Below are 144,179 nucleotides of genomic sequence, written 5' to 3'. Positions count from 1 at the left end.
AAATCCGGTAGAGTCTCCTTTGTATGAGGAGTCAAAACTCAACTCAAAATACACATGAATGTGCAAACTGCACTAACTGGGCATCTGACTGCACAAAACCACTGCTATGTGACTGCCAACTCGGCGTCAAAAGCATAAATAACCGTCCAGATACATATCCTATGGCGAGGGTACCGTAAAGGGGAACTCCAGCTACCTGTATCACCGAAAGTGTCTCAACATTCGAGCACACCCCAGCTCAAAGAAAAACTCAAGCTATCGACCCTCCAAAGGCTAATGCAGACGCAAATGGACTAGCCATAGTCTCAGAAAGGGCTCTTCCGGTCCGAGTCTCAGAAACCGTCGGGAAAAACTGCCAAAATAGCCAAAAATGGCTCCACACGTAGTACACTGGGCAGTGTCCGTAACTCAGCGTACATGAGTAAAACCACGCTCAAACAGGCACCAAGAACTACTGCATGCAGTGAAAGTGATCCCTGCGAGGATATCTGCTCTCAAAAAAGCTCAGTAGCACTAGGTGTGCTCACAACAAAATGCATCTGTCAACGCATGTGTCCGTAGAGAATCTGCTGTCAAAATGACTGCCAAAAAGCCTGTGAAAAGCGTTGTGTCTGGTAACCTGAAGAATCTGTGAGTGAATGGGCTGAAAAACCCCTATAGCCTGTAACCTGCGTGTCGGTGTCGCTATGGGCCGATTTTTGTCGCCGGGCAAAAATATGCTAGTCGAATAGCCGCCAAAGGTGTCGTATCCGTAAACTATGTCGTACAGGGTGATCAATGCGCTCGGTGCCGATGCCGGGTGTCACTCCTCTATGGCAGAGGTACCTCACCCGCGCATGTCGCAAGCACGGTCGTTGATCGCGGGAACGCGCTCGTCTGGGGAAATGCCCGATGTCTGGGTCGGATGTCGGAGATCCGCCGCAATGAGCAGTGTCGAGCCGGTGCGCATGAGCGGTGTCGATGTCGATGTCGCCTTTCGCCGTCTGGCGGAAGTCGCTAGCCGAGTAGCCATAAAATGCCAATGCTCGAAGCCAGTATCGAACGGTCAAAGGATCGGTATTGATCGCAGATCTCGCTCGATCTGTCAAGATCGCTCTCAAGCTTGTCGGACTCGGTGTGCGAACGTCGAAGTCGGGTGACGATGTCGAAGAAGTCGATGTCAAAATCGGAGAATTGCTGATGTCCATGATGAGACCCTGGTCTTTGTCTCTCGCTCACTCACTCTCTCTGTGTGTTGCTTGGGCTCGCTCGCAAGCTCGGTGTCGAGCTCGCCTTTTTGTTTTTGTTCGAGAAAGTACCTTCCAATCTCTTAATCAAGCTGTCTTTCTCTCTCTCACAACTCCAAATTTCTGAGAAACTTTCTTTTCACTAGCTCGAGGAGAGGAGTCGGGGGTCGGAGCATCAAAATGGGCTTTGTCGAGGGCTCTGTGTGGGAATGATTCCTTGCACACAAAAAGGTTTTTAAGGCTCAAAGAAAAAAATCGATTTTTTTACTGTTGAGTCTGCTTGTGCCAGCGCTGACGAGCCATAGGAGGTGTTCAATGCCAAGCACACACACAGTGAGTGTGTGTGTGTGTGTGTGTGTGTGTGTGTGTGTGTGGGGGGGGGGGGGGGGGGGGGCTCGCGCTAGTCCTTTGCTGCTGTAGCTCGCTCAATGCCAAGCACACACAGAGTGTGTGTGTGATGCCGGGCTCGGATTGCCCGCCGACTGCAAATCCCCCCCAATTGCATTCGATTTCAGCTGCAGTGCCTCGTGACTTGCTGCTCAGGCTGCCTGCTTGGCCACGCTTGCCTGCACACTATGTGTGCCCTCAATGGCTTCAAATCGTTATTGCAGCCCTGGTTCTGCTCAACTGTCCAATCAATGCCATAGCCCGAGTGTGCCCCAAAACCTCCAAGACTTTGCCTGCTGCCCGATTCTGCCCACTGCCCGCTTTCCCTTACTCTTGGTTGATATCGACTTGCTCTGCTCACAAGCAATTCCACTTGCTCTCACAAGCCTATGATTGATTGCACCCGATTATGCCTCGCCCAAAAGTGGTTGCACCACTCTCTGTAGATCCCCGATTTGTGTGCAGAATTTCTCGATCTACTGGCTGCAGCTAGCTACACGCATTCCCAAGCTCACACCGAGCCTTGCAGAGAACTGATCTGCCTTCTTCTCCCCCGAGCTCAACACGAGAGCTTCGAGCTACACCAAGCTCGCACGGCACACCAATAAAACGCAGCAAAAATTGAAAACACAAATGCCTTGATCCAGTTAAGATCGAAACGGAGAGGGGGATGCATGGGGAGATACTCCGGGGAAGAGGGAGTGTCCGCACGCGATGCTACAGCATAGCTCTGATACCAATTGTTATGCACGTGTAGTGCGTGTACGGAGTGTGTGCAAGAGAGGGGAAGAAGAGAATGGGGAAGGGGATGAAGCACAATACACAGCAGGGAGTTTGGGTTAGTGGAGAGGAAAGTGAGAGAGTAGTCAACTCTCTCCCTTTCTCTCCCTATATTCATTTAGGTGAAAGTATAAACAGGGGCGGCTTCCCACGGCCACCTGGCCTACACCCCAACATTCAAGATGTAACATAGTCTTTAGTACAAATGTATGGTGTCTGAAGTTGGAGAGACATACTTGCTTTGCATTTGATATTAGCACAATATTAGTGTATTCCAAAATACAATGTCTCTATCTTGTATGTTATCAAAGAAAACTTGTGAGTCCTCCATGCTGCCTGGAGTATAAAGAAACTAGATTGCTTGCTACTGACTTGATTCCATCTTTCACAATTTGCAAGTGATTCTTTTTTCAATAGCTTCCATGAAGGCACATGTTTGCAAAACGCTTGCAAAGGTGGCCACATTAGGCCTCGGGCCTTCTCTTTGCATCTTTTAAAATAATTTGAGCACCTTCTCTCCAACACCTTGCTGTGCATATCCTGCAAGCATGGAGTTATATGTAACAACATTTGGAGTTGGAAAGTTAGAAAAAACATGAACTACATCATCGAATCCACATTTTGCATACATGTGGATGAGGGTTCTTACATTAAAAACATCAAGGTCATAGCCACATCTTACTATGTTTGTATGCATCAACCTCCTTTCTCTTCCAAAAAAAGTCCACTACATGTGCAAAGAACACTTGCATATGTTAGCTCATTGGGTTGAGCTGCACCTTTCGATTGCATTTGTTCAAAGAGGTCCAACGTATGCTCCCATGTTCCGCGCTGGAAAAATGACATACATGTCTAGCAACGCAGTTCCAACAATGATATTTTGATAGAGCAGTCCCTCATCTACAAATTAAGCATGCACTTCTTGGCCCTTTTTTAAACCTTCCAAGCTACCACAAGCTTTCAAACCAAATACAAAGGTGGTTGCATTTGGAAAAAGGCCTCCTTGCTACATCTGTTCAAAATGCATCAAAGTTTCTCGCGAGAATTTCCTTTTTTGAGCATATCTTGCAATTATGGTTGTCCATGAGACCACATTTTGAACAGTGAGCTGGCCAAAGGCTTCTTGAGGATTTTCAAGCATGTCACACTTTGCATACATATCTAACAATGTGGTACCTACAAAATTGTCTTGTTCTAGAAGTTATTTTTTGATCACTTTTGCATTGAGTTGCTAGTTTTTCCTATTTCTCTAGAGATGCCATATGCTTTCAAAGGAAAAGTGAAGGTGAGCCCATCTAGAGAGATTCCCTGCAATTGCATGCCTTCAAAGAAACTAATAGCTTCCTCTCCACGCCCATGTTGGACATGGTCTTCAATCATGGTATTCCATGTCACAAGATTCGGAGATGGAAGCTCATCAAACACTTCTTGAGCTTTTGATAGTGCACCGCATTTTGCATACATGTTGACCGGCTCACTATTAACAAAAATGCTTCACCAGCAACTATGAATTTTTGTGCCCATATCAGTATCTTGCATAGAGCCACATGCCTTCAAGATGCTTGCATAGGTGATTGCATATTGAGAGAGGGCTTCTGGATTCTGCCTACGACATATCAGCAAAAATGTCCTTCACTAGCAAACTGTGAATTTTTTTGCCCATATCAGTATCTTGCGTAGAGCCACATGCTTTCAAGATGCCTACTTAGGTGATTGCGTCTTGATAGAGGCCTTTGCTTTGCATCTGGATTCTGCCTACAATGATTAAAAAAGCGTAACAAAGCCGCATGCCTTCAAGATGCCTGCATAGGTGAATGCCTACGTATATGATTGCATCTAGAGAGAGGCCCTCACTGGATTCTTCTTGCAACTTGTGTAGAGCCACATGCCTTCAAGATGTCTGTGGAGGTGATTGCATCTTGAGAGAGGCCTTCGCTTTGCATATGGATTTTGCCTACGATGATTGAAAAAGCGTAACAGAGCCACATGCCTTCAAGATGCTTGTGTAGATGATTGCATATTGAGAGAGGCCTTCTGGATTCTACCTACGACATACCAACAAAAACTTCCTTCACCAGCAAACTGTGAATTTTTTTGACCATATCAGTATCTTGCGTAGAGCCACATGCTTTCAAGATGCCTACTTAGGTGATTGCATCTTGAGAGAGGCCTTCGCTTTGCATTTGGATTCTACGTACAACGATTAAAAAAGCATAAGAGAGCCTCATGCCTTCAAGATGCCTGCATAGGTGAATGCCTACGTATATGATTGCATCTAGAGAGAGGCCCTCACTGGATTCTGCTTGCGACTTGTGTAGAGCTACATGCCTTCAAGATGCCTGCGGAGGTGATTGCATCTTGAGAGAGGCTCTAGCTTTGCATCTGGATTTTACCTGCGATGATTGAAAAAGCGTAACAGAGTCGCATGCCTTCAAGATGCCTGCGTAGGTGAATGCATCTAGAGAGAGGCCCTCACTGGATTCTACTTGTGACTTGTGCAGGTGATGCCTTCAAGATGCCTGCGGAGGTGATTGCATCTTGAGAGAGGCTCCCACTTTGCATCTGGATTTTATGTGCAATGATCGAAAAAGCGTAACAGAGCCGCATGCCTTCAAGATGCCTGCGTAGGTGAATGCCTACATAGGTGATTGCATCAAGAGAGAGGCCCTCACTGGATTCTGCTTGCGACTTGTGTAGAGCCACATGCCTTCAAAGATGCCTGCGAAGGTGATTGCATCTTGAGAGAGGCTCTCGCTTTGCATCTGGATTTTTACTGTGATGATTGAAAAAGTGTGGCAGAGTCGCATGCCTTCAAGATGCCTGCGTAGGTGATTGAATCTAGAGAGAGGCCCTCATTGGATTCTGCTTGCGACAATTAGAAAAGAGCGACCAATATAATACCGTTTGGAAAGTGATGCCAGGTGAGTTAATTGGATTCTACTTGTGACGATTAGAAAAGAGGGACCAATATAATACCGTTTGAAACGTGATGCCAGGTGGGTTAACGAGAGGATAGTATTTCGATTTTGCCTTCTACGCTAACAAAGTAACCAAAGCAAAACGTTTATCAACCAAAGTTTCCATCACAAAAAAGCCTCCGGAAGAAGCCGAAGAGATTCAACCAAGTGTTGGTATCCAAAGAGCACATCCAAGTGAAAGACCCTATTTGGATACATGAAGCACAAGTTGAACCTCAACAACAAAAGGTGACAGGGTAGGTAGCATCAAATAAGTCAGCCTCTACTCAAGGCTACTTCCAAGGAAAGACCAATTTTTGGGCCAAAAAGCCTAAAGTAACAGCATGGATTTACTCGCCTCAAGAAAGAAGTTCTACAAAGAGCAAGTGGAGCTATTAACGGAAGACAAACAACGCAAGTAGAAGAATGAGCAATAGAAAAAGATAAAAGAAAGGATCTTCAAAGCAACAAGGAATGCAACAAGTATGGGTGCCAAAGTCAGACCTCAGCAAAGCTACCCGACATAAACAAGTGCAGTGAGTCAATCACTACTCAAGGCTACTTCCAACGAAACACTAGTGTTTGGGTCAAAAAGCCTAAAGTAGCAGCCTGGATCTACTCAGCTCAAGAAAGAAGTCCTACAAAGAGCAAGCCGAGCTATTAATGAAAGACAAACAACGCAAGCAAGAGAAAGATCAATAGCAAAAGACAAAAGAAAGGACCTTCAAAGCAACAAGGGATGTGACAAGTATGGGTGCCGAAGTCAGACCTTAGCAAAGCTACCCAACACAAACAAGTGTAGGAGCGGATGATTCCAGTGAAGCTACTCAAAGCACAAGGATTTTAGGAAGATAAAACTCAAATATGGTTACCCAAAGTTGTAGCTCAACCTAGAACAATGAAGATTAATCAAGTAACTAAGGGCTCCTCCCAAAGGCAAAAAGTCAAAACTAAGTGTCAACAAAAGACAGTCAAATTGACGGTGATATGACCTGTAGATGGATACCTCTTCTTCAATTACAAAAGCAAAGCTTTTACAACGGAAATAATTTGATATGGATACCAAAGCCTAGTGTCTATCAAGTCATCAAGCAAAAGGAGCAAATGCAAAAGACAATCACAGAGAGACCAAAGACAAGATGGCTTCCAAAATCGCTAGTGGAACTCAACAAAAAAAAAAACCCACACATGTCGACAACTGCTTCTCATGGGAGATAAATCAAAGGCTACATTAGTCCCTACAATAGCCTAAGAACATGTTTCTCAAAGCAAGATTCACTTTCGACAAACAAGTAAAGAGGAGCCAAAATATGCCAACCAACTGGATGAAATGGTGGCATCCATATATCAACACAATGAAAGAGGCCTAAATTTTCAAGAACTTATGGAATTGGGTTTCTGGCCTTGAACAGCTATGTCCAAGTCTCCATTAAAAATACATGACATAAGAGTCAGAGTCGGGCAGCTATGCCACTAAATGAGCGAAACATTAGTCCCAAAGCTTCAAGTAATATCTTCTATGGTCTAAGTGTCTTTTCTATTGTAGATACTACTCAAGCTAGAAGAGTTGAGCATATTTACATTGTGTTTCACATGCTGGTATAGGTGAGCATAAGAGTCAAAGTCTATGTAATTTACGTCTAGTAAAGTGAAGGAGGAAGTCCAAAAGACACTTAAGCATTGAGCACGGTGAGGTATGAGTGGAGAAGCTTCTACATCAAAAACCCTTCATGGAAACGTGGAAACTATTGCGACGTCCTTTGAGGTCACATGTGCTACATTTGTTCCTTGAAGCACCCATCAACTCCATCTTTCACACTGCATGCTTTTGTTTGACAAATTTCTCATATGCATATAGAGTGTCCCATGATTAACGCTTGCATTAGACACTCTTCCTTTGTTTCTCCCAAGCACTCACCTTGCATGACAGGTACTTCAGTCCAACTGCTCAACTCCAATAAGAGCGTATACCAAAGGTACTTTTTTCCCACCGGTTTTTTTCCCTTTGGTCATTGAGGTTTTAGACCCTAATCTAGAAACCCTCATCATCATCTTCTTGTATATATTCCTTCTACATCAGCACAACAAGAAAATGGCTGCCCAGATCATTTGACAACGACTTGGAGCAATAGCTGTAGATCAAAACATACTTATCAAGAGTGAATCTTACATTGAACAACAACAAGCAAGCTTCATCAACCACGAGGGGAATGAACATGGCATACAAAGACAACATACAAACAATGACAACTTCAGCAAGAAAGCTCTCAACAACAAACATAAGGAACTCAATAGTACTAAAGTTAGTGAAGTATTGTAGGATACCAAGAGCGGGTCCATCATCAAGTCAACAACAAAGGCAGGCATATCAAAAGCCATCTTCATGGCTTTTGAGGCCAAATGTGGCAACAAAGTGAAGAATGAGCAACAAGATGCAAAATTTCCTTGAGAATTGAATTCCAACACACGCATCACCTAGACTACAATAGACATGAACCACTCGAGGAAGGGGGGAGCGTCATCAACGACAAAGCACTTCCCAAGCTAAAGACCAACATTGAACATAAAGCTCAAGACAACCCTCACAACAAGATTTCACATGGTCGTGTCAAGGGACGACATAAGCTAGGAAGGGGGGAATGTTAACGGATTGACTGAATGGGCGCCCACCTGGCCAGACACTTAGCCAAACATCACATTTGTATTTTATTATTTTTTCGAGCTAGTGTAGCTACACTGTGTGTAAATTCTGATTTAGAGTAGCATGTCAATTTCTTGAGTTGTACTTCTATGATGATAAGTGTAAAAGCCCATGTGAGCCGTCCACTGGCCATATAGAAAGCCCTAGGTATAAAGATCAATAACCATAATGTGGAAAGAGGCTTATCTTTGGAAGAGAAAATAATTCTGCTATACGTATGCTCAAGCGACTATGAAGCTCCAATTTGTAATCATCGCAACTACTAATTACTGGGTAATCTGTTTCCAATTCTAAACTTGCATTGTGTTCCTCTCTCTTTGCTCCTTCATTCAAGTGTAAGCATTGTCAGTTTTTTTGAGGTTCAGGAGGCCTACGCGTTAGTGAGCCTAATCTTCAGATTTGAGTGCTTAAATCATTGTTTTTTGATGTTTTGACCATAGGAGAGTGTTCCTAGACCATAGGGAGGACTTTTTCGATAGTTCTATTGCACTTTTCAGGACCTTTTTGTATGCAGATGCAAAGGAATTTGTGTATTACACTTCATTCAACTAAAAAAGTTGTGTATTGAGGAGCCCTCAATTTATTATGATGGCTATATTACTCCTCATGTTTGTCTGGTGGCAGAGGGTACACACCTACAACCTTACGATTTGATTGCCCAAAAATTAGCTCCAAGTGCATTCCATCCCAAGTTTTGAGAATTTGATGGAAAGATTGTGATGTGGAGATCGAAGTTAGTGAGAAATTTCAAAGCACGACTGACTTGGGTAGAGAACCATGGCTATAAAGTTAGTACGGGAGGTCATTGTTATATTTAATAGAACACATGATTTCTATGTTATGATAGTGAAAATGGAGTGACATACTCGATGAAAATTTCAATTTTACTAAGGTGCATCTGCAAGAGATGTTCATATATGCCTTATAAACATATTTGCGTTATATTTGTGTAGGTGCTTGGCCTTGAATCTTGGGATCATGAGTTCATGCATCATGCTACTTAAACAAAAGTGAAGTGATTCCAAGAGGTGCGATGGTGAATCTGCAACCTTAAAGGTTTGGATATGGTTCTTCATAAATGGATGTCAAGTCAAAAATAGTTTGGGGGATCAACTTCTAAGTTGAATATGCAATAATTCTCTAGTACACATATACGTTTGTTGCTTCTCACTAAAACAAACCACTACTCTATCTATTTTTTTGTTGATGCTATTATATTATCTTTTTTCTGTGTATGTGAAAAGAGCACTAATAACCATCTTTTGATACAAGGTTTTTGCATGCATGGATTTCATAAAAATTTAACTTGCCATGTAAACGAGTGATTAAATTAGAGATTTTCTATATAAAAAGCATATGATGGATATTAACAACAACCCTAAATTTGTAAGATGACCATTTTGTGGATAGGTATCATAACATCAAGGGTTTTTCTCGGTTTATAGTTCACTCAGTTAAGCTTGCTCAAATTTTTAGATTCCCCGATAAATGAATGCTATCATAGATATTACGTGCACCATCATCCTTGTTTAGGTCTTATAAATAAAGGCTATTATGTACATATCCTATCCATCCTATGCTAATGCATTATTTTAATTTTGCAACTTGATCCCAATTCATTCAAAATCGTGTACTTTTCTCCCTCTCTTTCTATTAGTGTGTTAGCTATGGCGGCCTACAACTTTGAACCTCCTTGAACACACACACACACACACACACACACACCATTCCTTACACTTTTCTCTACTCCATCAACCACGTCAACCTATGGTTTTCATAAACCCACTGCCACATTGGCACCAACTTTGTCATCAAGCATCCCCCACCACTTGTTGACTTGGCCTTGCATCACACCCATATTGCCAGCTCATAAAAGGAGAAAACCCCTTTCCCTATGGGTAGCCTCTCAAGGCATCTTTCCCATGGATACTTCTTAGTACAAAGGTATCAAACTACTCAAGGAGCTACTCCCACATATCTTCAAGGACTTAAAGTTTCAAGCTTTAAAGTGATGCTTCACATAAAACCTTAAGTACTAGTGCTCTCATGTTAAGGAAATTCACACATGCTTGTACACCACAAAGTCAAAGCAATGTATGCCACATGCATGCACCACTTTGAGCCCAATCATGATATCTATGCATATATCTATGCTTCCACATGTATGCCCATTATTGTAGGGGGATTAGAAACTATCACCCTTGGAGTGGTAAGACCTTTCTTGAAGGCAAAGCACATGTGCACCTATGAAATGCATTCCATGACTTCAGTCATTGATGATACACCACATAAGTATGTTAAAATCACCACCAACAAAGACATTCAAAGAGAAACAAATATCAACAACAATAATGAACAACAAACAACATTACAAGTATAACAAGCATTGTAGAATTATGTATAAAATCCTCCAAATTACCAGCCAAAATAAACCCTATGAAACTTATGTGTAGCCTTAGTTTGTGTTTCACCCTCTTTGTGTAGGGGAGGAGTGTACTCCTCACCCTAGCGTGTGTGTGGGGAGGTTTTGTGTTCCCTCTACCTAGTTGGGTTCTAGGGGAGGATTGTGTGTCTATACCCTTTGTGCTAGGGAACACATGTACCTCACCTTTGTGTGTGTTGAGGGGAGGAAATTTTGTGTGAGTGCTACTATCAACCTATTGTGCAACAAAACCCACAAGGGGAGGATTGTAGCTTTGTTGCACCTCTTGCTTGTTGGGGCCCTTTGGAGAAGAGTCAACTGTCCTTATGAGATGTGTAAACACCAATTACTATGCCTATATAAAACTTATAATCTCTAATTTAATTGAATGCAATCACAATGTTCATTTTCAACATGAATGGTTCATTGAGTGATCCTCTATAGCTACAATTATCTCTTCATATCATGTATATTTTGCAAGTAGAAGGTTCAATAGGGATGAGCAAGGAGTACTCTACCACATATAAAGAAGCTGGGAATGGTTTTTGGTGTAGCAAAATTCAAACATTATGTGTTAGAAAATTGTTCCATTTATATGTGGATCACCCAACTTTGTTGTAATTGATCAACAAGGTGTTCATTCAAATGGATGATGTTTTAGAATTTCAATTCAAAATATTTCATAAACCTTAAAAATTCCATTGTGAGGCTAATTTCATTTCACGAAGCTCCAAAGGAAATTCACAAACAAGTTCATCTTTTAGTAGGCGATGAACTTGGGGACACTAAATTATTTTAGAACACAACAGCAAAATAGTTAGATCGTGAATGGTAAGAGATTTATGCCTTCTTACAACAAGGGAGTCTACTAAAATAATGGTCTCATGCCAGTAAGAAGGTACTTATACTCAAAAGCTTGAAATTCATAGTGATTGGAGGATGTCTATATAGACTTTGGGATAGATGGTGTGTTGAGAAGATCTGTGGCAATTCAAGGTAGAATGCATGGTATCATTAGGTTATGAGTGAATCTCATACTAGGATCTTTGGAGGACATTTTTTCACTTTGATAACTCATAAGGAAAGATATATATTATGTTGGCATAGTATGATGGCACGCGTTTGATTTTTTTGCAATACATGTGATATTTGTCAAAGGATGGATAGACCGGCTGTAGCAGATATGACACCCTTACCTACCATCCAAAGTATTCATGAAGTGGGGATTAGACTTCATGGGACCCTTCAAGATGTTAACACCGTGAAAGAACAAGTACATAGTCATGGCAACATGCTATGTGATCAAGTGGGTTGAAGCCAAAGCACTTCCAAATAACACAACAAAATCCACAACTTGATTCATTTATGAGTACGTCATTTGTTGGTATGGAAGTCCTTTGGAAATAGTTTCAAATCAGGACAAACACTTCATCAGTGAAACTTATTAGATTTTGACAGAGAGATTTTCCATAAAGCATTGCAAGTCAAACACATATTATCCTATGCAATGGACAGGCTGAGAGCAACAATAATACCATCAAAACAATTTTGACCAAAATTGCTCAAAATGAACCATATAACTGGGATCTCAAGCTTCACACAGTTGTGTGGGCATACAAAATAGCTCATAAAACATCTACTACCATGACAACATTTAGAATGGTTATTGGAACAGAGGCAGTGGTTCCATTAGAGTTCAATAGTTCCCAATTTAAGGTAGTTGTTGAGTATGTTTTAGATTATAATATCAATCTGAATAAAAGAAGGATGACTTACCTAAGCTAGATGAAATCACACTGAGAGACATGTTGGAATAAGAAGAGGTACAACAAAGAAATAAGCAATGGCATGACAATAAACTAGGTTTGAGAATTTCAAAAGGGAGATTTGGTATTATTTTATCAATCCAAACTTGGACCTAAGAAGCCAAATTTGAAGATTTCTTAGTTTGGACCGTATGAATGAAGACTATACCGTCCGTGCAGAGTGCAAGGGAGCAGAAGAACTCTTTGAGACTTTGGGTGCCGGAGACGATAACACATCTCTCCATCTCCACCATAGCTAATGAAGATGCCTATCCACAATTCCTCTGGAATCTTGTTACTCAGTGGTGTACTAGGAGACCTATCGAGTATATCTAATATTGGAGATTGTAGAAGGTGAGTGATGGTACAAAGGGAGAAATCTATCCTTTTTATGCCTTTTCCATTGAATGATACTATTTATGATCGATACATATATCAATCGATTTGTAAGTGGATATAAGAGTTTGCCAAAAATGATGACATGTCTTGGCATAAATTATAATACGTTCAAATAATGAGGATGAATGTATAATACAACCAACGTTTGAAACATTTTGCAAATAAATATCATGCAACCTAAATTATGGCACCTGCCAATAAGGCTTCCAAATCCCTCTCCAAGGCAGAGCTGGTGATAAAGAATCTAAGAAGTAGCATCAAAGATCGATAACCTTAACATCGACACCGTGTGCTTGTATGCAAAACCCCAGCCATCAATTCCCTCCTCTTCTCATTGGCTATTGTAGTCAATCCCGCTCATTGAATTCGATCATTGTAGTCAATTTAGATGAATAATCTCCATGGTTATTCATTTTCATCAATAAGTTTACATTATATTGGTAGCTAGATCAGGTCATTGCATGCACAAATGTATGTTCTAGACCACCAAAGATGAGGCTTATGGCTTCTAATGCTTACACACTATGCACAAGGTACTTAGTAGGTTGCACTTGATGATACCATGTACTTGTTTTAATTAGAGATATGCCAATCGTAGAGTTGAGATATAGGAGACACACACAAAGATTGTTAAGGAGACATTTTGATTCTTGTTGTCATGCCCTTGTTACTGTAGATATGCTTGTGCCTTTTGGCAAAACTTTTGATGTTAAAATGTTTTAACATTAAATTTAGAGATCCTATTGTATTATTTTAATCATAACACGGAGCCCTGGCGTTGAGGTTTGAGCTAAAAATTAAGAGAGTTCTCTTCTTGAGTGCATGAATTAATGCAATACTAGTGCAAGGAAGGGCTTTTTTTTGTGCTATCCGTGTCCATTTTTATAGGTCCTGTTTAAACACCATGTTGCAAGGTTCAAGATCCTTCCCTAAACAATGCAGTGGTAATACAACTACTCAGAGACGAGGTTGTTCATGTTGCTCTTGGCCTTTGTGAACTCCATCTCCTACATGCCCTTGCATGTCTATAATGTAGGGAAGCTTTGTGATGGAATATGACAATTTCTCACTCACATGCATGAATTACATCTTCTCTATGGATGTCCAGATGTCGATGAAGGTGGCCAATATCTTGGGCCCCTTGGGCGGTGTTAGGATTTGTGCCTAGCTCACACCATGGAGCACCACCTTTATCACAAACCTGATGAGATACATTGCACCTAGACTCTTGCCACTTCATCATCAATTATGTCAACAAAAGCTCTCCACATGCTTATATAATGGCCCTCTATGTATTTGCTCTCTAGTTCAATTATCAATTCAATTATTTCTTATTACATTTGTGCATTGAGTCTCCTAATCATGCTTAGTGAGGCTGCACATGATCCTCTCACCATCGCCATGAATGCAAGCTTAAACTATCTTCCCTAATCTATGTGCTTTACATGTGGTATCAGAGCTTAAAGCTAGACTACATATCAACCTAGATCCTATCAAGCTTGCATTTGCATCAAAGCCATTTCTAAGCTAAGCCAGCTCTCTCTCTCTCTCTCTCTCTCTCTCTCTCTCTCTCTCTCTCTCTCTCTCTCTCTCTCTCTCTCTCTCTCTCTCTCTCTCTCTCTCTCTCTCTCTCTCTCTCTCTCACACACACACACACACACACACACACACACACACACACACACACACACAATCGTCACTACTCATACTTTCTTACATTGCATTTAGGTGTAGGACTAGATTTTGGATTGTTTTTATTGTGTGTGTTGTGTTTAACTTGTGCCTCAATCTCTCGAGCCCGCCATCATCTATTGGCATCATCTCTCTCTCTCTCTCTCTCTCTCTCTCTCTCTCTCTCTCTCTCTCTCTCTCTCTCTCTCTCTCTCTCTCTCACACACACACACACACACACACACACACACACACACACACACACACACACACACATAATCGTCACTACTCATACTTTCTTACATTGCATTTAGGTGTAGGACTAGATTTTGGATTGTTTTTATTGTGTGTGTTGTGTTTAACTCGTGCCTCAATCTCTCGAGCCCGCCATCATCCATTGGCATCATCCTCTATAAGAAAGAGGTGTATGTATGCATAGACAAGCTCGTAAGGTGCTCAAAAAGCTCACCCATACTCACTTTGCAGCCCAATCGAGCCTCTAACTCATGGATTCATGCTGCGAGCAGTTCAAATAGCAAAGAAATGTGCTTCATCGACAACGTGGCGAGAATGGCGTGATGTTTAGGCATTACACACCCAAATATGGATGCCTGAGGTCACGTGGTCAAACCCTTTGTCCTTTTTTTGGCAAATAGCTAGCGAACTTGCCACTGACTAGCCAGAAGGAACTCATCGCTTGGTCGACTATCATCCCAATCAAGCAATAATGACTGCGGCCGCTGACTCGGTAACATTCACGACCTTTGTCAGGTGGCTTTCATTGGCCGGGATAGTAAGCATTCTTGTGCAAAGGAGCAGGAGCCCAAGGGGCCTTAATAGGTAGCCTATCCCAAACTCTTGCCATGATTGTAAAAGGCTTGAGTCTCACATAAGAGGACTTTCTCACGTCCTACAAACCTTGTTTTCTTTAGACCCCTCCCATAAGCTACACTCGACCACCTATTCTCATAAGGCTTTGCAACATCCCTTGTAAAACGAGCTTCAAAAGTTTATTTTTTATCTCTTAGTGAAGAGGTGCTCCACGAGAGTGGAGAGTGACTTCACAAATTTCTCAGGCAAACCTTTTGGGAGTATTTTTCTAAGTGCACATGGAGACTAGACACTGCCCAAAATGGGTAAAACCTATTTAATGAAGAAGCAGTTGTGGTCGAGAGTCAAACCATTGGAAAAAGGAAAAGAGAATAGAGCCTAGCTGATCTCAAGCATAGTTCACAGCATGAGATGAGCAAGCATGAGGCAGTCTTCTCGCTGCAGTGGGGGACAATTACATCCACTATGTAGACAAATGCACTACTTCCTATGATGCATGGGTCACACTTGAGCGACATTTTGGAGCCATAGCGAAATCTTGGGGAGTCACTATGTATAAATTGTGTATGTCATGTGCGTTCAAGGATGAATATTAAGACCCCTTATCTATGAATGTTTGACAAATAAAATACACCCTTTTACTTTTCAATATGTAATTTTTTTCCCCCAATTCTATTTTACAATACCCTTCTATAAGTGAAAATGTAAGTAAAAATGAAATTTAATAAGCCCTTCACCTGCACTCACGTGATAGTCACATAATTATTAAGTGACCTCCCTAAGAGCCTTCTCCTGTCAATAAAATGAAGAGCATTTGCACCCAATTGGCCATTCTACTCAAAGTTGTACTAGATGTAGACTATGGTCAAATTGTCACTGTACTCAACGAAAGGAGTCTGTACCAAATTTGGAGGATGTCATCAAGTTTCTCCAAGAGCATGAGAAGAAGATCCAAGATACAAAGACTTCAAGAGAAGCTTTTGTCGCTACATCATCACAGAACCCAACAAAGAAGAGATGCAAACACTACAACTGCACCAACCACACATCTGTCAAATGTTACAAAATCAAACCCATGTGTGCATTGTGGTAAAAATAATCATGGATCTAATTGGTGCCTGTACAAAGACAAGAACAAAGATGAAGTCAACATAACTGAAGAATCTAGTGAAGAAGACAACAGAGCAGTGTGCTACATGGATGTACTTTGAGACACTCACATTCTCCTACATAGTTGCCTACAATTCTCTAGGGGAGGAATTTTTGCCCTACACCCTTGTTGTCGCCATTCTCAAGGGGAGGGATGTTTGTTAGCCTACATTGCTACTATCACGACTCTCTAGGGGAGGCACTTATTTGTAGACCTATCTGGATGGGAGACATAGACCCTGCTAGAAGGTTTCTTTGACATTTAATGTTCTCACAAACAAAAAGGGGAGGATTTCTAGGATTTGTGTCTAACTCACACCATGGAGCACCACCCTTATCACAAACTTGACTAGATACATTGCACCTAGACTCTTGCCAATTTCATCATCGATTATGTCAACAGAAGCTCTCTCCAAATGCCTATATAATGGCCCTCTATGTATTTTCTCTATGGTTCAATTATCAATTTATTTTGTGTTTATTACATTTGTGTATTGAGTCTCCTAATTTTGCTTAGTGTGGTTGCACATGATGCTCTCACCAACATCACCATGAATGCAAGCCTAATCTATCCCCCCAATCTATGTGCTTTACAAGTGGGACAATAAAAAATGATGGGAATAGACATTGTTGCACTCCACGAACTAGGATGTTCTGCACATTCAGCATTTTCTCCCTCTAAACATGGCAAAGGCTATGAAGTACCTACACACACACACACACACACAGAGAAAGAAATATCTGTTTAGGTATGGTAGAGACCGAAGTATGCTCAACCATTTCAAAGTACATTGGTGCTCGCTTGAAATCCATACACAATGATAATTTCTCTTCCCTTTGGCTGAGATTATCATGCTTAGTTGCTTCTCCACATGAAAGGTCAATACATAAGGTTTGATGGTCTGATTCCGGGGTCCATTGGCCAAACATAAAACTCTTTATGCAATAGATGATGGCTTCGTAGAGTAAAATATTGGCAATGAGCATACATGTGCTATCACAAATGTGTAAAAGTAACTTTCCATAGTGATCTGGCTCTTTCTCATCCATTGAAGTACGATCATACAAGTGAACTTCCTCCAATTGATACAAAATCTTCCAATCCTTTCTTAACCATACATGCTACCCCTCCTTGCCCTCTTTGTTGCTTGAGATTCTTTGACCACATCAATGAATGTACATTGTAATCCTCCAAGCCGTTAATCCTTTGTGTATCATGCTCCCAAGTTTCAACAAGAAGTACAACATCGGCTTTTCTTGTTAGTTCATCAATGCTAACCCCAGCATTCCATGGGTATCCATTAAAATTCAAAAATCATATTTTCAATTGTACCTCGGCCTCATAGGTCACGCATCCCTATTTGCTTGAGGGACTTGCCTCCTCCTTGGGCACATTTTCTTCGTGAGAGATCTCCTTCTTTTTCTTATTCTTTTCCTCATATGTCTTGTGACGCATATTTTGTTGCTTAATAGTGAGATCTTCACATACAAAACATTTTGTATCCCTCAAATAGATCCCGCTATTATCAAGGATAATCTTGCATTTGGTCTCATCCCGCATGGTGCATACGATTGGTTGTTCTCCCAAGCAAAGAGCTCCTTGCTTACCCACTCTATGTGCTACATAGACCATAACTCTGGACATGCCAAAGTGGGTTTTGAAAAAATATTTGATAACAAAGTTCTTGCAACGTCACTCCCATTCCGTCAACTCCTCCATATCCACATTCTCAACATTCTTTGAACCATAGCTTGGATGAGTGTGAAATTAGGAACCACATACATCAGCCCAATACTTGTTTGTGCATACATTTTCATGTCGCATACATCCCGGCTCATGGTGTCAAATTTCTCCTCTTTCAATACATGGTCATGCTCTACTTTACTCATGCGCTCCTTCAAAGCATTCAGGTCCACAAGAGAGTGTTTACATTCCTTGACTTCCTCTTCAAGTTACATCAAACGTGTTGTTTGCATCTCAAGTGTCCTCTTGAGATTCTCATTCTCAACCACAAGTACCCTTAGTGTGCCATTCTCCATTCCAAGTGCCCGTAAGTTTTCGCCTTGTTTGTTTACGGTCTCTTGCAACGATACCAAGCATGCCATGATCATGGCTTCCGATGTCGTTGGTTGTGTGGTTGTGTTCTTATCTCCACACTTAGGAGATTTTGGATCATTTTTCACAATGGTTGTGGACCTTGTTGAAGAAGAACAACCCTTGCGAGTGCTGAAAGACATTGTATATAAAATAAGAGCTGAGAGTCAACTTTTTTTAGCCTGTTCGCTTCAGAAATGCTACTATAGAAATGCCTTATGTCTTTACATCAATGCATAGAGGGCGTCGTGCTCTTCGATTGAGGCTATAGATCACCCAAATTGGAGTTCAGATGAACAGGTTATGATCAAAAGAGTGAAATGTTGTCTACTAGGTCAAAAAAAGGCTGCACTAAGAGAGAGAGAGAGAGAGAGAGAGAGAGAGAGAGAGAGAGAGAGAGAGGGAGGAGGAGGAGAAGAGAGGGGGGTGGAGGTGCAAGAGAAAGAGAGAAAAGGGGGATGGAGAAGAAGGAGATATGAGGGGGATTAGAGAGAGAGAGAGAGAGAGAGAGAGAGAGAGAGAGAGAGAGAGAGAGGGTGTGTGTGTGTAGAGACAGGCAGGGGTAGAAATAGAGCCAGGGAGGAGGGGGTGGAGGGGGAAGAGAGAGTGGAGGATGAGAGAGAGAGAGAGAGAGAGAGAGAGAGAGAGAGGGGGGGGGGTGGAGGTGCAAGAGAAACAAAGAAAAGGGGGGATGGAGGAGAGAGAGAGAGAGAGAGAGAGAGAGAGAGAGAGAGAGAGATGAGGAGGGGGAGGAATAGAGAGAGAAGGGTGGAGGTGGAGGGAGAAGAGAGAGAGAAAAGGGAAAATAGATGGAGATATGGAGGGGGGAGAGAGAGAGAGAGAGAGAGAGAGAGAGAGAGAGAGAGAGAGAGAGAGAGAGAGAGAGAGAAAGGGGTGGAGGGGGAAGAGAGAGAAGAAAAGAGGGAGTGGAGGAGGGGTGGAGAGAGAAGGGGGGAGAGGGATATATATATATATGCTACCATATACATGTGGTAGTGATGTGTGTGAACACACTTAGGACTGTCGAAGCATTTTTTCCCTCACTAGGAGGTTTTTTCCCCCGTGCATTGTATATACGCCGATTCATTCTAGGGCTAGCTATTTTTCCATTGCATAGTAATACACTCTCTGTTGTGTGCCTTGAGCTTTCTTCGTCTTCTCCAAGCTGTGTGTGTTTCCCTGCAACCCTAATTCCAACAATTGGTATCAGAGCAGGTTGCATCCTCCCGGGTTTAGTCGCTAGCAGCTCCACTACACTCCTGCTCACTTTCTCCGATTTCAATGAGCTTTAGCAAGCTTTGGTCTGCTCAGATTTCTAATTCGGGCTCATTTCGACCTCCGTTTCCACTACACGCAGCACCGCACAAGCTATTTTGTCATTTTGTGTAGAATTTTTGTCAGTGCTGTTTTCTGCATAATAGGTCCTTACAGTCTTCTACAGTTTGTACTATATAGCACATGTTGTTCTCGCTTTTTTCTCCTCTTTTTGGACAGTTTTCACATCATTTGCATCATTTATCATGCCTGACAACAACACAGATGTGTTCAAGATATTTGTTGTTGAGGACATATTGGATGGGGGCAGTTACCCTATGTGGGCTTACATGATGCAACATGGTCTTTTGTCAAAGGACGTCTGGAATATTGTGCAGGGCATTGATGTACGTCCTGGTCTGAGGATGTAGGCGATGTTGAGGATGTGGCAGGTCTTGCTGCAAGGATTGGTGATGTTAGAGTTGTTTTGCCTACGATAGAACAAGCTCGTTGGGATGTAAAAGATGTGCAGGCTCATGTATTGATTGCGTTGTCTGTGAAGCGCACTATTACTCCTCACATTCGTTCAATGAAATCTGCAAAACAGGCTTGGGATATTATGGCTAGTCTTTATGCAAGCCGCAATGAGGCAAAAATTGCATTGCTGCGTAAAGAGCCGGAGTTGAAGATTATGCATGAGGAAGATGATATGGACACTTTCCTTGCTGGTGTCAAGGATATCAATGAGCAACTTATTTCTGCAGGTGAAGTCATTTCACATAGTTCCCTTGTACAGACTGTTCTTAATGCCTTGCTAGACTCTTACCAGACTTTTGCTAGTACTTGGAGACTCATGACCCAAGGAAATCTTGAAGCTGCCATTTGATACATTGTGCACATTGCTATTGCAAGAATCACTTTCAAGAAAAAACAGGACTAGTCACTATACAGTTGAACAGGATTTTATTGCTGCTCAATGTGGCCACTTCTTATGGTTCTTCTGCGAGTGGAAAATCACATGTTCCTAATGCTTCTACTGGCAGCAATTCGTCTCGAAATTCTGGGATAAAGGCAAAAAGAAGATGCATTGCCATTATTGTAAAGCTAATGATCACTTGACTGAGCAATGTCCTAAGTTGAAGGCCAAAGAGACTAAGAAGAAAGAGGGTGGTTCCACTGCAAATGTTGGTTCCACTACAAATGTAGCTATTGTCGAGTCTTCTATGAAAGGAGAGTGTGATGCTGATGTTGATGCATAATGGGCTTTTAGTGCAGAGTGTATCTATAATTCTATTGTCCATGATGCATGCATGTCAGTTGTTGCAGATTCACATGTGTGGTATTTTGACAGTGGTGCTAAAAAACACATTACCTCACATTGTGATTTGTTCACCTCTCTTGAGTCTATCCCTCATGGGAATTCAGTTACTTGTGCCAACAATGCCTCTTATCCGGTTCAGGGAGTTGGAAAGATTGTGCTTATTGCTCCAAATGACAGTTCTTTCACACTTGTCGATGCACTTTATGTACTTGGGATCAAGAAGAATCTTTTGTCTGTATCTGCACTTGCTAGACTTGGTCTTGTAGTCAAATTTGTGGATGACAGATGTATGGTACATGATCTCAATTTTGGTGATAAAATTATTGCATCTGGCATTTTATGCCATGGGCTGTATAAGCTCACTTTGTATGACAAGTGTGGGAAAAATTTTGCAAATGCAGTTTTGGATTCAAAGGCTATTTCAGATGCAAAACTTTGGCATGCACGTTTTGGTCATCTAAATTTTGCTAGTTTGTTGCGTTTGCAAAAATTTGATATGGTTGCTTCTTTGCCGCCTCTTGAAGCACCTATCAAACACGTTGTGAAGGTTGTATTTTAGGTAAGATGCAGCATTCGAAGTTTCCAAAGAATGGTTCAGTTAGGGCTACATGCAGGTTGGAGCTTGTGCATAGTGATGTTTGTGGTCCATGCAAACTCCATCCTTGGGAAATTACCTTTACTTCGTGACTTTCATTGATGATTACTCTAGGCATGCATGGGTATTTCTGCTTACAGCGAAGTCCAAAGTATTTATGTGCTTCAAACAATTTTTCGCTATGGCTGAAAATGTATCGAAATGTATTATGGGCACCTTTCGTTCCGATTGAGGGGGGGAGTACATGTCTCATGAATTTAATGCATTTCTGGCTAGTCGTGGGATAAAACACCAATGTGCAGTGCCTTATATGCCTCACGAAAATGGTGTTGCTCAAAGGAAAAACAGGTCACTTGATGGGAATGGCACGATGTATGGCCAAAAGTCAAGCTTTGCCGCATTCGTATTGTCTTGAGGCCACCATGTGTGCCACTTATGTACTTAACATATGTCCTACGAAATCTTTGCAGTCTATTACTCTGTATGAAGCATGGCATGATAGAAAGCCTTCTATTGAGCACATGCGTGTTTTTTGCTGTTTGGCATATCCTTTGGCGCCATAAACACAGCGCAGAAGATTGGATGATAAGGCTGTCAAATGTATTTTTGTTGGTTATAGTGCTGAAAGCAAAGGTTACAGGTTGTATCATCCACAAACAAAGCGTATTCTGGTTTCAGGGGATGTTATGTTTGTGGAAGATTCGGTTCAGCCCCTTGCTGTCATGTATTAGAGATAGTAATGTAAGCTCACAAGACATTTATGACACTTTGTTGCCTCTTTTCGGTGGTGGAAGTTCGAATGTAAATTCCAATGAGGCAAATGTACAGCCTATGGGGGTTTCTAAAAATTTTACAGAGATGTACATGATGTACTTGATGAGGAAAGGGTTGATAATAGGCAGGCTATAGGTATGCCAAAATGGATGGTATACATACATTGCGTGACAATAAATTGGATGCACCTTTGTCTAGTTGTACTCGTCAGGTTCTCGCCATGCATCTTATGCACCAGATTGTTATGCTTTGGTTGTGTTTAGCTTACATGATGTTGAGGAACCTCTATCTTTTGATGAAGCACAGAATTCAGAAAATTGGATGGCTGCCATGCAATCAAAATATGATGCACTTATAGAAAATGGCACGTAGACTTTATGTGATTTGCCTTCTTGCAAAAAGGCCAATGGTACAAAGTGGGTTTACAAGTTGAAACGCGAGTCCGATGGTGAGATTGATCGCTATAAGGCTCGACTTGTTGCAAAGGGTTATGCACAACAAAAAGGCATAGATTATGAAGAGACTTTTGCTCCCACTTTTTGTATGACTACTATGCATTTTCTATGTGCATTGGCAACTCATTTTGGTTGGGACGTACATCAATTAGACATTGTTACTGCTTTCTTGAATGGTGACATATTTGAGGAAGTTTATGTAACGCAGCCTCGTGGTTTTGTCAAGAAAGGACAAGAGGATAAGGTGTGCAAATGTACCAAAGCTTTGTATGGGTTGAAGTAATCTCCTCGTGCTTGATATGAGAAGGCTGACACTCATTTGGTCAAACGAGGCTTTTGTAACAATCCAACAGAAAGCACATTGTATGTAAAGCGTGTGAGTGATGTACTTCTCATTGTGGTTCTTTATGTAGATGATTTGTTGATCACTGGACCAAATGAGAGACATATTGCTGAATTTAAGGCTGATTTGAATGTTGCTTTCAAGATGAAAGATTTGGGGTTGTTTCATCATTACTTGGGTATACAATTTAAGAAGTATGATGGTGGTATTACCTTGTGTCAGAAAAGTTACATAGAAACATTTCTATGTAAGTTTGGACTTGAGGATTGCTAACCTATTGCCACTGCCATGGAAACAGGTTTGAAATTGAGTCTTCATGATCCTGCAGATGTCACTCTTTACCAACCTATTGTTGGATGCCTCATTTATGTATGCAACACAAGGCCGGATATTCAATTTGCAGCCTCACAGCTCAACATATTTATGTATAGCCTAGGGTCTAAGCATTGGTAGGCCGTCAAGAGGATTTTTTGCTACTTGAGTGGCACTTTACATCTTGGCTTGTTTTATCCCAAGGGGGGATCATTGGCGTCAAACTTACATGCTTTTTTAGACTCAGATTGGGTTGGTTGTTTTGACACGCCAGTGTCCACAAGTGGTTTTTGTTTCATGCTTGGCAGTTCATGTATATCATGGTTAAGCAAGAAGAAACCTACTATGGCCACTTCTAGTTGTGAGGCTGAGTAGAGGGCAGTCTTCACAGCTACGGTTGAGTGTGTATGGCTCAGACACCTTATGGATGATTTGGGTGTTGGATAGGACACTACCAACACTATCTACACTGAGAGTTAGAGCGCATTGGTAGTTGCAAGGAACTCAATTTTTCATGCTCTCACAAAGCACATTGAGGTGCATTACCACTATGTCAAGGAGAGGCTCTCAGCAGGAGAGATCAACTTGGCTTATGTGCCAACACAGGACAACCTTTTGTAGATCTTTTCGAAAAGGCATTGTCTCATGAGAAGTTCAAAGCTTTCCGCAAAGCTTTGGGCATACTCCCCTTTGTGGATTGATCATGTCCTCAGGGCATGGCACTTCCCTTTACTCATGTGCCAACTCTCGTTCACCGCATCACTCTAGGGGGATTTGTTAACATATACATGTGGTAGTGATGTGTGTAAACACACTTAAGACCACCGGGGTAATTTTTCCCACACTAGGTGCTTTTTTTCCCCGTGCATTGTATATACGCCCATTCATTCTAGGGCTAGCTATCTTTCCATTGCACACTAAGTAATACACTTTCTGTTGTGTGCCTTGAGCTTCCTTCGTCTTCTCCAAGCTGTGTGCGTTTCCCTGTAACCCTAATTCCAACTATATATATATATATATATATATATATATATATATATATATATATATATAGGGGGGGGGAGGGTGTGTGCGTGTGTTTTAGAGAGAGAGAGAGAGAGAGAGAGAGAGAGAGAGAGAGAGAGGAAGGCAGGGGTAGAGACAGAGGGAAAGTGTGTGGAAAGAGATGTAATTTTGATATAGTTAGTTCAATGTCATGTCCCTATTATAATTTTAATATAGTCTTGTTGGAACATTATTCTTGGTGTTAAATGTTTGGAGTGTATACTTGTCCTTGTGTGTGTGTGTGTGTGTGTGTGTGTGTGTGTGTGTGTGTGTGTAGATGTTTGATCTTAGATAATAAGACATAATTGAATTTTTACATTCAAAAGACAGCTGGCAATGGAACAAGGAATAGATAAGTACAAAAACAACTCAGTATTAGAATCATTTAAGTATAATGTTTATAGGAAAGAGATCCCCTTTCAGTATGCAGATAGTAAAGGAACTTCCCAAGTCATAAGTGAGTGTTCCATCCAAAGTGAGATAGCTTGCCAAAGTCAAAAAAACCTCCAAGATAAGATAGAGTTCTTACCTGCATCCATCCAAACAAGACACCAATTCAGTTAGCCTTGGATGTGTTTTACAGGTATTAATGGACTATACCAGGTGTTATCCATGTCCATCCTAAATTAAAAAAAACTTTTAACAAGCTAAGACCAAAGTAGGTCAATTTATCACAATGTTTTTCTTATCAAAGAGAACCAAAATCTCTTTTAATCCAAATAATAGATTATCCTCTTTGATCACCACAAGTGGTATATCCCTTTAAGAAGCAAAATACTTGAGTTATACTCTGTTGGAATAATGAGGCATTACCAGCAGCTAAGCCTAAGTATTTTATAACGAGTAGGTTCTAACATAGGAGTAGATAATGTATTTAGGTCTTACAAAAGATGGAGTTCACTACTTTCAATAAAAAAACCATCACAATTTCATCGCTAGCTTAAAAAAGTTAGCACCATAGCTCGTCTAAAAGCAGTAAGTGAATGCAAAATAACGTATTATCTTGTCTTTTTTTTAACAAAGCCAGCATAGTACACATCGGGTCCTATGAATGCTCCGGAACCAACTTCCTGTCAATGTTTAGAGCGAGTAGCCAACCTACCTTGTTCAATGGTCAAAAAAAGTTATAAGGTTTCTTCTCTCAACAAAGATTCCATATGCCGCACTTTACAGAGGTTTTGAATAGATTGTTGAAGCGATTATCAGTAAGAAACCCAGTCATACCAACTTCAATAACATTTGTAGGATATAATACACATTCGAGTTTGTATCCCTTTCCGAGCCCAGCTCGGATGTTCACCATCCAAATGTCAAGCAAAAACGGCCGTATACTTACCTTCCAGAATAGTGTACCAGAGCGGTGGCAAGTTCCAATCACACGGCAACAGTAGCAACGCTACCAAAAAAACCATAATCCCGACTCAGATGCCCATATTCCCGAAGCTTCTAGTGTCAAAAAGACCAAGATCACTCCCAGTTTTCACCTTTTTATTACAAAAATCAGTAGGACGGTATGCACAGACACAATCTGCAACCAAAAAAGAGCCTGTAAAATCTAAGATTTTCCATGGTACCATAGTGATACCAAGACCACCTATCCATCATATGAATAGTATTAACAGTTGTTGTTCACAGTGTGACAACTTGAACCGACATAGTCTGAAAAATGAAAAACACCAACAAAAAATCCAAGGTGCCATAGTAATACCAAGAGCACCTATCATTTATAAGAGTAAAATAAATTCCTACTACGCATAGTATGACAACCAAGACAATTAACGACAACCATAAACAAACCCATCCTATCATAATATGATTATGCAGTACACGCCAGAGGCAAGGCATTTTAAGCAAAGTATACACCTCCATCATGCTATTGTCCGACGACCATTAACCACCTACCTTACTGTGCCAAATAACAATTGAGTGCTCAATGTGGAACAACAACAAAGAAATTTTATCAAAAATCCAGTAGCGAGGCAACCAAGGGTTAAAAAAAAGACCTAAGTCACTTGAGTCGTGAGCTCCATAGCTCCCTTTGTGAAGCAAGCACTCAGTCTTCTCAGAAAAAACACAACAGAACAATACCAGCTAAGTGAGGGGCAGAGGTGCACCCTCACCTGTTTAAATAGCGGACGGAGCCGAGGACTGCCAGTCCTCTGAGCGGGAGCCATGAGTGATCCGGGCCACCATCCTGGAGAGTATGAGTGTGTGTGGTAGCACTAATCAGCACGTAGATTCCCATGAGTGGGGAGATCCATAGTAAAACAGGAGAGGCCGCCTTCATGGTGTAATGAAGAAGGGGAAACATAATCATGCTCGGCACGCCAAAGAGATAATATCTTAAGATCACTAGTTGAACAATCAAGGGCTAAGCCCCATGGTCTTTTTAAAAAATAATGGCATTTTCGGAAGTCCCAACCCTAAAATGACCCAATTGTTACCGGGTTAGAACAAAGTGGAGGGGGGGGGGGGGGGGGGGGGGGTGTTATGCATGGGGGTTTTAGTATTAGAAACCAAAAAGAGAGCCACAATACCACAACATGTGTGTGTGTTTGTGTGTGTGTGTACCCGCCCTAACCCAGGCACCATATACAATGGGTAGGTAGTAGGCCCATTGTGTATGGGCCTACTACCTAATCAGAGAAATGAGATTCTCCTATTTAAAAAGCAAGCCATGCCAACTATGTTGGGTGAGAGCTTGTGTAATAGTGTTACAGATCTGGTTTCTATTAAACCCGTTATGGCAATATTTTTTTATTAGTAAAAACACCTCCTCCCAGGCAAGAAAAGAGTTAGAGGAAGAATAGAAAATTAGGTGTAGTAGGCTTATGCAAGAGCTAATAGCCGTCTTGTAGGGCCTATTGCTATTCTTTTCTATGAATTCTATAAGTGGTAGTTTCAAGAGATCCCTTTTCCACACAAACCTAAGGTCATACCCACCCAACAGATGGGACATGAAGGGAGATAGAGAGGTTAAGGAATTGGACAGATGTGTAGAAAGCCCCATTGGGTGTGATGATCTCATGGAGAGAGGTAGGTTCAATTTTAAGGCAGTGAGGGTAAATCAAACAAATTTCCTTGGGGAAGTCTCTATTGTTGATACTAAGTCATCCATGTACCTATAGGTATGTTTAAACTGTGAAAGCTTATTTTTGTAAGATTCCATGGTCTTGAGACACCACTTGTATTCAAAGAAAGCAAGGTAAATATTACACATAAGTGGAGAGCATGAGAATCCCATGGGGATGCCTAAGCATTGGTTAAAGCAAAGACCGCCTGAAACTATAGTGCACTTACTCAGTAGCCAGGAGATGTAAGAACAAAGCTTAGCTTCATTTATAAAGTGTAAGGAGTGTACAGAGTGAGATACGTTAATCCACCTGGGTTTTTTGGAAAGAGAGATGCAAAAAGTTTTTTCTTTCTAGCAATGGAGAAAGCTAATCTAATCACTTTGGCAAGAATTGTCTTAAGGCCAAGCTCCCCCTCAAGGGGAATGTTTTTGTAACATTGTGTAATGTCAGCAGTAAAAATGTGGAAGATATGCTGAGGAAAGGTTAAGCGAGACCTCTGTAGTGTTTTTGTAAGCCAAAAAGGATTGTATTGAATATGTAAGTCTTGGCAGATTTTTTGTTTAGTGGCACAAATAAGCTCAAATTCTGTTAATATACAGTCAAGGCAAAAAGTAATATCCTTGGTGATATCAGTAAAGATACAATTGGAGACATCAAATATCCACCTAAACTTATGCTTATGAATCTGATAAGTGGAAAATAACATAGGTAACTTAGTGTTCAGCACAGAGTATCCTAAAATCCCTAAGTGTTTAGCAATTTTATTAGTAATTAATTGTGGTGGAGATTTAATAAGACAGAATTCCTTACCAACTACTTGATCACGAGCTGCCTTCCAGGCAAGGTATTTGCAAACTATAGTGGGATAGTTAGAGCTTTTGTCCAGTCGGACAACAAACCATTTATCATAGATTTTTTGAAAATCAAGAGTAATCTGAGAAGTAAGCCAAGAGTCATTTGATGATGACCATTTACTAGGTAGTTGTGATACTTTAAGAAGGAAGCATTCCTTCACACCTTCCCTTAAGTCCAGTAGGACTGTCATGTCCAGTCGGAGAGCACTGACAAGATCAGTGAGACAACTTAGTAAAGCTGATAGAGCAAGGTAAGGGTTTTTGGGAAAGTTAAGTATATGATTGAGCCCTTTGGCCAAAATTCTACGTATTTTAGTATTTTCAATAATGCTAAGATCAAAAGTGCAAACATGGTTACCAAAACCATCAAAATTTCAGCAAAAGGTGGTAAACTGAAAGCATGTACAATGAGGGACAAAATCCTGCCAAGAAAGTCATTACTGTAGATTAACCTCTTTATGGGATGTTGATACGTCCATCCTACGAGAATATTGTCGAGTAATTTGTGATTACCAAAAAATAGATCAAAGCACTCACAAAAAAGATTTTTTGGTTGAATCCAATCGAGTAGTACATTGTGAAAGAGATAGTGTATGTAGATGAAACCATTGTCCGGATCCACTTTGTTGAGAGTTCTTCTTCCACAAGGGCTTGTAGTAACCTGCAATTTCACAAAGGTTTAAAATTCAGGGAAGTTCCTAATGGGGGGAGACTTGCCTCGTCCTCTTGTAAAGCTACGAACTCTTCCTCGGTTAGAGGATGAACTAGGTGTAAGGAAGGAGTTGGGGGTAATCAAGGAGTTAGCTCTTTTGAGAGCAAGGGAGTCATCCTCATCAATACAAGGTTTAAGAAGACTAGTGATGAGCTTAACACCTTTAAAGTTAGCATAAGTAGTTAAGTAAATCTCGGGTTCATCAAATCTCAATTCTTTCAAGATATCAAGCATTAGTCCACGAAAGATGTTGAAGGCAATCTATGTGATTACAATTTGCTTTGCTTGGCCACCTAACCAATTGCAAATGAGGGAGAGATGAAAGTCCACAGGTTTTTTCGGGAAAAGTAAGTCCAGATGGTTAAGAATAAACCAAATGGAATGATTGAACCACATGATGCTGGATTCACAAGAGGCTTTAGGGTCAAGAAATCTGCAGACACATTTTACATAAGGACGAAAGACATTCTAGATGGATTCAGTGTAAAAAGCAGGGTTACTCTTGGCAAATTCCATGTTTTCTTTGGTTCGAATGTAGAGGCCAGTATTGGAGGGGCACTTGGAATGGTCAAGGAGGTTAAGATTGAAGGGTGCTTTGATAAGCTCCCCTTTGTCCAGGAATTGCTCTCCTTTTAGAATCTTGAGTCAACAGTCTTCCACAGTAGAGGCAGGGAGGTTAGCAAGGTATACCCAAGTTTCACTCAAAATGGGTGCTAAGAAGGATTTGCTGGGCAACACCCAAAGCCAATGTTCAACCTCGAGGGATTCAATTTCAATTTTTGTCTAACAGGCAGGACAGGAAAAACTTTGGATATTTTTGGCACCATCTCCAGGAGGTTCGAGTCGTTTTACTCTGAAATTCCTTAACTGCTTCAAGGGCTACACTATCTCGACAGAAGTTTCCACCAGTTTGTGGAATAGAAGGAGTAGCCGTGCACATACAAAAGAGGGATTGAGCCCACATAAATTCCTAAGAAAGTTAGACAGATCAGCACCAGAGGAGGAAAATAGGGCAAGCTCTTGCTGGTATTGTGAGGATAATAAAGGAAGCTGGGCAATGTATTGGGTAATTAAATTAACTCCTTCCATGGAGTCTTTATCCAAAGTCGCCAAAATCTTGACCTAATCATTAAAAGACAGCATATGTAAGACAGATAATTTCTTGTCAGAGGTAAGAGCCAAATCATAAATTAGTTGAGAAGCATCCAAGCTGCTAATACATTTGAGTACAAGAGATGTGGCCACTGAGAGGGGCTCCGAGGACAATTCCAATCCTTGTGAGCCCGGGTAGGTCACCTAATAAAAATGCAACCTATCACGTGAGTTCAAAAGAAGGATATTTAAAGTTCTTGAAACTTACAAAAATATATATACAGAAGGGTATTATTTTTTCAAATTTGAAAAAAAATTACAAATTTTAAAAGAAAAGGGTACATTATATTCTTAACAAAATTCACAGATAAGCTTGAACGCACGTGATATGGTAGTTTTACACATAGTGAATCCCCCGAGCTTGTGAGAGAGCAAGAGTCTGCAATTTTCCAAAAAAGTGTGGTGAGGTTCACTTATACTTACCATAGTAAGTAATACAATTTTTGGCCTTCTTAGCGAGGAAGGGTCTAGTTCTAACTGCTAAAGCATTTTTTGGTTTACGGTCCTTAAGGTATATCCTAATTTGTTCGAGAATCTTTTCATGATTCTCAGGGTTGTGATTAGTGCTCATGCAAGCTGTCTTTCTATAGGGTAAGCAGTCCTGAAAAGTGAACAGTGTAAACATAGATAAGTAGAAAAGAAATTGTTTAAAAAAAAATTGGGCCTACAAAACCTTCAATCGGCAAAGTCAAAGACTATAGTAGCCGTGAGCAGGGGACCAGAAAAAGAGTCTACGAAGGACCACCTAACACCAGTCAACCATTGAAGGGATTACAGACTGTGGGTCCAACTTAGAACTCAAATTCGAAGAGAATTTCCAAAGCCAGCATCCTGGTTTTTTTGGAAAGAAAAACCTTATGTATAGGACGTGTGTGTAGCTGTTAAATCTTAGATAATAAGACATAATTGAATTTTTACATTCAAAAGACAGCTGGCAATGGAACAAGGAATAGATAAGTACAAAAACAACTCAGTATTTGAATCATTTAAGTACAATGTTTGTAGGAAAGAGATGCCCTTTTAGTATGCAGATAGTAAAGGAACTTCCCAAGTCATAAGTGAGTGTTCCATCCAAAGTGAGATAGCTTGCCAAAGTCAAAAAAACCTATAAGGTAAGATAGAGTCCTTACCTGCATCCATCCAAACAAGACAACAATTCAGTTAGCCTTGGATGTGGCTTACAAGTATTAATGGACTATACTAGTTGTTATCCATGTCCATCCTAAAAAAAAATTACTTTTAACAAGCTAAGACCAAAGTAGATCAATTTATCACAGTGTTTTTTTTATCAAAGAGAACCAAAATCTCTTTTAATCCAAATAATAGATTATCCTCTTTGATCACCACAAGTGGTATATCCCTTTAAGAAGCAAAATACTTGAGTTATACTCTGTTGGAATATTGAGGCATTACCAGCAGCTAAGCCTAAGTATTTTATAATGAGTAGGTTCTAAGATAGGAGTAGATAATGTATTTATGTCTTACAAAAGATGGAGTTCACTACTTTCAATAAAAAACCATCACAATTTCATCGCTAGCTTAAAAAAGTTAGCGCCATAGCTCGTCTAAAAGCAGTAAGTGAATGCAAAATAACGTATTATCTTGTCTTTTTTTTAACAAAGCCAACATAGTACATATCGGGTCCTATGAATGCCCCCGAACCAACTTCCTGTCAATGTTTAGAGCGAGTAGCCAACTTACCTTGTTCAATGGTCAAAAAAGTTCATAAGGTTTCTTCTCTCAAAACAATTTCCATATGCCGCACTTTACAGAGGTTTTGAATAGATTGCCGAAGCGATTATCAGTAAGAAACCCAATCATACCAACTTCAATAACATTTGTAGGATATAATACACATTCGAGTTTGTATCCCTTTCCGAGCCCACTCGGATGTTCACCATCCAAATGTCAAGCAAAAAAGGCCATATACTTACCTTCTAGAATAGTGTACCAGAGCGGTGGCAATTTCCAATCACACGGCAACAGTAGCAACGCTACCAAAAAAACATAATCCCGACTCAGATGCCCATATTCCCGAAGCTTCTAGTGGCAAAAAAGCCAAGATCACTCCCATTTTTCACCTTTTTTATTACAAAAATCAGTAGGACGGTATGCACAGACACGGTCTGCAACCGAAAAAGAGCTTGCAGAAGCTAAGATTTTTCATGGTACCATAGTGATACCAAGACCACCTATCCATCATATGAATAGTATTAGCAGGTGTTGTTCACAGTGTGAAACTTGAACCGAAATAGTCTGAAAAATGAAAAACACCAACAAAAAATCCAAGGTGCCATAGTAATACCAAGACCACCTATCATTTATAAGAGTAAAATAAATTCCTACTACGCATAGTATGACAACCAAGACAGTTAACGAAAACCGTAAACGAACCCATTTTACCATAATATGATTATGCAGTACACGCCAGAGGCAAGGCATTTTAAGCAAAGTATACACCTCCATCATGCTATTGTCCGACGACCATTAACCACCTACCTTATTGTGCCAAAAACAATTGAGTGCTCAATGTGGAACAACAACAAAGAAATTTTATCAAAAATCCAGTAGCGAGTCAAGCAAGGGTTTAAAAAAAGACCTAAGTCACTTGAGTCGTGAGCTCCATAGCTCCCTTTGTGAAGCAAGCAGTCAGTCTTCTCAGAAAAAATACAACAGAACAATACCGGCTAAGTGAGGGGCAGAGGTGCACCCTCACCTGTTTAAATAGCGGACGGAGCCGGGGACTGCCAGTCCTCTAAGCGGGAGCCATGAGTGAGCCGAGCCACCATCCTGGAGAGTATGAGTGTGTGTGGTAGCACTAATCGGCACGCAGATTCCCATGAGTGGGGAGATCCACAGTAAAATAGGAGAGGCCACCTTCATGGTGTAATGAAGAAGGGCAAACGTAATCACACTCGGCACACCAAAGAGATAATATCTTAAGATCACTAGTTGAACAATCAAGGGCTAAGCCCCATGGTCTTTTTAGAAAATAATGGCATTTTCTGAAGTCCCAACCCTAAAGTGACCCAATTGTTACCGGGTTAGAACAAAGTGGAGGGTGGGGGTGTGTTATGCGTGGGGATTTTAGTATTAGAAACCAAAAAGAGAGCCATAGTACCACATCATGTGTGTGTGTGTGTGTGTGTGTGTGTGAGAGAGAGAGAGAGAGAGAGAGAGAGAGAGAGAGCGATAGAGAGAGAGAGAGAGATGTACAAGAGAAGGGAGAGAGAGACTGTTATTGCTCCAGGGAGCACAATCTTTTATTGGGTTGTGTTAAATATTTGCAAGAGTGTGTGTGTGTGTTTAATGTTTCGGATGTGTTTTGTTCCTTGTGTATGTGTGCTTGCCAAGGAAAGAAATCTAGGAGAGAAAGTAGAGAGAGAAAAAGAGTGGATCCTCAACTATCCAAGGTTGAGAGAGAGAATATTTTTAAAAATCTATTCGTTGGATACCAAAAAAGCGCTTGCCGAAAAATGCTCGCCGAAAAGTTGCATCCAAATGAGTATGCCCCTTTCTATATTTATGTCTTCACCTTGTATGAACCCATCCTGAATTCCTTCCTTTTTAAATAAATTCATAGCCAATGTAGTGCAACAAAGTAAGGCTGGATACACACTGGGTCAATGCATTCCCATCCCTTTTAGGGATAACCAGGCATGCTACTCTACACACTAAAACTCAAGGCGAATGTCTGCAATGCATCATAGTATATTGGTTAAGGAATCCTTTTTGTCATCAATGTTTGCTCCCCTTCTTGCCCAGCCGATATTTTTTTTTAACCCAACAGGCGATGTGTAATTGACCTAAACTAGCTCACGGCTGCTCAAGGCACGCCAACAAAGCCACAAGACTAATTACACCCAAATCCCAAGAAGGATCAACGATTTGCACATAAGCTGCATCCAGGGTCATCTGATGGGCAAGGGATTAATTTAAGAATCTATAGAATCTTCTTCACCTTGAAAAGACAAAACAAGGCATGCCCATCCCTTTTGGGGATAACTAGGCATGCTACACACTAAAACTCAAGGCAAATGTTAGCAATGCAACGTAGCGTATTAGTTGAGGAATCATTTTTTTCCACGATGTTTGCTCCTCTTCTTGCCCAACCAATATTCTTTTCACCCAACAAGTGATGTATAACTAGTCTAAACCAGCTAAAGATTGCTCAAGGCATGCCAACAAAGCAACGAGACTTATTGACACCCAAATCACAATAGCACAAGGTGCGTCAACAAAGCAACAAGACTAATTGATACCCAAATCCCAATAGGGATCAACGGTGTGCATATAAGATGCATCCAAGACTAATTGATACCCAAATCCCAATAGGGATCAACGGTGTGCATATAAGATGCATCCAGTGCCATCCGATGGGCAAGGGGAATAATTTAAGAATCTAAAGAATCATCTTCACCTTGGAAAAACAAAAACGCCAACAGGGTGGGACACTAGTGTTTGAACTCATCACCTCAAGCTTGTTGGACCAATGCCTTACCATTAGGCTATTCCTTACGAATTGATAAGTGACGCATAAATGAAACATATAAAGCAAATCTCAGGTTTTGGCTTTTTTGTAGATCACAGAGAGATCAATGTTGGAATTAGGGTTGCAGGGAAATGGACACAGCTTGGAGATGATGGAGGAAGCTCAAGGAACACAACAAAGAGTGTATTACTTAGTGTGCAATGGAAAGATAGATAGCCCTAAAATGATGGGCGTATATACAATGCACGGGAGGGAAAACCTCCTAGTGAGGGAAAAAATGCCCTAGCGGTCTAAAGTGAGTTCACACACATCACTACCACATGTATATGGTAACAAATCCCCCCTGAAGTGATGCGGTGAACAAGAGCTGGCACATGAGTAAAGGGAAGTGTCATGCCATGAGGACATGATCAATCCACAAAGGGGAGTAAGCCCAAAGCTTTGTAGAAAGCTTCAAACTTCTCACGAGACAATGAATTTATGAAAAGATTTGCAAGGTTGTCCTGTGTTGGCACATAAGCCAAGCGGATTGCTCTTGCTGAGAGCCTCTCCCTGACATAGTGGTAATGCACCTCAATGTGCTTTGTGCGAGCATGAAAAACTAGGTTCCTAGCAACTGCCAATGCGCTCTAACTATCAGTGTAGATAGTGTTGGCAGTGTCTTGTCCAACACCCAAATCATCCATAAGGCGTCTGAGCCATACACACTCAATCGTAGCTCTGAAGACTGCCCTGTACTTAGCTTGACAACTAGAAGTGGCCACAGTAGGTTGCTTCTTGCTCAACCATGATATACATGAACTGCCAAGCATGAAATAAAAACCACTTGTGGACGCTCGTGTGTCAAAACAACCAGCCCAATATGAGTCCAAAAAAGCATGTAAGCCTGGCGGCAATGATCCCCCTTGGAATAAAACAAGCCAAGATGTAAAGTTCCACTCAAGTAGCAAAAAATCCTCTTGACACCCTGCCAATGCTTAGACCCTGAGCTATGCATAAATCTACTGACATGTGAGACTGAAAACTGAATATCCAGCCTCGTGTTGCATACATAAATGAGGCAGCCAATAGCAGTTTGGTAAAGGGTGACATCATTAGAATCACCAGCATCATGTAGACTCAACTTCAAACTTGTTTCCATGGGAGTGGCAATAGGTTTGCAATCCTCAAGTCCAAACTTACATAGCAATTTCTCTATGTAACTTTTCTGACAGAAGGCAATACCACCATCACACTGCTTAAACTGTATGCCCAAGTAATGATACAACAATCCCAAATCTTCCATCTTGAAAGTAGCATTCAAATCAGCCTTAAATTTAGCAACATGTGGCTCATTTGCACCAGTGATCAGCAAATCATCCACATAAAGAACAACAATGAGAAGTACATAGCCCTCACGGTTGGCATACAATGTGCTTTCTATTGGACTATTACGAAAGCCTTGTTTGACCAAATGATCTGAGACCAAGCACGAGGAGATTGCTTCGACCCATACAAAGACTTTTTACATCTACACACTTTGTCCTCTTGTCCTTTCTTAACAAAACCGCGAGGCTGCATTACATGGACTTCCTCAAAAATGTCACCATTCAAGAAAGCAGTATAATATCGGATTGATATATATCCCAACCAAAATGAGCTGCAATGCACATAGAAAACGAGCAGTAGTCATATGACAAGTGGGAGCAAAATTTTCTTCATAATCGATGCCTTTCTGCTGCGCATAGCCTTTTGCAACAAGTCGAGCCTTATGAAAATGAGCCTCGCCATCCGGCTTGTGTTTCAACTTGTAAACCCACTTTGTACCAATGGCCTTTTTGCCAGGAGGAAAATCACATAAAGTCCATGTGTCATTTTCTATAAGTGCATCATATTCTGATTGCATGGTAGCCATCCAATTTTTCTGAATTCTGTGCTTCATCAAAAGATAGGGGATCCTTAATATCACATAAGCTAGACACTGCCAAAGCATAACAATCTGATGCATAAGAGGCATGGCGAGAACCTGAACGAGTACGACTAGAAAAAAGTGCATCCAATTTACTGTCACGCAAAATGTGCACCAGCCATTTTGGCATACCTCTAGCCTGCTCATTTTCAGCCCTTTTCTCATCAAGTATGTCATGTATATCTGCATCAGTAATAAGCTGATCTGTAACATTTTCAGAAACCCCCATAGGAAGTTGTACATTTGCCTCATTTGAATTTAGATTCAAACTTCCACCACTAAAAAGAGGCAATAAACTGTCATAAATGTCTTGTGAGCTTACATTACTATCTCTAGTACATGACAGCAAAAGCTGAACAGAATCTTTTACAAACACAACATCACGTGAGACCAAAATACGCTTTGTTTGTGGATGGTACAACCTGTAACCTTTGCTTTCAGCACTATAACCAACAAAAATACATTCGACAGCCTTGTCATCCAATCTTTTGCGTTGCGCTTGTGACACTAAACCATAAGCCAAACAGCCAAAAAACGCATGTGCTCAATAGATGGCTTTCTATCATGCCATGCTTCATATGGAGTCATAGACTGCAACGCTTTTGTAGGACACCTGTTGAGTACATAAGTGGCACACATGACAGTCTCGAGCCAAAACAAATGTGGTAAAGCTTGACCATACATCGTGCCATTCCGTAAGAGACCTAATTTCCTCTCAGCAACACCATTTTGCTGAGGCGTATATGGCATTGTACATTGGTGTTTTATCCCACAACTAGCCATAAATGCATTAAATTCATAAGACATATACTCCCCCCCTCAATCGGAATGGAGGGTGCCCATAGTACATTTCGAGACATTTTCAGCCATAGCAAGAATTGCTTGAAGCACATATACACTTCGGACTTAACTTTCAATGGATATACCCATGCATGCCTGGAGTAGTCATCAATGAAAGTCACGAAGTACAAGTAATTTCCCAAGGACAGAGTTTGCATAGGCCCACAAACATCACTATGCACAAGTTGCAATCTGCATGTAGCACGAATTGACCCATCCTTTGGAAACTTAGCACGCTGCATTTTACCCAAAATACATCATTCACAAACATGTTTGACAAGTGCTTCAAGAGGCGACAAAGAAGCGACCATATCAGATTTTTGTAAACGCAGCAAACTGGCAAAATTCAAATGCCCAAAACGTGCATGCCATAATTTTGCATCTGAAACAGCTCTTGAATCTGCAACTGCATTTGCAAAATTTTGTCCACACTTGTCATACAAAGCGAGCTTATACAACCCACAACACAAAATTCCAGATGCAACAATTTCATCACCAAAACTGAGATCATGAAATGTACATCTATCATCCAAAAATTTGACTACGAGACCAAGTCTAGCAAGTGTAGATACAAACAAAAGGTTCTTTTTGATCCCAGGTACATACAATGCATCAACAAGTGTGAAAGAACTGCCATTTGCAGTAGTAAGCACAATCTTTCCAACTCCTTGAACATTATAAGAGGCATCGTTAGCACAAATCACCGTATTCCCATGAGGGACAAACTCAATAGAGGTAAACAAATCACGATGTGAGGAAGGAAATGTGCTTTGTAGCACCATTGTCAAAATACCATACATGTGAATCTGCAGCAAGTGGCATACATGTATCATGGACAATAGGATCATAAGTGCACTCTGCACTAAATGCCCATCACAATCTCCTTTGACAGAAGACTCTACAACTGTTGCACTTGTATTGGACACTGTAGTGGATCCAGCCTCTTTCTTCTTAGCCTCTTTTGCCTTCAATTTCGGATGATGCTTGACCAAGTGATCATTAGCTTTACAATAATGGCAACGCATCTTCTTTTTGCGCTTATCACCAGAATTGCCAGACGAAGTGCTGCCAACAGAAGCATTAGGAACAGAAGTTTTGCCAGTCGCAACAGAAACATAAGAAGTAGTTACATTGCTTTGCAGCAGCAATGTGCATAATTCATCAAACTTGACAACTTAAGGATTTCCTTGGGTCATAAGTCTCCAAGTACTAGCAAAAGTCTGGTAAGAATCTGGCAAAGTGTCAAGAGCAGTATGCACAAGTGAATTGTCAGAAATGACTTCTCCTGCAGAAATTAGTTGCTCATTAACATCCTTGACACCAGCAAGGAAAGTGTCCATTTCATCTTCCTCATGCATAATCTTCGATTCTAGCTCTTTACGCAACAAAGCAATTTTAGCCTCATTGTGGTTTGCATAAAGACCGGCTAGAATATCCCAAGCCTATTTTGCTGATTTTGTTGAACGGATGTGAGGAGTGATAATGCGCTTCACAGACAATGCAATCACTGCATGAGCCTGCACATCTCTTACATCCCAACGAGCCTGCTCAGCCGTAGGCAAAACAACTCTGACAGCAGCAACCCTGGCAACAAAACTTGGAGCATCCTAAACATTGCTTGCATCCATAGTACCGAGACGTACATCAATGCCCTGCACAATGTTCCAATGTTCCAAACTCCCTTTGATACAAGTCCATGTTGCATCATGTAAACCCACATAGGGTAATTGTCCCCATCCAATCTGTCCTTAGCAGCAAACATCTTGAACACATTTGTGTTGTTGTAAGCCATGAAAAATGCCTGCATCTGATGTGAAAACTGCCTGAAATGAGGAGAAATTGCGTGAGACCAACACGTGCTATATAGCACAAAGGCGGACAAAGCGCACCGACAATACTAGTTGTGATAATAGCAAGGTCATATTGTGATCACATCACATGATGATCACATTGTGATCACAACCAAACACATCCAGGATTGAGGCTCTCCTCCCCTTGTTTGTATTCTTTTTTCTTTCCAATAATTCAAATTCCACTTCCCCCCCCCCCCCCCCCCAAAAAAAAAAAAAAAAAAAAAAACACTCCCACACTTTGACGGGTATGTCAATTAGTACTCTTTTTTAATGGCTGGAAGCTAACAAGATGGCAGGCAGCGATGGAATGTGTGAAGGTCTTACAATGCTGTAGATAGGAGCGAGCCCTCGGATATGGCGATGTCCATTCTGACATCGAGGAGTTTCGTGCTGCAGCCGCATCGTTTGCGTCGTCATCATGCCTCTTTGAGCGTTCAGACCTCGCTTCGGCTTCAGTGCAGGGCGGCCCTCAACGACTCCGTCGCTGATGAACCCACCTCCCTACTCCGGCCCGATCAGCTCAAAAGCTCTCTCAGAGAAGCTCTTGAAGGTTCCGCTACACTTTCTTGCATCTCTGTGTTATAATTAAAAACTGTACCGTTTCAGCCCATTCCACTGCCGTACTCATAGTAGATGGGTCGATTGGCATAGTTAGACCTTGATTGGCTCTCTCTTGTAGCTGCGATGTTTAGCATTATGCTGTTTTTTAGCATTCAGCCTCAAGACTGACATAGTTAGACCTTGATTAGCTCTCTCTGTAGCTGCTAAGTTTAAGATTGTACTGTCTTTAAATAGCATTCCGCCTAGAAACTGACACTCATGTCTAGACTTGTTTGGATGAGGGGGAAAAAGAAAGTTCTTCCCCCTGTTGGAGTCCAAAGCTGTCCGTGTGTAGCTTACCCTGTCAAGGCAACGGAGACTTGACAAAAGCTAGATCCCACTAGTACCCGGATGGTGTTTGTAGGATATGGCGACTGGTTTGGTGTGAATGCATACAGGTTTTATGATCCTCAACACGACAAGTTTTACTTTTCCCGCTCTGTGTACTTTGATGAGTACACCTTGATGAGTACCGTGTGTCTTTGAAACTGGCCCTGCTGTCTACCAGAAGGTCAAACTCTCCAACTCAGGTTGAGTGGGAAGAACCAGATTATTATCCAGGAGCTCCACCCTTGCTGCTGCAACCACTGATCCCTCCTTTGTAGCAATCTCCCACTTTTCCAACCCCAATTGGCACTCCTCTGCCTAACCGTGCTCCGCCCTGGTCTCCTGGGCCTGAAAATCAATTCATTCCTCTTTCCCCAATCACCAAAACCCTTATTTCCTGGCTGCAGCTCACCACTTCAGCTGGCACAACCTGTGGAAAATTCTTCACCCCAACCAGCCCTGTGGGCTGGATTACATACATCTATGTCAGTACATTCCATTTCTTGTGTCCCTTGCTTTTATGGTTTTATGGGTGCTTTATTCCCTGTTATAATTCGTGAGTCAGTACATTCCATTTCCGTTTCCAAATAAAACATGACAAAGAAAATCAAATCCCAATAACTTTACAATGTGAAACAACTTTAATATCCGCCAAAACACTTACGTTGAAAGGGAGTTTTGGTGATAGCTCTACTTAAAAGCTAGGGTAGTTGATGAAAACTAGAGATGCTAATTCAAAAAACTTTATTTGATTAAATGGAATAGTAGACTGATATGGACTAGCTTATGTTCTTCTCCAAAATCTTCCCATATTGCTAGTTTAATTTATGGATGTAGTTATGACCAACATGTAACTTATTTATCACTCAGTGGAGAATTGGTTGTAGATCTTGACACTTTTGCAAGGGAAGTCACTAAAAGGTTATTTTTCTGTACGATCGTTTAATGCTTTGGGTGGTTTGCATTGCATATTCCAAAAGGTACCTTTGATTTATTGGGTGGAGTTCTCCCAAGGACTGCTGAGCTTTCTAGGTTGAAAGTCTCTAAATGAATTTCTCAAGACAACAAGACGAGGAGGAGGACAATTGTCAATGTGCGTATGGGTTTGATGTGCCATGTGGACATGCTGCTAGGACTCGAAGCCATTTTCTAGACTAGACGCAAAACTCCTCTCGGGACCGGGCAGTCAACGGATCTCGGATCTATCGCAATAGATTCATACTCAAGCTCCTAGCGCGACTTGCCCACCGTACGGGCCTGGGAATAACCTTCAGGCAATGCCACACCGTAGAGGGTGTGTACACAACGAGGAAAGGGAGTGTTGGCAAGAGGAAGTGAGATCACAAGGAGAAAACGTGAGTGTGTGTGTGTGAGAGAGAGAGAGAGAGAGAGAGAGAGAGAGAGAGAGAGAGAGAGAGAGAGAGAGAGAGAGAGAGAGAGAGAGAGAGAGAGAGCACACCAAAACGCTAGAGAGAGGGTGTGTGCCCAAAATGTTGAAAATCTGTACTAAACAACATGCCAAAAGTACAAGGGGTGGGGTTGAGTGGGTATATAGGCAATCCCCAGAATTGCCCTACCTAGTAGAAAACCCCACGATCATGATAAATGGCTAAAAATGCTAATATATATGTAAACTAACTGTAAGTGACTTGACATAAATACTTAGTAGCAGAACTACGAAACACTCGAGACTCTAACCCTGGGAAACCCTAGGAATGGGGGTCCCGTCTCATGCCAGCTATTGGGTGAGCAACATCATGGAGTGCATTGCCGAGAAAAGGTGCATCTACCTCAGATACGCCCGAGGACAGCCACAAAACAGTCCTCACTCCCTAAACTGCTCTTGGGAGATACTGGAGCCGGCATTGGACAAGAATCTGAACTCTTAACACAAACTCACAAAAGGGCAAAGGAATGACCAAATCTGTAGGGCTACACTACCACTGGGGAAGGAGAGAACATGGAGATAGGAGAAGTCAGCACTCCAACAAAAACTTCCTTCAACTGCCGTCATTGTCGGCTAAGGGTCTGCCATCACGTGCTCCACCTCTAAACCTCATGCAAGGAAGTCGGATTATCAAACAAGAAGTGGTTCTGGAGATATGAGTATCTCCCTCTGCCTGTCAAAGCCAACTGCAACGCATGCATTGGAACATGCACCTAAACTGCTACATATTGGATAAACAAGAGTCACCTAAATCTTGAACTGGAACTTCCATCCGTAGATGGATACGGCAAACCAAAGAACATCCTTTGCCTCTAGAAGGAAAGCGTTCCCCCTCTATCATCATAATCCACAATCTGCTACAGAAGTGCAACTGAATCATCAACCTGCTACCCATGGGATAGGTAGCTCCGTGGAAAATTCCAAAAAAGGTGTGCATTTGCAAAAGGCACAACAAATCTGCCAATCCATCTCCTCGAAGAAAACACAGCCATAGAAACCTGCTCCAGAAGTGTTGAAGAAGATCCTACTGCTGTTCAAACACTTCTCTTTAAAGAAGAAGTTGGAAATGAATACCCTCTGGATCCAACAACCGCATGCTTGCTCCCCTTGCAGGGAAGCACGACAACATGACTTCATCTGGGAAAACCAAAGCAATCTAGCACTGCTACACATCTTGAAACCTCCATCGGTGAAGAGAGGTGAGGGTAAACACGGGGAAGTCGTAGACAAGGGTCCATAGGCTCCACATACCGATATTTGCCCCAAATTTGGAGAAAACCAGGAAAAAATAGCAAGCTTCTTCTCTCTCAATCAAGTCCAAAACGGCACTGGATCAGCCCAATCCGAAGGTGGTCGTGACAACTAGGGCTCTCATACCATGTCTAAGGTGAGAGAGAGAGAGAGAGAGAGAGAGAGAGAGAGAGAGAGAGAGAGAGAGAGAGAGAGAGAGGGATCTGGAAAAGGCTCTTCATACTGATAACAAGCTGCTCATACAAGTGACCAAGGGTTCGGCATAGAACTGTCATGCCAAGTGGATAGACCCGAGGTACACACAATTGCGATTGCTACTGACATTGCCAACTGATCTTGCACACGAGGCCACTGACACAGTCTCCACAGGGGGTATCACCTCCAACATGCTCTAAGAGCATAGATCTGGTGCATCTCCTCCTGGCTAGATCTAGATCTGGATCTGGATTTCAGATGAGAGACCTTGCATTGCATGATCACAGGGCGTGTGAGGCTGCGTGAGGAGGTACTACACCGTAGAGACGATCTCCACACGTTGCAACTGCTGCCCAACAAAAACGCTTGGGCTGATCTGAAAAATGGTGATGGTTGGGTAAAAATGCTAGGAGTGTAGCCTCCTGTGATTGCCAGCCAAGGCCAGATCTGCCCCCAAAGGGCTACTCCCTAAGGGCGCCCCTCTCAGGGCTCTTTTGCAATATGCTATAAGAGGTGACTCCCCCCCGAACATATTTAGGCCTGTCCCCAACCTGCCCAACCCACTCCTACAGCCCCACGACCCTAGCAAATAGGGAAAAATAGGAGAGAATGGGGGAAAGGGCATAGGATGCCCAAAGGGCTGAGGGGAAAAATACCAGCAAGGCCGGTAAAGATACCTCAGCTTGCAGGAGCCTAATGGCCATGGAACCAAGCCAAAACCCTGAGCCAAACATTGCTAAACTCAACTTGACATGAGAAAACAACCTCACATTGGCTGGACACAGCCACAAAACAGCCGCACTCCTTAACGCCTGTCCCTGGGAGAAATTGTGACCGACTAAATGAATCCAAAGACATGTATGAACTCTCGCGAAACATGCTATGCAATGCAACATCGTATAGACAGTCCTTGTTCATGAGTGGATGTCTAGGGATGTTTGTGCGCACGCACATGATGGCACTAGACCTCGTGGAAAGCTAGCCCACAATGCATTACAAGTCCCTGCAGAAAGCTAAGTCCACTTTTCCACGCATGAACTCAAGGGCTGAGACCCAACAGAACACAAAATCTAAGAACACCTACAAAGAGGTGTCCAAGTAAAGGGCATAGAGTGAAATATCGCATATGAACCACAATGACTTTTTGATCGGTCCAAGGGTGACAGAGCTTGGGACCAAACTCGTGTGATAGGAATACCTGCCACCTTAGCTGCTACAAAAGAAGAAGTCTTGAGGGAGTCAATATAGGACCCAATGAGATCCCCCATCGGAGGAGGCAAGGAGAGGTACTCGTGGCATAGACGGGAGAAGCATTGGAAATTTGTCTCCCTGGCAGTAGCATCAATTGCACAGGTAAAGCCATGGCGCCAACTTTGAAAGTATACCCAGACAGTCCCCAAAAGCCACGAGGTCATCTGAAGCACCTTGGCCATTATTTCTGGTCCCTCAAAACTCTATCTGGTTGTATCCCTGACCAAGAACCTGCACATGGATGATCTTGCCCTCCTTTGCCAGTAGGGTGTTGCACCAAATCTCAAACTTCCAATGTTGGGGCGGGGCTCATAAGCTTGCAGATGACTGAGGTCCCTTGGAGATGGTCAACCTCAACTACAAGGCTTGCTTTCTTCTCCGGTGCCAACAAAGAGAGCGGAACAGTGGGTTGAGCGGGGGTGGGTGAGGGGGCTACATTAGAGTCCTTGAGGCGTGTGAGGCAGTGAAACCGGCCCGTAGGGCGGTAGACTTTGGCTTTTACCCGAAACTTTACTTTAGACTTTAGGGCACAGAGAAACTTTGCAAATAAAAACCTGGAACGGGAATTGACACTTCAAACACACACGGCTTGGAAGCGGCTTAGTTCTCCATTTGAGATTACTGCCACTGTATGTGCATGTGTGCACATGAATGTGTGGGGTGTATGTAGGTGCATGGGTTTGTATGTGTCAATGCTTGTGTTTGTGGAGTGTGGGCGTGTGTACTGTACATTGTACAAGGCTATGCATGTGTCACGTGACACATCCAACCCTATGTGTCCGTGGACAAGCTACAGCATGATCAGGGTTCAGTCAGTCCAGTCAGTCTAGATTAGAAGTGATCTGACACTTTTGTGAGTCTATTCGTAGACCGTGCATGCCCAGTCACTTAGTGTAGATGCATATCCTTTGGTTGCACACAACATGATCATCAGTATTTCCACCAGAATCCATTAGGGGAATTTTCCAATGCATTTAGCCTATTTTACCTATTTTTGGCATTTTTCACTTATTAATTTAAGTGACTTTCCAACAAAATAGGTAGGGCAATTTTGCTAAGTTTGTATATAAGCAAACTAGAGCTAGCACTAAATGGCAGAAGAGGCAACAGGAGCCAAGCTCAGTAGACAACTTCTCAGCAAGACCAAGCCTTGGTGGACCTTCCCTCCAAGTAACAAACCCCCATTGCCTAGCGTTTCCAACAAGGATCGCCAGCAGAAGACCCCAGCCATCCCAGCGTTTTGCATCAGCATTGGCGTTTTTGCATCAGCCTTCATCGCCAGAAGATTCAGCCAGCCATCTAGTGTTTCCACTCCCAAGCAGCATCGCCAGCAGCTCCATTCCCTAGCGTTTTGGAAAAACCATCAGACCTAGCGTTTTTGGAACACAAAGGCCTGGCGTTTTTGGTTTTACCTTCAGCCTTGCAGATCCTGCGCATGCAGAGATTTGCAGCCCTAAAGGTTCATCAAGATCAGCCCTAAAAAGGTTGCAGATTCAACCCTGAAGACCTCAGTTTTCAGCCTTGAAGATCCTCAGTTTTTAGCCCTAAACCGGTAGATTTTCAGCGTCAAAGACCCACCGAAAACAGCCCCCAAACCATCGTTTATGGCTCAGTCGCAGATTTCAGCCCATAGCGTTTTTGGACAGCAGATAAAAGATTGCAGATTTCCGTCCTTAGGTCGGTGTCGTCGTCATCGCCAACATAGCCTAGACTTGCATCAATCTCATGCATACCGTTTGTACCTGGTGTCGTATCTCTCTTCTCTCTTTATCTCTCAGTCTCATACACTTGCACGCACAGTGTCCATTCACTTTGTTTGTGATCATTACACTCTCTCAGTAAGAACGGAAGGCTCTACCTTCCATAAGAACAAAAGGAACCTTGAGCACAATTCGGAGCACTCATCTTGAGCAAAGCGCAAACATTCATTCCCCTGCACCTAACATTGGTATCAGAGCTTTGGCAGTGTTCTGTATCACTCAAGGAAAGAACCACAAGAATCGCAAGATTTTTTTTTGCTTGTTGCGATCGCACGAACCCAAGTTCGCTTGGGCGTGTCGATTCCTTATTGTGTTTTTGAAGAGTGACAGGAATCCCAAGAAAGAATGTCACGTGACACATCCTAACCCTATGTGTCCGTGGACAAGCTACACCATAGCAGGGTTTCCGTCAAGTCCAATCAAGTTAGATTAGAAGTGATCCGGCACTCTTGTGAGTCTATTCGTAGATCGTGCATGCCCAGTCACTTAGAGTAGATGCATATCCTCACTTAGAGTAGATGCATATCCTCTGGTTGCATAAGCATAAGCATAAGCATTTTCATCGGAGACAGTTTGGGGATTTTTCAAGTGACTTTAGCTTATTTTTCCCTATATTTAACATTTTTCACTTATTTATTAAGTGACTTTTGTTGGGTACTCAGTAGGGCAAATTGGGTAAGTTAATATATAAGCAAACCCAAGTTAGCACAAATTGGCAGATGAGCCCAGGAGCACAGCAGGCTACCAAGCAACAGGTGTTCCCTCCCTCTCTCAGCAAGACCCTCTCCAAGCAACTTGGTGAGGCCCATTCCCCCGCATCATCAGCATCTTGGTATCGCCCTATCTTCAGGCATACCTAGCGTTTTCCTCCCTTGAAGTCATCGCCAGCAAAACTAGAAAGCTAGCGTTTTCCCCAGATCAAATTCAGCGTTTTCATCCACTACTAACGCCAGACAAACCTCAGCAAAGTCAGAGATTATCATCAGCAATTTGCAGCAGATTACCACAGCAGGGTAAGGGGTTATTAGCAATTGGAAAACTGCAATTTTCAGCAAAGAAACATCTGTTGTCACAGCGTTTTTCAGCCAAGCACTCATCTCCAGAAACGCAGCATGAAGAGCAGAAAGTCCAACGTTTTTCATCATTATCTCGACCCCGATCCAAGCAGTCATTTTCAGCCATGAACCCATCAAGGAACATTCATTTTCAGCCACCAAGAAGTTCACAGATTTCAGCCTAAGTCGCCGTCGTCATCACCGTCGTCGTCATCAGCACCGTCTCATTGCATCAGTCCATTGCATACACATTGTACACCTTGTGCAATCAAAGTAGACCACTCTTGCCGACGAGAGTGGGGCCTTCGGAGGAGGGTTTTACAACCTCTCGGTGTCGTATCTCTTCTCTCTCCTTCTCTCAGTCTCATTCACTTGCACGCACAATATCCACTCACTTTGTTCGTGACCACAACACTCTATAAGACGGAAAGCTCTCTCTTTCCCTAAGAACTAAAAGGAACCTTGAGCAGTAAAGATCACTAATCTTGAGAAAATACAACATTCATTCCGCTGCACCTTACATTGGTATCAAAGCTTTGGAAGTGTTCTGCATTACTCAAGGAAAGAACCACAAGAACCACAAGATTTTTTTTTGCTTGTTGCGGTCGCACGAATCCAAGTTTACTTGGCCGTGGCGATTCCTAATCGTGTTTTGTTGAAGAGTGACAGGAATCCCAAGAAAGAAGGGCTTGTCCAGCCTCCCCTTGTGTCTCTTTTCACTCATTGAGAGCGGACCGTGCACTTAGCGGCCGGCCAATCGACGTGAGGTGGGAAAAAGCAACCTTGGTGTGAACGCAAGGCCGCCAAGGGGTGCGCCCGTTGAAAGGAGTAGAACTCTGGTGAAGATCCTTCTCAACGCGATTTGCAAGCGAAAGAAACCCTCAAGAACCTCAAGATCCTCCAGCACCCAAGATTCTCCCGAATCAAGGACATCAAGAACCTCAAGACCCTCAAGAAACCAGACCCTCAATAACCAAGTTCCTCGCGAGCTTAAGACCCCAAGATCATAGTGCATGGTCGTCACCCGAAGCGGCATGGATACTTCGCATTTAGGTGATGAGCATGAGAGAGGCGACGAAGGATTCTCCCCACCAGGAGATTTTTCCAACCCTCTTCCTTCGCCATCTACGCCGGACCCTATGGAGGCAATGGTAAAGCAGATGGTGGCCATGATGGATAGACAGGAAGACAAGCGCCTTGCCTTAGCACACGAGCGCTTTTCTCAGGACCGTGAGCGCGACGACAGAATTGCAAGAATGGCCGCAGATCAAGCAGCCAAGGACTGCGAGCGCGATGAAAGAAACGCCACACTTGCTGCAAAACAAGAAGAAAATCGACTTGCCCAGGAATGCGAGCGCATTGCTCTTGCCGCAAAACAAGAAGAACAGCGACTTGCTCTCGAACGCGAGCGCGCTGAATGGAAAGAACGCAAAGCAGAAAGGGACGCCGAGCGAGAAGCTCAAAGGGAGATTCGTAATCAAGAATTTATTTTCCAAGTCCTAGCCTCGAAGACCGAACCACCCAAAGATCGTGGGAGTTCGTCAAGTGGCGCAAGCCACGATGCGGATTCACACAATCCAGTCACAGAGAAGTTGACTTTCAGTAAGAAGTTGGATGCTACTGTTATTCATTCTTGGTTGTATCAATTTAATGCTTATTTTGCGACAACTAAGAAAACAGGCAATAGCAAAGTTTTGACGGCAGCTATGTACCTTGCCGATGATGCCATAAATTGGTACTAGGCATGGCAAGAGGCATAGCTAGCCGCGCACCTAGAGATAGCCGACGATTTCACGCCCCTCTCCTTTAGTTGGGTTGATTTCCAAGACAAGCTCAAGGCGCGGTTTATGCCACCTCAGTACCTTGCATGACTGAAGGACGATTGGCGAGCTCTCAAGCAAAACGGTATGCCGGTTATGTCTTTCTCTAATCGGGTTTTGCAACTCGGCACTCAATTACGCAAATCGGATAAGAAGCACAAGGAGGCATTTCTTTACGGATTGGACGAGTATATCAAGTATGATGTCGAGGTACTCGATCCACCCGATCTGAGCAAAGCGGTAGCAATTGCTCTCGCCCACGAGATGAAGCACAACAAAGGAAAGCCTAAGGAAAATAAGACTTCTCAAGGAACCCCGCAGAATTCTCAGAACACAGAATGGTAAGAACGGTAATTCTTCTAGCCCTTCTTCCTCTAATTCCTCGGAAAAGAACACTAATAATGACTCAAGGGTAAAGCTAAAGCACCTGCAAAACCTAAGCTAACCCCTGATGAAAAAGCTTCACAAGGAATTATAGGAGGATACATCACGGCTGAAGAACAAGTGATATATGCTAAAGAAGGTATGTTTTCAATGTCACGTCAAGGGGCACATTAAGAAGGCCTGTCATAAGACAATCCCACCTAATGAGAGTCGCAATGGAGAGCCCACACCTTGGCTCGGAGAGGAAAGTGTGTAGGTCTAAGTTATGGCTGAAAATGTGAGAGAAGCAAGTTCGGATGTGATCAAAAGCTGAGCACTCTAGTAGTGTGTGGTACTCAGACTCTCGAACTTGCAGTGAGCATAATGTGCACAATCGATTTGACTCTTCTCCATCGCCCCAACGCCCTATCTCGCATCGAAGGAAATGGGAGCTAAGCCGAATTGCTGCGATAGTGCGTATCGCGGACAAGGGAATAGACTCAAGCATGTAAGTGTGAGTACGGTTTCCTCTCTCAGCGAAGAACATGGTTTTGTAGTTGGGGGCAATATAGGTGGTGTAATGTATGAAGCGTGACCCACCGGATTTCTCCCAAGCCGTAATACATGGCACCCACAACTACCACAAACTCTGTCACAACACAACCTGCATCTTCTCCTGACTCTTACACACACATTGATGAATCTCTCTTGAAGTGTTATGGTCATGTAAAAGGACAGCGTTTTATCATATTGTTTGATCCAGGCAGTATGCATGATGTGATTAGTCCCCCTCTTGTTGAGAGAGCCCGCCTAGAGGTTAGTCAGAAATCTCTTCTTGAGGTTTCTGGCTTCGCTCCTGGTATGGACTCTCTCATCACGAAGGAGTGCCTTGATGTGATGTTTACCGTTCAACAAGCTTCTTTTCGTAGGAAATTTCTTGTGTCTCCTCTCTCGGGAATCAGATATGATTTTAGGCATTAAATGGTTTCGTGAACTCAACGCTCTCATTGATTTTGAAGCTAATACTCTCATTCTACATGCCAAATCTGATTCTCCCCTCATCATTCGTGCTGAGGAGGGCTTGCATTCTTTGCCTCTCATCTCGCATGTATAGGTAAAGCGTGAATTACGACGAGGAGCACAAGCGGCATTCATTTATGCTGCCCCAGTTTTCCAGAGCATTCAAGCTCAAGGTAAGTATTTAGAGTTGTTTACGAAATTTAAACATCTCTTTTTGCAGGATGATCTTCCACCTCGTCTCCCACCGGAGCGGCCGGAGGACCATCGCATCGAGCTTATGGAGGGAGCGCAGCCTGTCAGTAAGGCTCCCTACCGTTTGAACAAGTCACAGGAGGAAGAGTTAGAGCGACAACTCACGGAGTTGGTGGCTAGAGGATTCATACGTCCTAGTGTAAGTCCTTTTGCTGCCCCTATTTTGTTCGTTCGCAAGAAGGATGGTTCGTCCCGTTTATGTGTTGATTACAGGGTATTAAACAAGATGATTGTCAAGAACAAGTTTCCGATGCCTCGCATTGAGTATATCCTCGATAGGCTCAATGGGACAAAGGTTTTCAGCAAGGTCGATCTCAAATGTGGATACCATCAGGTACGGGTATTCAAAGGCGACATTTTCAAGACTGCCTTTCGCACCGAGCGAGGGCAATGGGAGTATATTGTTATGCCTTTTGGATTGACAGGAGCCGTGGGTACGTTCAATCGTCTCATGGTAGGTCGTTTCGGCGACATGGTAGGTGTATGTGTGTTCATCTTTTTAGATGATATTCTCATTTTTTCTGCATCGTGGGAACAACATAAAAGAGATGTTGAAAGGGTACTAACTCGTTTGGATGAGTGTCAGTTGTACATTGCAGCTAAGAAGTTTGAATTTTTTCTTACTGAAGTCACTTATCTGGGTTATATCATTTCTGCAGAAGGCGTCAAGCTAGACCCCGCGAAGGTGGAACAGGTTCTTAATTGGGATTTGCCCAAAACTGCATATGATGTGCGTTCTTTTCTTGGTCTATGTCAAGCATATAGTTCGCACATAGAGAATTTTGCACGCATTGCTGCACCTATGACTGATGTTTTGAAAGGGGTCAAGACTCGCCGTCAGCGCATAGACTTGCCCGAGGCAGCCATTGAGGCTTTTGCAGCTCTCAAGGTTGCGGTGACAGAAGCACCGTGTCTTATCCTTGCCTCTTGGGATGATCCCTTTGAGGTATGGACGGATCGAGCAATGTCGCCATAGGCGCTGTGCTCCAGCAGCATGGTCGCCCAGTCGCTTTCCTTAGCCGGAAGCTCAATAGTGCGGAAAAGAATTATTCAATTTATGATAAAGAACTTTTGTCTGTTATTCACTCTCTTAAGCATTGGAAGCATTTTTTGTACGGTAGAGAGTTTAGAGTGCACACAGATCATCAAGCCCTCAAGTGGCTACAGTCTATGCCTAGTGCACATTGGAGTGATCGCCAAGCGCGGTGGTCACAATTTTTTGAGTAATTTGGAGATTTGATTGAGTATGTGCCTGGAAAAGCTAACCCTGTTGCAGATGCGTTGAGTCGCAAAGGACAGATTTTGGCTCTTGAGTCAAGAACCACATTTTCTATACAGGGTGAGTCTTTTGACAGCATGAAGAATCAGTATGCAGATTCGGAGTTTGGTAAGTATTGGTTGTAGGCTCTTGCTTCCCAAGGGCCCAACACCTATTTCATTCGTGATGGATTGTTATTTTTTCGTCAGCGTCTATGTGTGTTGCCCTCTCTCAGGCCAGCCATATTGCACGAGGCACATGACTCTCTCACGGGTGGGCACAGGGGTATGAACACCACATTGGAAAAGATTGAACGATTTTTGTATTGGCCTAAAATGCAAAAAGATGTATTTAGTTATGTCACACATTGCACTATATGTCAAAAAGTAAAAGCTCCTCGGGGTAAGCAGCAAGGCCTCTTGCTTCTGTTGCCTATTCCCGAGGGACCTTTTCAGGATATCTCTATGGATTTTGTGACTAACTTACCACCAAGTCAGCATTCAAGGAACACTCAATGTTTAACTATTGTTTTGATCGTTTCAACAAATTTTGCATGTTGATTTCTTGCAAGGCCACAGTTATTGCAGAAGATGTTGCACGATTGTTCATAAAGCATTGGTACCCCCTCTGTGGTTTGCCAAAGTCCATTTTTTCAGATAGGGATGTTAAGTTTACGTCCAACTTTTGGCGTGCACTCTTTGAAAATTTTGGCACAAAGTTGAATTTTTCATCCGCTTTTCATCCACAGTCCGATGGTCAAACGGAAATTTATAATCAGTTGGCTTTTGATGTGTTAAAATCTTATGTTCATGATCAACAGTCTCAATGGGAGCTCTATCTCCCATTGGTTTAGGCTATTCTCAATGATTCCTTCTTTTCTGCTATTGGTCGAACTCCGTATGAGGCAGCTTTTGGCCGCCGATTCCAGTCATTGTTGACTCGATCGGTCAGTCAAATGCCTGATGCCAATGCTGAAAGTCAGTCATTGGATGAGATTTCTGAGAGTGTGAAGCTTCGGCTAAGCAAGGCTCAGGAATCTTATTCTAGACAGGCTAACAAGCATCGTCAGGAGGTCTCGATCAAGGAAGGAGATTGGGTGTATCTACGAATTATGAAACAGTGTCTTAAGCAAGTTGGAAAGAAATGTCCAAAGTTATCTTTTCGTATGTATGGTCCATTTCCAGTCATCAAAAAGATTAATGAGGTTTTGATGAAATTAAAGTTGCCTAACTCATGGTCAATGCACAACGGTTTCCATGTTTCTTGGTTGAAAGTGTTTCAGGGAACAGCTCGAAAGAACGTTTCGGAAGAAGAAGAACCGGAGATCATCGATAAGCAGAAGTCATGGAGCTGGAGCAAGTCTTGTTGCATCGGTTTCGCCATGGTTCGAAGAAACAAGTACGACATTATTTTTTGAAGTTCAAAGATCGAGGAACCCATGAAGCGGTGTGGGTAGACGAAGAGTTCTTCAAGGATTATCCAGAGTTGTTGGCAGACTACAAGGAAGCCATGCAGCTCAGTACCAGTACCTCACTTTAAAAAGGAGGGGATGTCACGTGACACATCCAACCTTATGTGTCCGTGGACAAGCTACACCATAGCAGGGTTTCCGTCAAGTCCAGTAAAGTTAGATTAGAAGTGATCTGGCACTCTTGTGAGTCTATTCGTAGACCGTGCATGCCCAGTCACTTAAGAGTAGATGCATATCCTCTGGTTGCATAAGCATAAGCATAAGCATTTCCATCAGAGACAGTTTGTGTCACGATTGTGACTTGTTACACTCTTCTTGATTCGTTACAGATGCAGATGCGAAGTGTGACTAACCCAGGAGGACTCCTGTTCTCGAATGGTCACACCCCTTCGCCCAATAGACATACCTCTTCGCCAAAAGCCACACTCCTTCGATGACTGGTCACACCCCTTCACCATACGGATGCGACTCTTCACCCAATGGTTGCAACTCTTCGTCGAAAGGATGTGTCTTTTCGCCTAAAGTCATGTCTCTTCACAAAGAGACATGCCTCTTCACTGATGACTATTCAATTCCTATAAAAGGAACCCTTGTATCACACTTTCAATAAATCAAACACAGAGTCTTCTAAGTCTTGTTCTAAGTTCAGTTTCAGTTTCTTAAGTCTTAATCATGAGTTTAAGTACTTAATTAAGGATTAGCGACTAGAATCCTTACAGTGGTATCATAGCAAATTTTTCCCGGGACCCGAAGGTTGTGAGCCTCTCACCCTCACCGCTACTCTCCCCTTCCCGGAATTGTATGGAAGCAGAAGAAAGATGGCCATGAGGTAATTTTTTTTCTCAAACATATACATAAAGCTAAGCAGAAGATGGCAGAAAGCGTGGGTGTTGCGGCATACCAGTTGCACTTCTGGAGTAAGTCTCTTCAACAGTAGGTGACGCTTCGCGTGGATCTCCCTTGCGCATCAGCCGCGAGCCCATGCATCCAGGCCGCCCCTTCACCCGGCAACTCGTTCACGGCAGCCCAAACATGGCAGCGCTGGCTGTTTTTCCAAGAGGCAGCAACGTGCGTTTTAAAAAGCCAGCAGCATAGCGTTTCACATAAAAAAAGCCAGCGCTTCATTTTTTTTAAACAAGGCCGACCTGCTACTTTAAAAGATTTTGGCTGGCCGCCCAACTTAATTTTAAGTGGGCACCCTTGGGCACCCCTTTGTGGAAAAATTAAACAAAAAAAATACCAAGAGGCCAGCGGCAGCCAGCGCAATGGCAAAACAACGCCATCATGAGAGAAATTCAGCGCACCCTCTTCTGCTAACTTCCATCGCCACCAATTCTGGTCATCAACAGACGCGCACGCGGGCTTGTTCAGAGTCATGGACGACGATGCCTTCGACGTTCCCGTCAATTTTTCTCTCGTACATAGACGAGGTACCCGAAGAAATATTGCCAGAAAATCCTCCTCCGGCTCCCGAAGTGATAATTTTACCAGATACCCCCGAAGCAGAACCCGTACCCGAACCGGAACCCGCATTCGAACCGGAAGTCATTCTTATTTCGGATTCCTCGTCTCCAGTTCCAGTTCCAGAGGAAAGAGAGGTTCCCGACTTCATTCCGGCACCCGAGCATGCTTCTGTACCTGCATTACAGCTACCCCCACTTGGCCTGTTCTCTGACGGAGTGTCGCGTGGATTCAGTAAACAACATCATTTCCCAACAGCCTTTAGTTCGGATTCACAGCGAGTTACAGCTTCCGGACTACACGCCTTTGACGCCAGACGACACACCTCCTATCGACGAGGTGGAAGATATCGAGGATTCGGATCTTGGACCAGATTTCTTAGGGGAGTGGGACGCAGCATCAGCAGCAGCTTCACCTTTTTACGGCAACCACACCTCTCCAGCTTCTCCGAGATATTCCCTCTGAGCCGTCAGAATGTCAGAGACAAGCTGTGCTGCACCAGACGATCCGATAGCCATTCTCAGAGAACAGATGTCCGTTCTCCAGGAGGCCCTCTCCACCGGTCTTGCATCGATGACCGCTCGTTTGGATGTCCTGCAAGCCTTTTCTTCTTCGAGGACGCAGCCAGCTACCCATTCAGTTTCTTCGGTAGCAGAGTCAGTTCCTGAGCAAGTCGACGCTCCGGAACTAGAGGTAGACAATCCTGAATTGAAATATCTTTTTAAGATAATAAACACAGCACAAAAAAAGAAGATAGATGCAAAGTTGCCCGAGCCATACAACGGTCACTGCGATAAGCGTGTGCTGGACCATTGGCTTTTCAAAATGAAGGTCTACTTTTCAAATACTGATCTCATTGAAAGCAAGAAAGTTGCTTTGGCTAGCTCTCTACTAAAGGATACTGCATTCCTTTGGTGGCGTCGCCGCATCAAAGATGGAAAAATCACCGCTACTTGGGACAAATTCCGGCGCGTTCTTTGCAAGGCTTTTGAGCCTGCAAATGCAGATTTCCTCGCCCGGTCTTCTCTCCGCCGCCTGAGCCAAACTGGCTCCTTGGCCGCGTACATCTCAGAGTTTCAGAAATTAACTCTTTAGATAGAGACACTCAGTCCTTCCGACAAACTCCACAGTTTTGTTGACGGACTTGAGCCTTCCCTGCGAGATGATGTCCATAAATTTAACCCTACCACACTGGATGTTGCAATCGCTTATGTTGAGCGTCTTGGTGACAATCAACGCCCACTCAGAAGTTTCCTTCCTGGTGATCGAATTTCCAATTCTGCAAGCTCTTCACAACGTAATTACCAAGAACAAGGTGGTCAGAATCAGCGTTCTTTCTCAGGAGCTCACTCTTCGAGACAATACTCTGGTGGACAAACTTCTTTCCGACCCCAATCTTCTGGTCAAGCAGCCACTTCCAGAGCCTTCTCTTCGGCAAATAATCAGAATCGACGAAACCATCGTCCCAATCATAGAAGGAATGGTCGTCGTGATTTTCGGCCGAATACGTACTCTGGACAGCAATCCTCTTCATCAACTCCTTCAACCTCCAACTCCAACCGTACAGGATTATGTACAATTTGTCATGGAGATCACAGATGGTATGAATGCCCCAAGAAGCCAAATCCTTCAAATCCTCGCCAGAATTCTCACATGGAGACCACAATTGCAGAACCTATCCACAGCCAACCTCCTGTCCCAGACAAAGGCAAACAGGCAGCACGTTGTGTTGGAGTTTCCAAGGTTGTAAGTGCCTTAGTGATGAATGCTCGGAATCACGTTACTACTCCAATGGATCTTTCGAATGAGGTTCTCAGCCTCCTTGGCTTTGTTGGCAAGCAACCAATCAACGTTCTTGTGGACAGTGGGTGTTCTACTAATTTCGTCAGCACATCTTTGATTACTAAATTGCGCCTTCAAACTCAACCTAGTGAGGCAGCTTACCAAGTAGAACTTGCTGATGGTTCCTTCCTCAAGTGCAACAAAAGGATTGAAAAGCTGGATTTTCAGATACAGGATTACCGAGATCAGCTTGGTTTTTCAGTTATGCCCTTGTCACATTACGACTTGATCCTTGGCCAATCTTGGTTATTTCAGTATGATCCAATAATCAGTTTCAGAGATCACTCAATTCGGCTCTTTCACAAGCAACAGGAAATAGAGCTTCGTGGTCTTTGCAGTGCCAAACCCATTATATTGGTTTCTGCTTTACAAGTCAAACGGCTAGTTCGAAAACGTGATTGTGCTACTGCCTTAATCATGTTAAGAGATGTTAAACCCGGTGCAGAAGAAGCAGAAGTTAAATCCTCCTCAAATATTGCCTATTTGCAGCAACCCTTCTTTCAACCACATTTGGACTTGTTTTCCGACGAGCTACCAACAACTTTGCCTCCTCGGCGTCCCGTGGATCATCCCATTGATTTGATTCCCGGCCAACCTCCACCAATTCGAGCCCCTTATCGAGTTTCATACTCAGAGTCTCAAGAGATACAGCGGCAGCTTGAAGATTTGTTGGATAAGGGTCATATTCGCCCAAGCAAAAGTCCCTTTGGAGCTCCTGTTCTGTTGGTCAAAAAGAAGGATGGATCTATGCGTCTTTGCATCGACTATCGTGCTTTGAATAAGTTGACGATCAAAAACAAGTTTCCCCTACCTCGCATTGACGAGTTATTTGATCAGTTACTGGGAGCAAAGATCTACTCCAAAATTGATCTAAAATCAGGGTATCACTAAATTCGCATTCGTATTGGTGATGAGTACAAGACAGCTTTTCGCACAAAGTATGGTCACTATGAATTTCTGGTATTACCATTCGGGTTAACCAATGCCCCGGACTCTTTCATGACGCTGATGAACGAAATATTCGGACCATACTTGGACAAGTTCATGATCGTGTATTTGGATGACACTTTAGTTTTCAGTCGAACGATGGCTGATCACAAGGAACATTTGAAGCTTGTCTTCCAAGTTTTGCGAACCAATGTGCTATACATCAATAAGAAGAAAAGTGATTTCTTCAAGAATCAGGTGGAATACCTTGGTCACATTATTTCTGCCAGTGGTGTTGCAGTCGATCCCAAGAAAATACAGGTCATAGTGAATTGACCTTTACCGCTCACCATCTCAGATGTGCGCTCCTTTTTGGGACTTGCAAACTTTTATCATACCAAGGTCCACAAATTCTTCGACATTGCAGCTCCTTTGACTGAGCTTACCAAGCAGGATAAACTTCAATGAACTGAAGAAGTAGAACAGTCGTTCAAAGCCCTTAAACATGCCTTGACGACAACTCTAGTTTTGGCTATTGCAGATCCTACTCAACCTTTTCAGGTCATGACCGATGCGTCAGATCGTGCTTGCAGAGGTGTTCTTATGCAGAATGAGCGTGTCATTGCTTTTGACAGCCGCAAATTTTCAGCCATACAAATGAGATACCCAATTTATGACAAGGAATTTTTAGCCATTGTTCATGCTTACCGCACTTGGAAACATTATCTTCTTGGCGCAGATTCCGTGGTGCAGACAGATCATCAATCATTGACATACATTTTTACTCAACCGGTGATGAATCCTCGTCAAGGACGATGGGTTGAGTTCTTGGCAAATTTTCATATGATTATTCAATACGTGCCAGGCCTTGCAAATGCAGTTGCAGATGCCTTAAGCCGTCTTCCTCGAGCCATCAACTTTGCCATTTCCGGTGTGCAGATGGAGATACCTGCTTGTTTCAAGCATGAGTATTTGACAGATCGAGATTTTGGGGATGCATTTCAAGCCCTTAAATCCGCTACTCCGACTCCTGCAGAGATGAATATGTTTGCAGCTTACACCATTGTCAATGACTTGCTGTATTACATTGATCGCATTTGTGTTCCACACAATACACCATTGCGGAAAATTTTGATCCAAGAACATCATGAAGTCCCTTTTGCTGCTCATCCAGGCATCAACAAGACATACAAATTGTTATCTGCAACATATTTTTGGCCACAAATGCAGCAAGATGTTATCAAGTTTGTCAAAGCTTGTCATTCCTGTCAAACAATGAAGGACTCTCGACAACTTCCTCAAGGGTTACTTCATCCTTTGCCCGTACCTCAAGAAAGATGGGAAAGTGTCGGCATGGATTTTATCACTACATTGTCTCGTTCTCAAAAAGGCAATGCACAGATTCTCGTAGTGGTGGATCGGTTTTCAAAGATGACACATTTTATTCCTTGCAAGAAAGCTGCCTCGACACCAGACGTTGCGCAATTGTTTGTGCAACACATTTTCAGATTACATGGATTACCAAAGTCTATTGTTTCAGACAGAGATCCAAAATTCACAGGGCATTTTTGGACATCCCTTTTCAAATCCCTTGGTACAAATTTGTTATTTAGCTCAGCATACCATCCTCAAACTGATGGACAGATAGAAAGAGTGAATCAAATTTTGGAAGAAATGCTTCGACATTACATACAAATTCGATTGGGATCATGGGAAGAGTATTTGCTACTTGTAGAGTTCACATACAATAACTCTATCCATTCAGTAACTGGCATGACTCCATTCCAAGCAGCTTATGGGCATACTCCTCTTATACCGACAAACTTTGTTCTTCAACACAAAGTAGCTCTAGCAGATCAGTTGGTTCAAGAAATGCAAGATGTACTTATTCAAGTACGTGACAAGTTGGTTCATGTCCAATAAAAGTACCGGAAACAAGCCAATAAGCATAGACGACATGCAGATTTCCAAGAGGGAGATTTGGTTTTATTATATGTAGCACCTCATCGCTACAAAACTGTGAAATCGGTCTTTCCAAAGTTGCGCCCTCGCTTCTATGGACCTTTCAAAATAATCAAGAAGTACTTAGTTGTCAGTTACAAGTTGGAACTTCCACTCTCATGGGGAAAACTTCATCCAACTTTCCACATTTCTTGGCTCAAACAATATATACAAGGAGATTCGCCAATTCCAGACTTATCTTCTTATGTGCCAGAAATTGAAGATGAACACATAATTCTTGTTCCAGAAAAGATTCTTGATGTAAGACAAAAAGAAACAAGACGAAAGATCACAACAGAATTTCTTGTCAAGTGGATGGATCTTGATGAGACAGACTCAACTTGCAGACGGATGAAGATATGCAGCAGTACCCAAACCTCCTTCAAGAATTCTTTGAAAAGCGGAAGACTTTCATCTAAACACGGGGTTTTAATGTAAATGGGAGGGAATGTCACGATTGTGACTTGTTACACTCTTCTTGATTCATTACAGATGCAGATGCGAAGTGTGACTAACCCAGGAGGACTTCTGTTCTCGAATGGTCACACCCCTTCGCCCAATAGACATACCTCTTCACCAAAAGCCACACTCCTTCGACGACTGGTCACACCCCTTCACCATACGGATGCGACTCTTCACCCAATGGTTGCAGCTCTTCGCCGAAAGGATGTGTCTTTTCGCCTAAAGTCATGTCTCTTCACAAAGAGACATGCCTCTTCACTGATGACTATTCAATTCCTATAAAAGGAACCCTTGTATCACACTTTCAATAACTCAAACACAGAGTCTTCTAAGTCTTGTTCTAAGTTCAGTTTCAGTTTCTTAAGTCTTAATCATGAGTTTAAGTACTTAATTAAGGATTAGCGACTAGAATCCTTACAGTTTGGGGATTTTTCAAGTGACTTTAGCCTATTTTTCCCTATATTTAACATTTTCACTTATTTATTAAGTGACTTTGTTTGGGTACTCAGTATGGCAAATTGGGTAAGTTAATATATAAGCAAACCCAAGTTAGGCAGATGAGCCAAGGAGCACAGCAGGCTACCAAGCGATAGGTATTCCCTCCCTCTCTCAGCAAGACCCTCTCCAAGCAACTTGGTGAGGCCCATTCCCTCCCATCATCAGCATCTTGGTATCGCCCTATCTTCACGCATACCTAGCGTTTTCCTCCCTTGAAGTCATCGCCAGCAAAACCAGAAAGCTAGCGTTTTCCCCAGATCAAATTCAGTGTTTTCATCCACTACTAACGCCAGACAAACCTCAACAAAATTAGCGATTATCATCAGCAATTTGCAGCAGATTACCACAGCAGGGTAAGGGGTTATTAGAATTGGAAAACTGCAATTTTCAGCAAAGAAACATCTGCTGTCACAGCGTTTTTCAGCCAAGCATTCATCTCCAAAAACGCAGCATAAAGAGCAGAAAGTCCAACGTTTTTCATCATTATCTCGACCCCGATCCAAGCAATCATTTTCAGCCATGAACCCATCAAGGAACAGTCATTTTCAGCCACCAAGAAGTTCACAGATTTCAGCCTAAGTCGCCGTCGTCATCACCGTTGTCGTCATCGGCACCGTCTCATTGCATCAGTCCATTGCATACGTATTGTACACCTTGTGCAATCAAAGTAGACCACTCTCGCCGACGAGAGTGGGGCCTTTGGAGGAGGGTTTTACAACCTCTCGGTGTCGTATCTCTTCTCTCTCCTCCTCTCAGTCTCATTTACTTGCACGCACAATATCCACTCACTTTGTTCGTGACCACAACACTCTATAAGACGGAAAGCTCTCTCTTTCCCTAAGAACTAAAAGGAACCTTGAGCAGTAAAGATCACTAATCTTGAGAAAATACAACATTCATTCCGCTGCACCTTACAAAGAAGGGCTTGTCTAGCCTCCCCTTGTGCCTCTTTTCACTCATTGAGAGCGGATCGTGCACTTAGCGGCCGGCCAATCGACGTGAGGTGGGAAAAAGCAACCTTGGTGTGAGCGCAAGGCCGCCAAGGGTTGCGCCCGCAGAAAGGAGTAGAACTCGGGCAAAGAGAAGATCCTTCTCAAACACGGTTTGCAAGCGAAAGGAAACCTCAAGAATCTCAAGAACTCAAGAACCCCAAGAACCAAGACCTCAAGAACCCAAGTTCCTTGTGAACTTAAGAACCTAAGACCACAAGAACCCACAAGAACCCACGACTTCAGTGGATGGTCATCACTCGAAGCGGAATGGATACTTCGCTTGGAGGTGATGAGCATGAGAGAGGCGAAGAAGAATTTTCCCCACCGGGAGGTTTTCCCATCCCTCCCCCTTCCCCATCTACGTCAAGGATTGCACTAACTCCTATGGAGTCTTTAGACCAGATGTTTGTGGAAAGGAAGTTAGAACGCGAAGCAAGACAAGTAGAAAGAAAAGGAGAAATGGAGCGCAGACACCAAGAAAGAATGGCAGCCGCTGTCAAAGGAAATTGGGACCAACACAGGGAAGAGTTCTTGCGACTCTTTTCTCAAGCTCAGGCACAGATACAAGAGATTCGGGAAAAGGAGACTCTCTCAGTCTCTTCTTTTCCAAAGCATGATACACAGGATTTGCATGATTGTGTGAAGCATGATGATGATTTGAATGACAATGATATGCATGATGATTTGGATGCCAATGATGAGCATGATGATTTGCATGATCAAGATGTGATTTCTCACGAGCATGATGATTTGCATGATCAAGATGTGATTTCTCACAAGCATGATGAGTTGCATGAAGATGTTGTGATTGTTCACAAGGAGGATGTGTTAGTGGATGCTTTTTCTAGCGAAGCTAACCTCGTTGTAGATTCGATCAATCAAAAGAACTGATCTTGGCTTTCGAGTCGAGGTCTAAAGAACCCCCATACGACGATTCGATCATTCAGGAAGAACCGATCTTGGCTCTCGAGCCTAGGTCCAAAGAACCCTCACAGGAAGTATTATGTGTCCGCATGATTGATACGCACGCATTGTTCGAGTGTTACATTCATGATCGTTTCCTGTATTTTAGTCAGCGTCTTTATGTGATCCCTTTTACTAGGCATGACATATTGTACGTTGAGCACATTTCACTCATGGATGAGCACGAATGTATACGGATTTTTCATGAAAACTTGAAAAGTATGCATTCAAGGAAGTCACATTCCATGTCTCTTCCTTGGCACGACATAGTGGTAGAAAGAGCACATGAAAGTATGAGCACCAAGCATGGGCATTTCCGTTGTGAATTGCCACAGTTGATTGCTCTAGATCATAAGAGAAAGTTTCGATCTCATTGTTTGCGTGTGTGTGGTGAACGGTTTGGCACTCCGTCTCTTTGTTTATCTACATTGCATGCACAGTCTTTGAGTAAGACAAGATTTTTTCCACTCACTTACATGGAATAGGTATGTTCATGTTCTTGTGTTGAAAGTGGTTTCAGAAATTTTCAGCCATGGAGATTCTTGAAGATGGAAGAAGCACGACTCTAGACGAAGTTGAAGCATTGAAGGAGCCACAAAAGACTTTGTGTCGCTTTCGGCGCGGCTCAAAGAAGCAAGCGTTGCAGACCTTTATGAAGTTCAAGTACCGCACGACCCACACATCAGAGTGGGCCGGCGAAGAGTCCCTTCCTGAATTCCGGATGCTATTGGCGGTCTCCCTCGACGCCATACAGTTCGGTACCGATACCTCACTTTGAAAAGGAGGGGATATCACGTGACACATCCAACCCTATGTGTCCGTGGACAAGCTACAACATGATCATGGTTCAGTCAATCCAGTCAGTCTAGATTAGAAGTGATCTGACACTTTTGTGAGTCTATTCGTAGACCGTGCATGCCCAGTCACTTAGTGTAGATACATATCCTCTGGTTGCACACAACATGATCATCAGTATTCCCACCAGAATCCATCAGGGGAATTTTCCAGTGCATTTAGCCTATTTTACCTATTTTTGGCATTTTTCACTTATTAATTTAAGTGACTTTCCAACAAAAGTAGGTAGGGTAATTTTGCTAAGTTTGTATATAAGCAAACTAGAGCTAGCACTAAATGGCAGAAGAGGTAACAGGAGCCAAGCTCAGCAGGCAACTTCTCAGCAAGACCAAGCCTTGGTGGACCTTCCCTCCAAGCAGCAGACCCCCATTGCCTAGCGTTTCCAACAAGGATCGCTAGCAGAAGACCCTAGCCATCCCAGCGTTTTGCATCAGCATTGGCGTTTTTGCATCAGCCTTCATCGCCAGAAGATTCAGCCAGCCATCTAGCGTTTCCACTCCCACGCAGCATCGCTAGCAGCTCCATTCCCTAGCGTTTTGGAAAAGCCATCAGACCTAGCGTTTTTGGAACACAAAGGCCTGGCGTTTTTGGTTTTACCTTCAGCCTTGCGGATGCGGCGCATGCAGAGATTTGCAGTCCTAAAGGTTCATCAAGATCAGCCCTAAAAAGGTTGCAGATTCAGCCTAGAAGACCTCAGTTTTCAGCCTTGAAGATCCTCAGTTTTCAGCCCTAAACCTGTAGATTTTCAGCATCAAAGACCCACCGAAAACAGCCCCCAAATCAGCATTTTTGGCTCAGTCGCAGATTTCAGCCCATAGCGTTTTTGGACAGCAAATAAAAGATTGTGGATTTCAGCCCTTGGGTCGGTGTCGTCGTCCCCGTCGTCATCGCCGACATAGCCTAGACTTGCATCAATCTCATGGATACCGTTTGTACCAGTTTGTGCAATCATAAGTAGACCACTCTCGCAAGGAATCTCAAGAAAGAAGGGCTTGTCCAATGTACTTAAGTAGACCAATGTAAGGTGCAACGGAATGAATGTTTGCGCTTTGCTCAAGATGAGTGCTCCGAACTGTGCTCAAGGTTCCTTTTGTTCTTATGGAAGGTAGAGCCTTCCGTTCTTAATGAGAGAGTGTAATGATCACAAACAAAGTGAATGGACACTGTGCGTGCAAGTGTATGAGACTGAGAGATAGGGAGAGAAGAGAGATACGACACCAGAGACGTTGTAAAACCCTCCTCCGAAGGCCCCACTTTTGTCGGCGAGAGTGGTCTACTTATGATTGCAGAAACTGGTACAAACGGTATGCATGAGATTGATGCAAGTCTAGGCTATGTCGGCGATGACGACGACACCGACCTAAGGGCTGAAATCTGCAATCTTTTATCTGCTGTCCAAAAACGCTATGGGCTGAAATCTGCGACTAACCAAAAAACGCTGATTTGGGGGTTGTTTTCGGTGGGTCTTTGACGCTGAAAATCTGCAGGTTTAGGGCTGAAAATTGAGGATCTTCAAGGCTGAAAACTGAGGTCTTCTGGGGCTGAATCTGCAACCTTTTTAGGGCTAATCTTGATGAACCTTTAGGGCTGCAAATCTCTGCATGCGCCGGTCCACCAAGGCTTGGTCTTGCTGAGAAGTTGCCTGCTGAGCTTGGCTCCTGTTGCCTCTTCTGCCATTTAGTGCTAGCCCTTCTTTCTTGTGCAATCATAAGTACATTGGTATCAGAGCTTTAACAATGTCCTGTATAGCTCAAGGAAAGAACCACAAGAACCACATAATTTTTTTTTTGCTTGTTAAGGTCGAACGAACCCAAGTTCGCTTGGGCGTGTCGATTCCTAATCGTGTTTTTGAAGAGTGACAGGAATCCCAGGAAAGAAGGGCTTGTCCATCCTCCCCTTGTGTCTCTCTTCACTCATTGAGAGCGGACTGTGCACTTAGCGGCCGGCCGATCGATGTGAGGTGGGAAAAAGCAACCTTGGTGTGAGCGCAAGGCCGCCAAGGGGTGCGCCCACAGAAAGGAGTAGAACTCGGGTGAAGAGAAGATCCTTCTCAAACGCGGTTTGCAAGCAAAAGAAAACCTCAAGACCCTCAAGAACCAAAGACCCGCAAGAACCCAAGTTCCTCGTGAACTTAAGAACCCAAGACCCACAAGAACCCACAACTTCAAAATGGTCATCACTCGAAACGGAATGGATACTTCGCTTGGAGGTGATGAGCATGAGAGAGGCGAAGAAGAATTTTTCCCACCGGGAGGTTTTTCTGACCCTTCCTTGTCTACGTCAAGGATTACACTACCTCCTATGGAGGCTTTGGAGCAATTGTTTCTGGAACAGAATTTAGAACGCGAAGCAAGAAATGCAGAAAGAATAGCAGAAATGAATCGCAGACACGCAGAAATAAAAGCAGAAATGGACCGCAGACACGCAGAAGACAAAGCAAAAAGAGAAGCAGAAAGAAAGGCAAGACAAGAACAGCGCGAGCGACACATGCAAGAGTTCTTGCGACTCTTTTCTCAAGTGCCGGCACAGATGCAAGAGATTCAGGAGACGGAGACTCTCTCAGTCTCTTCTTCTTCAAAGCATGATACATAGGATTTGCATGATGATTTGAATGATAATGATGAGCATGATGATTTGAATGCCAATGATTTGCATGATCAAGTTGTGATTTCTCACAAGCATGATGATTTGCATGAAGAAGATGTAGTTGTTCACAAGAAGGATGAGTTAGTGAATGCTTTTTCTAGCGAAGCTAACCTCGTTGTAGATTCGATCAATCACGAAGAACCGATCTTGGCTTTCGAGTCGAGGTCCAAAGAACCCCCACAGGACGCTTGATCATTCAGGAAGAAGCGATCTTGGCTCTCGAGTCTAGGTTCACAGAACCCTTACAGTAAGTACTACGTGTTCGCATGATTGATATGCACGCATTGTTTGAGTGTTTCATTCATTATCATTTCATGTATTTTAGTCAGCGTCTTTATGTGATTCCTTTTCCTAGGCATGACATATTGTATGTTGAGCACGTTTCTCTCATGGATGAGGACGAATGTATGCGGATTTTTCATGAAAAGCTGAAAGGTATGTATGTAAGGAAGTCACATTCCATGTCTCTTCCTTGGTATGACAGAGTTTTCGAAAGAGCACATGAAAGTATGAGCACCAAGCGTGGACATTTCCATTGTGTTTTGCCGCAGTTGATTGCTCTAGATCAAAAGAGAAAGATTCAATCTCATTGTTTGCGTGTGTGTGGTGAACGGTTTGGCACTCCGTCTCTTTGTTCATCTACATTGCATGCACAGTCTTTGAGGAAGACAAGATTTTTTTCACGCACTTTACATGGGATAGGTATGTTCATGGTTTTGTGTTGAAAATGGTTTCAGGAATTTTCAGCCATGGAGATTCTTGAAGAAGAAAGAAGCATGACTCTCGACGAAGTTGAAGCATTGAAGGAGCCACAAAAGACTTTGTGTCGCTTTCGGCACGGCCCAAAGAAACCTTTATGAAGTTCAAGTACCGCACGACCCACACATCAGAGTGGGCCGGCGAAGAGTCCCTTCCAGGATTCCGGATACTATTGGCGATCTTCCTCGACGCCATACAGTTCGATACCAGTACCTCACTTTGAAAAGGAGGGGATGTCACGTGACCCATCCAACCCTATGTGTCCGTGGACAAGCTACAACATAACAGGGTTCAATCAATCCAGTCAATTCTAGATTAGAAGTGATCTGGCACTTTTGTGAGTCTATTCGTAGACTGTGCATGCCCAGTCACTTAGTGTAGATGCGTATCCTCTGGTTGCACACAGCATGATCATTAGTATTCCCATCAGAATTCATTAGAATCAGTTAGGGGATTTTTCCAGTGTATTTAGTCTATTTTCCCTATTTTTGACATTTTTTCACTTATTATTTTTAAGTGACTTTCCAACAAAAGTAGGTAGGGCAATTTTGCTAAGTTTGTATATAAACAAACCCAAGTTAGCACTCAATGGCAGAGTGACAGGAATCCCAAGAAAGAAGGGCTTGTCTAGCCTCCCCTTGTGTCTCTTTTCACTCATTGAGAGCGGACCGTGCACTTAGTGGCCGGCCAATCGACGTGAGGTGGGAAAAAGCAACCTTGGTGTGAGCGCAAGGCCGCCTAGGGGTGCGCCCTTGGAAAGGAGTAGAACTCGGGTGAAGAGAAGATCCTTCTCAAACGCGGTTTGCAAGCGAAAGAGTGTCTGGTTGAGGGGAAGGATTGGGGGTAAAGATGGAAGGCGGGGGAATGAGGGGGAAAGTTGTGAGTGGCAGGCTTAGGAGAGAGGGCAAGAAAAGGCCCTGGGGGGCGGGGGTGTGGGTTAACAGGCTGAGGGGCTGAGCGGTAGTGGAAGAGAGTGAGGTGGGTTGAGTGCGGAGGGAGAGGGAATAGAGCAGCAACAGAGAGATCACTAGCAAGAGCTCATTAATGTTTTGCAGTGTGGGTTGTGTAGAAGTTCTATCAACTGTAATGGAACTATCCGATTATGCATGTCCCATGAACAAGCCAACAACAGTGCCGGTTGTAGATCCCCCAGGCTTTCCTAGTCTATGGTATGACTCTGGGTTGTAGTAGCATGTCCACTGGCACAGGGAATGATGGAGCCTATGTGCACGTTTCAACAACACCTACAAATTGTGCGTGAGTACTCTTGCTGGATGATTGCTGCAACTTGGATAATCACTTTGGTCTCATGCTGCAATTCCTGTCTAGCCTGCAAACAAGCGATCAACTTTTGTGAGGTGGCTTATAATTGTATATTCGATCTGTCATCTTTTTTAAAATAAGAAATCTCATTCTGTTCCAATGTGTAGGTTGTCTGCTCAAAGCTATGCATGGGTTATCTAAGCATCTTCTTATAGTTTTTGACAGACGTAAATAGAGGCATATTTGGTGTACCAGTAGCACAAAAAGCTGCAATTGAGGGCTGGATATCTTTATTGGAGGATCATAATCCCATAAGCAACCCAACTGAGCATCTGCAAATGGTGAGTGATTTTTTTGACATTTTTTTCAAATGTGAACTGGTAACTGTTCCTTGACTAGTATGGTAAGTCTCGTGCTTAAGCAATGTTGAGAAGGTTCCTTTAATCTGCAACTGCCACTTGCAGTTATGGGGACCACAAGGTGTATGACATGTCAATGATGGGTGATAGGTGGAGGGAGAATGGAGGCTTTTGTACAGCACAATTTCCATTCTAGGTTTGAAAAGAACAAAGCTTGGGTTAAGGGATTTCATCACGCTTGGAGACTTCTTACAAACATTAGATGTGAAGAAGGTTTTATCTATTTTTATTCCTGCAAAGAGAATTTTGGTGTGAATGTTAACATACTGCTCCCACGTTGAAATTACCTTTGAAACATTGTCGGGGTCCTTGTTACTAATGCTTGCTCTCTTGTCTCTTCGGGTATTGCTTTTGTGAAAGCAGAACAGAGCTGCTAATACAATTATGTTCAGTGTGGCGGGGCTTGGAATGTTGAGTGGCGCTCTTACGATTGAAGCATCGTATGTGGTATCAAGTGCAACGGTTAGTAAACGGATATCTTGTTAATTTTTTCATTCAAAACAGAGATTTTATGAGCTATCCTGATTTTACTCATGCTAGTGATGTAGCGAGTGGATATCAAGTTTCAGAGTTCTACTATTGTTCCTACTCAGGTATGTAGTTCTTTGTCTCCCTCTCTCGCTCTCTTTTTTGCAAAAGCAAGAAAAGAATCTTCTACTCTCTCTCTCTCTCTCTCTCTCTCTCTCTCTCTCTCAACTTAGAAATGTCTTCTATCAACCTTGGGGGCACATTTCCGAAGGTTAAAATACAAAATGACGTTTTACATCAGACGGATAATCCAAATGAATTATGAGACTATAAACATCACCTGATCAAAAGACTGGCTGACGCTTGTTTTTCAGCCTCTGAGATCTTGTACCTTATACAATTTGATCAGATACAAAAGGCGGAAAGTCCTCCTCATACTGTTTCATCAACCCTATGACAGCAAGAGGAATCTCATCTTGTCAAGGGGGTAAAAAGCATGGGGTATGCTATCAGGCCTGTAGGAGGAGGCACTGTTGCCGAAGAAGAGGGACTATATGAAGAAGGTGGAATTCGACTTGTGGAATCTTTGTGCCTTTATTCCACGATAGACTGAGGCACCTCTGACTGCCTCAGTTGTCTGTGTCTTGTTTTCTTTGCCAAGGGGGTAAAAAGCATGGGGTATGCTATCAGGCCTGTAGGAGGAGGCACTGTTGCCGAAGAAGAGGGACTATATGAAGAAGGTGGAATTCGACTTGTGGAATCTTTGTGCCTTTATTCCACGATAGACTGAGGCACCTCTGACTGCCTCAGTTGTCTGTGTCTTGTTTTCTTTGCCTCTCTTCTTCTTACTCTTTCTCGTCTGTTCTAGTCCTTCCTGAAGTACCTCTAGCAGAAGACTCTTGCAGGATGCAGGAGTCTTTTGCTACATCTGCAACCTGATGTGTGCATGCACCTACCAAAATAACCTGGTACATCACATGCAAAGCAAGTATGTTGGCAGTCCAATAAAGAACACCCTTTGCCAAGTTTCTCTTCCATGGATAATTGGGGGATAGAGCAAGGAGGATCCTTCACGAAACAGGGGTGAAGGATAACTCTAATGGTGGGTGTCTGGTCTCCATTGGACAGGTACTGACCCCCTCTAGCTATTAAGCATGGCCCATGGGTCCTTCACGAAACAGGGGTGAAGGATAACTCTAATGGTGGGTGTCTGGCCTCCATCGGACAGGTACTGACCCCCTCTATCTATTAAGCATGGCCCACGAGTCACAAGGTAGTCACAATACCTCCCAGCTAGTATCATCAATCCAGCTGTTCCATTTAAGCATAGGTAACACAAGGTGGAACCATATGTAAAATACGGATGTAAGGTACATAGTCCTGTACGGATTGAGGTTCGGTACGTAAGGTATGTAATCCTTTAGTCCTGCATTGGTAAAATATCTTAATAAATAAGAGAAAAATAGGATTTTTGCAATAAAAGCCTACCAACATATAGACCATAATCTCTAGCTAATTAGACAGATCTACCTACTCGGAATATCAATCAAGTGACCCCCCGGAATATCAATCAAGTGACTTTTCACTTGCGACACGTACGCAAACAATTGCACAATGCCTATTACCATGCACACGTACTTCAAACACAATATCAGTGACTTGTATGATGATACAATCTCAAGTTACAATACCACAAAGTGACAATTGATCAATGCTCATTGCCAAGCCTACACCCTAAACCCTAAACCGGTGTTCATTCCTCTATGTAGATACTCCTTGATTATAATTTATGCTCCAGACTAAAGTCGGGTTCAAACTTTAGTAAAAGGGTTGAAAAAATCGTCGCCTCACCTAACAAAATTCATAGTTACAATCGAGCTTGAGGAGGAACCCACCAAAAAGAAAATGCGTTTATCCTATCCGTACAGGACTGTTCCGTACTATACAGATGTACCGTACGGATGGGATCAGTACGTGCATACGGGTCTACCTTGTAACACAATGATCCTCTTTTCAAAACAAGAATCCATGACCATCATCGGTGCATAAACAAGGGTAAACAAGGGGATATGTAGAAAACTAGGACTAGATGGCAAGCGGCTCTAAGATCCACAACACATCACCTGATCTAGCCAAGAGCAACTCGTCTAACACCAAAAGGCCACATATGGTTGAATATGACAAAACTCATCACCTTCCAAGGAGAACAGGTAGCAAGGGTATAGACCACATTCAACCATCTTCAGTAACACATCCACCTGAGAAACCATGCAATCAGAATCCAAGTTAGAACAACCATGTCTTTGTCGGCGTATAGCTCCAGCATATCAAGTCAATGCCAGGCACGAGAGAATGTCCATTGTAGATAGGTGCAAACAGGGATCCAAGGCTGAAAGCAAACTCCCATTGAAAGGGGTCTCCAATCTCCTCGGCAAGGGAAGGTATTGGGTTCTTTGTGACAAATACGCTACAGATACGAATCAGCCCTCTCTTAAGCAAAAACGCTTGTACAAGGGTGCTCTCCATGATGAAAACGTAGCTGGATTTTGCCCTCCTGCTTCTTGAAAAACGCAACCCACCTCAGCTCTAATGCCACGTCAAACTCATGAGAAGGCATGGTGACAAGGGAACACGTAGGAGAGAGAAAAAAAGAGGAGAGAAAAAATGTTACAGAGAGAGTGGACAAGCCCACGAGGCAATGTGCTTACAAGAGAATACAAGGCTTTGCACACAACAATGCCAGAATGAGGGCACCTCCTCCTTTCTATATAAGGAGCAACAAAAATGCTCGACCAACATCCACAATAAACTCAGGACTCAAAATCTTGGTAAATATGGAAAACTAGGAAAAGGATAGGATGCCCGGCCGGCCAGAACAAATTTGGAACATCTTGATTCCCCTTGATGCCTAGAATCTGGAAAGACCTCACAAGGCCGGGCACAACCACAAAGAAGCCCTCACTTGCAAGATCTAGACATGGAAATGTCACGTGCACATGGCTCTGTGTGCCACATGGACATGCTTCATTGACCTTAAGAGTCAATTTTGCACCTATCCCTAGTTAGGAGTGTCTAGAATCCTAGGAGGATTAGTACCGGCAATTTTGTGAGCGTGTTCATAGGACCTGTATGTTTGGAAGAGTCCATTAGATTAGGTGTTCCAGTTTTGGAACCCTCTTGCATAAATGGATTGTACAAGTTTTTAGGGATGTCGTTACATTACAGTGGGCATTTGGCATGACATGCATGTAGTTTTAGGTTAGAGGAATCCAACGAGCCATTCCCTGTGTCAATTGAATTCCCAGGTGGGCAGATGTGCGACAGTTGACCTTGAAACTTCGTCTTGGTCAAGTTTATCAATAAGTCATTTTTATGATTTATTTTTATAAACTTTGACAGAGGTTTTGCCCTACCTAAGTCCCAAAAAGTTCTTTGGCGATGCGCCTCACCTATAAAGGGACCAGGAGAGCTAGCATTTTCATCATAGAAGCCTAGCGCCAGATTGGAGAGTGCACAAACACCAACGTTTTCTCTCTCCTCTCTCTAGTGTTTTTGGTCTTCATCGCAAGCTCAGCCATGCTGCTAGCGTTTTCAGTTTTCAGCCCATTCCGTCGCTGGATCGGCCCTCTTCCGTTAACACTAGTCCATCTGCAGCCCATCAGCCGACGGCAGCCATCGAGCCTCTCTCTCTCTCTCTCTCTCTCTCTCTCTCTCTCTCTCTCTCTCGGCCATTCCCTCGTCGCATTGAGTGCTCCCATTGCTGCCCATCATTATCTGCGTTTTCAGCTTCGCTTTACACGACAGATCGGCTGCTTTTTTGCAGCCATCTTTCAGTCCTTCATTCCTCTCTCATCGGGAGTGCAAATCAGCCCCAGATCTACCTCTTGGTGGCCATCAACAACCCCTCATCGAGACGGATCCAAAGTTGCATCAAATCAGCCTCTGAGGTGCTAGATTTTGAAGAGTTACCGCGGCTCCAGTCTACATTGAGGGATTGCATGTGTGTACATTCCATTACGCAATCAAAAGCGAATACCACATCGGCGATGGTATGGGGGGTGTAACCGGCCGTAGGGCGGTAGGCGTTGGCTTTCACCCGTAATTCTTTACATTAGACACACACAGAGTACTTTGCAAAGAGAACCTGCGACGGGAATTAACACTTGAATACACACAGCTCGGAAGATAGAATGCTCCGAGTAGACACCGACAACCTGTAGGCCCCAAAATTGGCGCCCCTTTCGGTATTTCTTTATTCTTTAGGAGGGTAAAGTACAAAGAAGAGTCATGGGAATCCTTTGACTGTATCCCACTAGATACCGCCTGTTTGGCCAAATTTCGGCAGCATAACAGCCCCTAAACTTGCGCGAAACCAATTCCCCTGCTGGAACTCGCTTCTACTGGCGTATATCCTCTGATTCCTGCCCAAAAACAGTAAATTCAGCACGCTGTATTTACTGGTTTTTGCCCTGTTTTCAGCCCCAAACAGTCCCTAACTGTTCTCTGCCAGTGGGGCACGATTCCCAAAGGTTCTGGCGTCCGTATGGCTGAAAAACAGTAAAATTACAGCGCATACACAGCGCTGATTTTGTACCTGTGTGGTGAGGTTATGACCCTCACCAGTGCCTGCTTTGGAGTAGCAGCTAGCTACCCTTGTTCCTGCTCAAGGAGGCTCTTGCCTCGGCACAAAAGCATGAACCGACACAGCTGTACATCAGTCAAATGAGGAGCCCTCTTGTGGGGCATCACATAACTGCACGTAGGGGAGAGAGAGAGCAGTGTGTAGTGTGCAGGGCATCACTCCTAGCACCACACTGTACATGAGAGGGAAAGGAAGCACTCCATAGCTCTTAACCTGTGACAGATTGCATAATGAGGCCTCTCCCAGCTTAAAAATCAGCGCCCATTTTTCTGTAGGAGGAAAGTCCATGAAAATGTGACACTTGGCGCATTTACAAGCATTTTCCCGTTTCGGGTTCGCCGCTTAAAAATATCTCAACCGACGCGTCAGTTGACTTCGCGGCAAAGTTATAATATGTTCCCCTAGTCATACAGGAGGTAATGACGCGAACACATTTCACGTCCCAAAATAGTAGTTCCCTAAATTTTAGGAGATGCTTCCGTTGGGCTCCCATTGGTCTTCTGACCATCTATCCTCATTGGGACCGCATCCAAAAGTGCAATGTGGCCCAACTATCGGATACTTTTTGTTGGTAGTCCCACCTTGACTTTACGCCTTAATTGAGTTCACTTCCTAGTATCCACCAACTTGCTAAGTGCGACGGGGGGACCTATATGATCATGCTCTGAGCCTAGACATCCTCTTACCATACGAATTCTAGTGCCAACCACTTCCCGTCTGCGGGTGAATCTACCGTTCATATTGTCCATACAATGTCCGACCGTTTGCTACTTCAAAAAGAGGGTCTCAAAACAAATAAAATAAACCCCATTGGAAAGAAACCAACAACCAAGGTTAGCAGTTGCCACATCTTTGTGACATGGTTAATAACTGCCACGTCCTCGTGACAGGGGGCCCTTGAGAGGGTTGGGTGGGACCCTATCGTGTCTCTCTCTCTCTCTCATTCTCTCTACAAGGAAATAAAAGGAACAATCTCTCGTGCTAAGTAGCACACTTTCAAGCAAGGAAAGAAGTGAAGAAGTATAAATGCTAGATCACGAGCCTACATTCGTAGCCACATCCATTGAAGAGACGAGGATTCATCTATAGCTTGCGTCATACGGCAATCTAGTCGAAGCCCCAAGAGGAGCCTCTATCTTTGAGAAGGTATTTGGTGGTTTCATGAGACATCGTACAAAGGACTCGTGAGCATTCTAAAGGACATTTCCATCATCTCCCATTTGGCGTTGCTCTCATCAATCTTCCCGCGTAGGGTCAACAGAGGCTGGCCGGTTACCTTCGTGGACATCTGCGTTTGCATATTTAGCCATTTGCTCTACGAGCATCCATCCGGTTTGCAGTTTGGTTTACATCATCTGAGTAGGGGCAGTAGAGGCATGCTGGTAACCAACAAGGGAATCGTTGATCTAGGAGGCAATCCATTGGTGGCGAGTAGATGTATCATCACCATCTCCATCTTCGGACATTTCCACATCACCCGGGGGAGCCTGTCCCTCAAGAGTAGTCCTGGAGGACCATTCATTCGAGACCATCTTATGGCTTGCATGGAGTTCTGTACGAGTACCTCACCTTAAGTAGGAGGGGACGTCACGTACACATGGCTCTGTTTGCCACATAGACATGCTTCATTGACTTTCAAAGCCAATTTTGAACCTATCCCTAGATATGAGTGTCTAGAATCCTAGGAGGATTAGTACCGACAATTTTCTGAGCAGGACTTGCATGTCCGGATGAGTCCATTAGGTTAGGTTTTCCAGTTTTGGAACCCTCTTGTATAAATGGATTGTACAAGCATTTTGATAGATGTTCTGATGTTATTATATTATGATGGGCATCTGGCATGACATGTATGTAGTATTAGGTTAGAGGAATCCAACGAGCCATTCTCCATGTCAATCGGATTCGCAGGTGGACAGATGTGCGACAATACCCTGAAACGTCGTCCTGGTCAAGTTTATTAATAAGTCATTTTTATGATTTATTTTTATAAACTTTGACAGAGGTTATACTCTACCGAAGTCCTGAAAGGTTCTTAAGCAATATACCTCACCTATAAAGGGAGCAGGAGAGCTAGCTTTTTCATCATAGAAGCCTAGCACCAGGTTGGAGAATGCAAGCGTTCCCCCCGCCGAGAAAAAGATCCTTCCATTAGTTAATGAAAGTGCCCATAGGGCTACAAACCACCTCTACTAGAGAGGGCTACATCAAAAGCATGGAGAAACTTTCCCAATGAGTAAACAAAATATGTACAATGAGGCTAAATCACAAAATGGGAGGAGGAAAGAGCCACACAGGTGGCCGATAGTGAAGAAGGGGCTCTGGGCGCCAGATTCGCAGGAAAGCTTTTGTGCTCTCGCATGTGGTCGGAGCTGCCCTGAAGTCTCTTGAATTGACCCTTGAGAGTATGGATCAACTCCAGGCTCCAGCCAAAAGTGACGAACAGTCCCTACCGTTGGGACAGGGTGAGCCGCGAAGATGCGGAAGCAATGGGCTCACCAAATGAACCAGAGTGTCATGCCATAGACAAGCACCCAACACACACCTCTCTCACTGCATCACTCCTGGTGGGTAAGCTCTGTAGCAGGCTGAAGTGTAGGTCGATCCCCATGGATCACTATCATCCTGCTTGTGGAAGATAGCTCAAACTGGAGCACAGGGCCGGTGAGGGTGGACCAGGCAGCAGCACCCCAAGTGTATTGTCGCGCTGTGGAAAGAGCTGGCATCAGCCGAAGAACCTGAAGCCAAATCTGTCGTGCCATGGGGCAGTCCCACAGATAGTGACGTTGACTCTCCAAAGGATGGTCGCAAGCTGCACAGGCTGTCGAAAGGCCACCATGTACCAATCGGCTCCCAGCTCTCCACTGCTGTCGCTTTGTGTGCAACTAGCCACTGGAACAAAGTGACTCGCCTCGATTGTCCGGAGTCCCACAACCGCTCCCAAAAGCCTGACAAGAACTCAGCTGTGAGACCCTCCTTCTGCCACTGAAGTGCTGCAGCAAGACGAGCCTCCGTGTTGCCAGTATGTGATGCCCCAGTTGAACATTGTACTGAAAGAAAGGGCTCCCAGGGAGGTCGGCTGAAGAAAAGGGGTCTCTCCAAAACCACTCTCCAGGATCCCATTGCACTCGTGCCAGAGGGCAGCTCTCCCAAGCCTAAAGCCTCCAGTGGCCCGTCTCAAGGTCTACTGGGTCAGTATATGTGACACAGATCCTCCCACAGATGCCCACTACTGGTATCCTCTGAAAACAACACTCTACAACCTATGGATCCTCTACTGAGACTCTGTGTAGTCGACCCTCGCCCTGGATCTCGAAGAACATGGGGGGTACGGACTCCAAGCAAGCACGAACCACGATGAAGACCTCCAGTCGTGTTAAGGCCCCCATCCACCTATGAGCTGCTGTCTCTGTAGGGGTGAGCCACTCAGCTGGTAAAGCCTCTGTAATGTCCTGGCACATTGCACCCCTCTCATCCCCCGTAGCTGGATGCTTTGTACCTTCTCTGGCAAACCTGAAAACGGAAGCCAGTTGCCTAGAGTGCGGGCTGGGCCCTTTGCCATGGGACCCCAAGAAACATGAGGCCTACAACCCAGAGTTACCAGGAAAGGCGAGTTTGGAGCCTTGGAACGCCGGAACGGCGTTTCGGCCCGGCTGATATTGCATGGAACGTCCCTGAACGGACTGACGTTCCGGATGTCAATATGTGACCGGAACGGCCGGAACGTCTCCAACGACCATAAACGGGCAGCTCTCGAACGGCTATATGAGGCAGCCAACGGCCAAAAACGGGCAGGGACAGCCAGCAAGTTCTTTATATATTGCCCCCTCTTCCCCCCATTCCTTCACAAATGCATCAAGGTCAAGCCTCAAGGCCTCTCTCCTTTGCTCTCAACTCTCAAGCCATAGTCAGGTCTCAAGGCTCAAGCTCTCAACCTCTCTCTCTTGGGCTAACCCTCAAGGCTCAAGCTCTCTCTCTCTCGGTCTCAACTTTCAAGAGGTGAAGCCTCTCTCTCAAGCTCTCTATCTCAAGCTCTCACGGAGTCAAGCCTCTCTCTCTCAAGCCCTCTCTCTCTCTCTCTCTCTCTCTCTCTCTCTCTCTCTCTCTCTCTCTCTCAAACCCTCAAAGATCAAGCTCTCTCTCTTTCACGGATAATCCATGGCCTCTTCTTCTCGTACAACCCCCTCCGTTCTTGTGGGCAACACTCAAAAGGCTAAGGAATGGTCGTAGTGGGATGAAGTGACCTTGGAGGGCACTTTGTTGGGGGCAGGAGGTTCTCGTGCATGGGTATGCAAGCTATGCTCTTACACACGGAAAGGGGGGCATGACAAAGTGAGGGCACACTTTCTTCAAGTGTCGGGACATGAGGTGAAATTTTGCACCAACGTAACCATCGAGAAGAGAAAGGAGCTCGAGGAAAAGGATCGGCAATTCAATCATAAAGCCGCACACAAAGGTATCGACCCAAAGACCCAAAGACCCTCATTTTCTTTCTTCCTCTCTATCCGGTTTAGGTGCCGATGGATCTTCATCGGGTCTGATTCGTCACCAAAGGACCCTTGCCACCTCTTGGGACCCAAAGAAGAAGGCAGAGGTGGATGCGGCCATGGCCCGATTCTTCTATCACGACCATATCCCATTTGTCGCTATGAGGTATGTTTTATGATTTACCAATCTTCTCTCTCATTTCTTCCGTTATCGTCGTTTCCGTCTTTTTGATACTAACCTCTTCTATGTTTGATCGAAATAGGTCGGAGTATTGGAAAGTTATGGTGCAACGGATAGGAGAGTATGACACCGGCTGTGTGCCGCCATCTTCAGAGGCTCTCTGAACCACTTTGCTCGATCGAGAGAAGGCTATCGTGGAGCAAGCAACACTCAATATTCAGCATCTTTGGGCAAAACATGGCGTTTCCCTCATTGTCGACAGGTGGAGCGATACAAGGAATAGATCTATCCATGGTCTCGTCACATACTCGAGTGGAGAGATGTACTTTGTGCACTCTCATGATGCCACCGAAAGTGGCAAGTCCGTTGATGTCCTCTCTGTAGAGTGGATAGCGGCCATAGAAACGATCGGTGAGCAACACATGGTGGCCTTTGTCACAGATGGGGAGGCATCAAACAGGGCAGCAACAACTATTATAGAGGGCCACTATCCGCATGTGACGGTGTGCTTTTGCATGGCACACTACTTGAACAACCTTCTAAAAGACATCGGCAAGCTAGACTGGATCGCTCCAGTCATTGCTGATGCAGTGAAGATTGTTACTTTCATCAACAATCACAACTTGGTTCGGAGTGAGTACCTCAAGAGGTCGGGTGCAAAGTGCTTCTAAAGTATTTTGACACCCGCTTGACATTCTTGTGCGCAGGCTGTCTGAATGTAAAATGCGGTCCAACAGGTCTTCATCATTGATGAATTCACCACCTCCCCCTATGCAAAGACAGTTGCAGGGATTTTGTGCAAGGATATGGCAGAGGATCTTGAGTTCTGGAAGGAGCTCAAGAGTCTAGACGCGCAGATAAAATCGGTGGTTCATTTGCTTGGAGTTCTGGATGGCATGGATCCTTGCATTGGCAAGATTTATGAGGCAATGGACCGCATGATCGAGCAGCTTGCACAGCTTGAGCCGAAAATCCATGTGCTTTGCAGCTCGAGGTGGAATTCATATGCCTCTCCTTTACACAGGGCAACGTGCATGGTGGATCGAGAGTTCCAAGGTGTAGGGCAAGCGACGGATAGAGAAGTCATGAACCAATTTACAGAGATCTTAAATAAGATGGTTCTAGACAGAGATGGGCGACGCGTTGTCAGAGATTAGTTGAGACAGTACAGAGAGATGCGGGGGTCATTTGGCAGTCCAGATGCTCAGATTGATCGCAAGAAGATAGGTTCAATGCTATGGTGGGAGGACTATGGCTATGATGGCCCTGAGCTTCAGAGATTGGCGATCCGTATTCTCAGCCAGTCAGTTAGTACCTCATTCTTGGAGCAATTGTGGAGTACCTTTAGTCACATTGCTTCCAAGAAGAGGAATCAGCTTGGAGTGGAGAAGGCTAATGATCTTGTCTTTGTCAGTGCAAATTTGAAAATGCTTTGCAAGAGTACAGGCAAACAGACAGATCCTTTTACACAATGGGAGATGGAGCAAGAGGCTCCTCAGGAAGGTGGAGATGCACATCCACCAACACCAGGTACTTCATCCGTGGCTGAGATCGAGCCGGGCCTAGAGCTCGATGATGAGGAATGGGAGGATGTGCATGATTTACAGCCGGCTACTACGAATTGGGAGGTCTCTCAGGCTAGTGGCTCTTGAGTCTTGAGACTCAAGAGTCGCGACTTTAAGACTTCCAGTATCCTTACCTTCTTGTATGGTTGCTTAAGCCTTGCCCTCTTTGACATTTGTAGCTACTAGCATCTTCATGGTATTTGTAACCTTCAATCTTTTGGTATTGTGGTCATTGGTTTGGCTCCCTTGTAGTCTCGACTCTCATTATGATCTATGTCACCTTTGGTTTTTTTGTAGCGCCTTGGCGGGCCTTGTTAGCCAGAATTAAGCGAGAAGTGTTATCTCTGACTTCTACTCTTGCAATTATTTGAGAGCTCTAATCTGTAATTACATATATTATTGACAATTGTGTATGGACATTGTGTTTGTTCAATGTGGTGTATGTACTATGTACTATGTACTTTGGGCGTCGCACATCCCAATCAAGTCATAATAAGGCTGAATGGTCTTCGAATTGTGTTTTTTGTGGGTATTAGAGTCAAAGGACTCTAGTACTACTTGTATTCAAACACATAACGCTAAAAATAGCATTATTTGGATGTTTTTTTAGCCTCCCGTTCTGTGCCGTTCGCGTTCCCCCGTTATGTAGGGAGGCTCATCGCCGTTCCTGCTCCGCATTCTGGGTAACTCTGCTACAACCAACCAAGTGGCCTCTCTGAGTGCCAACCATGGGGTTCCAAACAAGGCGCTGTCTCAAGCGCTCCTCCGTGCAAGTGGGCTGGTGCTGCTCCAGGCCACTCTGTAGCTGCTGCCAAGAGCGAAGCAGGCTCGCAGCAAATCGATCCTCCAGTCTCCTACTCAGACAAACTCTACGCATCTTTGTAAAGATCCACCTGATGGAAGGGCTCCAAGGGCCTCTTGCATGAGGCACTCAAGCTCTAAGCCGCTGAAGCAACAAATCTTTCCAGGGCTCCTCCTCTGGAAGCAGTCCTCTGACAACAAACTTCCCAAGAAGGGCTCTGCTTTGCTGTGCTGGGTCTATGATCCCCAGCCCCCCCTAAGAACATGGTAGAGTGATGACCTGCCAGGCTACTTTGGCCCGGGCTAATTGAGTGTCTCACATTGACCAAAGAAAGTTCTTGATCAGCCTCTCTAACTGGCTGATCTAAGAGCTTGAGAAGATCCAGCAAGATGTGATGTACCACATTGTAGCCAACAGCATCTGGTTGGCCACTACAACTCTGCCTGCCAAAGAGAGCGGTGCCAAACTCCAATGTAGCAACTTCCTCTTGATGGACAAGAGGAGGGAAGCAGTTTGCTACTCAGGGACAAGTCGAGGCCAACCTCACAACCCAAGTACTGAACTGCAGGCCTTGGGGGAATCCATTGGAAACCCTCACTTGGCGACCAATCAGGTGTAGGAGCAGTGCCAACCCAGAAAGCAACTGTCTTCCTCCAGTTGATCAGTGCGCATGATGCACAACAAAACACCTCAAGAGCGTGCTCACACCTATGCAGATTGGCCTCTTCGCCCTCCAAGTACAAGATTGTCGTCATCGGCAAACTCAACATCAAGGAGCTCATTTGCCCTAATAGAGAGCTCAAGACCACGCAGACCAACCTGCTAAGAAGTCAAAAATCTGCTCATCGCCTCATCATAGAACAAATAGAGGAAGGGGGCAAGAGGGCAACCCTGTCTAATTAAACGTGTGAGCAAGAAGCACTCCCCTCTTCCCCTTGCCAAGAGCACCTGACTGTGCGCACGCCTGTAGAGCACTGACACACGATGACACTATCACGTGACACATCCAACCCTATGTGTCCGTGGACAAGCTACAACATGACAAGGGTTCAGTCAATCCAGTCAGTCTAGATTTAGAAGTGATCTGGCACTTTTGTGAGTCAGTTCGTAGCCGTGCATGTCCAGACACTTAGATTAGATGCATATCTTCCGATTGCACACAACATGACCATCAGATTCCAGTTAGATCCCGTCAGTAGCATTTTTACAGTGCATAGGCCTATTTTTCCTATTTTTGATATTTTTCACATATTATTTTTAAGTGACTTTTGTTGGAAAGTAGGTAGGGCAATTTTGCTAAGTTAATATATAAGCAAACCAGGGTTAGCACTTTCTGCTAGAAGAGGCAGCATGAGCACCTTGTTCAACGTGCAACTTCTCAGCAAGACCAACCCCCGCGACAACTCTGGCGTTTTCTCTCAACAGAAGGCCTAGCGTTTTAACACCAGATCAGCCAGCGTTTTTGCACTTGCAGATTCCCGGCGACAGTAGACATCAGATCAGCCCTAGCGTTAGCAGATTCCCACAGCAACACAACATATTTACCTAGCGTTAGCAGATTTCAGCCCTAGCGTTTTTGGTTTGCAAATCAACCTCGGCGTTTTTGCAGATCATCGCGACAGATTCAGCCCTAGGACCAGCGTTTTTAGGTTTTAGCCCTTAGCACTCGCAGAAGAAGTCCCGAACCTCGTAGCTCACCTTCTCGCAACAGATCCTCGCCGCACGGTCAGATCCAGCGAAGTTTACAATTTCAGCCCTGAAAACATAGATTTCAGCATCTGCGTTTTCAGCGTGTCATCATCGCATCGTCGCCATCAACATCGTCAGCGACATAGAGTCAAAATTCATCAGATAAAGATTTGTAGATTTCAGCCCTCAGCATTTTCATATTTCAGCCCATCTCGTCGTCGTCCTCATCGTCGGCAAGTCCAAGCATTGTAGAGATTTGTGCAATCATAAGTAGACCGCTCTCGCAATAGAGAGTGGGGCCTTCAGAGGAGGGTTTTACAACGTCTTTGGTGTCGTATTCTCTTCTCTATCTCTCAGTCTCATACACATCCATTCACAGTGTCCATTCACTTTGGTTGTGTCCATTGCACTCTCTCACTAAGGGAACGGAAGGCTCTCCCTTCCGTAAGTAAAAGGAACCCTTGAGCACAGTTTGGAGCACTCATCTTGAGCAAAGTTCAAACATTCTCTCCGCTGCACCTTGACAATGTTCTATATCACTCAAGGAAAGAACCACAAGAACCACATAATTTTTTTGCTTGTTGAGGTCGCACGAACCCAAGTTCACTTGGACGTGTCGATTCCTAATCGTGTTTTTGAAGAGTAACAGGAATCCCAAGAAAGAAGGGCTTGTCTAGCCTCTCCTTGTGCCTCTTTTCACTCATTGAGAGCGGACCGTGCACTTAGCGGCCGGTCAATCGACGTGAGGTGGGAAAAAGCAACTTTAGTGTGAGCGCAAGGCCGCCAAGGGGTGTGCCTGCGGAAAAGAGCAGAACTTGGGTGAAGAGAAGATCCTTCTCGAACACAGATTGTAAGCGAAAGAAGAACCTCAAGAACCCAAGAACCCCAAGAACCAAGACCCCCAGTTCCTCGTGAACCTAAGAACCCAAGACCACAAGAACCCACAAGAAGCCAAGACTTCAGTGGATGGTCATCACTTGAAGCGGAATGGATACTTTGCTTGGAGGTGATGAGCATGAGAGAGGAGGTTTTTCCCACCAGGAGGTTTTTCTCACCCTCCCTCTTCCCCATCTACGCCAAGGATTGCACTTACTCCTATGGAGGCTTTCGACAAAAGGATGATGGACAAGGAGGTCGCAGAAAGAATGGCAGCCATAGATGGTGACTACGAAGAAAGAGTGGCAGCCATAGAGCGTAAGTACGACTTAGGAAGCCAAAGAAAGTCAAGCCAAATTGGATCGCGAGACCAAAGAAAGTCAAGCTAAATTGGATCGCGAGAAAAAAGAAAGAAGGAGAATTTGATCGCGAGAACAAAGCAAGACAAGAGAAGAGCGACCAACACATCAAAGAGTTCTTGCGACTCTTTTCTCAAGTACAGACACAGATGCAAGAGATTCAGGAGAAGGAGTCTCTCTCAGTCTCTTCTTCTCCAAAGCATGACACACAGAATTTGCATGATGCTACGCATGATGATTTGAATGATAATGATGAGCATGATGATTTGGATGACACTGACAAGCATGATAATTTGCATGATCAAGATGTGATTTCTCACAAGCATGATGAGTTGCATGAAGATGATGTGATTGTTCACAAGGATGATGTGTTAGTTGATGCTTTTTCTAGCGAAGCTGACCTCGTTGTAGATTCGATCAATCACGAAGGATCGATCTTGGCTCTCGAGCGTAGGTCCAAAGCACCCCTTGAGGAAGAACCGATCTTGGCTCTCGAGCCTAGGTCCCAAGAACCCTTACAGGAAGTACTATGTGTTCGAATGATTTGTCAGCACGCATTGTACGAGTGTTTCATTCGTGATCGTTTCTTGTATTTTCGTCAGCGTCTTTATGTGATCCCTTTTCCTCGGCATGACAAATTGTACATTGAGCACGTTCCACTCATGAATGAGCACGGACGTTTGCGGATTGTTCATGAAAAGCTGAAAAGTATGTATGTAAGGAAGTCCCATTCCATGTCTCTTCCTTGGCACGACATAGTTGTAGAAAGAGCACAAGAAAGAATGAGCACCAAGCATGGGCATTTCCGTTGTGAATTGCTACAGTTGATTGATTTAGATCAGAAGAGAAAGATTCGTTCTTATTGTTTGCGTGTGTGTGGTGAACGGTTTGGCACTCTGTCTATTTGTTCATCTACATTGCATGCATAGTCTTTTAGGAAGACGAGATTTTTTCCAGTCACTTTACATGGAATAGGTATGTTCATGTTTTTGTGTTGGAAATGGTTTCAGGAATTTTCAGCCATGGAGATTCTTGAAGACGGAAGACGCACGGCTCTAGACGAAGTTGAAGCATTGAAGGAGCCATAGAAGACTTTGTGTCGCTTTCGGCGTGGCCCAAAGAAGCAATCTTTGCAGACCTTTATGAAGTTTAAGTACCGCATGACCCACACATCAGAGTGGGCCGGCGAAGAGTCCCTTCCAGGATTCCGGATGCTATTGGCGATTTCCCTCGACGCCATACAATTCGGTACCAGTACCTCACTTTGAAAAGGAGGGGATGTCACGTGACACATCCAACCCGATGTGTCCGTGGACAAGCTACAGCACGACAAGGGTTCAGTCAGTCCAATCAGTCTAGATTTAGAAGTGATTTGGCACTTTTGTGAGTCTGTTCGCAGACCGTGCATGTCGAGACACTTAGATTAGATGCATATCCTCCGATTGCACACAGCATGACCATCAGATTCCAGTCAGATCCCGTCAGTAGCATTTTTACAATGCATAGGTCTATTTTCCCTATTTTTGACATTTTTTACTTATTATTTTTAAGTGACTTTTGTTGGAAAGTAGGTAGGGCAATTTTGCTAAGTTAATTTATAAACAAACCAGAGTTAGCACTTTCTGGCAGAAGAGGCAGCATGAGCACCTTGCTTAACAGGCAACTTCTCAGCAACACCAACCCCTGCGACAACTCTGGCGTTTTCTCTCAACAGAAGGGCTAGCGTTTTTGCACCAGATCAGCCAGCGTTTTTGCACTTGCAGATTCGCGGCGACAGTAGACATCAGATCAGCCCTAGCGTTAGCAGATTCCCAAAGCAACACAGCAGATTTCCCCGCAAGGTCAGTTTTCAGCCCTAGCGTTTTTGGTTTGCAGATCAACCTCAACGTTTTTGCAGATCATCGCGACAGATTCAGCCGTAGGACCAGCGTTTTCAGTTTTCAGCCCTTAGCACTCGCAGAAGAAGTCCCGAACCTCGTAGATCTCACCTTCCCGCAGCGCAGATCCTCACCGCATGGTCGGATCCAGCGAAGTTTACAGTTTCAGCCCTGAAAACGCAGATTTCAGCATCTGCGTTTTCAGCGTGTTGTCGTCGCATCGTTGCCATCGACATTGTCACCGACATAGAGTCAGAATTCATTAGATAAAGATTTGCAGATGTCAGCCCTCAGCATTTTCAGATTTCAGCCCGTCTCGTCGTCGTCCTCATCGTCGTCGACATCGTCGGCAAGTCCAAGCATTGTAGAGATTTGTGCAATCATAAGTAGACCGCTCTCGCAATAGAGAGTGGGGCATTCGGAGGAGGGTTTTACAACGTCTCTAGTGTTGTATTCTCTTCTTTATCTCTCAGTCTCATACACGTCCATTCACAGTGTCCATTCACTTTGGTTGTGTCCATTGCACTCTCTCACTAAGGGAATGGAAGGCTCTCCCTTCCCTAAGTAAAAGGAACCCTAGAGCACAGTTCGGAGCACTCATCTTGAGCAAAGTTCGAACATTCTCTCCGCTGCACCTTACAGACACACCTTTGATCCAAGCATTTGTGAAACCCATCCTGCGTAGAGCGCCGTCCAAGAAGCCCAAGTCAACTCTATTGTAGGCCTTCTCAAAATCGAGGAGGAGTATTAGCAAATCCTCTCCTCAGAGACATGCAAGGGCATATGCCTCCCAAAAAGTGAAGATGTTGTCAAGGATACTACGCTCCTTGACAAAACCTATCTGGGTCCCATGTATAATCTCTCTAGTAGTGGCTGGATCCTCAAGCTAGAGCCTTTGCTAGAATTTTGTAGGATGAATTGAGGATGGTAATGGGTCGCCACTATCGAATCTCATCCAAGGAGCCTCCCTCCTTGGGAATCTGGTAAATCAAGCCCTCACTCATGCTGTCAGGCATCTCGCCAGTGTGCAAAACGTACTGGAATGCGCTGTAAAGATCTGAACCAAGAAAGTCCCAATACTCCAAGAAAAGCTGGGAGTCAAACCATCCTTCCCGGGACAACTACCTCGTGGGAGTGCTCTGAGGGCCTCATGGAGATCCTCTAGCTGGAGGGGAAGCTCAAGTCTCTGTCGCATCTCCTCGGTAACGAGGCAAGGCATCTGTGCCCAAACCTGCTCTCTGCATACATCCTGGCGCTCTGACCGAGGCTCGGTTGACAATAGATCGCGGTAGAAATCAGTAGCAACTGCACGCATATCCTCAGGCTCTGAAGCAACTGATCCATCAGGTCTCCTCAACTGTCTAACAGAGGTGTGCGCATGGTGTGGCCCCACTGTCTCAAAAAACTCCCGAGTAACTCTGTCACCCATGTGGGTCAACTGAGATGCTTGTTGATGGAAGGCAAACTCATGGTGCCGCTCCTCAATGCTAGTCAACTCCTGCCTAGGTTGCTGCATCTGCTCCTCCAACCATGGACTGTCTGGATGTTGCTCCTTCATCCTCTCCAAGGAAACAATGCCGGGTCGAAGACGCTTCTCGTCCTCCTTGGCTGCAGCCAAGTGGGCTGTAGACTCCTGAAGGAAGAAGCGACTAAACTCTGCCAATCGTCCAAAGGCCACTCTACGAGCAGGGGTGTCCTGCGCCTCCAGACTCTCTGTCCAAAGTGCCGCTCTCTAAGCTATGGATCCAACAAGATCCTCTCGGGGATGCGTAGCATCGCACCTCCCCCTCCTCTGTCTGTCTGTCAAAGTGAGAATCAGTGGCGCGTGGTTGGAAAAAAGTATTATGCAAACAGATCCCCCCATGTCATAAATGTGGTCACTGGCGTAGAAGCGATCTATCCGAGATAGATTCACTCCTACCCTGCGGTCAAGGTGAGAGAAAGACAGGTTGTTTGGGGGTCTCACAAAATGTGAGTGGTGCCAAATATCAGAAACCCTCATAGTCATACATAGCCGCTCCCAAGCTGCCAACTCAGCCCCGTACATCGTAGCATGACCACCTCCAATCATGTCAGAGGGGTCCTCCAACATGTTGAAGTCCCCCCCAACACACCACTGCTCTGCATGTGGCAAAGACTCACAACATGAGACCAAAACTCTGCTCGTGCACTTGCCACATTGGGCGCATATATGTTTAGGAAACCCATGATGCAACCCTGAACCTGCATAATAATCCAGTGAGCTTTGCCTGGCACAATAATACCTCTGCCTACAATGGCCTGTTGCCAAGAATCCGCAATAGTTATATATACCCCTCCCTAGATACCTTCAGGTTCGAATGGAGTTGACCAAAACGTCTCATAGCGACCACACAAAATCTAACCACATTGTCTAATGCTGCTCTAACACAGATGATGCTCGTGTAGCATAAGAATATCAATCTCACCACCCACAAGGCATCGCTGAAGCTCTTGACGCAACCGACCCCTTTGACGCTGAAACTGGGGTCCTCCTAATCCCTACATATTCCATGAGGCAATTCTCATGGAGTCGGTGAGAAAAAAACAGATGTTGTAGCAGTAGCAAACCTCGCTATCTTTGAGGCTGGTTTGGATGGGGAGTAATCCGCATCCGAGCGACCTCTAGACAAGCGCGTCTGAAGTGACTGTCCCACCCAGGCCCTGGCAGAGCGTGCAGCGCGTAGGGCTACATTCTCTGTCCAAGAATCCTCATGTACAAATACATAGCAAAGGGGGCTCTGAGTGTCAGCAAACAAATGCACCACAATGTGCCTGCAATCTGTTGCATCCTTCGGCGTCACACTGAACCTGGCTAAAGGCCAAAGTGTCTGTACTAGATTTGTCACCCCTAGGTCCCCTGTGTGGTGTGAGAACTCAGTGGCCTGGACCTGAAGCCAGTCAAGAATTGTGTGCAGGGTCCACTCTGTAGGATCCTTGCTGCACAACGGAAAGGAGAAACCTACCATTATATCCAGAGCCTCAGTGCCTCGGGCTGCTAGAAAGAGGATGTGGACTAAAAAGCAAGCGTCCTCCAGGTCGGGAGAAGAATCACCTAGGAAGCGTGTGAAGCTGTAATCGTTTGTGAATGTCAAAGATGGTCAAACCCCGAGGGACTACTGCAAAAGGAGAGGTTTGAACCAGAAGCGGCGACCTCAGATGGGGCTGTCCCTCCCGGGCCATGCGACTCGTAGCGAAAGCACTATCAAGAGATTGTCTTGCTGCAGATGTGCGTCCAATCCCTTGCGCATGAGGAGTGTGGGATGGATCGAGACGTCACATTGGACCTCAAATGGCTTTGAGAGATCCGGTAGTGTAAGCACAGGTTGAGAGATAAGCTTTTCTTTAAGCTTTTCGAAAGCATTGTTCTCCTTGGCAGACCATGTATACCTAACGTTTTTCTTTGCTAGGTCATGTAATGGTCCCGCGATTTGTGAGAACTTTTCTATGAAGCGTCTATAGTAAGCACACATACCTATAAAGCTTCTTAGTTCATGTAGATTCCTTGGATTAGGCCATCCTTTTATTACCTCTAGCTTTGATGGATCCATTTGGATGCCATCTTGAGAGATAATGTGACCTAAATACTGAATCTCTTGTAAGAAAAACTCACTTTTCTTTCGATTAATATAAAGCTTATTCTCTCGTAAAACTTGAAATATTACCTGGAGGTGTTGCTTGTGTTCGTCCGACATCTAGTGAATTAGAGTAGATGATTATATCATCAAAGAACACTCCAGTAAAGGGTTCGGTGAGGCTTGAATAGCTTCTCCATCAAGCGGTTAAATGTGGTTGGTGCATTGGTCAAGCCAAAAGGCATGACAATGTATTCGTGAAGACCAAACGTAGTGCGAAATCCTACTGAAGTAGGGTGACCCTTGTAGCTTATCAAATAGGTCTTCTACCCGTGGAACGGGAAACCTATTCTTGATAGTGATCCTATTTAGTGCTCTATGGTCGACACACATACGATATGTGCCGTCTTTCTTTTGCACTATAACACGGGTGAACAAAACCATGGTGCCCCTAGGATTACATCCTCGTGCTTGAGAGGAGAGATTAAAAAGTCCTTGTCCACATAGCTTTGGACATGGAGCCTCAATTTCCCAATTAAGGGAGTGATTGAGGTTTCTTGCCCCTTGAAAGCACTATCGGCGGGTAAGACATCTCCCATCTCATAGGCTTGGATGCTTAGCTTGGTGGCCAACTCTGTGGATATGAAATTGTGAGTAGAACCACGGTCAAAGAGAATAAAAGCATCATGTTTTCTTACCTTTCCCCAAGTATGGCATAGAGGAGATCCTTTGTGGTGAGCATCCTCTTCTTGGATTTCGACCAAGGTAGCTCTAGGAGGCTCATTTCGTGTATTCTTGTGGGGACGAGCACGATAGGCATGCCCTTGCTCCCCACACTTGAAACAGCGGTTATCTTTACGATAACGCTCAAGCTCTTCAGGAGAGAGTTTATTTTTGCCTTTATAAACTTCCTTCTCCTTAGCTTTATTGTTGTTGGTGTTGCCTTTAGGAGACTTCTGGACATTGTCATTCCCCTTGGGCTTGTTAATACGGTCCTTGTTTTCCGTGGGCTTAAGATTTCTCTTAGCCCCTTGTTGGAAATTGATTCGTGAAGCCACCATGGTATGGTGTATGACCGCAGATATGGTACGTGGCCTTTGGGAGTTGACATATTCCGCCATATCTTCAGTTAGAGACCCGCACAAAATTGTTGTTTTTGCTCTCCAAAATCCATCTTTTTGAAGACAGTGGTTTTGAGATGTAAGTCCGAGAACTTGTCTACATATTTGTGAATAGATTCGTAGGGAGAGAGCTTCAAGCTTTGCCATTCGGTAAGTACTTTGTCTTTGGCATCGGTAGCCAAAAACTGCTTAATGATGGAAGCTCTTAAAGCTTTCCATTTTCGTGGAGCTTCACCGTTTGCCCGTAAGCATGACCACCATTGCCTGGCGGACTTTTGAAAATGCATAGCTACATGGCATAGCTTAGAGGACTCCGTGAACTTCTCATCTCCAAACGCCGCATCGAATTGTTGGATGAAGGCCAAAGACTTTGTCCGTAGCACCAAATGTGCCATCGTAGGTAAGGAATGTAAGGTGCAACGGAATGAATGTTGTTCTTTCTCAAGATGAGTGCTCCATAATGTGCTCAAGGTTCCTTTTTGTTCTTATGGAAGGGAGAGCCTTCCGTTCTTAATGAGAGAGTGCTATGATCACAACAAAGTGAATGGACACTGTGCGTGCAAGTGTATGAGACTGAGAGATAGAGAGAGAAGAGAATACGACACCAGAGATTGTTGTAAAACCCTCCTGCGAAGGCCCCACTCTCGTTGGCGAGAGTGGTCTACGATTGATTGCACAAACTGGTACAAAGTGTATGCATGAAATTGATGCAAGTCTAGACTATGTTGACGACGACGACGGAGATGACGAGGCCGACACCAGGGCTGAAAATTGAAGGTCTTTATCTGCTGTCCAAAAACGCTCAAGGCTGAAATTTGCTGCGATTCAAAACGCTGAATTCGGGGCGGATTTCTGCTGCTGAAGAAACGCTGATTTGGGCTGTTGAGAACGCTGATTTGCTGCTGCGTTTTGGTGCTGAAAACGCTGACTTTCTGCTGCGGGTTGGTGCTGAAAACGCCAAGGGACAGTGGGCGATGATGGGCTTTGGAAACGCTAGGTGCAAGAGGCTATGGCGATCTTGTGTCTGCTGAAAAACGCCAAGGGGAAGTGGCTGCTGGCGATGGTGAGGAAAAACGCTAGGATGCCTGTGTGAGGGAAATCGCCCAAGGTAGTTGGGGAGTCTTGTTGAGAGAGAGGGGGAACCTGTCGCCGATGGCCTGTGTTCTCCTTGCTCATCTGCCAAATAGTGCTAAGCTTGGTTTGCTTATATATTATCTTACCCAATTTGCCCTACCTACTTTTCAACAAAAGTCACTTAAATTAATAAGTGAAAAATGTTAAAAATAGGTAAATAGGCTAAATGCACTGGAAAATTCCCATAAAGGGTTCTGATGGATTGTGATAGGAATGCTTATGATCATGCTGTGTGCAACCAGAGGATATGCATCTACACTAAGTGACCGGGCATGCACGGTCTACGAATAGACTCACAAAAGTGCCAGATCACTTCTAATCTAGACCGACTGGACTGACGGAACCCTTGTTATGCTGTAGCTTGTTCACAGACACATAGGGTTGGATGTGTCACGTGACATGCCCTCCTTTTTAAAGTGAGATACTGGTACCGAGCTGCATAGCTTCCTTGTAGTCTGCCAACAACTTTGGATAATCCTTGAAAAACTCTTCGTCAACCCACACCCTTTCGTGGGTTCCTCGATCCTTGAACTTCAAAAAGTATTGTCTCACTTGCTTGTTCGAACCATGTCGAAACCGATGCAACAACACTTGCTCCGGCTCCATGACTTTAGCTTCATCAATGATATCCGGTTCTTCTTCTTCCGAAATGTCCTTTGGAGGTGTTCCCTGAAACACTTTCAACCAAGAAACATGGAAAACGTTGTGCGTTAACCATAAGTTAGGCAACTGCAATTTCATTGAAACCTCATTTATCTTTTTAATGACTGGAAATGGACCATACATACGAAAAGACAACTTGGGACACTTCTTTCCAACTTGCTTAAGATGTTGCTTCATGATTCTTAAATACAACCAATTTCCTTCCTTGATCGAAACATCTTGACGATGCTTATTAGCCTGCCGTGAATAAGATTCCTGAGCCTTGCTTAGCCGAAGCTTCACACTCTCAGAAATCTCATCCAATGACTGACTTTCAGCATTGGCATCAGGCATTTGGCTGACCGAGCGAGTCAAAAGTGACTGGAACGGACGGCCAAAAGCTACCTCATACGGAGTTCGACCAATAGCAGAAGAAAAATAGTCATTCAAAATAGCCTGAACCAATGGGAGATAGAGCTCCCACTGAGACTACTGATCATGCACATACGACTTTAAAACATCAAAAGCCAATTGATTGTAAATTTTTGTTTGACCATCTGACTGTGGATGAAAAGCCAAAAAAAAAATCAACTTAGTGCCAAAATTTTCGAAGAGTGCGCGCCAAAAATTGGACGTGAACTTAACATCCCTATCCAGAACAATTGATTTTGACAAACCACAGAGGGGGTACCAATGCTTAATGAATAACCGTGCTACATCTTGTGCAGTAATTGTGGCTTTACAAGGAATCAACATGCAAAACGTGCTGAAACAATCAACAATTGTCAACCGTTGAGTGTTCCTTGAATGCAAACTTGGTGGTAGGTTAGTCACAAAATTCATGGAAATATCTTGAAAAGGTCCATCGGGAATAGGCAAGTGAAGCAAGAGGCCTTGCTGCTTACCCCGAGGAGCATTTACCTTTTGACATATAGTGCAGTGTGTGACATAACGAAACACATTTTTTCGCATTTTAGGCCAATAAAAGAATCTTTCAATTTTTTCCAAAGTGGTGTTCATTCCCCTGTGCCCACCCGCGAGAGAATCATGTGCATCATGCAATATGGTTGGCCTGAGAGAGGGCAACATACATAAACGTTGACGAAAATACAACAAACCATCACGAATGAGATAGTTGCTTGGCCCTTGGGAAGCAAGAGCCTGCAACCAATGCTTACCAAACTCGGAATCCGCATACTGATTCTTCATGCTGTTAAAAGACTCACCCTGAATAGAAAATGTGGATCTTGACTCAAGAGCCAAAATCTGTCCTTTGCGACTGAACGCATCTGTAACAGGGCTAGCTTTTATAGACACATACTCAATCAAACCTCCAAATTGCTCAAAAAATTGTGACCACCGTACTTGGCGATCACTCCAATGTGCACTAGGCATAGACTGGAGCCACTTGAGGGCTTGATGATCTATGCGAACTGTAAACTCTCTACCATAAAGAAAATGCTTCCAATGCTTAAGAGAGTGAATGACAGACAAAAGTTCTTTATCATAAACTGAATAATTCTTTTCTGCACTATTGAGCTTCCGGCTAAGAAAAGCTACTGGACGACCATGTTGCTGAAGCAAAGCGCCTATGGCGACATTGCTCGCATTCGTCTATACCTCAAAGGGATCATCCCAAGAGGCAAGGATAAAACACGGTGCTTCTGGCACCGCAACCTTGAGAGCTGCGAAAGCCTCAATGGCTGCTTCGGGCAAGTCTACGCACTGACGGCGAGTCTTTATCCCTTTCAAAAGATCAGTCATAGGTACAGCAATGCGTGCGAAATTCTCTATGTGCGAACTATATGCTTGACATAAACCAAGAGAAGAACGCACATTATATGCAGTTTTGGGCAGATCCCAATTACGAACCTATTCCACCTTCTCGGGATCTAGCTTGACGCCTTCTACATAAATGATATAACCCAGATAAGTGACTTCAGTAAGAAAAAATTCAGACTTCTTAGCTGCAATGTACGATTGACGCTCATCCAAACGGGTTAGTACCTTTTCGACATCTCTTTCATGTTGTTCCCACGATGTAGAAAAAATTAGAATATCATCCAAAAAGATGAACACACGTACACCGACCATATCGTCGAAACGACCCACCATGAGACGATTAAAGGTACCCATGGCACCTGTCAATCCAAAAGACATAACAATATACTCTCATTGCCCTCGCTCGGTGCAAAAAGCGGTCTTGAAGATGTCGCCTTTGAATATCCGTACCTGATGGTATCCACTCTTGAGATCGACCTTGCTGAAAACCTTTGCCCCATTGAGCCTATCTAGGATATACTCAATGCGAGGCATCAGAAACTTGTTCTTGACGGTCATCTTGTTTAATGCCCTGTAATCAACACACAAACGAGACGAACCATCCTTCTTGCGAACAAACAAGATAGGAGCAACAAAGGGACTTACTTTAGGGCGTATGAATTCTCTAGCCACCAACTCCGTGAGTTGTTGCTCTTAACTCTTCCTCCTGTGTCTTGTTCGAACGATAGGGAGCCTTACTGACAGGCTGTGCCCCCTCCATAAGCTCGATGCGATGGTCCTCTCGGGTGGGAGACGAGGTGGAAGATCATCCTGCAAAAAGAGATGTTTAAACTTGGTAAACAAATCTGAATACTTAGCTGGAGCCTGAATGCTTTGCGAAACTGGAGCAACATAGATGAATGCCGCTTGTGCTCCTCGTCGTAATTCATGCTTTACCTGCACATGAGAGATGAGAGGCAAAGAATGCAAGCCCTCCTCAGCACGAATGATGAGGGGGGAGTCAGTTTTGGCATGTAAAGTGAGAGTGTTAGCCTCTCAATCAATGAGAGGGTTGAGTTCACGAAACCATCTTATGCCCAAAATCATATCACATCCTGAGAGAGGAGACACAAGAAATTTCCTACGGAAAGCAGCTTGTTGAACGGTAAACATCACATCAAGGCACTCTTTCGTGATGAGAGAGTCCATACCAAGAGCGAAGCTAAAAACCTTGAGAGGAGATTTCTGACTAACCTCTAGGCGGACTCTCTCAACAAGAGAGACACTAATCACATCATGCATGCTTGGATCAAACAATATGATAAAATGCTGACCCTTTACATGACTATAACACTTCATGAGAGACTCATCAATGTGTGTGTCAGAGTCATGAGAAGATTTAGCGTATGTTATAGTGCTTGTGGTTGCTATGGATGCCGTTTGTTTTTTAGGTGGGGCTATCGTAGGACAAGCCTTCTTAATGTGACCCTTGACGTGACATTGAAAACATCTACCTTCCTTAGTATAAATCACTTGTTCTTCAGCCGTGATGTATCCTCCTACAATTCCTTGTGCAGCTTTTGTGGGGGAGCAGGAGAGAGAGCCCACTTGCTGTCCTATGCAATGAGAGTGAAGGAGAAGGGAAGAGAGGCGGAGAAGAAGCTCACGCAGAGATGAACGTGAGAGAGAGAGAGAACGCTCGTTGAAAACTGGGAAAAAAGCCACGCTATACATTTTGGGCTTCATATTTGAGTATATGAGTAAGTGACTAGGGGGCCATTCACACTTGGGCCCCCTCACTTATAAGTCTTTTTAACTTATAAGTTGTAAGTACAAGGCACTTAGGCCTTTATTCCCTAACAACCTCCCACCTAAAGGCAATGTACCTTGGGAGATCAAAGAATCAGCTAACTATGATACAACAGCTGATCATGCACTTACTCATCCAACACCCATCATCTGTCGGCAATATGCAAACCGCTCTGCTGGAAGACTCTTGGATCTGCAGGGTTGTCATCTGTGTGCACCTTGAGAAGTGTAATGCTCTTGTCATCAAGCACACTCCTGATAAAATGATACTTCACCTCTATGTGCTTTGTCTTGGCATGAAAAACAGGATTCCTTGCAAGCATAATAGCACTCTGACTATCACAGTGTAGCACAGGAACCGGTGACTTAATGCCAAGCTCTTCTACCAAACGCATGAGCCACAAAGCTTCTTTGCATGCCTCAGTGGCAGCCACATACTCAGCCTCAGTGGTAAACAAAGCAACACATTTTTGCAGTCTAGAAATCCAAGAAACTGCACCTCCTGTGAATGTAAACACATATCCAGAGGTAGACTTCCTGCAATCTGGATGTCCAGCAAAATCTGCATCTGTAAAGCCATGCACAGATGTCTCACTCTTCCCAAAACAAATGCACAAGTCTTTAGTGCCTTTCAAGTATCTCAAGATACACTTCACTGCTTCCCAATTCTTTTTGCCAGGATTGCTCATGTACCTGCTTACCACTCCCACCGTAAATGCAATGTCCGGACGTGTAGCAACCATAGCATACATCAAACTGCCAACGGCTGATGCATAAGGAATCTTGGCCATTTCAGCCCGCATATCATCTGTGTTTGGGCAGTCATGTGCAGTCAGTTTTACATATGGAGGCAGCGGAGTACCAAGTGCCTTTCCCCCATCCATATGAAAACGATGTAGCACCTTATTGACATAATCTCGTTGAGATAGATACAGACGCCTGTTGATCCTATCTCGAGAGATACGCATGCCCAAAATATGATTAGCATTACCAAGATCCTTCATGTCAAAGCGATTCTTTAAGCTTTGCTGTAGTGCATCCAACTCCGTGACATTGTTACCCGCAATAAGCATGTCATCAACATACAAAATCAGCAATAGAAGAGATCCATCACTTGCCGTTTTGATATACAAACAGTGATCAGAATTACTTCTTTTGTATCCTTGAGACCTCATGAATGTATCAAACTTGTGATACCATGCACGGGGAGACTGTTTCAAACCATACAAGCTCTTCAAGAGTCTACATACTTTCTTCTCTTGCCCCTTTGACACAAAACCTTCTGGCTGCATCATATAGATCATCTCAAGCAAATCGCCATGCAAAAACGCTGTTTTGACATCCATTTGCTTTAACTCCATATCTTCAGAAGCAACCAGGCCTAAAACAAGACGTAATGTGGCAAGCTTTACAACAGGAGAAAAAATCTCATCAAAATCAACACCATGCTTTTGCTTGTATCCTTTAGCAACCAAACGTGCTTTGTACTTAGAAGAAGCATCAGATGTGACCTTGGTCTTGTAAACCCATTTACATGGCAGAGCCTTATGCCCTTTAGGCAAATCAACCAAGTCCCATGTATGGTTTTTCTCCAAAGACTGCATTTCCGAAACCATTGCTTTGAACCATTTCTTACTGTCTTCCCGTTGCATAGCCTCTTTATAGCAAGACGGCTCACCACAATCAGTAAGCATGACATAGTCCAAAGACGGTTCATATCTATCGGGGGGCCTTGTCACCCGAGTAGACCTACGCACCCAATGATCCATAACAGGTGGATTTTCAGCCTGTAGACCATCAAAAACAGCAGGCTGTTCAGCCGGTTGCATCGCAACAACGGGCGGTCTAGGAGCATCAACCTGTTCCCCTACCTGTGGTGCATCAATGGCAACTTGTTGGGGCTGATTTTCAGCAGCTAATGGCTGATTTTCAGCACCATTTTTAGCATGTAAAGGCTGCTGAACATTGGGCCTTCTTGGCTGTCCATATGTAACATCTTCACGAAAAACAACCCGGCGGACTTCCTCGACCTTTGTGGGCTGTTTGTGCATGCAATTCTCATTGAAGATGACATCATTGCTGCGTATGATTTTTCGTAATGCGGGATCCCATAATCTATACCCCATTTCACCATCCTCACCATATCCTAGGAAAATGCATTTATGAGACTTTGGTTCTAGTTTGGTGCGGAGTTCACTCCGGATGTGAACATAGGCCTCACAACCAAACACTCTTAAATGTGCATATGAGGGTGGCTTGCCAGACCACACCTCCTCAGGCACCTTTCCACCCAAAGCCTTGCTAGGTGAGCGATTAATCAAGTGAATAGCTGTTTGTACAGCTTCTGCCCAAAAACCATGAGGTAATGCAGCATGTGACAGCATACTCCGAACTTTCTCTTGGATAGTCCGGTTCAACCTCTCTGCAACTCCATTCTGAGAGGGATTAAAAGGAGCCGTGAGCTCTCTTTTAATACCTTTAGTAGCACAAAAGTCAATAAATGCTTTTGATACATACTCCCCCCCATTGTCTGAGCGCAAAGACCTAAGCTTCTTGTCAGTTTGATTCTCAACAAACGCAAGAAACTTCTTGAAAGTATCCAAAACATCGCTTTTAGCACGTATTGGATACACCCACACCTTACGTGTAGCATCATCGATAAACGAGACAAAATATTTCTTTCCCCCTAAGGACAACTGTGGCATTTCACATACATCGGAATGCACTAAGTCTAACCTGTCAGACTTCAAAGAAATAGACCTTTTGTGCGGTGTTTGACTGTGCTTACCATAAATACAGTGCTCACAATGAGAAAAATCAGCATACCTCAAACACGGCAAATAACCACAACGAGACAGAGTTTGCATTCCTCTTTTACTCATGTGTCCCAACCGGCCATGCCACAAAGAAACACTTGGCTGCTCGGTTACGGCGACAACATGGTCACGCACACTAGATACATGCAAAGGATACAAAGTGTCCGATTTACAACCCTTGGCTACAATCCGGGCCCCTTTACAAATTTTCCACTTGCTATTACCAAAAGTGGTGTGATAGCCTGCATCATCTAGCTGCCCTGTACTAATCAAACTCTTCTTGAGTTGTGGCACATGACGCACTTTGTGCAAAACAAAAGTCATACCATCAGCAAAGGAAAACTGGACACTGCCAATACCTGCAATGTCACATGCATAGTTGTCTCCCAAATAAACAGTGTCCTGCACCTCACCTGAGTACTGTGTAAACCAATCCCTATGAGGTGTTACATGAAAGGAGGCACCTGAATCAAGAATCCAAGTATGCATGTCCACATCAGAACCCATAGCAAGGGTATGTGCATCCACAGAAGAGGCATTGAGTACATCAGTGCTGCTGTCACTGTCACAACTACTAGCAACATTGATTTCCTCAATCAAGACAGTGCTCTTCTTGGCATTTCCCTTGTCCTTTGCATCAGTTTCAGCACCCTTGTTCTTCTCTTTCTTCCACTCATAGCATTCCCGTTTATAATGCCCTTTCTTTCCACAATGATGACACACAACATCTTTCCTACGAGATTTGCTGCGTGCCCTGTCCTTACTGTCAGATTTCTCCCTTTGTTGAGACCTGCCTCTCAAGTGCAATGCATTAGAAGACCCACCTGTGGTGTTCTTCCTGTTCATCTCTTCCATCAGGAGAGAACTCTCTACATCTGCATACTTAAGTGACGCACTTGAGTTACTAAGAGCTGTCCGGAATACATCCCAACTCTCGGGCAATGTGCATAGCAGAAAAGTAGCTTTGAACTCCTCATCAATCGTGAATTTCAGCTCTGTCAGTTGGTTGAAAATAGAATTGAATTCATTGAGGTGCACTGACATGTGCGTGCCCTCCTTCATGCGGAGATCCATAAGCTTCTTAAGCCAATACACTTTACTGGCAGCACTCTGCTGTGCATACAACTCGTCTAAACGCTTCCACATGCCCCATGCTGTCTGCTCATTCTCTACATTGAAGAGTAAATTGTCAGACACCGAAAGCATGATCGTGGAGCGAGCCAACTCGTCCACTTCTTCCCATTCTTCAACCTCCATATCAACCGGTTTCACACCCTGTAACTTAATAGGTTTCGCCTGTTTCTTCTGCAACGTCACATTATAACATTGCTTCTTCCATATAGCAAAGTTATGGGCACCTTCAAGCTTGCGAATGTGCAACAAATTGCCACTTTCACTGCTAGAAGCCATTCTGAGTGATTGCAAACACTGAAACCCTGTTTTGCCGACCTAAACACGCCCAAATGTGCGCAATCGGGCAAAAAACAGCTTGCTGTTACAGAAAAACAGCGAGCAAATTACACGCGAAATCATCCCAAAACAGCGTACATTCACTGCCAAACCCTTACCAAAGGTTTCCACAAGGTGTATACATCATTTGCTGAAATTCCCTGTTTTAGGGCAAAAATCAGACCTGTAAACACCTGTTTTGCTGAATTTTCAGAACCTCGTTGGTGGAAACACCTGTAAGATTGACCTGTGAGACTTGCCCTAATGAAATTGCATCAAATTGACCCCGAAATTGGTCAATTTCAGCAGAAATAGGCTGCTGTTCGCCAGTTTTTGAAACCCTAATTTTGGGGAAACTGTCACCGGAGGTCGATTCTACACGGTGAGAGGATCCCTTCGCGACAGAGTTGATCGAAAACGGTTGAATATCCTTCCCGCAGCGAGCAAAAACAGAATTCTGATCTGTGTTGCGAAGATGGCTCTCTTGGAAACCCTAAAGCTCTGATACCATGTGTGGGGGAGCAGGAGAGAGAGCCCACTTGCTGTCCTATGCAATGAGAGTGAAGGAGAAGGGAAGAGAGGTGGAGAAGAAGCTCACGCAGAGATGAACGTGAGAGAGAGAGAGAACGCTCGTTGAAAACTGGGAAAAAAGCCACGCTATACATTTTGGGCTTCATATTTGAGTATATGAGTAAGTGACTAGGGGGCCATTCACACTTGGGCCCCCTCACTTATAAGTCTTTTTAACTTATAAGTTGTAAGTACAAGGCACTTAGGCCTTTATTCCCTAACAACTTTTTCATCTGGGGTTAGCTTAGGTTTTGCAGGTGCTTTAGCTTTACCCTTAGATTCATTGTTAGAGTTCTTTTGCGAGGAATTAGAGGAAGAAGGGCTAGAAGAATTTCCATTCTTACCATTCTCACCGTTCTTACCATTCTGCGTAGTCTGAGAATTCTGAGAGGTTTCTTGAGAAGTCTTGTTCTCTTTAGGCTTTCCCTTGTTGTGCTTCATCTCTTGAGAGAGAGCAATCGCTACCGCCTTGTTGAGATCCGCGGGGTCAAAGACTTCTACATCAAACTTAATGTATTCGTCTAACCCAGAGAAGAAAGCCTCTTTGCGCTCATCATCCGATTTGCGTAATTGAGTGCCGAGTTGCAAAAAAAAGGTTAGAAAAAGACATGATTGGCATACCACGTTGCTTGAGATTGCGCCAATCTTCCTTCAATCGTGCTAGGTACTGAGGAGGCATAAACCGCGCCTTGAGGTTGTCTTGAAAATAAGCCCAATTGAAGGACAGGGACGTGAATTCGTCGGCTTCCTCTAGGTGCGCGGCTAACTGTGTCTCTTGCCATGCGTGGTACCAATTGATGGTATGACCGGCAAGGTACATGGCTGTCGTCAAAACTTTGCTATTTCCTGTTTTCTTAGTTGTCGCAAAATAAGCATTAAATTGATGCAACCAAGAATGAATAACCGTAGCATCCATCTTACCATCATACTTACTGAAAGTCAACTTCTCTGTGACTGGGTTGTTGGAATCCGCCTCGTGGCTTGCGCCACTTGAGGAACTCCCACGACCTTTGGCTGGTTCGGACTTTGAGGCAAGTACTTGTCGAACCAATTCTTGAGTGCGGAGTTCTCTTTGAGCCTCACGCTCGGCCTCCAAGGCCGTTCGTCTTGCTTCAGATTCCTCTTGTCTTTGTGCTTGCCTTTCTTTTCGTTCATCGCGCTCGCGTTCCCAGGCAATGCGAGTCGCTTCTTGTTGTATGGCAATTCTTTCGTTGTGTTCTTCGTGCTCGTGTTTCAAGGCAATGCGAGTCATTTCTTGTTGTATTGCAGTTCTTTCGTTTCGTTCTTCGCGCTTGTGGTCCTTGGCTTCTTGTCGTTTTGCTTTTCGTTCTAGTTGTGCCATCATCGACTTGACCATCACCTCCATAGAATTTGGTACAACTCGTGGCGTAGATGGGAAAGGGGGAGGGTCGGGAAAGCTTCCTGGTGGGGAAAGCTCTTCTTCGCCACTCCCATGCTCATCACCTGTATGCGAAGTTTCCATTCTGCTTCGGGTAAGGACCATGCACTATGATCTTTGGTTCTTAAGTTCACGAGGAACTTGGGTTCTTGGGTTCTTGAGGGTCTTGGGGTTCTTGAGGTTTTCTTTCGCTTGCAAATCGTGTTTGAGAAGGATCTTCTCTTCACCCGAGTTCTTCTCTTTTCTTGGCGGCCTTGCGCTCACACCAAGGTTGCTTTTTCCGACCTCACGTCGATTCGCCGGCCGCTAAGTGCACGGTCCGCTCTCAATGAGTGAAAAGAGACACAAGAGGAGGTTGGACAAGCCCTTCTTTCCTGGGATTCCTGTCACTCTTCAAAATCACGATTAGGAATCGACACGCCCAAGCGAACTTGGGTTCGTGCGATTGCAACAAGCAAAAAAAATTCTTGTGATTCTTGTGGTTCTTTCCTAGAGTGATACAGAACACTGCCAAAGCTCTGATACCAATGTAAGTGCAGCGGAATGAATATTGTTCTTTCTCAAGATGAGTGTTCCATAATGTGCTCAAGGTTCCTTTTTGTTCTTATGGAAGGGAGAGCCTTACGTTGTTAATGAAAGAGTGCTATGATCACAACAAAGTGAATGGACACTGTACGTGCAAGTGTATGAGACTGAGAGATAGAGAGAAAAGAGAATACGATACCAGAGACTGTTGTAAAACCCTCCTCCGAAGGCCCCACTCTCGTTGGCGAGAGTGGTCTACGATTGATTGCACAAACTGGTACAAAGTGTATGCATGAAACTGATGCAAGTCTAGACTATGTTGATGATGACGACGGAGATGACGAGGCCGACACCAGGGCTGAAAATTGAAGGTCTTTATCTGCTGTCCAAAAACGCTCAAGGCTGAAATTTGTTGCGATTCAAAACGCTGAATTCGGGGCGGATTTCTGCTGCTGAAAAAAGGCTGATTTGGGCTATTGAAAACGCTGATTTTCTGCTGCGTGTTGGTGCTGAAAACGCTGACTTTCTGCTGCGGGTTGGTGCTGAAAACGCCAAGGGACAGTGGGTGATGATGGGCTCTGGAAACGCTAGGTGCAAGAGGCTATGGCGATCTTGTGTCTGCTGAAAAACGCCAAGGGGAAGTGGCTGCTGGCGATGGTGAGGAAAAACGCTAGGATGCCTGTGTGAGGGAAATCGCCCAAGGTAGTTGGGGAGTCTTGCTGAGAGAGAGGGGGAACCTGTCGCCGATGGCCTGTGTTCTCCTTGCTCATCTGCCAAATAGTGCTAAGCTTGGTTTGCTTATATATTATCTTACCCAATTTGCCCTACCTACTTTTCAACAAAAGTCACTTAAATTAATAAGTGAAAAATGTCAAAAATAGGTAAATAAGCTAAATGCACTGGAAAATTTCCCTGAAGGATTCTGAAAGGAATGCTTATGATCATGCTGTGTGCAACCAGAGGATATGCATCTACACTAAGTGACTGGGCATGCACGGTCTACGAATAGACTCACAAAAGTGCCAGATCACTTCTAATCTAGACTGATTGGACTGACGGAACCCTTGTTATGCTGTAGCTTGTCCACGGACACATAGGGTTGGATGCGTCACGTGACAAGGAAAGAGATGTTCTTTCTTCCCTCTTTGAACTTTTTGAGCTTGGAGGACCTCTTCCACGCAGCATAGGATTTCCTATGGCCTCTTCTTTTTGGTGGTTCGAAAGTTGCACCATCACTTTCTTCAGAGGAGGAAGAATTTGAGGAGGATGGTGAAGAGGGTGACCTATTTCTCGCCTTTTTCTTCCCTTGTTCCTCCTTGTCTGCACCATCGCTTTCTTGATAAGAGGAAGAGGATGAAGAAGATGGAGAAGAGGGTGACCTCTTTCTCGCCTCTTTCTTCTCTTGTTTTCTATCATCCCTCTTTGAATTATGGTGTGGAGAAGTGTGGGATGGTCTTCTTCGTTTAGGGGGTGCTGGAAAGCATTTTGCTCGCTGTCGTCATCGTGGAGCCATCGCCTCCGAGGTGGCAGGAGACACTTCTTTCTCGTTCCTTCGGTGGGGGCTCTACCATTGAAACTTGAGTTCTCCTTTGGGAAGGAGATGCGTCGTCAAGTAGTAGATTTTTGAGCCCTCGTACGGATCCTCTTTTCTTCTTCCCTTATCGGAGAGAGGTCTCTTTTGGAAGTCTCACAAGGAGGCTTCCTAGGTACTCTCTCTTCCTGGTGGGGAGTTTAGAGAATCCCATGAGCACGTAGCTACCGTTGCACTTCACTTTGGAGGGATGGATTGCCCATGGCTTGTTGAAGCCTAGAAACAGGGTAATTAACGAGCATAGGGGCATCATTAGTAGCCTGTTCATTAGCAAAATCAAAGCTATCAACATTAATTTCACTCTCTTTACTATTGTCAGCCATTCTAACAACTTTTAGGTGTAAAATTTTTTAAGCGTACTTTGGCACTTCAAGCCCTAGTTGCCACTCCTCTTAATCCCTTTAGAAAAGCACTCAAGCTCTTGTACCCGTGGCTCAAATATCTTTAATTGCATGTAATAGAAGAGAGGGTCTTTCATCACCAAAACAGTACCGGCTCCTGTCAAGCTTCTAATAGCTCAATAGTGGTTAAGCCGTAGGCAAGCCCCATAGGACTCCACTATTAAGACCATATCTCTCGACGGTGATGCCCCGTTATCTACACGAAGCAGGCGCACTGCAAGGTTGAAAAATTCCTATTCTACTTACTCAATTGCATTTAATAATACCAACCATTTATAGTTAGCTTGAGGACCTCCCTTCTTGAGCAAGAAAAGAGAAACCTTGTGCTTTGATATCAATGTAACATTTAATGGTCTAGTAACTTGTGTGTAGCGGAAAATAACATAGACATAGTGATCATTTCATTAGAATAGATTCTAAATGAGCATATCAAGAGTGCTTGGATGGAGAGAGCAACAAAAGCATAACACCTAGTTAGATAGGCATGAACAATACTTTAAAAAGAGAGAGAAATTAAGCTATTGACAACAGTTGAGGACCGGATTTACATGGAGCCGGTCCCCCCTCCAAAAGGCTTTGTATTATAGGTTTCCCCATCAAGGGAGACATTTTACAATACAATACTTTGTGTTCCTTCAATAACTTGCTGGTGCAACGAAGATGGAAGCTTCAAGCACCAAGCTCACACTTGTAAAACACAACATCAATTCCCTCACGCTCTCAGACCCAAGACCTCACACACCTTCGAAGATGGTGAGAGCTAGCGGGGTATGAGAGTAGATCGAGAAGGAGTATTCTTACGAGAAAGAAGTATGTCTCCTCACTTAATCACTCATAATAGCTCAGCATAGCTTAGTAATTAGCATGGTAGAGTGGTGGGATCTGTGGGAGGACTTGTGTCATAGATCTCGACCCAGCAGCTCTTGAGACTGGCCACTGGAGACTGTGGGCTTGGGAGAGCTGTCCCTTGGCACGAGTACAATAGGATCCTGGAGAGTGGCTTTGGAGGGACCCTTTCTCCTCTACAGACCACCCAGGTTTCCCTTTCTTTCAGTACACTGTTTGACTGGGACGTCACATACCGACAGCACAAAGAGAGGCGAAGCACCTCATTGACAAGAGGAGGGTCTCACAGCTGAGTTCTTGGCAGTTTTTTGGGAGAGGTTGTGGGACTCCAGATAGCCGAGACGAGTCACTTTGTTCCAATGGTTGGTTGCACACAGAGCTATAGCAGTTGGGAGCTGGCTTGTATATAGTGGTCTCTCAGCCGCATGTGCAGCTTGTGACCATCTTGTGGAGAGTCAGCGTCACTGTCTTTGGGACTGTCCTTTGGCACAACAGGTGTGGCTTCGTGTTCTTCGGCTGATGCCAGCTCTTTCCCCAGCTCGGCAATACACTTGAGGGGCAGCTGCTTGGTCCACTCTCACGGGCCCGGCACTTCAGTTTGAGCTATCTTCCACCAGCAGGATGATAGTGATGCAAGGGGGGTCGACCTACACTCCAGCCTGCCACAGAGCTTACTCCACAGGAGTGGTGCAGGGAGAGAGAGGAGTGCTGGGAGCTCATCAGTGGCCTGACACTCTGGTTCATCTGGCGGGCCCGTTGCTTCCGCATCTTCGAGGCTCGCCTTGTACCACCAGCCGAGACTATTCGGGATCTTTGGCTAGAGCTGATCCATACTCTCAGAGGACAGCTCGAGAGACTCCAGGGTAGCTCCGATCGCATGCGGGAGCGCAGAGAGGCTTTTCTTTGACTCTGAAGTCCTTGGCTTTTTTTCACCATAGTCCAGGGTGTACTCAGATGGCACTACCGTCCACCTGCGTGGCTTTTCCCTCCTCCCATCTCTTGATTTAGCCTCATTGTGCATATGCTATTTTTTCATTGGGAGAGTCTCCCCATCATGATTGTTGTAGCCCTTTCTTATATAGGTGGTTGTAGCCCTATGGGTAGTTTCATTAAGTAATAGAAGGATCTTTTTCTCGGAAAAAAATAAAAATAGCATGGTAGAGGAGATGAGCATGCATTGGAGCTTGGCTCTTGGTTGGATTTGCATCACAAAGCCAAGAGTTGTTGGTGTAGGCCTCTCTTCTCACAAGCTTGGAGTAGATGATGAGCTTTCCATTAAAGCTTGAGAAGGAGATAGTCTTCTTTACTCCACACATAAGATTGTGTGAGAGTGTGTGATAATGCATTGCAAAAATCAGCCCCCCCTCTCTCTTGGTCGACCCCTCTTGCTAATTGCACATGCTGGCATCCTATTGGACCCTGCAAAGCTTAGCCAATGATAATTAAGAAGCATAAGTGATAGCCTTGTGACATGTGTTCCCCTTTCCCCTTTTTTGAGAGCTTTAAGTATTTAAATAATGCAATTAAACTCTCATTGGACCTCTTTGTTTTCTGGCCAATAGGAATCAGGCAAGCCATTGGGCTGCTGAATGCTCATTGGACCCCTTGGGAGACTGTCCAATAGTCTTCTAGAGAGCTTAATTTCTATTAGTTCTTTTATCAAGTGTTTTTAAATGAATTAAAGTAAATTTACTCTAGCCTAATTCTCATTGGTCCACCTCTATGGCCATCCAATAGGATTGAATGCACCTTGGGGGACAATTGGGCTAAAGAGCTGACATGTGTCCACTATGCCCTTTGTGTAAAGGGAGCTTGTAAGAGTGTGTGTTTCTTTCTCATCGCCTACATACAAGGCTCGCCCCCTCCTAGATAGCGATGTGGGAAGACTTTGGAGTCTTCCCACAAGCATCCAATTTACCCTAAGCTTGACCATTGGACATAACCTTTGAATTTTGGAACCTTAGCATTTTGGACATCTTAATGGGCTGAACCTTAGGGTCTTTGAAGCCCATTGATGCACATTGCTCTTTTGCAGATGGCCCCCCCTTTGGATCCCTATTTTCCCTCCTTTGGATCCCTACTGTGATCGGTCTACCAGCCTAACCAATATTCTAGCTTTTTCTCCCCTGGTACTTCTCGATATTAAATGATCAGTTTAACATGAGAAAATCATTTAGGAGAATTAGATATTAGTTATTATGACATTATGCCCAGATTCAGCCCTAGTATCAGCAGATTACTTAGCTAAAGCTTTTCAGTTCAGTTCTTTTTCATTTTGTTGGGATTATAGAGGATACCCCACACATGTATACTTATTTGTGTTGTAGTACAAGTTCAGTCTTCTAGAAGACCTTTTGAAGACATTGATATAACATTTCATTTCATTCCTCTCTCTCTCTCTCTCTCTCTCTCTCTCTCTCTCTCTCTCACACACACACACACACACACACACACACACACACACACACACACACACACACACACACACACACACACACACACACATGGGTCTCTCACTGTTTTTAGGATTTTGTGACTTCTTCTTTGCTGTTTTCAGGGTTTTGAAATTGCTTTTTGGCTGTTTTTAGGGTTTCAAAACTGTTTTTTAGGGTTTTGTCACTGTTTATTGTTGTTTTTTTTAGGGTTTTGCCATTGTGTTTTGTTGTTTTTTAAGGTTTCCAATCAATGTTTTGCTGTTTTTTTTAAGGTTTCACAAGCGTATCTTGCTGTTTTTTAGGGTTTCTTGTTTTTTCTTTTTGCTGTTTTTAGACTCTCTCTCTCTCTCTCTCTCTCTCTCTCTCTCTCTCTCTCTCTCCCATGGGAAGCATCGGAGAAGTGCCAACTGCTTCCCCCACGTGTAAGAAGACGCATCCATCGTCGGCCGCCCACAAAGCCTCTTTCATGCAGATAGGGAAGAGGATGTCGGCAATAGTAAAGGAAATGAGAGAATGGAGAACGAAGTGGAGGAAGGAGAGGAGCCGAAGAAAGAGATGGCATGCGTAGGAGGATCGCTTCGCTCGAGGAGAAGTGGTCATCCAAGATTCCATCATCCGAAATCTACAAGCAAAAAGTGGGTAGCTCGAAGAAGGCGAAATTCAGCTATCCATGATGGAAGAATTGAATACCATGAGAGAAGAAATACGGGTTATCAAGGAAGATGAGGAGAAGAAGTCATGGGCTACGGTCATCTCCGCAACACAAAAGAAAGTAGAGGAGGCGTTAAAATGGATTTAGGTTGCCAAGAAAGGGAAAGGTAAGGAAGCTCCTTGTTAACATGACCCTCGAAGAGGAACAAAGGAGGAGGATGCGGGCTCTACATGTGAGGGTAACCGGTCTCAAGGGCATAAACAATGTGGAAAAAGAGGTCACAAACCTCACATCCATTATGGGGCTGGACAAGCCTTCACACACAAGGGCATGGAGATTAGGGAAGAAGAGTGATTGCTCGGGAGAATCTTCAAAAGGGAGAGCGCTCATACTACGCTTCCCCTCCTTGGAAGAGAGAAGATTCTTGAGAAAGAGGCCTACTCTCAAGAAGACATGTATTTTCCTCGGTGATGATCTCACTCTCTCACAGCTTGCGTATAGAGAGGTAATGCCAGAGATTACGGCAGCAAGGGAGAAGGAAAAGATGGCCTTTTACGGAGATGGTTGGGTGGTGATTGTAGAGCGGCGCTCTACATGACGGTGTGAGACCTATGGGACCCACACTGAAGATGGCTACTTGGAATTGTAATGGATCTATGAGGTTGGACGTTGGTGCCTTTGAGAACAGTTTCAAAGACAGGGACATTGTTTTCTTCTCAGAGACTCATCATGCCTGGACAGCTTATGCCACCTGTGGTGGGATATAGATGGGAGACAACCCACAGGACAGTCGTGAGATCTGAGCACGGGAGCACGGGAGTAGAGGTTCAGGAGGAGTAGCAGTGCTATTTAGGGAGGAGTTACAACCACTACTACATATTGTACGGAGAGATGATCATGCTAGATACATGTGGGTGAGGTTGAGAGCTGACACAGGTCGATTTCTATAACTTCGCCTCCAGTATGTAGGTATATGTTGCATCCAGAGGACATTCACCTTTCTCAATACTAGATGATGATATACGGGAGTTTTCTTGGGATGGTGATATCATCCTCGTAGGGGACTTCAATGCCCGAACGGGCAACTCTCAGACAGTGTTCTACGACACTTTAGATGAGATGCTTAGAGAGCTGGATGTGAGTGAGTTGGGGCTTGACAGATGCTCACATGACAGAGAGCAGATAGAGTATAGGAGATACCTCACGGAGATGACGACTACACATGGGTTAGCCATAATGGCTTACAACGATTTCTTGGAGCAACCGGTTTCACATGCTTTCCACAAAGACACGGGTCCAGTACAGTCTACAATGGACTATGTTATGGCACAGCCGAGTTTTATTCCTTGTATTCAGGATTTCATAGTGGGAGCCAGACTAGTGGGCGTAGCAGTGGATCATGCTCTTTTGACATTGTCTGTTCATTTCAGTATAGTACAGCCCGGACATCAAGATTCAGGTCACACACCCGCTATACATTTACACTACAGACTGACTCGGTTTATACAGAGGAGATCTATAGAGATCTATGCACAGCTGGTCCAGGCTTCTCGGTGGAGGAGTGCACCATTTTACTGACTGAGACACTGCATGGTGCAGCATCAGAGGCATACCTAGACACTTAGCCGAGTCGGAGGCGACATTCTGGGAGCCAGCCTCAGAATAGTTGGTATGATGAGGAGTGCAAAGAGATGAGAGCCCAGCTTCAGAGGGATCTTCTCTTAGGAGTCATCACTTACAGACAATCTCGGATTGCTTCCCAACGCCTTGTGCGACGGAAGAAACGAGCTTACTTGGCTAGATGGAGCGAGACTTGTATGAGCTGTTCTTGAGTAGAGACTCAGGAGAGACATGGTAATTCTTTCATGAGAACTCCCCTCCCCTAGTGATTACTTCTCCTGATGTGTGGGGCCAGTATGCGTCATCGTTATATACGGTTCCTGGACAGGACCCCCCTCCAGATCCTACAAAGCCATGCCCACCTACCGGCGCCTTCTTTACCACTGAGATGGTAAAGAGAGCCATTGACAAGATGAGGACCAACAAGGCATATGATCATGATAGTCTAGTAGCAGAGCACTTTATACATGCTAGAGATATGCTGATAGAGGTTCTTTCAGTGTTGTTCAATCGTGCCATGTGTGAGGGGTTATCTGAGACTTGGAGGTTGTCTACTATTGTGCAGCAATTGAGTAATTGGGCAGAGGGTGAGGGTGTACGAGTAAAGGGCCATGCCAGTTTTAGGAGGGGTTTCTTCACTCTTGATCATATTTTGACACTCAGAGACATCATTGAGGAGGACAGGTCACATGGGAGACGGATTTATTGTAGCTTTGTGGATTTTCGCAAAGCATTTGACACGGTACCGAGAGCTCGATTGATGCGCAGGCTGCAGGAGATTGGGGTTCCCATAGTGTTGGTTTGGGGGATTATGGCTCTATACAGATCAGTGATGGGACATGTACGCACTCTGGAGGGGATATTTGATTTAGTTCACTCTACCATTGGGGTGAAACAGGGTTGCCCATCGTCTGCTACTCTATTTGGTTTGTATGTTGATGAGGTGTCTGATTACATCGACAGAGAGGGTGATAGAGGTGCCCAGTTGGGAGGGACGTGGATCCCATTGTTGTTATATGCTGATGATATTGTGTTGATCTCTGAGTCACTAGAGGGTATGCAGCGACAATTGGATGCATTACACAGTTTTGTAGAGGATAGTCGATTGTCTGTAAACCTTGGTAAAACCAAGGTTATGGTGTTTATCACCACACCATAGTGGATTAAGAGATGAGCACAGACTTTCATATATGGTTAGGAGATTGTAGAGTATGCAAATGCATACACTTACGTTGGGGTTGTCTTCACTGGGCCGAGATTTTCTTTGGGGAGAGAAGTAGAGACTAGACTGACTAGAGCTTTTGCGGCCTTAGGTTCAGGTGCAACGGAATTAAACTGGTGAAGATCTAGTTTTACACTTCCACAAAATCCTTTCCTTCTTTCCTTGCGTTAGTGAGTACTTTGTGCTTCAATGAATGTTCCTTTTATGTTCCCCTGAAGAGAGGGGTTGAGAGAATGCAATAGAGATGTGTAGAGGGAGAGAGAAAGAGAGAGAAGAAGAGAGCACAACCCGATGGGGTCCCAATGAACCCTCTCAAGGGCCCCCCACACCGTTACCGATGTGGTATTTGCTTTAGATTGCGTAAATGGAATGTATACACAATGCAATACCTCAATGCAGACTCTACTAACTTGACGACAACAAATCACCGCGGTAACTCCTCGGGAAGAGGCACGTCCGGGGCTGATTTGATGCACTTTGGATCCTTCTCGATGTAGGAATTGTGGATGACCACCACGGGCTGATTTGCACTTCCGATGTGAGAAGAATGATGGGCTGAAAAATGCAGATCTTGACGAGGTCGATGATGGATAGCGGTGGAGCACTCAATTTCGGCGAGGGAATTGCCGAGAGGAGGGCTCAATGTACTGCCGAAGTACTGGACCGCGTCCGTCAATGGGAACCGCTACGGATCTTTTGCACACTCGGCGAGGGATGGGCTGAAAACTGAAAAACGCAGGGCTGATCTGCTGCTGCTGCAGCGCTTGGGCTGGAAACCAAAAAGCTGGCTGGTATGGCTGAGAATTGCCGGCGATGGGGCTGAATTCTGGAAACGCTGGCTGCTGACTGAACTCTGCAAAAACGCTGGATGTTCCTGCTGAGAAAACGCTGGCTTTCCTTTGCTAAAACGCTGGCTGAACTGGGTGCTTCTTCCTTATTGCTCCAAGTCTTGGCAGATGGTTCCCTTTTTGGGGGGGGATGGCCCTTAAGTAATTATTAAGGCTTAGGTAGGACAACTGTCCACTAGGATTTCCAACAAATAAATTATAAAATGGACTTATTAAAAATAAGTTCAAGGGGTCCAAATCTGGGTGCAATTGTCGCACATCCGTCCACTTGGGAATCCGATCGACGCGTGGTTTGGCACGTCGAATTCCTCTAAACGCGTATATGAACCATTTATGCAAGAGGGTTCCAAACTGGAAAACCTAATCTAATGGACTTGTCTGGACGTGCAGCCCTGCAAACAGGCTCACGAAATTGCCGGTACTAATCCTCCTAGGATTCTAGACATCCCTATCTAGGAAGAAGGGGAAAACTGGCTCTGGAAGTCGATGAAGTATGTCCACATGGCACACAGAGCCATGTGAACGTGACATCCCCTCCTGCTTAAGGTGAGGTACGGGTACCGATTTGCATGGCCTCCTTGTATGAGGCTAGCAAATCCGGGTAATCGGTGAAGAATTCCTCGTCCACCCACGCCGCTTCATGTGTCCCTTGATCCTTGAATTTGAGGAAATATTGTCGTGCTTGCTTCTTCGTGCCGTGCTTGAATCGATGCAAAAGGATCTGCTCGGGCTCCATGACCTCGGCTTCATCAACAATCTCCGGTTGGTCCTCATCAGGAACGTTGCTTGGAGGATCACCCTGAAACAATTTAAGCCAAGAAACATGGAAAACATTATGCATTGTCCAAGAAGATGGCAAACGTAATTGCATGGAAACATCATTTACCTTTTTGACAATTGGAAACGGACCATACATACGAAAAGAGAGTTTAGGACACTTCTTACCAACTTGCTTGAGACGTTGCTTTATGATCCGTAAATACACCCAATCACCTTTCTTAAATGAGACATCCTGTTGATGCTTATTAGCATGCCTAGAATAGGACTTTGAGCCTTGCTAAGCCGAAGCTTAACACTCTGGAGTACCTCCGCATAGATTTGACTAACACAATTAGCATTATTAACCTTGGAAATAGACCTAGTCAACAATGATTGAAAAGGTCGGCCAAATGTAGCCTCATATGGAGTGCGACCAATAGCACTAGAAAAAGAATCATTGAAGACAGCCTGAACTAACTGCAAATATTGCTTCCACTTAGATTGCTTATCATGCACATACGATTTGAGAACATCAAATGCCAATTGATTGTAAATTTCAGTTTGTCCATCAGATTGTGGATGAAATGCAGATGAAAAATTGAACTGAGTGCCAAAATTTTCAAACAAAGCACGCCAAAAATGGGATGTGAACTTAGTATCACGATCCGACACGATAGACTTGGGTAGACCACACAATGGATACCAATGCTTGATGAACAATTGTGCAACATCTTGTGCAGTAATATTAGCCTTGCAAGGGATTAACATGCAAAATTTGCTAAACCGATCAACAATGGTTAGACATTGCGTGTCTCGTGCAGACGTGGAAGGAGGCAAATTAGTTACGAAGTCCATACTAATGTCCTCAAATGGTCCGTCAGGGATTTGCAACGGCATGAGTAGCCCTAGTTGCTTATTATGAGGGACTTTAACCTTGTTGCTTATTATGAGTAGCCCTTGTTGCTTATTATGAGGGACTTTAACCTTTTGACACACAACACACTTAGTAACATAAGCATACACATCCTTACGTATCTTTGGCCAATAGAAAAAACGTTCAAGCTTTTCTAATGTAGCATTAATACCCCTATGCCCACCCGTCAAAGCATCATGTGCGTCATGCAAAATGGGTGCTCGGTGAGAAGACAACACACACAAGCGGTTCCTGAAGAAAAGCCACCCATCACGAATGAGATAATTGCACGGACCTTGCGCATTCAATGCTTGTTTCTCTTTACTTAATGAACCACCTAAAACCCCTTGGGCAATCTTTTCATCAGGTGTGAGTTGAGGCTTATTAGATTTTCCTTTACCCTTATCCTTAGATTTATCGCCCTTAGATTGAGATTGAGAGGTAGAAGTAGATTGAGAAGAATTTGGAGAGTTCTTTTTATTGTTACCATTCCCATTGGAATTCTTGTCCTTTTCCTTAGACGAGTCAGGAGAGGAAGAAGTACCATTACCTGAGGCGGGCTTAAGCTTACCCTTGTTGTGCTTCATCTCTTGGAGTTGAGCCAAGCGTATCGCTTCTTGCAATGTCTTTGGATCATCGGCCTTCATGTCAAACTTGATCGAGTGGTTCAATCCAAAGAGGAAAGCCTCTAACCTCTCCTCATCCAATTTCTGTAATTGTCCACCTAGCTGTGACGCACGGTTAGCATACGACATCATCGGTTTACCTTGTTGAGACAAAGCCCAAAAATCCTCCTTCAAACGCTTCAAGTATTGTGGAGGAAGGAAGCGAGTCTTGAGATTCTCCGCGAACTCCTCCCAACTAAGCTCGAGAGGGGGAACGAGGTAGGACTCGGCATGGGCAGCCGTATGGGCCGCCACTTGCTTCTCCATCCGTTCATCCTTCCAAGTGATGACATCACCCATGAGATGCATGGAAGCCAAGAGAACCTTGTTATTTTCAGACTTTCTAACAACCGCAAAATAGGATGTAAATTGATGCAACCACGAGTAAATGACAATAGCATCCATCTTACCGTCATACTTATTGAACGTGACCTTCTCGGGAATGGGATCATTGGTCGTCCGTGTAGCAATGGTTGCCTCCGCCATGGTCTTGGCAAGCTTTTCATAATCGGGCTCCGAAGATGGGGGGTCGGGTCGCACTGCCAAGGTGGTGATGAGATCACGCATGGAATCCCTTTCCAGCCTACGAGCCTCGGCTTCGGCCTCCAATCGACGCTCCTCACACTCCGCCGCTTCCACACACTCTTGTCGTCGAGCTTCGTCTTGCTGCATCATCATCTCCATCATCATGCGCATCATAGCATCAATGGGATTTGCAGGCGAAGGAGGAGGAGTTGGGGGAGGGCTTAGAGGATCCATAGGTGGCACTTGCTCGCCTTCTTGATTTGTGGAGGTATCCATACCGTTACAAGTCTTCACCATGCAAGGATTTCTCCTCTTGGTTCAAGGAAGGTCGTAGACTAATCTTCGGGAGACTATCTACCCCCTCGTTGGCGCACCCCGCATGCAACACCCAGTATACAATTGGTTGCTATTTTTCGACGCTCAAGGTGCACGGCTCTACGCACAATGGTAGGTGTGTTGTTCCAAGAGTGGGAGGAGTATACACCGAAGGGCTGCCAACACAACCAAAAACACAAGAGAGAACAAAAACTTATTGGGGACTAGCGGATTAGTGCAAAATCTTCAAAGCTCTGATACCAATGTCAGGTGCAACGGAATTAAAATGGTGAAGATCTAGTTTTACACTTCCACAAAATCCTTTCCTTCTTTCCTTGCGTTAGTGAGTACTTTGTGCTTCAATGAATGTTCCTTTTATGTTCCCTTGAAGAGAGGGGTTGAGAGAATGGAATAGAGATGTGTAGAGGGTGAGAGAAAGAGAGAGAAGAAGAGAGCGACACCCGATGGGGTCCCAACGAACCCTCTCAAGGGCCCCCCACACCGTTACCGATGTGGTATTTGCTTTAGATTGCGTAAATGGAATGTATACACAATGCAGACTCTACTGACTAGACGACAACAAATCACCGCGGTAACTCCTCGGGAAGAGGCACCTCCGGGGCTGATTTGATGCACCTTGGATCCTTCTCGATGTAGGAATTGCGGATGACCACCGCAGGCTGATTTGCACTTTTGATGTGAGAAGAATGATGGGCTGAAAAACGCAGATCTCAACGAGTTCGATGATGGACAGCGGTGGAGCACTCAATTTCGGCGAGGGAATTGCCGAGAGGAGGGCTCAATTTGCTGCCGAAGTACCGGACCGCATCCGTCAATGGGAACCGCTACGGATCTCTTGCACACCCGGTGAGAGATGGGCTGAAAACTGAAAAATGCAGGGCTGATCTGCTGCTGCTGCAGCGCTTGGGCTGGAAACCAAAACGCTGGCTGGTATGGCTGAGAATTGCCGGCGATGGTTCTGAATTCTGGAAACGCTGGCTGCTGACTGAACTCTGCAAAAATGCTGGATGTTCCTGTTCAGAAAACACTGTCTGGACTGGGCGCTTCTTCCTTCTTGCTCCAAGTGCTGGCAGATGGTTCCCTTTATCCCTTTATAGGTGGGGAACGGGCCTTAAGTAATTATTAAGGCCTAGGTAGGGCAAATGTCCACCAAGATTTCCAACAAATAAATTCATAAAATGGATTTATTAAAAATAAGTCCAGGGGGTCCAAATCTGGGTGCACTTGTCGCACATTCGCCCACCTGGGAATCTGACCAACGCGCGGTCTAGCACGTCGGATTCCTCTAACCTAGAACTACATGCTTGACATGCCAGATGTCCACCGTAGTGTAATAACATCTGTCAAAACGCGTATACAAACCATTTATGCAAGAGTGTTCCAAACTGGAAAACCTAATCTAATGGACTTGTCCGGACATGCATGTCCCGCAAACAGGCTCACAAAATTGCGGGTACTAATCCTCCTAGGATTCTAGACATCCCTATCTAGGAAGAAGGGGAAAACTGGCTCTGGAAGTTGATGAAGTATGTCCACGTGGCACACAGAGCCATGTGCACGTGACATTGGGAGGCTTGGAGAGGATGTGTTCGTAGGTTCAATTCTAGGAACCTCGGACAAAGTTATGGCTCTTTGATACTTTAGTAGCCTGAGCTATGTTGTATGGGGTGCAGGTATGGGGACCTTCTGTATGCCAGGATGGTTGGAGACGTATGGAGAGGCCCTTGGTACCTATGATCTCTTGATTGATCAGAGCCAAGGCCTCCGTACCCCACGCTATCATTCGAGGAGAGCTAGCTGCCCCTCCTATGGAGATTGAGTGAAACCGGCCCGTAGGGCGGTAGGCGTTGGCTTTCACCCGAAATTCTTTACTTTATACACACACACAGAGCACTTTGCAAAGAGAACCTGCTACGGGAGTTAACACTTGAATACACACACGGCTCGGAAGCTAGAATGCTCCGAGCAGACGCCGACTACCTGTAGGCCCCAAAATTGGCGCCCCTTTCGGTATTTCTTTATTCTTTAGGAGGGTAAATTACAAGGTAAGGTCCTGGGAATCCTTCACGTGTATCCACCTAGATACCATTTGATTTGGCCAAATTTCGGCAGCATAACAGCCCCAAAACTTGCGCGAAACCAATTCCCCTGTTGGAACTCGCTTGCACTGTCGTATACCCTCTGATTCCTGTCCAAAAACAGTAAATTCAGCACGCTGTATTTACTGGTTTTTGCCCTGTTTTCAGCCCCAAACAGTCCCCTAACTGTCCTCTGCCAGTGGGGCACGATTCCCAATGGTCCTGGCGTCCGTACAGCTGAAAAACAGTGAATTTACAGCGCATACACAGCGCTGATTTTGCACCTGTACGGTGAGGTTATGACCCTCACCAGTGCCTGCTTTGGAGCAGCAGTTAGCTACCCCTGTTCCTGCTCAAGGAGGCTCTTGCCTCAGCACAAAAGCATGAACCCACACAACTGTACATCAGTCAAATGAGTAGCCCTCTTGTGGGGCATCACATAACTGCACGTAGGGGAGAGAGAGCAGTGTCTAGTGTGCAGGGCATCACTCCTAGCACCACATTGTACATGAGAGGAAAAGCATGCACTCCATAGCTCTTAACCTGTGATAGGTTCTCAATGAAGCATCCTCCCAGCATAAATCGAGCGCCCCCTCTTCTGTCCTTAACCTGTAATGCATCTGTGAACAAATAGATGCAAAAAGGAGAAGATTTCCATGGCTGCCAAAACCTGCGTATCGCTGAAAACGCAGCAAAACAGCCTTGTAAACACGCATTTGATGCCTTCCAATGCTGAAAATGAGCTCCTTGGACCTAGGCAAAGTCATGGGAAGCTCAAAAATGGAGAGAAATGGCTGAAAATCCAAGTTAACAGCCTCCAAAACTGCTCTCCAAAGTTAGTTACGGGTTCTGTTCTCCCAGACTTGGTAAATTGACCACAAAGTGCCACTTGGCACTCATACATGCAATTTCCCCGCATTGGGCTTCCTGCTTAAAAATCTCTCAACTTGTGCATCAGTTGACTTTGCAGCAGAGTACTAAAATGTTCCCTTGGTCATACCGAAGGTAATGACGCGAACACATTTCACGGCCCAGAATAGCAGTTCCCTAATTTTTAGGAGATGCTTCCGTCGGGCTCCCGCTGGTCTTCTGACCATCTATCCTCATTGGGACCGCATCCAAAAGTGCAATGTGGCCCAACTGTCGGATACTTTCTGTTGGTGATCCCACCTTGACTTTATGCCTTTATTGAGTTCACTTCCTAGTATCCACCAACTTGCTAACTGCGATGGGGGGGACCTGTATGATCTTGCTCTGAGCCTAGACATCCTCTTACCATACGGATTCCAATGCCGACCAACTTCCCGTCTGCGGGTGAAACTACCGTTCACATTGGCCATACAATGTCCGACCATTTGCAACTTCAAAAAGAGGGTCTCAAAAATTAAACAAAAATCATTGGAAAGAAACCAACAACTAAGGTTAGCAGTTGCCACGTCCTCGTGACATTGAGGCCCTTACCAATTCAGTCTCCTTCGTGCACAACTTGTGGGATGCTACTAGAGACAGATATGTGCGACTGGCCCTTGAGTCTTCCAAATATTTAGCTCTTCAGGGGGACACTTCATACTGGTATGCACATGACATCATGGTTTCAGACGCATGGCTTCACCATGGAGAGGCTGCCCCCTTTCCAGTAGTCTCTTCAGGCACCCTCGATGTCGCTTACACACGTGGAGATTACTAGATTCATTCATCAAGAGGACATGGATAGAGTTGGGCACGAAGATGGCTTTCTATAGAGAGCATCTTCTCCACCTCATAGGAGATGGGTTTGTGATTCGACTTAGCTACATGGACACACGTTTCTCATGGTTTGCGGTGTGCCATTGGTCAGATATACACATCCTGATATCAGTTGGATATTGAGATTGGTAGATTCAGAGGGATACCAGCTGACAGCAGGATATGCCGCTTATGCCAGCTAGAGCCAGAGACAGAGCTACATTACATATGTGATTGCACAGTGTACTATGAGATACGGGGCCGTTTCCACTGCTTATTGAGAGAGGGTTTCAGTCCTTTCTCTAGGGTCATGAGTTATGAGGATCAGAGATGTCTTGGGCTATATCTGCTTGAGTTACACAGATATAGAGACACTTTAGTGGGGAGAGATAGAGAGAGAGAGTCCCAGAGACAGATTACAGAATTCTTTTCACTAGATATGGGACAGCCAGAGGAGCAGCCATCACTGCAGAGCTCGGCCCACACTCATTCGACCACTACCGGCACTCTCATCGACCGAGCATTGGAGCTACAGAGATCCAGACAGCCACGATTGAGGAGAGGGGCTACACAGCATCGACGGAGACTACATCAGAGGATTCGAGCCATACTCTCTCGACAGCCAGAGTGCAGACGAGGATGGATTCTAGTAGTAATATCTTTGTTCTAGTTCTTTTGTACCCAGACATGGTATTAGATTCACTATTTTGTAATAGATTGGTCTCATAGGTCATTTTGGCCTTTTGAAGACGTTAATATAACATTTCATTTCTGTGTGTGTGTGGTTATGTTTGTATGGTGACTCATTGCAAATTTTGTTTATTTTGATGGTCTTCAAGCAGCTACTGAAACTGTTTCAAAAGAATTACGATATGCTCTTGAGCATATTCAATCCAGAAGGGTGGCTAGAAATAACGTATCCTTGAAGCATATGCTTACAACGGGCTTTGTTTTAATCACTTTTTGGGAGTGGCTGATCCTTGAAGACATTTTACTTTTTTTCACAGCAGAATTGTCTTGTTGGAAAGGCACATTACACCACAATCTTGTCTTTAGAGAACATGGCTCCCTTTACAAATTTCTCGCAGATACGTTGATGATGAGATGCGAGTGGGGAGGGATGACAAGGGCAATATTTTTGTGCTGGAGAGGACATAATAGCCGATCAACTAATGTGGTGAAGCGGAGTGTGTGTGCGTGCTCGCGGCGGTTGTACAAGGGCATGTATAATAAGCTATCAGCTTGGAAGGCTTGAAGTGAATGGTGAGGATCTAGATTGTTGGATCATCTCAGAATCTAACAGTGGATGTCAGATGCTCACGGATGAGAGTATGAATGTTTTGTCCTCAACCGACAGGTTGTGGAGTGTGGGATTATCAAGCAGTGCAGCCTGTCCCCATCTTCAGGTACCTATGAGAGTTCGACAATGTGTTGCATTAATTTCCTGAATACAACCATCCTATTTGTAATTTCTTTTGTATGTAAGCTTCTTGGCTTGCTTTTCGTTGTTCTGTGCAATGAGTATATGGCACACAGACATTCACTGGCTGCATGGCACAGCCACAAGGTGTTTATGTAATTTTGCAAGTTCCAGCCATTTAAGGCATGTACAACACAGTTGGATCTCAACTAAAGACTCTGTTTCTAAAATGGTTATTATTACTTCTTTGTGTGAGTGTCGGGTTCTGATTTTGCATTGCAATGTTCTTTAGAGACTAGTCGTCCAGCTTCTCGACTTCAAAAGGTAGCAATGTAAGTGTTATTCTTTTACATGTCTCACATTGTTTCCTACAATTTTCTTTTTTGCTACAAATGGACATGAAGTTGTGTGACAAAATACTGAATGGGCTATTGGTTTTTGTGCTTTTTTATCTTGTTTTAGCAAGCACATGTGCATAAAGGCAAGTGGCCTATGCAGGGCCAGCTAGTGGGTCACTGTTTGTATGGTGTTATTTATCAGTTTTTCTCGAATTTCTCTAATTCAAATAAAGTTTTTGTTTTGGTTTAGTACTGCCATCTTGAAAAAGTTACGACTTCTTGAAAAGGCGAGCATGAGACATTATTTGGTAGATGCGATAACGCCTGTGATAGATCTTTAATAACAAGCCGAAATCATGACCAACCATCATAAATATGCTTCTTTTTGGCAACTTAGTAAGGTTAATTTTTCATATTTCTTCTGTTCAGATGCTTAAAGTTATCAGAAGTAAGGTCAATAGTGCCCAAAGCCCATTTAGTGTTTATTACTTTGGTGAGACACTCATTGTAATTGAGCTTTATTTTGTTGTATCCATGCATTAAATACAGTCGTTGTCAGTTATGTTCTCAAGATTATCAATTTTTCATGACAATGTTTGGTTCTAGGTCTAGAATCTGGGACTGCCGAAAGGAGGAGGTGAAGCTAGTGAGTCGAGACAAAAGCACCTGCCTAGGCGTCAGGAGTCCTCTTCTAGCTGTGAGCTAGAAGACCGGCCCCGTCCTGCGGCCTAAAGAAAAGATTTGTAGAATCTCATGTGAGCGTACATCAGATTTTCAGGAGCTTGCTTTGTGTTGTCCTAAATGTGAATGACTTAAAAGTTGAGTTCTTGTGAATAAAATTCCCTTGTTTATTTTGCCCACCTCTTTCACTTTGAACTAGCTCCTGTTTTAATCTCTTCCTTAATATGTTTGCTCTTTTTTATATGTTTCTGCATGTCTTGATTGTGTTTTGTTTAGCTCCTCTTATAGTATGGCTTAAGAAGGAGCCCTTAAACAATGGGTAGCTTGTTGACGTTTGTGTTTTTGGGAAAACTGTGCTGTAGTTGTTTTTGCTACAACAATAAGAGTTTGTGTTAATCTACATGGGGTCTGTGTGTGTGTGTTAATCTACATGGGGTCTGTGTGTGTTCGCGCGCGTGCATGGGGGTGCATGGGAAGAAGAAGAGAATTTTAACGTCGTAGGAAACTATACCAAGTGACATTAAAGATCTATCTGATGAGGAGAGTTGAACTCGAGACCTGTTATTCAAGAGGGAAATGGCATAATCAATCTATCACACTCAAGTGATAGAAAGGTTATACCATTTTCCTCTTTTTATTAGCGCGTGTGCACAGCGCCCCCCCCCCCCGCGGCGAAGAAGAGAATTTTAATGTCTTAGGAAAAGAGAGAGAGAGAGAGGAGGAGAGGAAGAGGAGGAGAAGAAGAAGAGAATTTTAACATCGTAGGAAACTATCCCAAGAGACCTTAAAGATCTATTTGACGAGGAGAGTTGAACTCAAGACCTATTATTCAAGAGGAAAATGGCATAACCAATCTACCAGACGAGAGAGAGAGAGAGAGAGAGAGAGAGAGAGAGAGAGAGATAGAGAGATTTTTATAATGTCTATGTGAGGTTGAAGTTGGCCTATGAGATACATGTGTGTATGTCCTTTATCTATTGGAAAAGACAAAACAATCCAAATTGGTACAAATTAAGGATAAGGATAAAAACCTATTTTGGGGGGGGGGGGGGGGGGGGGGGGGGGGGGGGGGGATGGAGCTCTAGTACTAGGGATATGTGCACGAGTGAATATGCGGGGTACAAAAAACTTCTATGAAAAGAGAGATGTAGCCATGAGCATGGGCATCTCTACCATTGCAAAGGGTTTCCTCAATGTCCAAGAGAAGAACTCTAACAACAAAATTGCTAGAAGTTGCAGTATCCTCAAATACCCTCAAAATCTTGTAATTTAGTTGTTTGGTGGTTGTATTTGAGTAGTTTGTTTGTGTTGTTGTAAATTGAAGCCCATGTTGAATTCCATAGAGCACCCTCCCTCCCTCCCCGTCTCTCTCTCTCTCTCTCTCTCTCTCTCTCTCTCTCTCACCCTTGCTCACGATCCTCCCATGTACCACATTTTACACCCTCCTATTGGAACAGGATGGAGCTAGCTAGCTTGATGCATTTGCATGGTTGTACTACCTGAGCATATAGACATGCATGGAGCATCCTTTTGCAAAGGAATATACTACTGGATTGACTTGTTATAATTAGAATTTAGGGGAAATTACCAAAGTACCCCTCCAATTTTAAAGTTCCCAATATACCCTTGTATCATTTTGGGATGGGTTTGCCCCAATTTCTACATACTCTAAATGTTTGACAATAAAGTTCTATCTTTAAGTGTCTTAAGACAAAACTATTCACCAATGAGTTCACAAATAGCAGCGTTTGTGTCTAAAAATGATGAATGATTTTGTCTTAAGAGCCCCCGATACCATTCAAAATCCTACTTCTATTTAGGGAGAACCAATCTTTCTATGAAGAACTGACTTTAGATATGTTGGCGAGGTTGTTGAGGGGTATTTTGAGAATTTTGGAGAAATTGGAGGGCATATTGGGAATTTTTTGAAATGTGGGGTATTTGGGGAATTTCCACAAATTCCAGCGGTACTTTGGTAATTTTTACAAACATTTATTAGCCGCGAAGATACCCTTCACCCGCGGTCAAAGGCGACCCTGGTGCTCTTACGTGGCACGCTCCTCAATTTTGTCTCTCCCCTCTACAATTACAAGAAGATTTTAGAAATTTTCTCATGTAGGAAAAGGGAGTGTTTTTCATACAATGCATAACATCATGAGGTTATGCTCGAGAGGCATCGAATCCCTGCCCCCAATCGTACCTAGCTAGGTATGCGGTGCCTCCCTCACAAAAGCTCATGATGTTGAGGTAAGTCACAGTGTGGGAAATATTGTGAGAATTTGTCCAAAACTTCTTTTGTGTATATAATGCCACCTCTCGCCATCTCTTTGCTCGGCAACTCCCTCTGCATTTCGGCCTCTTCCCATCTCTTCGCCTCCTCTACCTCCTGTCTCCTCTGCAGGTCCGCCTCTCCCCGTTTCTTCCCTTAGTACACCCTGACCCCTCCCTAGCTCGTTGCTATCCCAATGCAAATGGCTAAGTGAGGAACGATTGTACGGGTTGCATCAAAGGGTGTGGACGCAATGGATCAAATTTTTGTGTTGCAGGAAACGCCATCCCCGGAGGCGTTTCGATGTTGTGAGAAACACGAGTTGACTGTTGTAAAAATTAAACTCATAAATTGTGAAGATTCGTTGGAATCGTCTGCAACTCCCACCCTCACTCTCCTCCATAGCCTCCCCATATTCCCCATCGCCTCTACCAGACACAAAAAGAGACATTTCTTGGCAAAGCCAGCACTCACGGTACCAAGGTGCAAGCAAGCCAAGAGGCACTAGTGAGAGATCACACATTCTGAAGAGAGAGAGAGAGAGAGAGAGAGAGAGCACATGCTACCTTATGCATGAACTGAACTGTGTATGCTGCTACGAAATACGACAGAAGTGTAGTTGAAAGTTGAAATGAGATAGCTCTAGCACATCTAGCCGCTCGGCCACTTTCCAGCCATTAGAATATTAGCTAGCCGCCCGGCAATTTTGAGCACAACTGCTCTGGCCGGTTTACGGCCAGCCCTTTTTTTAAAGCAACGAGCTTGCTGATTGGTTGGGAGGGATGGCTTCGTTATTGTTGGGAGCGGTGGGGTGTGGGCTACAACGGCCAACCAACCACTTGTTGGCCAAAAAGAGCATAGGACATGTAATACCTTGCCTCTGCTCGATTCCTTTTGGCTGGTCGACCGCACCAGTTGTGCTCGTGCTAAGAGAGCTGTGTGTGTGTGTGTGTGTGTGTGTGTGTGTGTGAGAGAGAGAGAGAGAGAGAGAGAGAGAGAGAGAAAATCTTGTTTCATTCCATCTCGATGCTGAAGGGCAGGGAGAGAGAACCTTACCTTGCATAGTGGGGAGAGAGAGAGAGAGAGAGAGAGAGAGAGAGAACCCTACTATGCATAGTGCATAGAGAGAGACATGCACATGCAAACTTGAGTCAGTATTGGCCCTTTTTGTTGCCAAGATTCATCATCTTTGTATGCGCGGTTCAGTGTACCCCCATGTTTGCTAGGTTTTGTAGTTGTCGTTTCAAGAAACATTTCGTGCAACAAATGCATCAATCTCTAGAAAGGGGCTTCGTAATTGTGGGCTCCTTCTAAGTATCATACTCTAGGGGATGTGGCACGCTCTAGAGTCTGCCACATGGTACGTTGGGCAACAGGTCGAGCCGGTTTCCAATCAACTTCAATGCCTTAGTTTATTTCAAGGCAACGGAGGAGGGCGAAATGCTTAAACCAAAAGGGTGGTTTAATCATGCAAGGATTCGAACCCGGGCGGTGTCCAGGGACGTGAATGCTCAACTATGGAGTTAAAAGAAGTTCGTTGCAAGGCTTTAGCTTGCAACTGATTATACATAAAGGTGCATATTATAAGTGCGTTTAGACTTGTGCACCTACGTGGAAAAAAAGGGGGGGGGGGGGGGGGGGATTCTCTACATAGAATTCACTAAACATGATGCGAAGTGTTCTGAATAGCTCACGACCCCCCCCCCCCCCCCCCCCCCCCCCCCCCCCCCCCCCCCCCCCCCCCCCCCCCCCCCCCCCCGGCGCCCGTGACCATTGACGGTCAGGAAAGATTGTGGACTGAACTTCCCCGCAATCCATGCTCCCCATGGCTCCTAGCCTCCGCCGGTCGCCACGAGTTGCATCCCCCGCATTCTTGGTTTTGGCTCAATACAATGCTAAATTGGAAAAAAATTTGAATAAGGAAAATTTGAGGCTTCGAAGTCAATGTTCAAATGACTGGTGCAAAACTTTGTGTGGTAGCAAATTGTATGCAACTTTACCTACTTGTGTGCTATTTATTCTTAGCATGCTTTCCTTATATCAAATTACCTTAGTAGGGTTGTGCCAAATCTATGTGATAACGAGTAGCTTGCTTCAGTTGATGAGAAATGTGTTTCAAAAATTGAAGAGCTACAATGCAAGCTTAGTACGATGCAATTTTCAAGAATATAGCTTGGTTTCATTAAGATTTGACTCTTTGCAAATAAGGCCATTTATAAGAGTGGGCATATAAGCTAAAACCTAAGCCAAATGGCAGCATTGATTGCTACAAGGCAAGGCTTGTTGCAAAAGATTATGCACTAGAATAAGCCATCGATCTTTTAAAAAAATAGTAGAACTCACAATGGTGCCACGTATAATATATTAGAACTCACAATGGTGGGTATAAAAAATAGTAGAACTCACTCTGGTGGGTATAATATATTAGCATAAAACACCATTTTAGATAAATTGAAAAAATCTTGTTTTTCAAATGCTAAATTGGCGTGTTAGGATCGCGTTATTCTACTCTTGTTACGGTCAATTTATCCTTAATTCAGATAAGAGGTTATGATTATGACACCCAAATTTGATTTTTCTATATTAATTTTTATAAGCAAACCTCCAATATAGGTTTTTGCAAAAGAAATTGTATCACATAAATGCTTTAAACCATCGGGAAAGCCCATAAAGGTGGACTCTAAAAAATTCAAGGTGTCAAAAAACACCGAATGATGTGACTACTAAGCAACATATAGATTGATTATGCCAACCGAAAATACAATATATAAACACAAAGAGCACCAACAAATCTTATCATAAAATTGGTCATCATAATCTCAAGTATGAGAAAATAACTAGTCCCAATTTTAAAATACTATTAAGTTTCAACTACACTATAGTATGTACAACACTCTTAATTAAAAAACCTAAAAATGGTTGTTGAAACTAAGACCATAACTTGTCATCTATGGCACCCATAGTGCCCTTTAGTGTCAAAGAATATATGTTTGTGCCAAAGAATCTATATTTGCTTTAAAAATTCAATAAAGCTTCTAGACATGGTGTCTCAAAAACTTTGATACATGCTTTGAAACTTTCATAAAGCTTCTAGAGATGGTGTCTCAAAAAAAGGAGGTGTTTAAAAACACCATTGATGTAACTAATAAGGAGCCTATGCATTGATTATAGCAAATCTGTATGGGTTATACACAAAGATTATCGACAACTCATTTTATAAAATTTATGGTCTTTATCTCATGTACAACAAAGTACTGAGTACAAAGAGTATAGCATCTTCAAGATAGAGGGTGTTTAACAAACACCATTTTTGTAGCACTATCAATTGTCAATAACATTTTGGTAGTTTTTATCACCTCAAAAAGACAAGTATTAAGAAGAAAACGTTAAGAACATCAAACAATTAGATCAACAATGTTACATAGATGAAAGATGTCTCCTCACAATAGGATGCACTTCATAAATCCAAAATCTAATGATTTCTTATCATTATTTCTTAAATGAGTTTTTTTCTTTTATTTGAAAGATGTTGGTAGTTAATCAAACTATTGTTTTGTTTTGAAAGAGATATTTGATTTGACATGAGAAGAAACTTTTTTAATTTATGACATTATAATAGCAAAACTTTTTTTTAAACACGCCATGGATTGGTAACAAAAAATCAATTGAATAATTTCACTCTAACTCTATGATCATGCAACAACAAATCAAAATGTGTTTAATGGAAAATAGAGCACAATCTATATATAAAGCTTAGTGTCTTTGAGGTCATAGGATACCTTTTGTGGTGAGTTCTAATTAGAGCACCTCTTTGTCTTATGGCCTCAAGCTCATAGGATTATGATACCATATGGTCTAGATATGCTAATTTTTTATGGATCTAGGATCATCAGGCTTTGATTCCAAATGAATAAATGTAATATTCTCAAAGATTTTTCTTTTACCTTAAAAGGTTAAGGCCTTCCTTTATAGCTTTCAGTAGATGGATTCAAAGTGTGGCCTAAGAGGCTTAAGCTAATCTTTGTAGTTTTCAATTCAGAGGCAATTTTTCTTTATGTAGCCTAGAGCTAGCCTCCCATGACATTAAGGTCAAGGGGTGCTAATTCCAAGAAACACATGGTAAGTGCTTTTTGGAATAACGTATGTCAATTTATGGCATCGTGGTCATAGGGTGTTAAAAACTAGATTTTCTTTTTAAGAAACTAGTGCGGCTATATGTAGGGTCATAGGGTGCTAATAGTCTAGCTTCATATGGCCACACTTTGTTAACACTTGTTTGGTACCAAAAAGGACACTCTAGTGTCCCTTTTTCACGAATTTCAATAAAATGGTACATGATATCTAGAAAACATCTCAAGAAATGCTTTTCCAACCTTATAAAATATTATATAAAGTACCCATAAAAATTATAATATGTCACTTGTATACACAACTACATGTTGGAATTAGGGTTGCAGGAAAACACACAGTGCTTGGAGAAGATGAAGGAAGCTCAAGGCACACAATAGAGAGTATATTACTTAGTGTGCAATAGAAAGATAGATAGCCCTAGAATGATGGGCGTATATACAATCCTAAGTGTGTTCACACACATCACTACCATATGTATATGGTAACAAATCTCCCCTGGAGGGATGCGGTGAGTGAGAGCTGGCACATAGAGTAAAGGGAAGGACCATGCCTTGAGGACATGATCAGTCCACAAAAAGGGCAGTAAGCCCAAAGCTTTGCGGAAAGCTTCGAACTTCTCACGAGACAATGTCTTTGTGAAAAGATCTGCAAGGTTTTCCTTTGTTGGCACATAAGCCAAGCTGATCTCTCCTTTTGAGAGTCTCTCCCTGACATAGTGGTAATGCATCTCAATGTGCTGCCTTGCAAGGTTGTCCTTTGTTGGCACATAAGCCAAGCTGATCTCTCCTTTTGAGAGTCTCTCCCTGACATAGTGGTAATGCATCTCAATGTGCTTTGTGCGAGCATGAAAAACTGGGTTCCTTGCAACAACTGCCAATGTGCTCTAGCTGTCAGTGCAGATAGTGTTGGCAGTAATCTGTCCAACACCCAAATCAGCCTAAGGCGTCTAAGCCATAAACACCAAACCGTTGCTGTGAAGACTGCCCTATACTCAGCCTCACAATTGGAAGTGGCCACAGTAGGTTGCTTCTTGCTCAACCATGATATGCATGAGCTGCCAAGCATGAAACAAAAACCACTCGTGGACACTCGTGTGTCAAAACAACCAGTTCAATCTGAGTCCGAAAAACCATGTAAGTCTAGTGGCAATGATCCCCTCTTGGGATAAAACAAACCAAGATGTAAAGTGCCACTCAAGTAGCGAAAATTCTTGTTGATAACCTGCCAATGCTTAGACCCTGGGCTATGCATAAATCTGCTGACCTGTGAGACTGCAGACTGAATATCCGGCCTTGTGTTGTATACATAGATGAGGCATCCAAGAGTGACATCTATAGGATCACAAGCATCATGAGAAGACTCAATTTCAAACTCGTTTCCATGGGAGTGGCAACAGGTTTGCAATCCTCAAGTCCAAACTTACATAGCAATGTCTCTATGTAACTTTTCTGACACAAGGCAATACCGCCATCATATTGTTTAAACTGTATACCCAAGTAATGATGCAACAGCCCCACAATCTTTCATCTTGAAAGTAGCATTCAAATCAGCCTTAAATTCAACAATATGTCTCTCATTTGGTCCAGTGATCAGCAAATCGTCTACATAAAGAACCACAATGAGATGTACATCACCCTCATGTTTTACATACAATGTGCTTTCTGTTGGACTATTATGAAGGCCTCGTTTGACCAAATGAGTGTCAGCCTTCTGAAACCAAGAACGAGAAGATTGCTTCAACCCATACAAAGCTTTGTTACATTTGCACACCTGATCCTCTCGTCCTTTCTTGACCAAACCGTGAGGCTACGTTACATAAACTTCCTCAAATATGTCACCATTTAAGAAAGCAGTAACAATGTCTGATTGATGTACATCCAACCAAAATGAGCTTTCAATGCAGATAGAAAACACACAATAGCAATGCGACAAGTGAGAGAAAAATTCTTCTCATAATCTATGCCTTTTTGTTGTGCATAACCCTTTGCAAGAAGTTGAGCCTTATAGAGATCAATCTCAACATCCGGCTTGCATTTCAACTTGTAAACCCACTTCGTACAAATGGCCTTTTTTCCAGGAGGCAAGTCACATAAAGTCCATGTGCCATTTTCTATAAGTGCATCATATTTTAATTGCATGGCAGTCATCCAATTTTTTGAATTTTGTGCTTCATCAAAAGACAAAGGTTCCTCAACGAGTGCGACTCTATAACAATCCAAAGAATAACAATCTGATGCATAAGATGCATGGCGAGATCCTGAACGAGTGCGACTTGACAAAGGTGAATCCAATTTACTGTCATGCAATGTATGCACCAGTCATTTTGGCATACCTCTAGCCTGCTCATTTTCAACCCTTTTCTCATTAAGTACATCATGTACATTTGCATCAGTAATAGGCTGATCTGTAACATTTTTAGAAACCCCCATAGGCTGTACATTTGCCTCATTGGAATTTACATTCGAACTTCTACCACTGAAGAGAGGCAACAAACTGTCATAAATGTCTTGTGAGCTTACATTATTGTCTCTAGTACATGATAGCAAGGGCTGAATAGAATCTTCCACAAACACAACATCCTGTGAAACCAAAATACCCTTTGTTTGTGGATGATACAACCTGTAACCTTTTCTTTCAACACTATAACCAACAAAAATACATTTGACAGCCTTATCATCCAATTTTTTGCGTTGTGTTTGTGGCACCAAAGCATATGCCAAACAGCCAAAAACACGCATGTACTCAATAGAAGGCTTTCTATCATGCCATGCTTCATATGAAGTACTAGACTGCAAAGCTTCCATAGGACACCTGTTAACTACATAAGTGGCACACATGATGGCCTCAAGCCAAAACATATGTGGTAAAGCTTGACTTTCGACCATACATCGTGCCATTTTCGTGACATGTTTTTTTCTCTCAACAACACCATTTTGCTGAGGCATATAAGGCACTGTACATTGGTGTTTTATCCCACGACTAGACAAAAATGCATTAAATTCATGAGACATATACTCTCCCCCTTGATCGGAACGGAGGGTGCCCATAGTACATTTCGAGACATTTTCAACCATAGCCAAAAATTGTTTAAATCACATAAACACTTTAGACTTTGCTTTAAGCGGATAAACCCATGCATGCCTGAAGTAATCATCAATGAAATTCAGGAAGTAAAGATAATTGCCAAAGGACAGAATTTTCATGGGTCCACAAACATCATTATGCACAAGCTGCAACCTGCATGTTGCCCTAACTGAACCATCCTTTGGAAACTTTGAACGCTTTATCTTACCCAAAATACAACCTTCACAAACATGTTTGACATGCGCGGCAAAGAAGCAACCATATCAGATTTTTGCAAACGTAGCAACTAGCAAAATTCAGATGACCAAAACGTGCATGTCAAAGTTTTGCATCTAAAATAGCCTTTGAATCCACAACTGCATTTGCAAAATTCTGCCCACACTTGTCATACAAAGTGAGCTTATACATCCCACGGCATAAAATTCCAGATGCAACAATTTCATCACCGAAACTAAGAGCATGTATAGTACATTTGTCATCCAAAAATTTGACTACAAGACCAAGTCTAGAAAGTGCAGATACAAACAAAATATTCTTCTTGATCCCAAGTACATAAAGTGCATTAGCAAGTGTGAAAGAATTTCCATTTGCAATAGTAAGCACAATCTTTTCAACTCCCTGAACCAGATAAGAGGCTTTGTTGGCACAAGTAATTGAATTCCCATGAGGGACAGACTCAAGAGAGGTGAATAAATCACAATGTGAGGTAATGTGCTTCGTAGCACCACTGTCAAAATACCACACATGTGAATCTGTAGCAACTGACATGCATGCATAAGGGACAATAGGATTATAGGTACACTCTGCACTAAAAGCCCATTCAATGTCAACATCAGCATCACAATTTCCTTACATAGAAGACTCAACAATAGCTGCATTTGTAGTGGAACCAGCATTTGCAATGGAACCACCCTCTTTCTTCTTTGCCTCTTTGGTCTTCAACTTAGGACACCGCTTGATCAAGTGATCATTAGCTTTACAATAATGGCAACGCATCTTCTTTTTACACTTATCACCAAAATTTCTAGACAAATTACTGCCAACAGAAGCATTAGGAACATGTGATTTTTCACTCGCAGAAGAACCATGAGAAGTGGTTGCATTATTGCTACCGCCTTTTCTTTGAGCAGCAATAAAGGCATGTTCAACTGCACGATGTCTAGTCCTATTTTTTCTTGAAAGCGACTCTTGCAACAGCAATGTGCATAATGCATCAAACTTAACAACTTCAGGATTTCCTTGGGTCATAAGTCTCCAAGTACTAGCAAAAGTCTGGTAAGAATCTGGCAAGGCATCAAGAACAATCTGCACAAGGGAACTGTTTGAAATGACTCCACCTGCAGAAATAAGTTGCTCATTGATATCCTTGACACCAACAAGGAAAGTGTCCATATCATCTTCCTCATGCATAATCTTGGATTCCATCTCTTTAGGCAGCAATGCAATTTTAGCCTTATTGCGACTTGCATAAAGACCAACCAGAATGTCCCAAGCCTGTTTGGCAGATTTCGTTTGAACAAATGGGGGGAGTAATAGTGCGCTTCACAGACAACGCAATCAATGCATGAGCCTGTGCATCTTTTACATCCCAACGAGCTTGCTCAACTGCAGGCAAAACAATCCTAACAACAACAATCCTTCCAGTAAGATCTGCAACATCCTCAACATCGCCTACATCCTCAGAAGCAGGACGTACATCAATGCCCTGCACAATACTCTAGACACCCAATGTTGCAGCAAGATCTACAACATCCTCAACATCACCTACATCCTCAGAACCAGGACGTACATCAATGCTCTGCACAATACTCCAGACACCCTTTGATATAAGAACATGTTGCATCTTGTAAGCCCACGTAGGGTAATTGTCCCCATTTAATCTGTCCTCAGCAACAAACATCTTGAACACGTCTGCGTTGTCAGCCATGGTAAATGTTGCACCTGATGTGAAAACTACCCGAAAGAGGAGAAATGAAGTGGGAACAACACGTGCTATATAGCACAGACCCTAGAAGACTATAAGGGATCTGTTATGCAAGAAATAGCACTGACAAAATTTTTGCACAAAATGACAAAATAGCCTGCGTAATACTGTCTGTAGTGAAAACGGAGGCCGAAATGAGCAAGAATCAATAATCTGAGCAGACTAAGCTCTTCCAATACTCTTGAATTTTTTTTCAACTTGTGAATGCTTGCTAAAGCTCACAGAAATCAGAGAAATTGAGCAGGCGTGTGCTAGAGCTGCTGGCGACTAAACCCGCGAGGACGCAACCTGCTCTGATACCAATTGTTGGAATTAGGGTTGCAAAAAAACACACACAGCTTGGAGAAGACGAAGGAAGCTCAAGGCACACAACAAAGAGTATTTTACTTAGTGTGCAATAGAAAGATAGATAGCCCTAGAATGATAGGCGTATACACAATGGACGGGGAAAAAACTTCTAATGAGGGAAAAAATGCCTCGGCGGTCCTAAGTATGTTCACACACATGACTACCACATGTATACGGTAACACTACATGAGTAACTACGCTCATGAAAAGTACCTACACCAAACAACAGTTGATATTTCACTAAAAATTGTACTCTAGACTGAGAAAAAAATGAGTATGGTGCATGCAATAATCCATGGTAACTACTTATATATGTGCTTATCAGTTTTTTCATTGTGATGTGAAAATAAATCTTTGTGACTAGATATGAATATAGAAAGTTGTGTTGGTAAAATGTGTAACATTTACAAATTCAATTAACGACCACATAAAAGCTTTAGTTCATCTCAATTTGCAATGTTATATGATGCATATATACTAGATCTATGAATCCATTACATAAGGTGATACTATTTGATGGTTATGCAAGCCACATTTGGTGATTTATGTCATATCTAGAAAATTACTCTTGTTGTAATTCTTATTTTTTATTTATTAAAGATTAGCCTTAAAATAAAGTCCACTTTTGGATTTTTCTATTTATCTCACTTATTTGTATACAAACATCTCATATGGACACAATTGGAGAATTTATGTACACATTTTTGTTAGTTTTTCATAGCAATGTTCTTTTTTGCAAGAAATTACGCACTATAATTTTTTTTAATGACCTTAAATTACATGATACCTGTGAGTTTGAAACCTTGAAAAATGCTTAGCTGATGGATATTGGCCTATAATACATTATAGACCTTAATTTTTGTTTCATAACCTCATCATGTCAATGAAATAGGCCTTGAAAGACCAAAAATTGCCTCTTTCTTAGCACTTTCAAGGTTTGGGTTTTTAAAATCATAACACAAATCTAGTCTCATAAGTAAGTTATGAAGCACTATTTCTTGCTATAATAAGTTTTTTCCTATCCATACACCGTTAAATCTATGCAAAATCTTATTTTGATGAGAAATTATATTCAATTTATGGAAAAAATTTTAAAACTGCACTAAATTTTATGATTTTTCTATCTTAAAACTTATCACCATAATCTTAATTTGGAATTAAATTGGCAATGTTCTTCACCTCATAACTAACATAAAATATGAATGTGACCTATAAATATTTATTCTAATCTCACTAAATAATTATGACAAGTTGCTAGAAAAACAGGACGCTTCAGTGTCTGATCACAAATCTAGTGTTAAAGTCTGGCAAAAGATCATTTGGATCCCTATGACCCAAAGGCCATAAGGTGCTATTTCTAAATAACAAAAAGACCCTTTAAGAATGTTATTTGTCCTAAAAGACCCATGCTTTTTATTAAAGCAATTTATATAAGGATCTTAAGTGCCTTTTTGAAAACCTTAGGGTCTTAGGATGCTTATTGTTGGCCATCATTAGTATCTTGTGGAAGAACATAACCTATGGCATTAGGGTCATAGGGTATTGATACTATAAATTGCAGATCCCCTAATCTCCTATAGTAACATATGGCCTTACATGTAGGTTACCCTTAATGGTGCAATGGACACAAATTGTAAAACAACAAAATTTTGAATCTTTTAATAAACTAAAATAAAGCATTTGGCACATCAAACTCAAAAGCCACCTATAGCATTGAAAGGTAAATTTACATTAGCACTCTCAAAAAGGGTTTCTCAATGCATAAAGAGCTTTTGTAGATTTCGTGATATTATAAAATTGTGCTTCATCATCTCCTCAAAGGATATCTATTTGAGATTATACTGAATTTTTAGTTGTTTTATATAATTCTTGGCTTCATGTACTTTTATAGAAGACTCCTTGTATCCGAGTTTTTGGGCAAGCATAATTACTTCAATACCTTTTAAGGTTGACAAAGGTTTCAAACTCTTTTAAAACCTCACTTTTTCTTGATCAACTATTAGAATTTTCTTTACTAACTTCGAGTGAACATTCCACTAGTGCTAGATGTTGCACCTTTTTATTATCATGAGGACGGGAAGCCTCTAATAGTCTGCATGTGGAGTAGGTTTCCCTAGATAAACCGATTTTTTGTCCTACCACTCTCCAACCATGTGAACATGATTATAAAGTTCATGACCTTGCACTATGGGTGCTTGTCCATACAAATAAAAGTTTGTAATTGTGCCAATATTATTGACGAAATGAAGAGCTTAAATATATGGCAACAGATCCCCAAGGAGGATATTGTTCTCCTCATCAACATTGAATGATGGTAGGAATACACTTCAATGTAGGATTAACATATCCCTTTAATGGTGCGTCACCTACTAGAAGCATTCTTTTTGCATCAATCCAAATAGCCAATGGTTTGAAAAGTGCTACTCTTGGATTATCTGGGCGAGTGGTTCTTGATTCTTTACATGATTGACGTTGGCTTTGCCCCCAAATCATAAATACTGGAAACTTTTCTCCATCCTTCTTCTTTAAAATTTGATGATGTCCATAACACGTGTATCATTAGCAGCTGACCATATCCCTACATTGAAATTGCCAAATAAAGTCTTTAAGAACTAAATGCATCTTGGAAGTAGAACAATATGCTCACGTTTAAACTTTAAGCTCTTCATTTTGTTGGACTTTTTCCAGCATCACCTCAAAACCAATCCACACAAGCCCACTCTTATAGTCAGTTTTGTCAACAAATGAAAGGTCTGAACCAGTTCCCAGATCTTGAGTTACTAAAATGTTGTGGATGGATTCTTTTTCTGACTTTGTACATGTTTTGAAACTTGTATCGCCTTCTACTACCATAGCATCACTCTTCAAATTCATTTTCAGTGGCTTCAATGGTTGACCTTCAAGAACTTGTAGATCTTTGTCAACATCTTCAAGAACTCTGTGGTTGCAATGGAGATCCATAGACTCTTTCTCAAAAGGTTCAATAGCTTGAAAATCCTTTGTGCCGATAATCTCAGGTGAAATTTTGTCAACACAATATCTTGCTGAAGGACTGCAACTTTCAAAGAGCACCTATTGTTAGCTTTGAAAGCACCGACAACTTGGATGGATTTTTTTTGTCACACTCTTAGAACAAAATTGGAGAGTATCTAGATGAAAATTTTAATATCTAAGAATACATTTAATAATACCAAGGATACCACTGCAATATAGGTTGTAGATTATTTAGGACCACCCTATAATGCCTTATTGTTATCTTTGACTACTACAAGGTGTTGATAATAGGATTTTTTTGAAGAAAAAGACATTTTATCCTAAGGATCAAAGGGTAAACTTTGTAGATATCTTTAAGACTATGTGGGAGCTTAATATATTCCTTCTATGGTCTTAGGTCCATAAGAAGTTTCTTTATAGGTAATTAAAATAGAAAGAAATATATAGTCTTAGGACTGTATGTTACTTTATACTTGGGCCACCCTATGGCATTAAGACCAAAGGGCCTATATGGAATACGTTATAAAGTTCTAAAAGAATTTTTTAGTCATTGGACCAGATGATGCATTTTGTGTTAAGTATGGAGTCTTATTTACCCTTGTAATTTTTTGTGGTAAAAGCGCACATTTGTAAGGCCCCCATTATGAGGAGAAGTCATCGTGCGTGAAAGAAAATCACTCAACGGAAACCAAAATTTTCACAGCCAAGAATCAGGGGCAACTTTAGGGGCCTTTTTTCCCTCGCTGGAATATTCTTTTTCGCCAGAATATTGTGGCCGGACGGCGGTCGGAAAACAACTGTCGGTTGGCCGGTGGCCGGTGGCCGGTGGCCGAATTCAATGGCCGGTGGCCGAATTCAAAAGTGGACTTGTCTTCTCAAGGACGGCCACACATGGGCGGATTGAAGGGTCCGATTTGGACTTATCTACACAAGGGCGGCTACACATGGCTGCCTCTCATGAGAGAGGGCAGCCCTTTTGGCCTATAAAAGGAGGCCATTTCTACACACATTTCATAGTGTGAAGTTGATGCAACAAGGTGAGTGTGAGGTGGTAAGAGTGAAGCAAAGCGGGAGCTCCATTAAGGGTATAACCCCTCTGTAAACTACTTCTTGTTTTGAAGTACTAAAGGCATTGAGTGGCTGTTTTCTCGTGGACGTAGCCCACATTGGGTGAACCACGTATATCATGTGTACTCTCTCTCTCTCTCTCTACTCTATAATCTCGTGTATGTAAATCTGTCTCTCTCCATCAAGTAATCTACTCAATTATCTATTTAGCTACGTCTTATTTCCTAACATTTTGGTAATCTCATAATAACTCCTTAGCCTATCTACTTTACATTACGTAGAGTGTGGGGCCAAATGGTTCCCTTTTATGTTAGTTACAAACTATAAGGCCCTATGGCCATAGGATGGCCAAGGTGCCCATGTAGACCCTCTATATTGACAGTATTTGGTCTTAGAACCATAGGTATCTTCTATATGATCCTATGACCATAATGTGCCTTGTTTTGAACCTAAGGGACCACAAGCTCATTATTTTGCACCTCTATATTGGCACCCTCTAGGCCATAGGGGTTCTAACGTTGTTTGTTAGAACAGAGAATGTTGATCGTAGGTTTCTTGAAGAAAACCACATTTTATCCTATGGCCTAAGGGCCATAGGGTACTCATTGTGTCTTTAAGACTTTGTGAGAGCTTAAAATACACCTTCTTATGGCCTAGAGAACTTTGTTGTCTTAGGACTATAGGATATACCTCTATATTTGTAGCCTATGGCCCAAGGGCCATAGGGTTTCCCTATGTTTGTTAAATCACATGGTATCTGATGCTCTTTGTAGTCATCTTTAAGAATCTTTGAGAGCCTGAAATACACCTCTCTATGGACTAAGAGACATAGAGATAAGGTTTATACAGATATCAAAACAAAGAGAACTCTATAGTTTTAGCACCATAGGGAACTTTATATATGTGTCACCCTATTTTTCAAAGGCCATATGGGCCTATATGGAGTACCTTATACAAAATCTGAAGTCGCGGAGCGGAGCGTGGGTCGACTCTCTCACACACACACACACACACAGTGAGCTTACACAGTACAGTACGCAGAGAACTGTTAGAAGGGTTATCTCCCAATTAACTTAGTATTCACAAAGTATAAGTTAGTATATACAAAGAGTTAGAGGTAAGTGAGTTAGGCGGGCGGGCGGCCATATCCGCATAAGAGGCCACTTGGGCTTTAATCCCAACAACCTCCCACTTAAAGTCCAATGTGGCACTTTAAGTAACTGTAAATCTATGAACATAAATGTACAAAGATTTACATGGCTGCCATCTATCCAATGCCCAATAACTCACGACAATGCACAAAGCTCTCTTCTGGAAGTCCCTTTGTGAGTAGATCAGCAGGATTGTCCTTGGTGTGGATCTTCAGCAGTTGTATCTGCTTGTCTTCAAGTACTTCCCTAATGAAGTGATATTTGACATCAATATGCTTAGTCTTCGAATGGAACACTGGATTCTTTGCCAATTGTATAGCACTTTGACTATCACAATATAACTCTGGCATATCTACTTTGATTCCCAAGTTTGCAACCAATCTACCAAGCCAAATAGCTTCTTTGCATGCCTCATTTGCTGCAACATACTCAGCTTCAGTAGTAGACTGTGTAACACAATCTTGTAATCGAGATCGCCATGATATGGCACCTCCAGCCAATGTAAAGACATAGCCTGATGTAGATCTCCTCTTATCCAAGTCTCCTGCATAATCTGAGTCAGTGTATCCTCTGACACTCAAATCCTGACTACCATAGCATATGCGCATACTCTTTGTATGTTTTAAGTATCTCATGATACCTTTCACTGCCTCCCAATGTTTCTTGCCGGGATTTGACATATATCTGCTAACCACTCCCACTGCAAATGCAATATCCGGACGTGTAGCAATCATTGCATACATCAAACTACCCACTGCAGACGCATATGGAATCTTATCCATTTCAGCCTTTTCTTCCTCAGACACAGGACAATCTTGTTTGCTAAGTTTCACATATGGTGGCAATGGAACACTCAATGCCTTTCCCTTCTCCATATTGAAACGTTGCAAAACCTTGTCAATATACTCTGTTTGAGATAACCAAATCAACTTCTTTGATCTGTCTCTCTCAATGCGCATACCAAGTATATGACTTGCCTCACCCATGTCTTTCATGTCAAACGATTTTGCCATCTTTGACTTCAAAGCTGAAATTTCTTCCAAGTGTTTGCCAGCAATCAACATGTCATCCACATACAAAATAAGGATCAGCCAACTGCCATCCTTAGCCTTCTTTGTATATAGACAGTGATCGAACTCACTACGTTTGTAGCCTTGAGAAAGCATAAACTGGTGGAACTTATGGTACCATGCCCTCGGTGATTGTTTAAGCCATAAAGACTCTTTAACAACTGGCATACCAAATGTTCCATGCCTTTCTCAACAAACCCTTCTGGCTGCTGCATGTAAATTTCCACATCTAAATCACCATGCAAGAACGCTGTCTTGACATCCATTTGGTGCAACACCAAATCCAATATAGCAACCAATGCAAGAAAGCATCTCAATGTAGTCATCTTGACCACTGGAGAGAAGACTTCATCAAAGTCAATGCCTTGTTCTTGCTTAAAGCCCTTGGCAACAAGCCTTGCTTTGTACTTTGGCTGACTATCATGAGCGGTGATCTTATACCTGTAAACCCATTTACAAGGTAGAGCCTTTTTGCCCTGTGGTAATTTAACCAACTTCCATGTCTGGTTTTTATGCAGAGCTGTCATCTCTGACTGCATGGCCAACTGCCATTTTTTCGAGTCAACCACTTGTAATGCTTCCTTGTAACAAGATGGTCCTCCGCAATCTGTGAGCATGACATAATTTAGAGATGGCACATAACGATCAGGTGGTTTGGAGACACGCTCAGAAAGTCTCACCACAACTGATTCTGCCTCTCTAGCCACTATAGGCTGTTCCTGAGCCTGACCATGCTGTCTTGATGTGCTAGCACTAGGTCCATCTTCCCTGAAGACAACTCTTCTGATCTCCTCTGTCTTCTCTGGCTTAGCGTGAAACTTGGCTTCATTGAAATGCACATCATTGCTACGAATAAGCTTTCTGGACTCAGGATCCCAAAGCCGGTAACCCATCTCGCCCGATTCTCCGTAGCCAAGAAATATACACTTCTTGCTCTTTGGTTCTAACTTATTTCTGAACTCCTTAGGAATATGGCTATAAGCTTCACAACCAAAGACTCTGAGATGCTTATACGAAGATGCCTTGCCTGTCCATAGCATCTCGGCCACTGCACTCTTATCCAGAACCCTACTAGGAGACCTGTTGATCAAATGGACTGCTGTAGCCACTGCTTCCGCCCAAAATCCATCAGGCAACTCAGCATTTGACAACATGCTTCTGACCTTCTCTTGTATGGTCCTATTCATACGTTCTGCAACCCCATTCTGTGAAGGATTATATGGTGCAGTAAGTTCCCGCTTAATCCCTTTTGCTTCACAAAAGTCTTGAAAATCTTTGGAAACGTACTCTCCACCATTGTCAGTTCTCAAGCACTTCAACTTCTGACCACTCTGATTCTCCACCAGCTGCAAGAATGTCTTAAAGACCTTGAGCACCTCATCCTTGTGCTTCAAGAAGTAAACCCATACTTTGCGAGAATAGTCATCTATGAATGTACAAAAGTACGCTGCTCCCCCTAGTGACAAACTAGGCATTGGTCCACATAGATCACTGTGTACAAGAGCTAACCGTTCGTCCCTACGATTCCTCTTTGATCTGTGCGGTTCCCGTGTTTGCTTACCATAAACACAATGCTCACAAAACTCGAAATCTTGAAATGAAAAGCCAGGCAAATAACCATAATGAGAAAGTATTTCCATTCCTCTTTTTGACATATGTCCCAACCTACGATGCCACAGTGACACACTTGGCTGCTCAATCACATCAATTACATGGTTTTTAACCTCTGAAACATGTAAAGTGTACAGAGTTCCTGACTTGCTGCCATGTGCTACAGTCATCGAACCTTTGGAGATCTTCCAAGCGCTGTTCCCAAAAACTGTCACATAACTCGCATCATCCAACTTCCCTGTACTAATCAAGCTCTTTCGGATTGCTGGAACATGTCTGACATTCTTGAGCCATAAAGAAGAGCCATTCTGAAACTTCAACTGCACATCTCCCACTCCAAGTATGTCACAAACCTGCTCATTGCCAAGTCTGACATAATCTTTAGTAGCCACATATGATGTAAACCACTCTTTGTGCGGAGAAACATGTAAAGATGCCCCTGAGTCGATAATCCAATCACTCATAGCATGTCCATCCTCTGCAGTCAAGAAAACAGAATCAAGATTGCTTGTAAGGAAGATGTCACCAGCTGCTATACCAGAATCACTGTCTGAACCAGATCCTGTGACATTCACCTCTTCAATCTTCACTGAACTCTTCTTTACATCTTGCTCAGAACTCTTTGTTTTTCCTTTTTCTTGTTTCCACTTCGTACAGTCTCGCTTCATGTGACCCTTCTTGCCACAATGGTAGCATTCTATGTCATCCTTTGACTTCGAATCACGAGACTTACTTCGGTTTTGTGCCTTCTTACCCTTCTTCTCTTTAAACTGTTGTCTCCCTCGAACGACCAAAGCACTATTGCCTTTGCCTTTGTCAATGTTCTTCCTGTTCACTTCCTCTGTGAGCAAGCTGCCTTCTACATTGGCACTTGTAAGACCTTCTGGCGCGACAGAATTACTTAACGCTGTATGAAAAGTATCCCAACTGTCTGGCAAAGTGATTAAGAGAAACATAGCCTTCACTGAATCTGGAAAGACTATCTCCTGTGCTGTTAACTGGCTGAAAATTGTGTGAAATTCATTCAGATGATTTGACATGGTTGTCCCTTCCTTCATCTTCAAATTCACCAATTTCTTGAGCCAGTAAATCTGAGAAGCAGCACTTTGTTTCTCGTACATACCACATAGCTTTTGCCATACGCCATACGCTGTAGTCTCTTCTGCTACGTTGAAGTAAACATTTTCTGCCAGTGTCAGCATGATTGTGGAACAAGCTAACTCGTCAAGCTCTTCCCACCCATCTTCAGCCATAAATTCTGGTCTCTCCCCTTTGAGCTTCAGTGGCTTCACTTGTTTTTTCTGCACCAAAACCTGCCAAATCTGCTTCTTCCAGAATGGAAAGTTTGTGCCATTCAGCTTCTTTATGTTGTAAAGAGTCTCACTTTGAGAAGATGCCATATCTGCCAAACTGTTTACTCCTGAGAAAAATCCGGCAGAGTTTCCCCTATAAACTGGCCTCTGTACACAGTAAACAAGCTGTAATCAACAAGCTGAACACCTCTCCTCAGGAACTGTCAGTATTTTGAAAATTTTTGACAGAGTCTCCCCTGTAAACTGAGCTCTGGGAACCAAAAGATAGCTCAAAAAACAATCATAAATAGCTGACCAGTGACAAATCTAAAAAATCTCTGTAATATGCTGTCCTGTAAGCATACACTGTCTCCTCTCTGGGCGATGACAGAACCTGTATCTGTCTCAAGACTGAACCTTGAACAATGCCTCAACGGCCTGACGCATAAGATGCAATCCAGTGTCTACACAAAGTCATACATCCTAAGGGATAAAAGTCGTCGAAGAGGATGCGTGTAGAGGGGAACTCTAGCAACCTAATCCACCTCACACTGGGTAACCCAATCCCCCAGTGCTTGGCTTCAAAAAACCTCACACACGACCCTCTCAGATGGCTCAGCAAACTGCCCAGAACTAGCATACATCCTATAATAGACCAATCACTTTCCTATGACCGTTGCGGCGGTCTGTCTGCTAGCGTGACTCACAACTAGCAGACCCACAATCACAGTACATCAATCTGCAATACATGCCAGTGGTGTCAAGCCGTCGTATGGCCACACCTCCCCTGGAACCTGGCAAGCACAAGAAGTAACAATGCAGACTGCAATATATATATCTGATGATATATATGTGTACCTGGTCTATAGATGATGCTCTGAAGATGAATAAGTGATGTATGTCGATGTCGATATTGATGTCGACCACCTCCTGCTTGCCAATCTACACAAGACGGATTTCTTTGCGGCTGAAATCTATCTTCTGCTGTAGTGCTCAGAACGAAATTCTGAGGGCATAAACGGCTTCGAAAGGGGGGTAAAACTCCAGGTCGCCTGATGGAAACGCTCCCGGAACGTCGAGTGTGAATTTTCGAACTCCGGATCCAGAATCTGCCGGAAAAGTGCGCGCGCGCGCGATTGCGCAAATCCGCACTGAACCAAGGCTCTGATACCAATTGAAGTCGCGGAGCGGAGCGTGGGTCGACTCTCTCTCTCACACACACACACACAGTGAGCTTACACAGTACAGTACGCAGAGAACTGTTAGAAGGGTTATCTCCCAATTAACTTAGTATTCACAAAGTATAAGTTAGTATATACAAAGAGTTAGAGGTAAGTGAGTTAGGCGGGCGGGCGGCCATATCCGCATAAGAGGCCACTTGGGCTTTAATCCCAACAAAATCTACAAGCAATTTATAGCCTTTGGGTAGTAGAAAGATGTATTCTAGTGGTATGACAATAACTCCTTGGCCTATTTAATTAACATTACATACATCCTCAGGCCAAAGGGCACTATGTTAATTAGGAACCTTAGGGCCCTAGGGTGGCCAATGTGCCTGTGTAGAGCCTCTATATTGGCACAATTTGTTCTTAGATCCATAGGAAACACTCAATATGATCCGATGACAAGTACGTGCTTTGTTTTGAATGCGAAAGGTCATTTGGTGGCCTAGCTCCCATTGCAAAGCTCTATATTAGCACCCTTTGGTCGTGGAACCATATTGTACCCTATATATGATCCTATGATCATAATGTGC

At 43.6% G+C, this 144,179-nt stretch overlaps 1 protein-coding gene across 5 annotated transcripts; it reads left to right on the top strand.

Annotated features, from left to right (window-relative positions):
* Positions 1-39,718: 39,718 nt before the first annotated feature.
* Positions 39,719-121,592, top strand: LOC147430896 (Plastid-lipid associated protein PAP / fibrillin family protein). 5 transcript variants are annotated; one of them, XR_015185654.1, is made up of 8 exons: positions 39,721-39,996; positions 68,411-68,526; positions 68,695-68,817; positions 68,968-69,066; positions 69,153-69,197; positions 119,825-119,898; positions 120,071-120,245; positions 120,340-120,652. XR_015185654.1 is itself a non-coding variant. In XM_086493425.1 (7 exons), the coding sequence occupies exons 1-7, from the start codon at positions 39,801-39,803 to the stop codon at positions 120,138-120,140; spliced, it is 723 nt and encodes a 240-aa protein (XP_086349551.1). In that variant the 5' UTR covers positions 39,721-39,800; the 3' UTR covers positions 120,141-120,652. The 5 variants fall into 5 exon arrangements, 4 of the variants coding, with proteins under 4 accessions (XP_086349552.1, XP_086349551.1, XP_086349554.1 ...); XM_086493425.1 differs by having other exon boundaries at positions 120,071-120,652; XM_086493426.1 differs by lacking the exons at positions 119,825-119,898; positions 120,071-120,245; positions 120,340-120,652 and adding an exon at positions 119,420-119,696 and having other exon boundaries at positions 39,719-39,996.
* The last annotated feature ends 22,587 nt before the right edge of the window (positions 121,593-144,179 follow it).

Source organism: Adiantum capillus-veneris, chromosome 21 (assembly GCF_014529385.1).
Source record: "Adiantum capillus-veneris isolate H3 chromosome 21, ASM1452938v2, whole genome shotgun sequence".
In the NCBI taxonomy this organism is placed as follows: domain Eukaryota; kingdom Viridiplantae; phylum Streptophyta; class Polypodiopsida; order Polypodiales; family Pteridaceae; genus Adiantum; species Adiantum capillus-veneris.
This window is presented reverse-complemented; position numbering and strand designations above follow the sequence as displayed.

What these genes read in the sequence shown, in the direction of transcription:
- LOC147430896 (XM_086493425.1), top strand. Translation starts at nt 39,801, where the DNA reads ATGGCGATGTCCATTCTGACATCGAGGAGTTTCGTGCTGCAGCCGCAT. An exon ending in CTACTATTGTTCCTACTCAG is followed by an intron (nt 69,198 to 119,824) that starts GTATGTAGTTCT and finishes GTCTTCAAGCAG; the next exon opens with CTACTGAAACTGTTTCAAAA. An exon ending in GAAGGGTGGCTAGAAATAAC is followed by an intron (nt 119,899 to 120,070) that starts GTATCCTTGAAG and finishes AATTTCTCGCAG; the next exon opens with ATACGTTGATGATGAGATGC.